Genomic DNA, 143,009 nt, shown 5'->3' with positions numbered 1-143,009 from the left:
GCGTCCGTAGCCAGTGGAATATCCAACATTCTACCATAAAACTAACGGAAATTTTTTTCGATAACACGGATCGCAGATTTTTGTTTTCGATTTATAAAATGCGAAGACATTTTTATGGCAGAATCTAGTAATTTCCAATAGATCAGTTCTATTGCACTGGCGGTCCGCCAGTGCACTTAAGTCCATTTTAGCTATTGCACTGGCGCTGTAAATTTTGTATTTGTTTCGCATTTTATTCAATGGGAAATCTAGCAAATCAAGCAAGATAACTTGAACGAATTTTTTTATTTTATTAAACAAAATTAATGAATTCAAATTGAATTTTTGTTCACTACAGCATCTGAGACTGACCATTAGTGCAATAAAGTACATTTTGGCTATTGCACTGGCGGTACAAGGGCAGATACGTATAAGGCAAATTTATAATATTTTTTTGTACGACATCCTTTATACGTCACCGAAAAAATTGTCAGGGAGGGTTGAAAAAATTGACAACCTTCCCTGTCAAGTCACGTCACATAATAATATGTATCCGCCCTTGTATACCGCCAGTGCAATAGCCTAAATGGACTTTAGTGCACTGGCGGCCAGATGGTGCAGTGAACAAAAAAAAAAGTTTAATTGAAATAAATTAGTTTAACCTTCATCTTGTTCGTTATCAATGTTAAAACAGTTACCACTTTTTCGGGGTTACCAACCACGAAAAAATCGCATGACCCCAAAATTTTCAAATTGACCAAAATTTTCGGGTTTTTAAATACTAATTTACTATTTGCAACAACGGTTACCACTTTTGGGGGTTAGTAACCACGAAAAACTCGCCTAACTCCAAAATTTTCAAATGAATCTAAATTTTTGGGGTTTTAAATACTAATTTACTGTTCACTTCATTTGCACCCCCTTTTTTTATATTCGAATGCATTTTTTGCAAATTATATTTTCAATTCTTTTAATCAAAGCCTCAAAGAAACCTAAGAAAATGACAAAATGAGCATGGTTTCCGGATTGTCGCTAATTGAAATTGCGTAGTCACAATTTTAAAACGATTTAATTTTTCAATAATTATTTTCAAATGAAATGATTTATTGCGATATTTATTATTTTATCAAAATTTTTAATTATTTATGAATATTTATCCAGCAATCATTTATCAATTTGAATCATTGCTCTGAATGAGGGACTTACAGATGACGCTAGCGTTCAGCCATTCAGAGTGACCGATTTAGACGAGCAAGATGGCACCTATTACCCTTTTACCTGTCGATAAGTCTTCAAAAGTTATTTTTGTTTCCGTAATTGATGGAGAGGTTAATACTCAATACGATATTGTTTTGCAGAAAAGAATTAGTGACACGGATGAAACAAACGATCTTGAGAAAATCGCTGACGCCTTAAAAAGAAAAAGTAAGGCCCTAAAACACGTGTTTCTCTCGTGCGAAAACTTTTCTTCTCAGAAAGAAAGCGAACTAGTGAACTACAACCCAATAATTCGGTTGTAATTGGTGACGATTCACCTATAAAGGACAGAAGTGAAGTGAGGTGCGTCGTAATGAAAACGAAATTCGATTTCAACATTTCAGTAGTATGGAAGGCATTATTCAGTTAGCCTATCTGGCATTACGGAAGAAGAACCAAATTTGTCCACTGTTAGACATTCTACGGCATTGTTGGGAGATGCTACTAGTCTAAACCTTTCAATGTCAGAAGAAGAAACTTCTCAAAACAATTCTTTTATCAAACAAACTACTGAGAAACAAGTAGCCCACGACCACTGAAAATACAGTCTGCTTGTATTAATTCTAGTGGTATTATTCCTAATCATTATTTACTTTGTAAAGATCAACAGATTAACAATACTTTTTCTACTTAAATAGCAGCAGTGACGAATCAGATGATGGGTTCGTATCTAGTCCCAACTTTTTCCAGTATCTGAAAGAGTGCAGTACAGAAAGTGTGTACGACTGAATTCTGCTTCATATCAATTACCAACACAGCACTAACTCAGAAGATGAATTCTAAGCAAAAAAATTATCAGGCTGCTGAGTTCTCAATGATCACACGAACTCTGGCTCATTCTATTGAAGAGTATACTCTCCACCCTCATCCTGACTCTCTCAAATTTGTTGTTGATAGTCTGTTAGTTAAGTATCCGAATTTAATCATGGACAAGGAAGACTCCATCCAAACAAATATAAGTATCCTTAATACACAGCTTTGTATTTTATGTAATTGTTAACATTTGTATTGCTTCTTTAGACTGCATTTCTTATGAGAATCCAAAGAAATTTTGAGTACAGGAGGGGTAAAAATTCTTTAACTGACCACCAGTCCAATGGAGAGTTTAAAATGATAAAGGGTGCTGGAATCTGCCGTAAGCTTATCGACAATTGGACTGCCAGTGTACCTATAATTCTAAAATATGCGATTCAGACGATCGATGCTGTGAGCAAAGTCTTTGCTATGTACGGTAAAGATACAAATCACACAGTTTGGTAATGCTTCAACCCTTTCAATTGAAATCATACGATACAATCTAATTTGTTCTTCGTTGTTTCACTGTTACAGAGACCAAAGCATGCATTGCTTTAGAAATTCTTCCTCTGCTGTTACCTGTTAGAAATAAGAAAGGTGTTGTTGCAGCTAACTTTTTGTTTAACGTACAGGAGGTAATCTAATAATCAGCAACTACGGCAATTACATTTCAATATGGCAAATTTATAATTGTTGAAATCTATTTTTTTTTTGAAATTACCAATTTGGCAACACTTTTGAAGAAAACTGTGAATCGTCCGCCCTACATACTGAACATCGGAGATACCCATCATGTCGTGGTAGACAATGAAATTTTCATCCTAACAACTTTTTACCGTTGTACAATGTATTTTCGTATTGAGAAGGAAAACAATTGTTTGAAATACAGAACTTTTAATGTTTATCTAATTGATTACCCGTATACTTTTTCTTCCATTAATGGACGCATTTTGGTATATTTAACCACTAAAAACTTTGGTTTCAATTCCCCCAAAATTCGTAGTTACCGTAAAAAATTTCGTAGTTTTAACCCCGAATTTTTCGTATTGTTTTTGCCCCCAACTTTTTCGGGGTTAAAAACCACGAAACTACGACTATTTTTATTTGGGTGTTTTAACCCAGAAAAATTTGTAGAAAATTTTAACAGTGATTTAGATTTCCTACGAAATAAAATGCGAAAACATTAGAAAATTTACACCGCCAGTGCAATAGCCAAAATGGACTTTAATGCACTGGCGGTGCAATAGCCAAAATCGACCTTAGTGCACTGACGGACCGCCAATGCAATAGAATTGACGTTTCCGATTCATTAACATGTATTAATTTAGATATCAACCACCACAACTCTAGCAGTTGATGAAAACGAACTTGTCATTAACTAAACCAATTTGTTTCCTTCATGTCGTTTAACGAAATACTTCGCAATTCTGCTCGAGTAGCATCGGTAAAAGACAGTAATTTCCAGAGTAGTACCCAACGGTTGTAAGAAGGATTGCACTTTTGACCTATGGCTATCAAATGGTCCTATTTTTGTGATTGCACTTAAATGCTGCAGTACCATAACACTTAATCAACTTTGTAACAGGGGAAATTTCTGGATCAGGTATCTTTTCACTTTCCAACGAACATTCTAGTAACTTACAATCAAGTAACCTTTCAAATTCTAAGCGAAAATCAGGAGATTCCTCATAACGAGATAACTCCGCCATTTCAAATATACGATTACCGACCAAAAAAAGAACTTAGCAGACGACAACATTTAGTATTACGAGAGATAAATATAGAAACTTCATCAGTCGTTTTTCATCAACACTGCAAAGGTTTATGTATCTGCTATCGTGAGTAGGTTTTTTCTCTTATTTAATTTGTCTTAAAAAAATGAAATATCGATTCCCAACTTGCCAAAGTATACTCTGTCAAAGTGAACACCGAATTGGCATATTGAATATGATATTGATTCAAGACATTTGACATAATTATTAATTCAAAGACTCTCATCTTTTCACTTATTTACCTTTACTCAAAGTTATGTAGCTCCCTGGAGCTTTTGGCACAATGAAAATTTCGATGCTCCACCTCTCTCATTGATTATGTCTTGAAGAAATATCGATTCCCAACTTGCCAAAGTATACTCTGTCAAAGTGAACAGCGAATTGGCATATTGATTATGATATTTATTCAAGACATTTGACCAAATTATTAATTTAAAGACTCATTTCTTTTCAATTTTCATGGATTCGTCATTTGCGTGCTTTACCCAATTCATCGGCTTACGAATTATGCGGTCGCTGTCGTTTAGTTTCGGGAGACGTCATTTTCCAGATCAAGCAGAAACATCGCTGGTGGGCTTGGATTTTAGGAAGCAGTTGCAACGAAGCTAAGGAAGCTTTGCTATTTCCCCCAATCTGCACAACTAGTTGGATCCTCTAGACGGAATATACGGACGTAAAGGTAAACAAACCATTTTTCGTTCGAGTTCAATCATCACAATCTAATAAATCATTTCGTTCTATGTTTTTTTAGTTGTCCCCGATTCGTAATCCAGCTTTCTCTGGTTGCGTGTCTAAAAGCGATTCACGGGAGTGTACGCGAACTGGTATGTCTTTACGAAATGTCAATTCGACCAGACGGTACGTTATGTCAGTCCCTGTCAGGTTCGCGCCTCGCCCTGAATAAAAAATATGTTGTAAGGCGATAGAAGGCTTGCTGAATTCTTGACTAAATATGTCACATTCGTCAATATCTTGCTCAATCAATTCGTTTACAGCTGTTAAAATGATCACTGTACTTTACTTAGGTTAAATCGAAATATTTGAAAATGATATTAAAAAATCGTAAAACAATACAGTAGAAATGTAAATTATCAAAGCAGTCGACCAAATAACGCAAACATAACAACTGAGTCTTTGGCGAGTCAAGTAAGCAAACAGTCAAATCAGGATTTGCCTGTTTTTTATGATTCGACTGATTTCTCACTTGATGCCAACCATAAAAATATATTAATGTGAAAAATATAACTCTGTGCAATATTTTTTTGTTTTTGTGTGTATTTTCACAATTTCAATCGCTTGTTTTTGATTATTTACAATGTTCGTGGCATTAAAAACATTATCTAATGATAATAGCATCTTCTTAAAGATTATAAATTTTTTAAAGCTCAATAGTATATAAATTTGAACGTTCTGAACGTATTGAAGTCATTTGAGGGAATCCATAATTTTCAACAGATAACCACAGGGAACCAACGCTTGGTCCTTTGCAATAGTTGACCATTCGAATCCACGTAAACAGTTAAGACACAAGATTGCTAAAATATTTCAGGAGAAAGACAGGTTCTAGATTGCCCTATAATTAATTTTGCTAACCAAAATATGGCTCTTTCAGTAGACATAGGGGAGACCAGGGCTAATCCACTGGTAGATTGAACCGGAATAGAACGTCCCGAGCCATAGCTGCAAGACATTATAATATTTTTTGTATCGATTTCCAATAAATGTGAGGTTCTTCTTTCCCATCAATAACTGCGAAAGTATCTCTGGGCTTCAGCAACAACGGATGACCATTTTCCTTTTCTTAGATGGCAATGTGAGAAAAGAGTCTTACGATAAACATAGAGGCCTCTATGTTGACATGAACAATAGGAATTGAAAATTTTCCGTAGTCTGGTTTCTTTCCCATTCTTTTCGTCTGATTCTCCCCCACCATTGTTTGTATTAATGAAAAAAAAAATAATAAGTTATATTGTATTTATTATTTGTTGTTTTTATTATTTTTCATCCACTCGTTCATGATTAATGCAATTAAAATCGCGTTCGGATGTTATCGCAGGATACTGTACAAAAAATTAGAAAATCGGCTTATCGAAAACTAATCCGATCGAATACCGTCTGCCTAGTTCAATGAATCCATTTCTCATTTTTCTTTCAATTGAGATGGACATCAATATTCATTCTGTTTTAGTATTTTACATTTAAACACTTGCAACCTCTTCTAACTAGGTTTGCGAATATCCAACAAAAACATGGATTCAAATCAAAGTTGGTATGTTTAAATTAAGTTTTATTTGTGTATAACATAATAATTTATGTTTTTAGTACAATGACTAGCTGCAGTTTATTTGCAGAAATGAAATTCATCTTCAGAAAGGCAACCTGCACTTCATCAAATAGCTACACGTAAATTAATTTGTTTTCCTCGAGAGTTTGTTACGCATACATAGATTCTTTTTTTTATATTGAGGTAACGATGACATGGAAGCTGAACCATTGAACTTGATTCTGATGCTGAGGAAGATCCCACTACTGGAACTTTTCCGCCTACACACAAGGTTTTTTTGCCATGGTCCTTCGAACCGGTTCCTAGAGCCGATTCTAATTCAAGTCTTTTTTATTTGCAGTGTCAAGCACCAGCAGATTCATTCCGTCACCGTCCGACCTTGTCAAACCGATCGACGCCATCAAGGAATACGGAAAGACCCTAGTGGCAGCAGGAGATCCACGGGAATGTTGGCGCCTGATCGAGTATTTATTTGAGCTGCCCTTCCTCCAGTTGATTGACGCCCCGGCGCCCTTGGCTCTATTGGAACCCAAGCAAACACCCCGGTAGGTCCTGCAGGCTGCCAGTCGCCTGAAAGACGCGGTCGCCACGGTGTTTTCCCGGAGGACAAACGTAAAGCCATCGAAGAGGAGGACAAAATCCTCGCTGACAACGCCCGGATCGCACGCGAGTCGCGGCTAAACGCAAGGGAGGCAGCCATACGCAAAGCCATAATCCACGAGGAGCCCCCCCCCCCCCCCTGAATCACGACGCCCTCGAGTTAGAAAAACGGTTCCGAGATCTGAAAGCCAAACGGAGGCGAACAGCGGACACCCCGCTTATCGTGCAGGCCAACTGCACCCCAACGCACGGGGGCCTGATTAAAGCAAAGGAGCGCGTGTTAGTCGAAGAAAAGTTTCTTGGACCACCCGGCCCGCATGCAGTCACCATCGGGAAAATAACCGCTAGGCTCTGTGCAGAATGAGCCCTGGAAGAGCGCATTGCTCGAACTGGAGCAATCCGCACCAGTATCCTGACTCCTCCGGTAACCCCGTTGCCGCCGTTACCAACCTCGGAAGAGCTGCACGTACCATCAAACGAGACTCTTCCCGCTACTCCGAGAACGCCGAGCCCGCTGCCGTCTACCTCCAGACGCCCACACCGTACAGCACAGGACGAGCTTGTACGTTGCCTTACGAAAGACGGTTGCACATTTCGCCCAGTTCCGACTCGGCTTACTCCGCCTACAGAAAAGGTTTCGAAGGGAAATTGATCCGCAGAAAGTCGACCACCGACTTCAATACCTCGCAGCCGGTTCCATCAACTAGCACCGCCACAGAGGCAGATCCCGAGATCCTGCGCATAAAGTGCATCACTGTAGGCCCACCTTAGAAACTACGCATCTCAGCCTAGATAGCTCCAAGAGCCAAGACCCCGGATCACCGGCCAAAAGACCATCCCGCAGAAGCAAGATCCCGAAGCAGATCAGCCGAACCAGCAAACCAAACACCCAGACAGTGGGCTTTGTTCGGAACCGACGTCGAGGAGGCCCTTCTCCGTGATCTGCCTGCTCCAGCCAGTACCACTCCGGCCTCCTGATCAGCTTCGAGGTGTCCAACCACTCGTAGCTGTTCTCGGGTCCGCCGTATCTCCACATACGACGAACTCGAGATCCTCGCCGGACCAAACGACGCCGAAGACCTGGTCAGCGGGGCTCTTCGACTTTGCCTCATCGACGACTAGTCGCACTCGTCCCCTCCTCGTCTCCGGCCATATTTGTCGGCCCCGGCCCCATTTCTGTTAACCTGATTTCTTGTTGGCAGAAAAATAAATTTGTTTAGCATAAAAAAAACTCGTGAGTTGGTGTCATTTACTATAAATGGTCCTTGCTAAGAAGACTGCTAGAGGCAGAGGTAGAAGAGATGACACGCCCGCCAGCACTCCTATACCGGGAAGACGACCACAATCTCCGGTCAGCCCAGGAGAAACCTTGAAACAAGATATAATAAGACAGACTCTAAGAGATATATCACGAAGACCGGTCACAATGCCAAGCAGCAGCTCAAGCTCAAGCTGATCGAGTGGGCAATCATCACCCAACGATTCCCCGGGACTGATAGTTGAAGAGGTTCCACGACCTTTTCCATTGGTCGAAGGAGCTCAGAGAGTTTCAACTCCTCCAATTTTCCTTGCCTGTACCCCATCTTGAAAAAAGGAAACAAAAACACAAAATTGGTGAAATGAGGTATAAGGGGCCACAAGATAAAACACTGACAAACCAGCTAAGCCCAAAAAGCCCAAGAAGTCAAAGAAATAAATTTCTCATTCTGTATTCTCAACGAACTTCCGTGTTATGTTCTTTCCCTCATCCCAAAACCGATCCATTTTTATTTTTATTCTTAAAAATTACACCACCTGAGCGAATGTGCCCGAAAAAATGAATCGAGAAGCAACTGTAATAGTTTTCCCAATCCTTGGACGGGTAATATAAAACAAATGTTCTGTTTTGCTTGGCTTTGGTACCTTAGACACGGTTAAACATGCCACATATAATAACGAAGAAGTGGTCGTCAAGAGATTTGATTTGCTTTGATTTGATCCAAGAGATCTTGAAGTTACAGTAGTAGCTCAGCTCAATCACGAAAATCTTGTTGTTTTGGCGCTAACTTTAAGAGTTGGGAAGTGGGAAACCCTTCTTAGGGGAAAAGGGAAATGGAAGGCTTCCATATCCTAGTGACTACACATTTTCTTTTTCGTTGCCCATGGTAGAACTAAGAATTGTTTTATGCTTAACCCCCTCCCTATGTATAAACTATTGTTTGTATAGACCTTATTCCAACTAAAAGTAAGCGACGTTCGATGTCTTTTAACTTAACATTACAATGATTGAACATGAACCGTATAAAAGATCGTCTTTGGAAGAATCCTTAGAAAAATTGAGAAGCAGCAGCGATAATTTCCCAATTCTTGGTCGGGTGATATAAAAATAATTTCTGTTGTGCTTGGTTTGGGTACCTTAAGGACGGTGATACGTGGCACTTACAATGACGAGGAAGTGGCCGTGAAGAGAAGCGATTTGCTTCGATTCGATCCCAGAGATTTTGAAGTTAAATTAGTAGCTCAACTTAATCATGAAAATTTCTTTAAAATTAAGACAGTTGAAAAACATATCAATTTCATGAATACCATCAAAATATTTATTAGCTAATTCACCACTGAAATGCATTTTATGTGTATGCAGATACATTGTTCTGGAATTGTGTGCTGGAACACTACTGGATGTTTGTGGGAGATAATATCAAAGGCCATTTCTTCAATCAGATGCAAAAGTCGTGCATCAGATAGTTAAAGGGCTAAATTATATTCACTCAATGAAATTTGTTCACCAAAGCATGAAGCCGAACAACGTTCTCATTTCGAAAACAGCTAGTGCCTGCAAGAGTCAAGTTGTCCGATTTCGGACTGAGGAGCAATCACTCGGTTTCAGTTAACGAATTGCAAATGAGTCATAACTGGATGGCATCTGAATTACAATTGCGTGACTTTTATTCTGAGAGGAGTAAAGGAATGTTCAGCAGCGACATTTTCTCCACCGGTTGTGTCATTTTTTATTATGTTACCCGTGGGACACACCCGTTTGGTAACTTATCAAAGTTACATGTAAAATTTTCCACAATAAATCAATCAACATCAATAATTTTGGAAAAAGTTCAGTACATTCAGTAAAGCAGTAAAGTTGCACGACTCGTGGTCATCCACTCACTGTTTATCTACAATTACAGCCTGCGGTCCTGCACACGAATTTCTAATTGACATTGCACGTGGAATGATGGAACCCGACCAAGATAAAAGATCTCCCCTGAAAAATATCTGGAAAGAATTTGAATTTGCGACAACAACCGATGGCGAAATCATTGACAGGTGAACGAGTAACCGTATCCGGTTACACACCCATAATTGTTTCATACTACCGAATTACCTCCATGGGGTACATATTTCAATAATTGTTGATTCGGTTGTTGGAGTTGTTCTTTTAAATATACATTTTGGGTTAAAATGTACCATGGCTGTAGCATCTGCTGGATTGGCAATCAACCCGGGAAGAGGTTGCACTTATTTGGGTTGCAAGGTTCCCGAAGGATATTATAAACGTCATAAACACTCCCGAGTGCCGATTATTGCATAAAAATTCTATGGATCAAGTTTCAAAAGTTGTTCTTCGGCTAGAAGCTGAGGTAACCCAACTAAAAATTGTTTGTTGCCAGAACAGTTGCAAGGAACGGGGGGGGGGCTCAGAACTGCTGCAGGTTTTTTGCCAGATTTCCTTAAAGAATTTGTATGCAAAAACCAATGGCTTAGCTGAGCTAAAAACGTAAAACGTAACCATGGCAACGTAAATTGAATCTACCATATGCAACTAGCAGACGCATTCTTTTAGTTCTTGGGGGTGTCTAAGAAATACAAAATATTGGGCTCTCCCAAAACATAGGGTATAGTTCCTGATTCGGGATACTTTTTTGGATATTTCTGTTTCACATGCTGTGGTATGGGCCGAAAACCTTTTTAAGTCAGAACATCGATAAAAAGTATGGGACAAAGATGCGAAATGCGGGACAGTCCGGACAGTCACTTCTTCGTGTTGTTATTCAACACACGGAAGATGGCCTTTTTGGCTATCTCTTTCAGCGCCTCCCTCTTTTTCTTTTTTCTTTTTCTCCCTTTACCCACGATTCGAAGTAAACAAAATTTCTTCCGATAACACCGCCTTCTTCTCCTTCTGAAGAGAGTAGGGGCTGGCTGCTGGATGCAAAAATATGCGCAATAATCCATCGTCCCTTCAGAGCTCAGGCTCTCTTATCTAAAACTTTCTTCTGAAGCATATCATAATCATCATCATCTTTTTCTTCTTCTTTTTCTTCTTCTTCTTGGGGGGTTGCGTCATCATCATGGTAGGGGATGGGATCTCCATGGATAATGTTTTGCCAAAGCGGAGAAGAGAATATACATACAAGGGTAAAAATGTAAGGGGGCCGCGAATAAACATCAAACTTTTTCCTGTTGGTTTGCTGCTGCTTTCGTTTTTTTTCTCTTACTTAACATTTAGATGATTCTCCTCTGTCACGTCATCAGGAGCAGGCTGCTAATTGGACAGGAGCAGGTTGTTACTATCGCAAAAAATAAGTATTTCCGATTGCGATAGCGATATTGGTGTTTTTTTTTTATTGCCGACTATCGAACAATGAAGTTTCAAAAAAGTATCGATGCGATAATCGCCGATAGTCGCCGATGCTTTTTACAAAGTTGCATAATTTAAAAAAAAAATAAAATATTTTTCTGCACATTTTTTTCAAAAGCAGAAAAACTACAGTCCCCTCCATAAGTATGGGATCACCCCGCGCCGTTCCATAAGGCGGCGTGTATTTTTCATATGGGTTTTTCGGGTGGCAAAAATCGAAAAAATGACATAAATTCACCAAACTTGGGATTTATGTCATTTTACGTTTTTTCTATTGTCTGAATTTTTTTCAGAATTTTTCCCTTATTTTTTATGCCTAGAAAAGTGGCGCACAAAGTATCGGATCACTCCGACGCCGGCCGTGTTGTCTTATGGCGCAAATGGGCTTTTCATATTGCTTTTTATATAATTAATTTTCTAGAAGGAATTTTTATTTTCAAACCCTGTATACTATACCCTTTCATAAATTTACTGTCAGTTTTTCATGATGATATGAATTATTTTCGAATTTTCCCAGATTTATTCGTTTCCCGAGTTTCTGAAATAAGAGACTGCAGAAGACTTCATTTAGGGTTTACAACCTCTATCAGCTGGCGTAGGCCGGAAAATTAGTGTCGTTTCTATACACCACTGGCGCTCTGCTTCCTTTTTTACTTAAGGGGCGTATAGAAACGACACTAATTTTCCGGCCTACGGCAGGCGATAGAGGTTGCAAACCCTAAATGAACTCTTCTGTAGTCTCTTATTTTAGCAACTGGGAAAATTAATAAATCTGGGAAAATTCGGAAATGGTTCCGATCATAATGGAAATCTTACAGTTAATTCATAAAAGGGAAATGTAAAAAGGGTTTGAATATAAAAATTCCTTCTTAAAAATTAAATATATAAAAAGCAATATGAAAAGCCCATTTGCGCCATAAGACAACACGGCCGGCGTCGGAGTGATCCGATACTTTGTGCGCCACTTTTCTAGGCATAAAAAATAGGGGAAAAAATCTGAAAAAAATTCAGACAATAGAAAAAACGTAAAATGACACAAATCCCAAGTTTGGTGAATTTATGTCATTTTTTCGATTTTTGCCACCCAAAAAACCCATATGAAAAATACACGCCGCCTTATGGAACGGCGCGGGGTGATCCCATACTTATGGAGGGGACTGTATATTAGCAACATCCCTTGTTTTCCAGCTCGGACGTGGTATTAAAACAAACTTGGATGGGCAAATACACCACTGTAGTGCTCATCCATTTTGAGCTGTAACTTAATGCTACTTTTAAGCAGTCTGCAGTTTAAAAAAAAACTATCGCTATCGTGTCATCGGCGATGAAAACGCGATTATCGATTGATACTCATTTTGAAACCTATTGCGCGATAATCGCTCGAACAAAAAATTTCATTTCCGATGACGATTTCATCGTTCATCGCGGCGATATTACCAACCCTGGGAGCAGCTAACTGTGCACACACAGTTCTTCTCCCCCTCTCTTTCAGAATTTTTTTTTATTATTATTATTCCTTTGTGGCAGATAGGAAGAAATCATATTAGATTTTCTGTCTAGGCACCGAGCCCTTTTATATTATTCTTTCTCTGTTTTTTGCCTGTCTGTGTCTGTCTGTGTCTTTTTTTTTATTTTTCGCTATCTCGTTTGAAAAGGTTCTTTGCCGCAAAAGAAGCTTTTTCTTCTTTTTTTCCACCTGATATTTTTATTATTTCACTGCTGTGTGTGCAGAGGTCCTCTTGTTTCTCTTTCTGCTTTAATGGGTTGCTGGAACTTTTTTGCAGTTTGAAAGAGGGGGGAGAGAAAAAAGGTCGAGCGGCACTTTCCTCCCAAATTGCCCGTGCCTCTTTTTTGGTGAAATCCTTTTTGCAATTGAACTAACTGGCACTTGAAGAATCTTTTTATGATTATTTGTCTCCTTTTTTAACTTGATGACTCTCTTGTCGAGCTTGTTGCTGCATCCCCTTTTTTCCGCCGACTATTGGGCGATGTCGTAATACAGTCATACAATATATATTTTGTTTGTTAAGGTTTCACACGAAGAAATGTTCTTGGAAATAGCTCACAGCCATAAGCTATTTGTCTTCATGACTCATCACCTCGGTTCCTGCTACATATTTGCGCAGCGGAAAGAAAACGGCCAATGGCGGGCCTTATTGACAATTTATGGTAATTAAGCATTCTTTTTTTTTAAATAATTAACATTAATTATTATGTATTTCATAGGAGACCAGGCGAGGAACCAGACCGCCATCAGCCAGGACATTGACGAGGCGAAGGATATTTGCATCAAGCACTATGTTATTTTCCTGATCAAGGAAAACATAATGACCTGGTAATTTTTTTTAAATTCTACAATTATAGTCATACAAGTCATAATAATTCTGTCGTGTCTATATTTTTTTCTGGGGAAAAAGAGAGTTTAACTATCCAAAAGGAAAAAAAACATGTTTGTACATTGCTGGTGTACTTACCATATCGCTTAAGTAAGTTTTTAAATATTTTTTTTATTTCTTTTTATATTTTTGGTAATAATGTATTTTTTATTTCAGAATACGAGATCACCATTGTTGATTCCATCAAGGACTACGCCATTATTTATGCGTACCTGAAGATGTACGAACTCCTATTTCGCTGTGGAAAAGTCAGTCGTTACATTTTTCGAGAGAAGTTACCACTTCCTACAAGTTTCACAGCAGGTGTACAATTTTGTAGTTCGAACATACGCTACCAGTCTCGCCCTTTGGAGGGCTACAGGGTTACTTTCGAGGGCCCTGCAGCCAAAGTTGAAATTTTCAATCATTCAAGTATTAAGACTTAAATCGCACTATTTAAATCATCCGATAACTCATTCTATTTCCTTAGACGCCGTGGATCACAACAAAGAATCGGATAAAGATGCTGAAGTTTTCACTGAGGAATCGGTTGCTGGAGCAATGGCAAATGTCAAGGAGATGGCTAAAGGAGCCAAAAAATCGGCTGAAGGAGCAAAAGAATCTGCTAATATGACCCTTTCCAACGCAGCAGAAAGATTCCGAGGTAAAATGGTCTTTCAGTTTTCTAATTTAGGAAGTTCTCTAAACTTTCGCTTTCTCATAGAATTTGGGCAGTCAATGAAAAAGTTGAACGAAAAATCGGATGTACATCAGGCGTCGGGAAAAGGTCGCGGACGATTGATGTTCGCCGTGGATTACATCAAAGAATCAGATAAGGAAGTTGAAGTTTCTACTAAGAAATCGGTTGCTGGAGCAATGGCAAATGTCGAGGAGATGGGTAAAGGAGCCAAAGAATCGACTGAAGGAGCAAAGGCATCTGCTAATATGACCCTTTCCAACGCAGCAGAAAGATTGCAAGGTAAAATGGTCTTTCAGTTTTCTAATTTTGGCAGTTCTCTAAACTTTCACTTTCTCATAGAATTTGCGCAGTCAATGAAGAAGTCCATCGAAAAACCGAAAGAACATCAGACGTCGGGAAAAGGTCGCGGACGATTGATGTTCGCCGTGGATTACAACACAGAATCAGATAAAGAAGCTGAAGTTTCTACTGAGGAATCGGTTGCTGGAGCAATGGCAAATGTCAAGGAGATGGCTAAAGGAGCCAAAGAATCGGCTGAAGGAGCAAAAGAATCTGCTAACATGTCCTATTCCAACTTAGTAGAAAGATTCCAAGGTAAAATTGTCTTTCAGTATTCTAATTTAGGCAGTTCTCTAAACTTTCGCTTTCTCATAGAATTTGCGCAGTTAATTAAAAAGTCCACCGAAAAACCGAAAGAACATCAGGCGTCTGGAAAAGGTCGCGGACGAATGATGACTAGCTGTAAGTAAAATAACTACTTTTGTTTTTTCATTTATGTTTCACATTTGAAAAATATTTTCATCATCCGATAACTCATTCTATTTCCTTAGACGCCGTGGATTACAACAAAGAATCAGATAAAGAAGCTGAAGTTTCTACTGAGGAATCGGTTGCTGGAGCAATGGCAAATGTCAAGGAGATGGCTAAAGGAGCCAAAGAATCGGCTGAAGGAGCAAAAGAATCTGCTAACATGTCCCTTTCCAACGTAGCAGAAAGATTGCAAGGTAAAATTGTCTTTCAGTATTCTAATTTAGGCAGTTCTCTAAACTTTCACTTTCTCATAGAATTTGGGCAGTCAATGAAAAAGTCGACCGAAAAATCGAATGTACATCAGGCGTCGGGAAAAGGTCACGGACGATTGATGTTCGCCGTGGATTACAACACAGAATCATGGAGGCGCCATCTACCTTCGGTTGTGTAGTTATGATCCCTTTTTCAAAACAATAAAAACAAGAATCAGTACAACATCGTTGGTATATTGGATTAGCACGATGAACTACCCACAGCCACATCATACATTGAAGAGTTCGAAGTATTTCGATTTATTTCGTTTCGATATATTCTGATGGCACATTGGTTTCATTGGCTATTTGGGGGCGAAAATTTTATTATCGGTTCTCGGTTCGAACTTAGGACCAGGATTTTGAAATTTTTTTCGAAAATCACCACAGTGCTGTCCCGAATTTATAACACAGTCAGTGTAACCGTAACAATTATTTGACAACACATTTAATTTTCCCTTTACTTTCCTTCAAAAAAGAACCGTAGTGGATCGTAGATTGTATAGATTGGCAAAGGGTTAAGTGGTGTCTTGAGAATCTTTAGGAAATTGTGGTTTCGTTTTCGAATCTTGCAGGGGAAATTTTTTGAAAAATATTTCAATCATGAGTTTATTCAAACATGGTTCTTAAAATGAAATTAACACCATGATAGCACTAAACCCATGGCATCATGAGAAAGACAACAAACTCGCATTTTTTCTGCAAGGACATATTTGGGGAAAATTATGTTGGTTGTCGAATTATTTTTGGATTATCACTCGGTAGTTGGTGGCAGAGCAAAAGTAGAAGAAGAAGCAAAACCTCTATCAGCTGGCGTAGGCCGGAAAATTAGTGTCGTTTCTATACACCACTGGCGCTCTGCTTCCTTTTTTACTTAGGGGCGTATAGAAACAACACTAATTTTCCGGCCTACGCCAGCTGATAGAGGTTGTAAACCGTAAATCAAGTCCTTTGCAGTCTCTTATTTCAGAAACTCGGGAAACGAATAAATCTGGGAAAATTCGAAAATAATTCATATCATCATAAAAAACTGACAGTAAATTTATGAAAGAGTATTGTATACACGATTTGAAAATAAAAATTCCTTCTAGAAAATTAAATATATAAAAAGCAATATGAAAAGCCCATTTGCGCCATAAGACAACACGGGCGGCGTTGGAGTGATCCGATACTTTGTGCCCCACTTTTCTAGGCATTAAAAATAGGGGAAAAAATCTGAAAAAAATTCAGACAATAGAAAAAACGTAAAATGACATAAATCCCAAGTTTGGTGAATTTATGTCATTTTTTCGATTTTTGCCAACCGAAAAACCCATATGAAAAATAAACGCCGCCTTATGGAACGGCGCGGGGTGATCCCATACTTATTGAGGAGACTGTACATCCCTGGTGATGTGACAGGCAGTGGCTGGGAGTACGTAAATGTTTTCAATAGGTTTGAAAACAACGTTATCGTAGGCTTCCAGAGCTGGATATACCTGTTCAACGAAGAAGAAGATGGGACGGTACTTTAATGATTTGGGCTACATAGAGGCGGTCGAAACTGGCAAGACTACTATCATCTCCATTCCCGTTGACCTTTCCGGCAGCACTGAGGCAGCTTCACAGTTGAACGCTTTTGGCACCAGCCCGGAGTTAGATCTCGCAATGGGTTACTCTCTGTTTCATCGCCTGAACCGACGCTCCCTGCTTCATCCAGGGTTCCAACAGTGCTCAGTTTACCTAGGAGGCGTGAACAATCACTTACAACGGAGTTCAACTCGTCGAGAGCTCCTAGCCAATTTTTTAATCAGCATTAATTGTTTACTAATGGAGTCTTGGGATGATTTGAATTTCATTTTTATTTATTATGTTCAATAAGAGCAGTGTGTTTTCCATATCTTATCATGAAACAAATGCATTTTGATTAGTTCGCATTCTGGAGTCATATCACTTTATAGTGAGGGATCCATCAAAAATCTTCCAAGAAAATATTTCGGTTTCCATTCTACCATTTCCATTCACAACCTTTTTTTCGTTTCCAAGTTGATTATTTTGAATTTCTGGCCAGGATTTCGGGATTTTAATCAGATCATTAAAGATTATATGACTGCTTTATTCAAATATTTTCCAAGAAAATTATTCCAATTTAAAAATATCCAATTAAGACTATAGAGCTTTGGAAAATTACAACGGTTCCACATAGCCAAAATTCGTGCGACAACTCGCGCATCTTAGTTATTATTATTGTTTTAGTTATTTATTTTTACTGGTCTAAAAGACAGATGTTCAGGCAGATCCATAAAAAAACCGAAAACAAGAAAAAGCGGCCGTTTTGCCGCATTTAGGTTTGAACAAGGAAGCAATTCCTTTTTCCTATTTTGAGAAATGTATCTTGGTCTAGTTTCAGTTCGAAATTTTTCGCCTGTATATAAACATTGACAAGAAGCTCCGTCTTCTCTTTGTGTATTGTGTACTACCACTGCATTGATATATCACATCAGCGGCAAAAAATCTCATTTTAGCTTCAGCAGTTAACATGTTTCATCAGCTATTATGTTGTGCTGCATAGAAGAAAACCTTGTCTGACATCAAAGATTATTTACTTTTCTTAAAAACAATACATATTTCATACCGCTTCTGCATTTTTGTTTTTCGAGAAAGACTGGGAGAAAGTGTACATAAACTCAAACTTGGTGAATCATTTTTATTTCTCTTCTGTCTCCGTCTGCGGAATATGTAAGTATTTGAATTCCCAACTTCTTAAGTTTGGCTTCAATAAATTAAGACCAGTACTTAATATTGTCTGCTGTAAATATGTTGTTTTAACAAAAAGAAGCAATATGATTGCCGGAATATGCTCATCCATGTTTTGCGTCATTACAGTGATGACCACAGCTGCACGTTCAAATAATTCGAATAAATTAGCCATATCCCTTAACAATAACCCTGTGAATATTTATTTTATATGAAAACATTCATCATACATAGAAAAGGACGGAAAAGAAATACCATTGCATCGCACCGGACAACTAAATCCCATCACAATGTTTGTCTTCTTTTTATCATATTCTCTCTGCCCGACGATTTCTGTCTCATCTTCCACTATGAGGTCAATCCGCACGGATTTGGAAAATCCGATGCGCGACCAAAACTCGGATTTCGTTCAAATTTGGTGAGTGAATGAATAAATATGTTTTAAATTTATTGGCCAAAGGATTTTTTTTGGCGCAATTAGGGAAAAAGTTGTAGCGAAATGAAAATCAGATTTTTTTCATTTTGCCGTAACTTTTTTTCGATTTTTTCCGTGTTTTTCTTTTTATTTATTTAACACTAGTGTTTATTTCTCTATTTATTTTTAAATAAGTACGTCTTATTCAGTTTTTCACGCTCTTTTTAATGGCATTTTTTTTTTATTTTTTTTTAATTAATTCGTGATTTCACTTTAAAATGTTCAGAGTGTGTCTTACAAAAGTACACCTGAACAGCTTCGCCTCTGAGATTTTTTTTAAATTTTTGCACTAAAAAAAGATGACCTGTTATAGTTTATGCTCTCTTTTCTCTCGAGGGTTAAATCTTTCATAGTGCCAATTTAATTGTATGAAATGTCCCTATTTGGCTTCGGCGGACATTTTTACTCATCCCTTTACCCTCTCTCTCTTTTTTGGCCTTGACTACCCCGGGCGGTCTTGATGCAAGAACACGCAAGGGGTGGAGTCTAATTTCTTTCAAATAAATATTGACAGATATAGCCTAAATGTATGATTTCATTCAATTGTAATTATTAAATAAATAAAAAAAAACCATTTCAAATCTAGATTGTCAATGTATTTATAGAGAAGCTACGGGTTATCTTGAATGTAATGAACAAATTTTTAACAAATCTCATTTAATTCTTTACCGTCCACATGAAAATTTCTTGCCCTAGTAGAAGTTTTTTCAGCGATTGAACTACTGACAATGTATTTGTAATTGGAACATGAGCAATATCGTTTTTATGAGAGAATCTGCATCCAAGTTCAGTGTATTCTTCTCCGCACGGTTTCATAAAATGAACCTTAACTTCCAAATCTTCCGTGCTTCGATTCAAAATTTTTGCAAAGTACTATTTTTTTCAGTTTCGTACACACAAGCAACAAAAGAATCAATTTCCAATTGTTCAAACAGGATCGCATTATTAAACACATTTCTAGGTGGGCGAATCATAGTAAATTTTCTGAATGATCACTCAATGAGAAAACTCTTGCTTCAATGGTAACTTCATCCAAGGGAACGTATGCATGGTAAGACTGAGTTCCAGGTATCGTTTTGCATTTTCTGTTCGACAAAAACTATTCGTTTAAGGAAATGTTGTCTGATGACACGAAAGCATTTGATATTTCTGACGTGATGTTCACACCAATTGAATAACGACAGCGGAGTTTGAATATTGGCTTCACCTTGCAGACTTGCTCTTCGAGGTAATCTTTTAATCGTTCCTCCAATCCCATCACACGGACCTTTCCCATGACTTGTAGCGAAGAAATGCCACTCTCCATGCAACTGAAAATCATTTTTGTGATGAAGAAGATTGATGAAATTTTTATAGTTTTTATACTGACTAGCAGCACCGTCAGTAAAATGAACATTTTTTTCAGATTAGGATACATGTCCTTGAGGTAATCAATCAGTACTTTCAGAAAAGAATGGACAGCTACAGTGTTGTGGGTATTATAGTCCAAAAAAACACAAATTGGGTGATTTATTGTTTTCCCAACATACGAGATGAAAGTATGTAACGTAGCTTGAGCCGGCGGATTAAAAAAAGATCCTTGTGTAGAATTTTTGGTTATCATACTATAATTCTGTGAAAAAATCTACTTGTAGGATACAGACATTTTCAGGCAAATTACCCTTCAGTTCTTTCACATATTTCGCCTGTTTTTTTCCAAACAAAATTATGGGTAGTTAGAGAATCAATTTTCTCAATCAAATTGTTCACAAAAATCACTTTATTGAGTTTTTTTTCTAGAAGAATGTTTCGGTCTGTCGATTCCCATTGCTTAAATTTAATTTCATCTTCCAATCCATCAACCATTCTCATTACGTGATCCAATAACATTTCCATCCCACGAAAATTTGGAGATCGACTTAACATACATTCACCGTTGCTTATATCGCACACCAATTTGTCAATTAGCAATGTTTTTTCGACGTTGGTTGAAATCACATCAACCATTCACTTGACGTTTTCGTGCTTTTCACAAACACACACACATTGTGAGCACCTGATGCACCAACTTCTATCACATTTTTGGACGGAGTTCAAAAAATTTTGTTCGACCACAGGGTTTCATACAAAGTTGATTTTCACAATATTCTTTATATTTGATGTAGAGTTCGTCTATAATTAATAGTAGAAGTTTTTTTTAGTTTAATTTTTTTCTCACCGGGAGCCACTTTCACCGAAACAAAATCCTTCATCCCAGGTTGCATCCTCGAGTACTTATCATTCAAATAAAAATCAATCACTATCTCTTTTTCCTCTTCACCTATTTTTCGTCCAGTTGACTTTTCAGGAATCGCAAGGATTCCTTTTTCAAAATTCGCGCTCTTCGGACTTTTTAAATCGGTACATTAAAAAAATGTGATGTTTTTTGAAGAGTCCATGACTGTGAAACTAAAGTCAGCAGGGACAGAATTCCAGAGTAGTCAGACATAATTTGAAGATTAGCACAGCGTTCTTTTAGATCAATCATCAGCTGTTAACAATCTTCAGAAGTGCAGTTCATTGAGTTATCCATTAGTTCATTACCATTTTCTAAGGCTTCTTCACAAATAAGAGACTCATGCAAGGAAACGAATGCTTTTCCCACCTTTTCCGCGGTTTTTTTAATAGCAACGAACCTAAGTACTTTTGATTTTCTTAGATCTAGTTGAACTGGAGTAACTTGAAGGGCACTAGTGCCGGATTGAGAGATTCCAAATGGTTGTGAAGGATAATCAAAAGAAGCGTCACTTGAGAAAATGTTATGCATCGCGGTATCAACATCATCAAATACAGACGATGACGATTGTGATACAAAATCATTTTCTTCTCGTTGAACTGAAAGATTTCTAGATGTAATGTAACACTTAACACATAGACTTTGTCCTGGATAGACATAAAAATTTGGCATTTTGGTTTTCAATAACTTGCACATGTCCATTGACACTATTTTCACGCCTTTGGGGATTTTGCAATTGGAATCGTGTACACTTTACAGGTTTGCACACTTGTTACCCTTCACATGGCGATCAAAATTTGTAGTATAAGCAGATATATGATGAAGACAAATTGTTGGAATATTATCCATATTTACACTCCGCTTCACGATTTGTGCATCGAAACCATCAATAGAATCTATTGAGACCATAGAGTTGTCTTGTTTCACATATCGTGTTAAATAACATTGGTCATTAGGTTGAACACCCACTGAACACTGCGCAACAGCCATGACTAAAATTGGTTCTTTATTGTAAAACTAATTATTGAGATTGTTGATTACGAACCACATGTTTGAAGCACAATACTATTCGGAAACAGAAAATTACTAGCGAAAGAAATTAGGCTCCACCCCTAGCGTGTTCTTGCATCAAGCCCGTCCGGGGTAGTCAAGGCCAAAAAGGGGAGAGAGGGTAAAGGGATGAGTAAAAATGGCCGCCGAAGCCAATCTTTTACATAAAAATAGGGACATTTCATACAATTAAATTGGCACTATGAAAGATTTACCCCTCGCAAAAAAAGAGAGCACATACTATAACAGGTCCTCTTTTTTAGTGCAAAAATTTTAAAAAAATCTCAGAGGCGAAGCTGTTCAGGTGTACTTTTGTAAAACACACTCTGAACATTTAAAAGTTAAATCACGAATTAATTTAAAAAAAAAAAAAAATACCATTAAAAGAGCGTGAAAAACTGAATAAGACGTACTTATTCAAAAATCAATAGTGAAATAATCACTAGTGTTAAATAAATAAAAATGAAAACGCGGAAAAGATCCTAAGTTACGGCAAAATGAAAAAATCTGATTTTCATTTCGCTACAACTTTTTCCCTAATTGCGCAAAAAAAATCCTTTGGCCAATAAATTTAAAACATTCATTCACTCACCAAATTTGAAAGAAATTTGAGTTTTGGTCGCACATCAGATTTTTCAAATCCGCGCGGATTGACCCTATGGAAACGACTGGTTGAACGAAGTCTACAATTCTCCAAAAATTTCATTAAGTTACGCAAAATTTATTTCTCCTTCGGTTGCTGATTTTTAATATGAAGATAATTTTCTCTGTGTTGGGTTAATTTTGCTGTAAGATAATTTTCTGAAAGTGTAAAAAAGTAAGTGACGAAAAATCCCAGTCCTTACGTGAAAAGGAAACTATGAAACCTTGTCAAAAAGGATGGTAAAGTGCATACAAAAAGAAGCAGGATCGCTTCCCTTATAACATAAATTTGTAATAGGAACCTGAAAATGCTCAAGAACTTAGTAAAAATTAAGGGGTTGGATGTCAAGGTAATATCAAAGTCCTGCTGAAAAATGGTCACGACATGAGATCAGTCAAATAATTATCCCTCCCCACTCTGTGCAATAATTCTTTCAAGGAAGTGTGAGATGGTAATATTGTTTAATGGACAGTTATCCCATTTAATATTATGAAAGGAACGAAGGAAAGGGTAGATTTTTTGCATTATATCCCTGACAAAGAGTTCTGATTAATGCTCTTGAGCTAATCGGTGTGGCTTGTGTTTTTAATGGAAATACGGGCCCTCGTAAACATGGGTGATTTTTTGGAAAGAAGCCTTGAATTTACGTTCCGAGCATGAATTCCCCAAGGCGTGTCAATCACCCATTGCACTAGTAGCTCTGAGTCAACACCGTGAAATATCAAATTCAACGGATTTGAAAGAAATGTTCGATATGGGCGATGATCATTGCCAAATGTAATCCTTGTTGGAACCTCAGCGAATTTTGCTGAAATATGACGGCTTCTCATCCGTCTATACTGGCGCGTTAGACCTTTTTAGATTGACGTAGCGTTCTGACGAGCCAGCAGGTACTAGGTAGCAGCCTTCCGTTGGCAAAAGAATAGTTCCTTTTTCTATCACTAGATGCGGAAATAGTACGTTTACACACAATTTCAGATGTTGCCATCATTGCCATGCCCTTTGATTGCCATCGTTACGATTTTTATTCTGTATGAAAAAGTTAAGGGGGTTAGGCTGTAGACTACAGAACAATAATTTATAATACACGTCATATAATATATTAATTATATTACCAATAAGTTTTATATTACGTGCTAAACGTGGATAAATAAAAAACGTGAAAACTAAATATTTAATAACTATTTTTGTATTTCTTCAAAAATACAAAATGTTAGTTGGCAACAAAATCGCTATCACTAGATCTCCGCAGGGTAAAATTTTCATCAAAATCCCTGACTTGGTCGCCACATCGATTGGTTGACTTCGCGTAGATAGAACTTCCAGAGAATGGCTGCAGTTAAGTGACCACTATGAAGTGACTAAAAATTACAGGAGGCAGTGCTTTTATAACAACGTGTGGCTTACCTAGGGTGTTTCATATTTAAAGAATAGTTTTATTTTTTTTACGAACTTTTGTATTGGGGTGTTTAATATTATTACAAAAATGTATACCAAGTTTGAGGTCCCCAAAAAAATTTTTACCCCTCCCCCCTCGAAAAAACCCCCCAAAAAAGTGTCTAAAATGGGCTACATTTTTGTTTTTCTCACAATCCAGCTAAAATTCTTCAGCGAACAGAAGAAATGAAGAAATATGATGAAACATCATGTCTTCTATGCGTTCATCAAATTTCATCACTACACCATTATTTTTAACACCCCCCCCCCCCCAATAATAAATAAGAAAACAGAATGATAGAATCAAAGAGATTATCAAATTTTATTCAAATTTTCTTTAGTGAACACGGGAAAATTTAAACGATATGCCTCTACAACTTGAAAAACGTATTGCTGTTGTTCTTGGCTCTTTGTAACAACTTTGAAGTCGGAAATTAGCTTGATACCGCGTTCCACGCAGTCATTCACAACCTCCACCGTGCTGACAAACTTTTCCAGTTTCTGATACCCTAACATTTTTCCCAGCATTCGACTGGGGCGTACATCCAATCAACTGATTCCCCATAGGATTCAAGCAGAGAAAATAATTGCCATGAACATTCACCGACACAGGAAACTAAAGCAGATGATATATTGATGGGTTCTTCTCTGTTAAGTGCGTTGATGGGGAATTTGGGCTTTCCCGTTATGAAGGGATTTAGACGCGGGAAAGACAGCAACTGCTTTACTATATCCTGGCGTAAATTGGTTGGTAATTCAGCGTCAAAAATCGAAAAAATGACTACCTCTTGAGTAAGGTACCAAAGGTGGTTGAAAATAGAATTGATGGCCGCGTCAGCAACTTCTTTGTCCTTTTCTTTGTAACGTTGCATTAACCGTAAATATTTAAGATCTTGTGCTGGTGATAGTGAACTTAATCGACCTCACAGGAAGGCCTCTGAGTGAAATAGGGCAATAAATTGAGCCATTCTTTTTGATTGATTTCGCTCGTTCTATTCAAGAGAAAATCTTTCAGACATCAGTTCAACTTTTAAGAAGTATATGGCATATGCCGCACATCGGGCATGGTGATGTGCTCCTGGTTTCCTCAACTTGAATTTCCGTGAGGTAGATCCGCATAGATAAAAAATGGTCAGTTCCAAAAGCTCTCGATAATCTTCTCTGGGGAAAGTATTTTTTTGTAGTCATTTCATTCCCCATGATAGGATATATTCTGCTTGTTTTTTACTGTCCTCGCTTATTCCTGTGTAATCAAATAGCGAAAGCCCTTCAATACTTTGATCAAGTTGGTCCCATTCTTTTTGAAAGTTACGAAACAATCCTTCAGACGGACTATTTCGTTTTCCCATAATTGACTCAGCGACGTGCTTAATGTGAAGCTCATAGACATGATGTCTGCATGCGAGCCACATAATGGGGTGATTAAGTCTGCGTTTTATTAGAGCAACACTACCTTTCCACCTGCCAGTGTTACTGGCTGTAGTATCGAAACACATAGCAACGACAGAATCAATTACTTCCCAGTCTTCCATCAATGTCACTACCGCTTTGTTTTGTGAATCTCCCGTTGAATCTGGAATACTTGGAATGGCCAAAAGCTTGGGTGTCAGAAGTAGGAATCCGCTAATTAACACTGCGATTCGATCATCGACTACACCACTGAGATATATATTTTAAAAAAATCAATCTGCATCACGACTCAGCAACATTTACAATAATAATCTTACTTGATCAACTTTGAATCAAAGTGAATTACAGAGAACTTAGGCTTGATTTTCATCCATTCATCTCCTATGTTGTCATAAATTTCTTTAAGATTCTTTTGTTTATGACGCCAGGTTGTTGAGACTGACATGACGAAGTCGTTGACGTTACCACCACCTGCTTTCACGAAGGAAGCTTGCATGGAAACATGGTCTCTTATGCTTAAACCACGACTCAAAGCTACTGTTCCAGTTTGTTTTGCTATTAAGTTGGTGTTCATTTCAAGTGTCACTGATCTTGGTCTTGAATAAGAAGACAACGGGCGGAAATTTGCATCGGGATTTGAACTAGCGGTATCGCTTGTTGTTGATTCGCAATCAATTTCGCTTGAAGTTGATTCTTCTTTGGACTCGTCAAGATTCACGTTTTCTGAAATAGCTTTTACTGCTGTATTAGAGAGTCGTGGTTGTCGCTTATTTAATCTCTTCTCCTTTTCAACCATAAGTCTGTCTGCTCCATAAATGTAAAAACCTGTGGGGATTGCCTTTGCCCTAAAAGAAAACTATAATCTTCTTGCCAGTCTTTGTATCTTTTTGATTTTAATGGTGGCTGGTTTTTCTCGCCGAGATAATTCAATTTTTCTCAGAATTGACCAGACATTAGTTGGTCTAAACTTTTGTTCTCAGCTTTCATTGGGAGATATGCTCTCTGCCAAATTTCTTTTAGTTCTTCAAATATTTGTTTAAATGCTTCGCGGGTCACCATGTTCTTGTTTTCACGCCGTATGAATAGAAATCTTTAATGAATAGACTATTACTAAGTCCCTCACCAAGCAACCAAATCATCACTACACCGCGTTGATCTTCTCGTGTTCTTAGACATGTTCACACTCGTTGAAGAACTCGTGTAACACCACGTGGAAAGACTGACTACAGACTAGCCAAATGGGATAGAGTCGCAGAGTCACTGACGCCTAGCGCAATTTCGGACAGTATCCTGAAGGCATGGAGGGGATTACTTCTTCAGTTAAAGGGGGGGGGTTAAAAATAATGGTGGAGTGTTGAAACTTGGTGAACACATGGAAGGCACGATGTTTCATCATTTGTCTTCTCTTCGCTGCGGAATTTTGGCTTGATTGTGAGAAAAACAAAAATTTAGCCCATTTTAGACACTTTTTTCTGGTTTTTTTCGAGGGGGGGGGGTTAAAAATGTTTTTGGGGACCTTAAACTTGGTAAAAATTTGTTTGTACCCCAATACAAAAGTTCGTAAAAAAACAAAAATATTCGTCAAATATGAAACACCCTAGGCTTACCATATTAAAATCAAAATACCATAATATAAATGATGTCATTTTTATACATTACCTAGTTATGCTACAGGTATTATAAATTTGCATTAAACAAATCTCCCAAAATTTTACAGTTTACATAATTTCGGATATTTCACTTTTAAGTTGTGTGTATCTGGAACGTGAGATGTCACTTCTACTTGTGGTTGTACAAATGGTGTAACGGATGGAAACGTGTATGATGAGCCTTATTACAAAGTAAGCAGGAAAGGCAAAGACTGTAACAAAAGAAGATGTCAGTAGATATCTGTACAAATGAAATACAGAAACATGTATACTTGTTGACCTTTTTTAAACTCTACAAGCATCACATTTTATTAATTGAGTCCAAGTGCACGAAAATAAATATATAAAATTGGTGGTACAGTAGGGGAGACCAGGGCTATGTGGGACACAGGGTTAAAATGTACAGGGCAGTTTTGATGGGTGCAATTTGTTTAAAAATTATGAAATAAATACAGCGTATTTTAAATGATGTTTTTTTTCAATTTTTTTTATACTTTTATAAATATTTTTATGAAACCCAAAAAGCTATTTGAATGGGTTTTCTTTATAGTTAAAGATAGCATTTTTATTTTATAAAAAATATGTTTCTAAGTATTTGATAATTTAGTTTATTTGATGTTGTTTGGGTCCGGGTTAAATGGTACAGCCATCTGTTGCCAGGTAAACGACCCAAAAAGATCGAAAGAAAGACATCTTTAATTTTTTTATTGTATCTCAATTTATACTAAATAGAATGAATAAAATTACAGTAATTCTGAAAGAGAAATGAATTTCCTTTTCACTAGTGCGTCTTTCAATAAATTTAATCCATCCGTTGCAGAGACAAATGGTGTTTTGTTTTGCCCCTGGCTCTGTTCCGTTTAACCCTAAAAATTTTTTTTCTTCATTTTTTCCTCTTTACATTTAATTAAATAACTATTACATAGTTTTACGAAAAAAATATTAAAAAATAACCTAATGTACAGATATGCATGGGAATCACTCCTATACTTTTATTTCAACTTAATTCTTCTATTTAAAAAATTGGCAGCGTAAAGAAAAAAAGTGTCCCACATAGCCCCGGTCTCACCTACATGCATGTGCTGACCAGACTGATGTATACCACCATGCAAATATTTTCCTCTGAAAGAGTTTTCATATTAAACCCCGTAGACAAAACGTAACTACACAAATTTTTTTTTTTTAAATTACCGTTATCAACCATTTTTTAAACTTAAAATCTTCAAATTTCTAATCATACATGTATTTAGAAGAACAGACGTAAAACCACTGGCACATCGCTTCAATCAGCCGCCATGACAACCGCCCATCTTTTTAAAAATTATTTCCCCTTATTCCGATGCATCGGTGCATGAATATTCTTGGACCAAACAGATTGTGTAAATCCCTTTTTGAGGAAAAAGAAATGCTATTTAACCTAATTTCAGCTTCATTCAAAGAAACGATGGTATTACCATACATTTTATTACAGGTAATTTGTAATAAGAAAATGGAATTTAAATATTTATAAACTTTATTAAAGGGAAAATTTTGCCTACTTAATTCGAAGAAAATCCAGGGTTATCCCTGAGAGTAAAACTCATTCTGATGTACACGAAGGATTGAAGTTCATGTGTTTTAAACCGTTTTTTTAAAACAAATTAAAGATTATGTATTTGGGTAAAATTTTGCAAATGAGTTGGCATCACACACATACCAAAGACTAGAGGAAATCAAGCTTTATTTTAAATTCTATGACTAGACATCATTAGAAGTTGTGTTTTTTTTAACCGTGCAGACCTCATTCTGTAATGATTTGACAGAAAAGTCAGGGATTTCTAAAACGGCAAAGTTCAATTATGACCTAACCTTCTCGGGTATTTTTCTAGTGCAAGTTTCAAGTCATAATTGATTAATTTCAATTTTTTATGATTTTTTAACTAGCATACACTTTAGCTTGGAAACATATGGCGAGCGCGCCGATGTTTCCAAACTTTATATCTAGTCTTTTGGGGATAAACTTCAATTCACTAAAATCTACAAAAAATCATGGTGAAAGGAAATTCTTTCCTCACCAAGAAGATTTTTTTAAATTTGCTATGCGATACCTCAAACGTGAGTTATCGCGCAAAAAAGGGAGACACTTTGGCCGTAAGCCGCCGTGTTAGAAGCGCGGAAACACTCGCCGTGTTTCCAAACTTTGTGTAGGTACTGTACTTAAAACATTATTAAGTAGCGTTATTAAGTAGTTATTAAGTAGTTGAATTATACTCTCTTAGTATGAAAAAAGCATATTGGGAAAACCCAAATAAGTGGGTCAACCTTATTTAAAAACAGGTTGGAAAGAAACACTGTAAAGTTTTCATTTCTCTGTTATTTTCTCTTTGATCCCCCTCCCGTAGTTGCCGGTTTTTCCAAATACCGAGATTTTAAATGTAAGGGGCAGGGGGAGAAAAAAGACAGGCTTTCTCTATGACCTTTTTTAAGACTTGGTATTTGGAAAACTGGCAACTACGGGAGGGGGAACAAAGGGAAAATAACTGAGAAATGAAAACTTTACATTTTCACATCGAAATTTAACTAAATTAACTATTTTGTCCGGGCATCGAGGGATCTTTATTGAGGAAAGCGGGCCTTGGTGTTGGGTTTTTCTTGGCTTCGAAAAAAAAAAGAATTGCGGCTCCATCGTCGAATCGAACGGAGCTCCTCTCAATCGCCGCGATTTCGGATACACGCAGCAGGGAAGTAAGCGCTATTAACATGGTCAGTTTGGCCGACAACCTACTGAGGTGGAGTTATTCGTTTTCACCATCCGCCTTAACGAAATCTAACACGACATTAGGGTCCCATGTAAAGCTATATTTAGGTTTAGGAGGGTTTAAATTATAGGTGCATCTTAAAATTTTGACAACTAGCGGATGTGAACCTACTTGGAAGTGTTCGATTGGCCCTAAGGTAATCTACAGCATTGATCTGTGAAGATTAATTGTGCTGTATGACTTACCCATCTCGAAAAGATGAGTCAGGTACGAGAGGACTGAGCTCAAAGAGCTAGACACCGGATTGGTATGCTGTTCAGCACACCAATCTGACCAAGAGTGCCAGGCGGCCTGGTATGCAGCATTCGTGGCTGGACGGCTTCCTGCCAGCAAAAGGTCGACCACCTTTGGTGGAAAGTCTTGGTCTGAAAGGCATGTCCTGATAACATCCAGGCGGATAGAAGAAGCTGACTGTTCTCCGCCAGTGGATGGTAGTCGCCCTGGGCTGAAAACAAACTATCAGTTTTGGGTGGGAGGATGCGCGGGGTATCGCACGCTAATTCCAGCAGCGACGGGAACCAAATATGGCTGGACCATACTGGGCAAATCAAGAGCAGTCTTGCTTCTTCTGCTTTCACTTTGGCCAGGCAACGAAAGATCATAGAGAAGGGGGGAAGCCGTATGCTTTAAACTCTCCCCAGTTCTTCGAAAAGGCATTGACTGCCCATGCTCCCGGTTGAGGCCGCCAAGAAATGAAGCGGTCATGCTGGTGGTTCCAACTTGCCGAAAACAAGTCAAGGTCTGTCGCCCACATGTTATAGATTGCCTGGGAGGATCGACGGCAAAGCATCCAGACTCTACTGTCGAACGCCGCTCTCGACTCTTCGTCCGCCTCGACGTTAAGTTTCCCCGGAAGAAAAAATGCTTGGAGCGAAATGCTGCGTTCCTCACAGAATGAGTTGATATAGCAAACGGCCGTGCTATTATCCAGTTAGATTTTGAATGAAATTTTCGCTGAACTACCGGCGAACGACTTGACTGCGTAAAAAGCGGCCAAGATTTCGGGCTCGTTGATGTGGCGATTTCTGTCTGCCGCGGTCCGCGGACTTCTGGTTCAAACGTCGTCGCAAATAGCGCCCCACCCTGACAGTGATGCGTCTGAATAAATTTCTGAATGGGGGGAGCGTCGGGAAAAAGGTTTTTCGTTTACAATTTGCAAGTTGTTGATCCACCAATCCAATTTGCTTCGCGCTTCCGCCGGGAGTGTAATTTTTTTATGAGAAATCTCGGTCCCATTTATGCAATTGTTGTATATGGAAATCTTGAATTTGTCTGCAGTGCATCTGCGCAAAAGGAATGGAATGGCCCACGCGAAGTTGCCTAAAATTTTAGAGATATTCCTTAAGGTGATATCTTTACTCTCGAGCGCCGTTTTGCAGAGTTTCTAAACCTGGTTCATTATTTCCTGAGGGAGCGCGAAGGAAAGTTTGGTGGAATCCACTACTACACCTAGATTTCTATGCGTTGAACTGGTTGCTTGACTGATTTCGCTTCGTTAAACGAAATCAAGCGAGGTCAGCGTTTCCACTACCACTGCGCAGTGGTCTAACGCTTCCGAAAAGGAAAGGCTCAGAATCAGAATGTCTTCAAGGTAGATAATCAACCTGATTCCTTTTTCTCTAAGATGGCCCATGACTACCTTCATAACCTTGGTGAATACCCTTGGTGCGGCCGACAGTCCGAAGGGGAGGCAAGTGAATTGGAATTTTTTATCCCCCCAACAAAAACGGAGAATTTTTTGGTGCTCTTCCCCCGGTGCTAAACCGGAATGAACAAATAAGCGTCTTTAAGGTCTTTCTTGGTCATGAAGTCTCCTGGTTCTAAAAGCTGCTTGACTGCGTCGAGGCCTTCCATTTTAAAATGGGAGTATGCGACGAAGTTGTTGAGCGCTTTTAAGTTGACAATGGGCCTATAGCCCCCCGCTTTTTTTGGTATTACAAAAAGGCGCTGAAAAATCCGTCTGAATTGGATGTCTCCTCAATGGCTTTCTTTACTAATGAGCTAACCACTTCCTCGTCGCAAACCTTTGCCATTTCCTCTGCCATACGTATCATCCACGTGGGGAAGGATTGGAAAGGGACGGACAAAAAATCAATTCGAAGGCCATGTGAAATGGTCGAAAGGACCCAAGGGGTCCGACGACGAACGCCCCCAGTTTGTCTGAAAAAAATGTAGTCTTCCCCCCCAAATAAGGCTGGAGGGGGTTGGGGCATGCTAACAATTAAATCATTTTGAGTGGGTAAATACCTTCTCCCTCGTCCGCCGCTTCGATCGTTGTCGAATGGAAATATCCCTCTGCCTCCTCTGCCGGATTTTGATCGTGTTACCGGGCCTGAAGCTGCTTTTGGGGCTGGACCTGGTGGACCACGATGGCTTAGCTTTTCGTCTTGGTCCGCTTCTTTTAGCATGGCTTCGAGGAAGCGTTTGCCAAACAATGACGAAACTGTTTGTGTGCTCGAAAAGAATTTGGGGTTCTCCAGCAAGTAGTCAGAGCGAGGGTTGGTATGGTTGAGGATGTTCCTGCGTCTTCTACGATTGATGTCGTAGGATGCTGCGGCCGTTAGCTCCAAAGCCACTTTAACGTTTTCTGACACCCCTTCCATGTCCAGCGGGTGACCCTGCTTCGTCAACTGGTGGAGATAGACCAGCGGTCCTGCAAGTCCAGTACTTTAAGCTGGACCGAAATCCACGTTTTGTCAGCCACTTCGGACGCTTTGTGGGCGGCGGACTCTTTTAGTCGCCTGGTCATCCAGTCATCCAGACGTGGAGGAGCCAGGCTGAATTCTTTCTTCTCGAACTCAATTGGGTAGTTGTCTGCAAAACCCTTCAGTTCGGCAGGCATGACGCTCTTGTTGAGCCAGTCGGCGAAGTTTCTCGAATCTTTTTTCGAGACCAGGACTTTCCTTGGATGCTGAAGTCTTTCTGATGGCCCGGCGGTCGGCGGCGGCGGCGACGGTGGAAGTGCATTTCTTGTGACAGGAGGCACCGGAACTAAGGGCGTCTGGACCAGTTTGGTTGAATTAGAGCGGTGAGGGGACCTGGACTTGGATCTGGGACGTGCGTCGCGGTTACGACGTTCTTCCCTCGAACGACTCCTACGTTCGCGACGGTCGGCTTCCTCTTGCTCTCGTCGAAGGCGATCATCACGATCCCGCTGCTGGTGGCGTTCCTGCCGTTGACGCCGAACCGTTTCTTCCTGCCTCTCCCTCTCACGTTGCTGCCTCTCAATATCCCGTTGCTGCCGCATCCTCTCGATCTCTGCATAGGCTCGACGTTCCGCCGACAACACACTTGGCACTGTCACTTCGTCTTCTACTTCAACTTCACCCACTTGTTCTACGTCAATTAAATCGCCTAAAAAATTATTAGCGCGAGGGTCCAAGGACGGGATGGCAGACGGTGCTCTTCTACGCATGCCATTTCCGCCTCTGGCCTCGTTAGGACCAATTGACATCTTCACTATTCCGAAGCTGAAACAGGTCTGAGGGTTCTGGGGCCTCCCATGTCATAAGAAAAGAAAGTGCGCTATCGCACCATCTATGAAAGAGCTGGCTAATACAGTGTCAACACCCTTAAGGGGAACGGAACGTTTGAGTGCAATTGAGGAATACAAGAACGACGATGACAATAACGAGGTCAACAATATTACCGGCCCTACACCGAATTCTCCCGATAGCCAACGATTATCCCCTGTAGTGGAGTCAAGTTATGAAAAATGGGGATTACCGACCACAACGCTTTTTTCTACAGGAAATGTGTCTGTCCTGTGTTGCGTCAATGGTTATCTTCCGTCAAAACTCTCATCGGAAATAGTGATATTTACTATTTCAAAATACAATATAAAATCTAAAATGGCAAAGTAGCATAATCAAATTAATTTACGGGAATAAAATTATTTTTGGGCTAAAAACATTTCATAATTGTCTTCTTCATCATGCTGCCAAGTTTTCTACTTGGCATTAGATGAACAATGTTCTTATAACAAAATAATTTTGAGGACTATGCTTAACATCTCGTCAAGTCACCAAAAGCTGTTTACAAGGGCACTTATGGCAGACAGTCCCTCAGTAAATTAATTATGCCACATGACGGCGGAGGCTTCGCCCCGCCACCCCACATCGCACTTCATGTTTAGATTAAGTTAAAGTAACACTTATTACTATATTAACTTATTACCATTTTTTATCTTCCAATAATATAATAATGATGGTCTAATGGTCATCAACCCGGGCTGCCACTCGAAGAAAAGGGAGAAAAAGAAAGTATGAAAAAAGGGGGGACCCATACTTTTCTCTTCTCCCCTTTCTTCCCTCGGGCCAATTCTCTGTAGATTCGGTCGCGAAAAAAGTAAACAACAGGGGAAAACATTTTTTTTTATACAAAGAATGTGATCTGAAGACACAAATTGCTACACATTCTAAACAAGATACGTAGCAAACAACTGACACACACACAAAATTAAAAAAATAACCACTGATTCTCAAAATCCACTTTGTATTGGGAAAAAACACTTTCAGACAATACAGACAACCAAAAAAAAACAACAAACATGGCGGACATAGAAACAATTGACTCGTAAAAAGGCAGCGAGGTGAATAGTCTCTATCAGAGCCATTACTGCCTCTATTATATCGTGGCCTACCTATAAGATTTATTCGTCATAGGTAACATTCGGAACTTCTCTATCTTCGTGGCATATTTAAAAAATACTAAATAAAGTGGGCATCTAATAGTGGAGTCAAGATATGAAAAAGGGGGGTTACCGGGAACAAATCGTAACACGAAATGTTTTTCATGAGCTTTGTTAGGCCTATTACTCTAATTTTATATTTGTTTTAAAAACCCTCCTCAGAAATAAAGATTTTACTATAAAAAAATAGAAAACAAATTTAAAAATTATAAAATGTATTAGAATTGTCATAAGAAATAAAAATAATTTTTTTTACAGCTAATAGATGTTCCCCGTCTTTTTATTGATCAGAGTTCCAATTTTTTATGTTATAGCTTTAACGATGTTTTAGTAATTAAATATACTGTGAGGGACTATGCCTCAAATTTTATGAAATCACCAAAAGGTGTTTACAAGGGACCTTATGGCGGATAGTCCCTCCGTGAATACAGTACGATTCGGCCAAAAACAATTTTGAACTTTAGGCCGAATGATCTTTTGACGATATACGATTCAGCCTGTTGAAAAAATTGAATGATTCGGCCTGTTGAAAAATTGAATGATTCGGCCTGTTGAAAAATTGAATGATTCGGCCAATTTAAAAAAAAAATGTCGGCCATGGGCCTTAAATTTATGAGACGATTCGGCAAAAAAATTATTCGCCAAGTTTTTTGGCCGAATCGTATTAAAGTTATCCCACGATTCAAGGCTGTTCAGGGCTATTCAGATATAGGGCTGTCAGCCATTTTACTTTTCAGGTTTATTTGAGCAACTAATTTTTTTCATTTAATTTTCTTAATGGTGCAGTCTAACATCCTGCGTTGCCATCAAATTTGTGTCCAAAATGGCCGATCAGCGTACAGCATCTTTAAAACGCTGTACGCTGATTGGACCATTTTGGACGCAAATTTCTTGGAAACGTGGATGTTTGACTGCTCCATTGTACAACGTCGACCCACAGCACCAACAAATTCTAACTTGCACTGAGACATTTCAAAGTATGGATAGACGTTAGGAGTGTTCATGCAAGGCAATTAGTAGAATTCAAACTAGATTGTTTACTATTATTGACCGAATTATTGGCGGCAATCCGGCCTTCTCCCTCCTTCAATATAGTGGTTGCCAAGTCTGATCAATTGGCCGAAAAGTATATTTTTAAATTAATTACTCGCCATTTTATGCCGAATAAAAAACATAAAAACTGGCCGAATTGTATATTTCAATGTATTTTTCCACTCATACGATTCGGCCTTGGCCGAATAAAAAACTCAGAAAAGCGGCCACTATTCTTTGTTTTTTATTCGGCCAGGCCGAATCGTATTTTTTTGGCCGAATCATACGGTTACCCCCTCCGTAAACTCATTAAATCTAGTCATGTAGTTGTCCTAAAATTTCGATCTTTGGTACAAAATTAGTTAAGATATAAATTTTCCTAAATTTAAAAGTCGTTTTGAAAAACATTTAATAGCTCTTTAGTTATTTATTGTTAAAGTTCGCAGAAAAAAATTATTTGCCGCTATGGTTCATAAAAAAGCCGCCGCATACAGGTGGCTTTTCGTTTCGTTTCACCAGGTTTCACGTTTCGTAAAAACGCCATCTGTATGCTGCGGCATTTATATGAACCAGAGCGGAAAAAAATTGTTTTCTGCGAACTTTAACAATGAATAACTTAAGAGCTATTAAATATTTTTCAAAACGATTTTTAAATTTTGCTTACTCTCCCCCACGTTTTTCTGAAGCAAAGGGGTTTAGTAGGGACTGGGGGGAGAGTAAGCAATTCCGTAGACCCGGCAGCAGTGCACGGCTCTCAGAAACGGAGATCTGAACGAAATCAATTTTGAGGGTGGGTAGGGAAAGAATTCTAATAGCTTTAAAAAATCGTGACTCATGGGTGCCATAGAAGAAACGTAGATCTTTTTTTTAAGACCGTTTGCGTTTCTCTAGCATTTCTCAGTGAGTCACAATTTGAACCTAAAGTAAGCCCATTTACATATGGGCCTCTCTACTGTCCGGACACTTTTGCCTCGGACAAAAACCTACCCTTCCCCTTATTTTAAAATTCAAAAAAAAAAAATTGGTTGTTCCTGACATCCGAGAGAACCTACGAAAAAATTTTCATTCAAATCGAATGAAAATTTGACCACTTTTTCGCCTTGCGAAAACAGCGGTTTTCCCATAAGGTTCTCTCGGGTGTCCGGACACTTTAGGTGCCCACTGTACATTGAAGGGAATCTGATTGTTATCATGTTGTTATTCATTAAATTTGCTCGTGGTTAGAATTAACAATATTTAAAAAAAATCGTCCACCCCGATATATTTAGGACAACTTCGCCATCTTACAATATAAGATTTACTTATTTTAATATATTTTTTGCTGTCTTAATTACTGCTTGCAAAATATTTCATTGGTACAGCAATTACACACCAAATGTATATTTGTTTATTTGCAATGCAAACCTGTCTAATATCTTTAAAATTAAATGAAAAATTTTAGTATTATTTTGAATTATTTTAACTTTTAACAGAAACAGCAGGAGAAAATGATAGCACTATTTAATTTATTACCCAAAGAGATAAAAAGAGAAAAACTGGAGAAGGTGCTTTGGCCTTTTCATTTAATGAGGCTTTTTTTTACTTGAACAGATAGAAAGAAATTAAGGTGTATTTTTCACAAAGGTTGTTCATTTACAACAAAGATTCATACTTTTGTAAATGGAAAGTGTGATGAGGCTACCTCTTCTTGAAACCATACTTTTTTCTTTCATAGAACAAATCTGTTTTAGCACTACCTAAATTAACAATCTTTGGACACCCATCTCTCTGAAAAGAACAAAGATATGTAATAGATCAAATACGTTAAGCTTTCAATATAACTTCAATCTTAAGAACTAAAATGAAAAAGCATCACTTGGACTACACACTTACATCTTTTTCCTGAATTGTACATTCTTTACAATAGTATGCATCGCTGACACCTGGTCCTCCACAGATAACACACCGTCCTTGGTATGATCCATAGTTACATTCATCACAGATTCGTACTAATGTACATGGTCTTACGTACGAATCACAGATAACACATTTTCCGTCACATTTCTCACACAGCCGGCCAATAGCTAAATGTTCAAAATCAGACATTAATAATAGATAGCATGAAAAGAATAGAATTTCATGTTCAAATACCAACTCCTGGTTGTTTCCGACAAAATATCAAATCTGGGTGATGCTTTGCCATAGTTGAGTTTTCAAATTTGTCGATCAATTATATTTGATTAAAAGCGGGATACCCAACGTGAACTGTAAAAACGCCAAGCTGCTTGGCTGCTTGCCTTGAAAACCTGTAAACATTCAGCAACTCAATGCCAGCCCACAGCCGGCAATTTTCTAGTTTCTGATTTCTGGTTTTTCAAGGAACGACGGTATAGAAACGCCATCTATTAGTGAAATGCGGAAGCTACAGAAGCATGACGGCGTTGTCTGCAAACAAAAACTGGGGAAGGTGCTTTGGCCTTTTCATTTAGATGTCACGAGGTTTTTTTTACTGTTGCGTATGTTGCGTATCAACAAAAATTATAACGTCAATAATTTAAATATTCTACAAGTTTGCGGAATTTTACTCTAACGTCAAAACATCCACTAATAATTTTCAGGTCTTAATTTTTGATCTGTTCACTTACTGGGAGTTGTCACGTGCAATTTTCTAAAAATGCCTGATAACGTAACTGCACGCGACTTAACCATTCAGCAATCTGAAATACCTCAGCATCATGCGTATATTTACAAATTCCGCGTCGAACAGTGCCCTTTATTTTTACAACACAAGTGTACACAACATAGACCATTCACCTGCTTTCACTGGCATTTTCAAAATCAAAGAAGGCGCAAACCTGTACGCAGAAGGGATGGTACTTTGAATTACAGTGCTGATGAGTATTGCACAAAGTATGATGAAACTACAGGTATTCTAAAAAAACTTTGTATCTTTTTGCTTTCAAAATTTACAATAAAAATGGAACATTGTCATTTTAAAATATGCATTTCTGCTCTACTTGACTGTTAACTTTTTAGGTAATAAAACCTTATATCTTCATAGGTATTTGCCAAGATGGTGATGAGTGTCCTTTCCTTCATCGTACTGCTGGTGACACAGAGAGAAGATATCACTTGAGGTACTTCAAAACTGCTCCATGTGTTCATGAAACTGACACAAGAGGATTCTGTGTAAAAAATGGAGTTCATTGTGCATTTGCTCATGGGAATTCTGATTTACGTAATCCAGTGTATGACATCAGAGATATAAGGGTAATGCAAATCATTAAATTTGTTTCCTACATTTAAAAATTCAGCTTTGATTATCACAGGCTAAAGAAACTGCTGAGGCAGATATGAGTGGACCTAATGCCCTTGATAAAGAAAGAAGTCTTCTGAATGATGATCCCAAATGGCAGGACACAAACTATGTTTTAACCAATTATAAAACAGAGCAATGCAAAAAACCGCCACGTCTATGTCGACAAGGCTATGCCTGTCCTCAGTATCACAACAGCCGAGACCGCAGAAGGAGTCCTAAAAAATTTAAATACCGGTATGTATTACTTATATATTTTAAGTAATATAACCTTGTGTTTTGTAAGCAATTTTCAAAAAAAAAATAATATTATTATTTTTTTTTATTTTTTTCATTCCTGTTTAGTTCTACACCCTGTCCTAACGCCAAGCATGGAGAAGAATGGGGTGATCCTTCTGGGTGTGACAACGGAGATATGTGTCAGTATTGCCACACCCGAACTGAGCAGCAATTTCATCCAGAGATATACAAATCCACTAAATGTCATGACATGCAGACGAATAGTTATTGTCCTAGAGGATCATTTTGTGCTTTTGCTCACGGAGATTTTGAAGTGGTAAGAGATAATGGTCAATACCAGGTAATGGAGTATTTATAATCTTTTGCCAAAACTTACTATTTTTTCTGTTAAGGATGGTGGAAACAATTTGGCTGAACTTTTGTCCAGTGCATTGCCTGCTGTAAATAACCGAACTTACGGAAAAGAAAATACCAATTTGAATGACTTGAATGACGGACGTAGTATCGATCTACTTCTAGATAATTCTCCTAGAAGCATTTTGGATACCCATTCTACTTCGTCATCCGCCACAGGTTTTACTACTTTTCCTAGCATTTCATGTCAAATATTTAGAGTTATTTCTCCTCACAGCAAGCACTAGCGTTCCTATGCAAACAGCTTACAGCCGATTACAAAGTCTTGAAACTGGCGAATCAATTTTAGCTTCTAGTGGTCCAACGGCAGTTGGGACCACCATAGGTGGCTTTGGCCCACTAGTACACCCAATATGTAAACCCAGATCACTGTCGGTGCCAGGGGCCGACATGAACTCATCAGGAATCGATCGAATGATAAGTTTGGATCGAGATGAATGGGATCCCATTACAAATCCCGATCAATTCGATACTCTTTCAAAGAAATCTAATCTATACGGTACGGGAACGTTGGGTGGTCTATTGTCACATCTTCAACCAGCCGCGTATTTTCCGACTGCGGCTAGGTAACGTTATTACTTATTACTATTCATCCCACCTTAATTAATTTGTGAGCAAGGCCCTAACAATTATTATGTATAGATTAAGCAATTCAACAAATGCTCCAGATTGCGTTATTGGACATGCAATGGATGAAAATGAAGAGCAGTTTAAGGATAGTAGTCGAGAATATGAATCCGAACAACCTTCATTGTGTGAATCAATAACGATGGGTGTAGGATTGCTGACGGGGTCTGCTCCGGTTAATATTCCACGAAGTGGACTTGATCGCCACCCTCCTCGCTTGTCACCTTCACCACCGGCTGTTAATCTGTTCTCAGGAATACGAGTTGGCGCTCACGAAATACCATTGGAAGGATCAAACAATTCGACTTCTCTTTTCTTTAAAAGGGTAATTGACTTGCCAATGAAGAATTTCTTGCTTAGCTAACACTTGTTGAAGGTTGGAAGTTATAGTAACACCGGTGCACCATTTATTGACTGGGGGAATCACCAAACTAGTCCAAGTAACAACAGTTGTAGAGGATTGACAGGCTCCGGTGCTAACCACTCACCATTACTAAGCAGTGTGGCTTCGATGAGTGGATCGCTTGGAAATCATGACGTACGGAATAACGATTATTAACTAATTTTACTAACTGAGTAATACCAAGTAACAAAATGATTCAAAATTACAGAGGTTGCGAGATGATGCGGCAAATCACCAAGCAAAAGTGCTCTCCTTAGAAGAGGATTTGTCGCAAGCCAGGAATGCTTGCGATGCTTGGAGATGCAAAGCGATAGTTGCCGAGCAACAGCGTGATGAGGTATGTTTACAGCAAAGGCTTTGTTTATGATAATCTTGGGTGCTTTTTAATTAGCAACGTCCAGTGATAGTACTGTTTCCTTCCTAGGCTGTGGCAAGGGTAACTGCTCTTCAAAATGAAATGAGGATACTGCGTGACTCCATTTCTGTCCACTCACATCGAAACAAAGAAGGAGAAGAAATGCGCAATGTTCAGATATGATTTCAGCTTAATTCATTGTCAAAATTATCAATTTAAAAAATCACAAATTTTCCAATTGATTTCAAACCTATTTAGGTAGTAAGTACTTGATAAATTCAACATATACAATAGACTGTCTATTTTTTTCTTGACATAATATCTTAACACTTCATGATTCATCCGTAAACCATTTGGAATTAGGCTGTTCACCTTTTCGGCATAGTTAAGAAATATTCTCTTAAACCTACGCAGCTTGTTAGCCAGCATGCGTGAATAATTTCTTTTCTTCAAATCTCCCTTCTATTTGCGACGCTTATTCTAAACTATTGATCTACTCTGTTCATTTCTCTCGATCCTTAATTAAAGTTCCACTTCAAGATGGGCTGTTCTTCAATTCCTGTTATAATGCTGATGTATTCAAACAGTAGTGATGATGTTGACGTTTCATCTTTTCTATTGATTTCCGTTAATTGTAATTCTTCAGGATACTTTGTCTTCCCATTTCTTCGTACCACACATGTGTATTGAATTAGAGAGTTTAACTGTAAGACTACGTCAATAATCAATAAGCTACAAAATTGCTGTAGGCCTACTAATATTGTTGACATGTTCGTTGCCTACAGTTATCAAATTTGGAAAATCAAAGTACACCATACAAAATTAAAACCGAATGATTCTTATTTTCTTCCAGCTTTAGTATTGAAGTTTTCCGTCATAGAGTAAACCGGAAATAAACACCGATGAGTATGAGTCGTAACTGATCTAAGAAATCTTTCTACTTTATTATTTTATCTATTTTATATCTAAAAATTACCATCACTGTTGTCACCACACTTCACAAATTCTCACTGAGTTGAGCTCAATCTTACATTAGACATCTCAGAATCAAATGTTGAATTCATTAAAGCTAAAAACGTTTTCAAAAGAAAAAAATTTCATTGCAAAAAAATGTGTATTTGATACATCGAAAATGTATAAGGAATAAGTTGGGAATATAAGAAAGGGATAACATGTAATTTAGAATAATTAACAATGATGTAATCCATCTAACAAAATGGATATTTCCAGAATATTTATTTTGCTTTCAGCAAAACACATTCCTCTAAATCTGTTCAACAATAATACACATTTACATGGGGATAGTCACTTTGTTAGGCACGAAACCAACCTTGTAAAGCACGTTTTAACATATATTCCTCTAAAGTAATAGGCACGGTTTTCTACAAGCGCATTTAAATTACAGTAGGAGATAGTCCGACGACGAAGGCGACAAATTGGGAATTCAAAAAAATCCCGGATTGGTATGCTCTATGATACATTTGCGACAAAACTTTTTAACTGCTCGATATCCTTCGACTGTGATGAGACAATCTTGAATGTTAAGTTGCCTCAGACCACGGCAATAGTAGGCAATCGACCTCACTCCTTCGTCAGTCACAAGTTCACAACTCTTAACGCTGAGCTTTTTCAGATTTGGACAGTGCTCAGCCAGCAGGCGAAGACCTCTGTCGGTAATGTCGCACTTGCCAAGATCCAGAGCTCTAAGACGGGAGCAGGTACGCGCTAAAACTTCCAACGAATCATCGCTGACAGCTTCACAGCCACGGAGGTTAAGATATCGTAGCTTGTAACAATGACGTCCAATTTGTTTGATACCGGCGTCAGAAATCTGGTCACATTTGGCCACTGATAAGTATCTCAAATTTGGACCCAAGCGCGCCAACTCGTACATCCCAAAGTCCGTCACTTGTACGCAGTCTGATATGCTGAGTTCTCTTAAAGCGGTGCAGTAACTTGCCAAGTATTTCACTCCCAGATCTGTAGGGAAACAACATCTTTAGCACATTGAGAAACAAATTTGTTCCATTAATTATTTATACCAGTAATATGAACACATCGGCGAAGATAGATGCAAGTGAGCTGAGCACAGCTCCGCACAATCATCTGGATGCCAGTGTCCTCCAAACTAACGCAATCCGTCAAGTCAATGTATTGCAACTGCAAATATAATTGCGGTCGCGAACTGGAACTCAGGTCACTCTTGTAACGGTCGCCATTATTCCCATTGGATCGAGGTCCGGCGTCAATACACGTAATCTGAGAACACCCTGTTGAATAAATAAATGATTTATTACATTGTCAATTGTCTGGTAAACTATAGAAAATAGCAATCCAACTAACCACTGACGTCCAGGTGACTTAGGTGAACACATTTCGAAACAAGTTCGAGAACACCGACATCGGTTAGTTGAACGCAGCCTCGCAATTCGACGTGTCGCAGCTCGGGGCAACGGCGGCTGAGAGTTTGTAAGCCTCGATCCGTCAGACGAGTGCAGCTGTTTATCACGACACGTTCCACTGCTGGGCAAAATGGCGGGGAAGCTCGACCCAACACTCGCGTAATGCTCTGTTAAAATGACAAGAAATAATTAGCCAATCGCCAACTAATACAACGAATCCGTCCCACATCATTTAGAATTGCCGAATTCTCACCTTGAGTGCTCGATCGGTGGGCAAATTTTCTCCCGATAAATAAATAGACGACCACAGTTGAGGATCCCAGGCCAAGACGTGCCAACGCCGGCAGACACGACTGCAGAGGGCCAAATGTGTCGACGACAAGAAGGAGAAAACTCGCAACACGACGTCGTCCGTCAGTCGTTCAAAATAGGAAAACTTGAAACTGGCACCATGCTGCTGGCCAAGGGCGGGTGACACCCACCTCTTACCCTATAGGAGATCAAACATTGTATTGTATATTCAAAGAAATGAAGGAGAAAGACCGTAAAAACAAGTTTATATACCTTGCACGCAGCCAACAGGACCTCGGTGGAGTCCGTGTCGGCCGAGATACTTGCAGATGTAGGAGTGGGCGGCAACTGCGGTCTGAGGCAGCTGTTGTTGGACTGAATCTGAGTGAACGGATCACGTTGCTGAGAAGAACTACTCGACGATGTGTACGATGTCTTTCGGCAATACTCGGCCCTGAAGAAATCATCAAATGAAAAATTTGTCACGTTGAAATTCGTTTAGAGTAGAGAGAAAAACCAATGAAGTCTTACCTGGGAGAAGGAGTGAGTGTTAAATCGGCCAAGTCTGCAGGAGACGACCAAGCAGGCGAACGTGCCACTAAGGTATGGTAGCCCAAATCGTGTGCTGGAGATGAGGACCGATTATGCAAGGAAGTCTGGCCGTGTAACTGGGCATGCAAAGGCGAAAAATTGCTGCCGCTGAATAAGCGAAGTTCGTGGTTTCGTCCACTTAGGGTTGGCGGTGGCGGCGGAGGGGGAGGCAAATGGTGCGGCGGCGGGCTCCTGCCTCGCAAACGTTCGTTGTGCAGTTGGTGGTTGGGTTCCTCGTCGAGTTCACCACCAATCGGTTCTGAAAGTTCTATACAGACAACAAGATTTAGATTTGAGAGGTTAACACAAGCCAAACTATACTGCACACATTTCATTTTTTTAAATAATACTAAGTTGATGTAAGATAATGAAAGTCCTTTGAAAATTTTACTTTTTGAAATTTCAACCGGAAACTACAAGTCAAATCTTTGATTTGGCAATGATGGGTTAAGTGCGGGAATGTAGGATTAATGCTGCTATGGTGTGGCACGGTAAAAATTTGAATATTTTCGGACCACGGAGGCACGCCGCTCTGTCGTTGTCTTGATTCGCGCCGAATCGGATCTATTCCACCTCTCGTCTTCTCAAGCCAACGCTGTGAGCCAACAATGTGTGGAGAAACTTGGGGAAAGCCGGAAAGGGCCAACAAACATTTCCCACGACGTCTACAGACTCGCTTTCATTTCTGCGACACTGTCGCAACATTCAATACGGTGAAACACGCACAAAGTCCAAACAAGGTTTTGATTTTTAACATTTTTGTCTGCTTAGGTTCGGACTAAAAACCTACTTTTCCCCTTGGGAATCTAATCAAGTATGATACTTATTCAGAAGTAATTCTTCATTTCTTTGTTCCAAAAACTACTGGATGAAAATGAAATTATAAATGAAAGAATAAGCAGCGATCATGAGAATTTTACAGTAGCGGTGAAAAATTTTACATAGAAATGGTTTTGAGATTATGAGAAGGATTTTCTTAATTAAACTCTTCAATTTTTAATTATTTTTCTGTGAACCGAAGAAAAAAAAAAACGAAAGAACTTTGGCAACCCCGAAATTCATTGTTGAACCAAATCGGATTTGTTTCCCCATCGGGCCGATTTGCACCGCGCCGAACAACGAACAACGAAAAGATTCGGTTTCGGAGAAGAAAAAGAAACATTGGATTGTGTGCCCAATCGGAGAAGGGACAAGAGCAAAACCGGTTCGTTGAAAGCCTTAGGATTAGACGTTGGGGTAGTAAAGTTTGAAGACTGGAGGGCCTTAATCCTTAAATAATTTCTATTTTAAGTTTGAACGCAATAAAATAAAATGGTTAAACAACTAGGATGAGATTGAAATTATAATTTCATTGACCTGATATTTAAGGCTATGGTTGCAAAAATTTTCCATACATATAAACTATCAAACATCGCATTTTCCCACTCAAAATTCCATATTCCCGCATCGTCACATTGAAAACGATCACGAAATAATCTCCTGTAAGTCTTCATATTCATAAAAATGAATTCTTTCAGGAATTTCTTTGTTTCTCGTTCCCGCTGGCTATATGTAAAATTGATGAAAGTGAAAATTGGATACAAGTAACTAAATATAAATAAACAGGCGAATTGCGTATCATAAATAATTTCGCTTGAATGCAATCAAATTTAAGCAGTAATTCCAATTGAAAAAGTCAAATAAATGGATTACAACCAGCTGTGTTTGCCACCTTGTGACGATAGTCTACTTATTCTCTTAGTGGAATTGCAAAAAAAATACCCTGCTATTTAATTATGATAAGCTGTATGGAATACTGTTGTCTCCCCATTTCTACATTGGTATTATTTTCAACGGCGGGCAAAGCTTTTTATATACTGCTATTAACGCATTCCTCCAATCATTCCTCATTCTTTCTATACTTTTTTTTTTTTTTGTAGCAGAGTCTAGCTGATCTCCATATGAATTCATTCCTGCATGTGTAATGCAGTGATCTCTGAATCTCATTAGAAAAGCAACAACGGGAATGCCGTTCCTCTCTACCACCCTCTCCATCCGCAGCAGCCCCCTTTATTGTCTGGCTCAATGTTTTCCCTACACTTGCTTTCGCTGCCGGGAAAAAAAAGAAGCATACACTAACATGCAGCAGCAGCAGCAGCAACGTTAAAGAAAAAGATTTTCATGTCTTGGAATGGAAGAACAATGTCGGAAAAAGACCATATACGAATGATCCAACGCTTGTTGTTTCAGACTTTTGTCTCTCAGCGTGAGGGACATTGTGATAAACGAGCATTCGCTTTATTTTCCCATTTTGAACTCGGAGCAATCAAGTTTTTTGGAATCAAAAGAAGAGAGAAAGAGAGAGAGAGAGAGAGGAAAAAAAAGAGTGGAAACGAAACGGGGAAGGTCATGAATGATCGGAGACCCGGTCAGATTGTAGTTGTAATAATCACCATGTAAATGACTAGTTCTCAAGAGTGAAGCGCACAGTGTGTGCCCTGCTGTGCATCTCGAGATTAGAACCGAGCCACTATATTCAAATAAAGAAAGCGGAAGATGCTCAGATAAATGATGAATAGACGAAACAGAAAGAAGGAGGAGAGAGAGAGAGAGAGAGAGAACTCTCACACAAATCCCTGCGGCTCTTTCTTCCAAAATTACATATGCACGGTGTGTGTGCAACACTATTAGTTTGACGAAACGTAGCCTAATACGGGATGCGTTTGAGCCAGCGCTATAACGTATCAACAACAAGAATTGACGCGCACACATTTTTACACGCCTAGCAGGAGAGGATCATCAAGAAAGCGGAAGAATGTAGCCAAGCAACAACAGCAAACGGAATCCCAGCAACAACAACTCTGTGATTAAACAGTCTATAGTACTGCCAGCCATCATTCAATGTTGAAGAGAACAAGTACCCTACCAAACAACGGGAGATTGACAAAACAAATAATTGCAAGGCTATTTCACGATGGGCTTACTGTTGGCAATTGCTGATGCCATGCGGCAATGAGAAACGAGTCCATCTGGATGGCTATTCCGGCTTCGATAGCGCAAGAATAATGGCTGATAGCACTGCATTCTGCTGGTGAATGTATAATACTATACACTTGCTAAAAACTTTGAAATCGGAAACTATAGAAAAAGCTGTGTGACTGCCTAGATAATCAAGTAGAATCAATGCACTTTTGACGAGATGCACGACTTGTGCGATGCGCCTTCGTTGGAGGAATGAAACGAGAAATGCTGCGGAGATATTTAAAAAAGCATGTTTGAGTGTCCCGGAACGACGTTTCCCATTGGTGACTCTTGTTGGAATGCCACGAGGAATTCCAAGGATTTACGGCCGCACACCTGAAAGGAACCCTCGCTGACTTGTGGGAATACGAGGGCCGCAGCTCGGAGAGAAGACTAGACAACAACGAGATTGAAGAGAAGAGATTACTGACGAACCCCCCCCCCCCCACCCCCAACCGAAAGAAAAGAAAAAAATCCTTAAAGTTTTCTGACGTTTGCTGGACACGAGAGTGAGATGAACAGCATCTGAGATGGATAGAGGGACAACCTGGAATTCTGGGATAGTTGTTCAACAACACAGTTGGACGGATCGATAGTGCGTACACCACATGTACATAGTTTACATTATACATGCCTCTAGTTTGATCTTTCATCTCGGTATGATTTTGATTCCTGGGGTCGGTTCAGACTATCCGTTTTACCTTTCAAAGGTTGATTTTGACGCGTCATTGAACATTTCATTCGTCGAAATGCCAAATGCACGCAGAGAACTGTGTACCATAAGTAGACACTTGTTGTTGTAGAAAGGAAGAGAAGCTGTCATGTTCTCTTAGCGATATTGGCATTTACCCATTTTCAAGGAAAGCCAATGAAAAAAACCTGAAATGATGATCACATGATGTAATCACCTTTAAAGAATACCAGAGTTACATGTGTTGGCGTATTGGGCTATCCGTGAATAATGTTGATGGCACTGTTGAACTAAGAATTTTTTTTTGTTTTTTTCTCCTCCATGTTAGATGGCGTCATGGAAAGAGCACCACAGGGAAAAGAAAGAATCAGCTAGCTAGCGTTTCTAGCTAGCGTTTCTTCTTGTAAAAGACGAGAGAAGAAAAACATAGGGTCATCGAACGGAAATTTCGGCGTGCAACCGCCAGTAGGTAGTAGAGGCTTGTTTCTCGTTCTTGGCTGCGTTCGGAGCTGCATGTGCATTCCTCGACATTCTCGAAATCAATCGCTTATTACCATACTTGGTGGACTAAAGTCCCTATATTTAAGAATAAGGCCGGCCCTAGATTGCTGGTACTTGTTCTCTGACGCTCAACTATACAAAAGATGAGATTTCATAAAGTCTCAATGACGTCGCATTCATCGACGACACAGAAAACTCGCTAGCCGGAGAATCTTTTCAACACGCGGAAAACTCAAAGATAAATTGGCTTTCCAAAAAAGAAAATGTTGATAGAGTCTACCGACGATGGAATTCTAGGATTTTTGCAGGGTATAATTGAACATTGTTTGATCCTGGGTTAGTTATTACACGGGAAAGGTATAGGTGAACTCACCAGGAAGACCGACGGACGAGGCGGCTGCTGAAATAGACAAATCCAAACTACACGCCGTACTCAAACTTGCATCCGAGGCGTCACGAAGTAAAAAGGCCGTCCCATTCAATCCTGGTTAATCGAAAATTAATCAACTTTATTCATCACGCAATCAACTTTTAACTCATTTTTTTTTCCAAGGGTGAATTGAGATTTACATCGCGATTCTAATACGATCGCTTTTAATCGAAGAATAGGAAATGTTAAAATTAAAATGACTTGGTTGCTGTTTGAATTACTTTGACCATTTTAATTGAAACTCAAGGAATGCAAAAGAAACAAGAGCAACGTCCGAAACGGGTTTAAAAGCAATCACTGAAATGAGGTTTTATAGTTATAATTAGGGCAAACTATGTGAACTCACTGTTAGGATCAGGAAATCGGCCCTGACCGGCCCCCATTATCAAAGATACACTGATGAGTCGCTAATTGTTTTATACTCCTTCAACTATTGCATCACCAACAACCCAACACCTGAATTTTCGCAAGTCTATTGACGATGTACACACTGCGAACCAAACAAAAAAGAAATTCCCCTATTAACCAAACTATCCTTTCACGTTGTTTCCCGAAAGAAAGTGGGTCAGTTTGATTCAGCGTGATATTGAGATTTTCATCTCCACTTGATGCAGGGTTGTAGATAAATTGTGTGACATCACCGCAAAATGGATGTTTAACCTAACCCTAAACAACAGTTGTTTGTTTGTTTGTTTGTTTTTTCCCCAAAAAGGTCTCACTTTGGCACTTCACTTGTTTTGTTGTTTTCCACAGTTGAGCAGAGCGAGTATTCCGAATCGAATGAAACGAAGCCAAAGTTTAATAAGTAATTGTTTGATCACACTGTCTGAATGTAGGTACTACACCAAGAAGAAAACCTCAGCAACATGGTGAAGCAACCAATGGTGGCAAGAGACTGTAGAGACTTGGTATTTGGTAAAAACGCTAGAAGGAAAGGCTAATGGTATAAGGGCATGAGATGAGGGAGAAGAAGAACGGATGGAAGAAGCAAAGAGATGAAAGAGAGAGAATTTGAGAGAGAACAGAAGAAACACTTGTTGAAGCCCAGAGCAAGGCTAGTCAAGTCTGACATTCTGCAGCGAGGTTAGAACTGCTGGCAACTTACAACTAAACATTCATTCGCCGCAGCAGCAGCAGCAGAGGAAAAAAAAAGAAAAAAGAAAGAAAAATCTAACTATTAGAAGAAGCAAAAGCTCACGGCAAAGAAGCTTCAGAGATGCCATTCTCGGACGGACGACGCACCTTGGAAAAATCTCGATGCTTATTCGCTTTCTGCTTTTCGATGCATTTCCTTTTAGTCTTTCTTTCTTTGGCTGGGATGAAAATTTTATTTTTTAAATAAAGAAGGTAGTTAAACTTCTTTCAACTTTTTTTCTTTTTTTATAGGTGCTCTCTTCTACATTTTCTCCCTCTTCATTTTCATCCACGGTTTCCCTTTTCGTCGCGACTTTGCCTTTTGATTTCTTTGTAGTTTTAGCCTCGGGCTCTGGCGTTACCTGCATCCCCCCCCCTCCTCTTTTTCTCCTTTATATACGCGGCTCTTGATCTACCCCGTACGCAGACAAAAGAAATTTCGAATCACCTCAAGACATCTTTTTTTTACCAAATCTCAGGTATGGCTGAGGCCATCTGACAATGGAAGTTGTAACTAATCAGATAATATCCATTTTTTGTTTTAAGCGAAAAAAAAAACTTTTTAAATCGACTATTGCAAAAAGAAATAGAAGAATTCGGCATTCCAGGATGAGATCAGCAAAGAAGCAACAATCGTAACGCTACACCCCATGACAGCCGACGTTGGAGATTTGCATTGCGAATAAAGAAATTGCATTGTTGTTGTTTTTTTTAAATTTTAGGTGAAAGAATAAAACGCAATAAATGTAACACATTTCTTCGTAATTACAATTAGATAATAAATGCAACATAAATAATATTCCATATTCCATGTAAAATCGTAAAATACTTGGTTTGTCAACAAAACCAGCAGACAGCAGCAGAACTAAATCAATTCTGATTGGCTCATTGTTAACTCTAGAATTTTTTCCCAAAAAGTGCATCGAATATCGCGTAATGATAATGGAAACGAGGGGTCGATATAAAACAACTCCTATTAACCTAAGCGCCATCTATCATGGAGTATTTCCTAAATAGCAATGAGGTGGACTGGCTTGCGCTTGCTGGAAGCGGCGGATTACCTTAAGGTAATCCGCCTATATTGATATCCGCCATATATTGATCCATTTGGAAGAACCGTAGAAAAATTAAAAGTTCAAATCATCAACATTTCATCATAATTCATATGTCTCGTATTGTTTGTAAATTTGTTTTCCCGGTTTCCAACAAAAATATATATTCCATCAAGAAATGCAGGTTTTCCCTTTTATCTGGTTTATTTGATGTGTTGGCTTTGAAATTGAACATTATTTTGACAAATTGAGCTGGCTTTGAAATTGAACATTATTTTGACAAATTGAGCAAGCCAAAAACTCGTATTTCAGAACATATAAATGTTGCGGCGTTAGGACAATGGCCAACCTCGGGAATTCGGGGAGGAATAATAGCAATAGGAGAGCTCAACGAGGAGCTCAACATAAGAATGGTGGGCTATGGGCTATTAATAAAGCTCTGACTTCACAACAAATTTGATATTGTTTTTTCTCATTCAAGCATGTTCAACGTTCTAGTGCTACCATCTAGCGAATATACGAAATGAAGTTGGGCCGGAAATGACGAACCTGCGATTCAACGACAGAGATAACATTCGTGTTAACAAACGTTAAATATCTCTTGAGATAAAATAATAAATAGTTTCGACTTATTCGTTTTATTTGGACGAATGGAAATCATAATAATAATTTAAAAAACAAAAAACAAAAAAAAAACAAAAAAAACAATCAAGTGGTACCAAACCAATCAAGGTTTTCTCTAATTCCATCTAAACTTATGAAATAATTTACAACTCTTTAATACAGATTGTTAATGATGAGTAAAAAAATATTTTATTCAGTTTGGTTTCACTTATTGATTATTGTCACTGGTAAATGTTACATTTTATTTAAGGCAGTTAGCAAAACAAAACCAACCCCTCGGCTTTTTAAATTAGCACCAAAGCGGGGATAGAAAAATAAAACAAAATAAAATTTTATGAAAAAAATTAAAAAAAGATGTACATGAAAATTTAGAGTTAGGAATCAGTAAGATGGAGCTCACTTAACACCACGTCGTCATCCATACAAACTGACTATAATACCGGACGGAACAATAAGTAAAATCAATGACAAATTCTTTCAATTACTGTCAAATTCGTCTAAGCGGTTGCGAACGGCCATCGAAAGAACTTCTAAACTACCGTAATCCAACTCATTCACTAAGCATAAGGCCGCCATCAGCAAGTTTGAAGCCTGTCAAAAGAAAAATAATAATAAATATTTATCATGCAACCAGTTTTAAATTTTCCTAAGATGGGACATTCTGCTAACTCAAATTATTATCAACTGATACAATTTCTTTTAATGGATAGTGATACTACCGAAGATATTTAGTTAGAAATTTAAACATCAGGAAAATGTTCAAAAACTACGCTGAACCTTAAAATTTAAATGAAAATGAAATAAAAATGAAAAGTAAATTCGACATACTCTATTACGGACTCTTCCGCCGGTACGGGTAGGACTACATCTTTCGGAATTTTGGCCCGGTGATGGAGCCACATAGCTGGGCATCGGTGGATTCTGGGAAATATATCCTGATGATTGAAAATTCGATGGTGAATTCCGAGATTGCGGAATGTCTTGGACTATTCTAAAAGGCCTCTGGTCAACAAAACTGCTTCGAGAGTCATTTATAGCTGCAACATTGTGTAGATCTGGCTGAGACGCCGAAGTTGTCTGCTGCACATTCGTTGGGGTCGATTGAAGAATTGAATTTTGACTATGAAAAAAAAAATCAATTGATAATCAATAGATTCGATGGATATGATCATACGGTCGGTCGGCTAGAGCGACTAAGATTTTAGTCACCCAGTCTATGATACTCGTTTGACTTACTGTATGGGGCATTTCGATGGACTGAATTGTTCGGGGGGGATCGTATTAAATGATGAATGATCAGGACCAGCAGAAAATGATGAGACGGCCACACTAGCACGCCGAGATGCGGGCGCTGATTCTGAATGTAGAGATTTTTCCTAAATATATTTAAATTTTGTTTATCTATCAAGGAGAGACTTGTAACATGACAAACAAACCTGTTGAGGTGACACTGCTGTTGCAATTACACTGAACCTACGCGTATTGACTTCTTCTTGAGGAGGTTGATGAGTAACATTCACTTCTTCGGGCACAAGTACCGGTGACTCATTGGTTTCACGCAAATCAGGCGATGTAGTCATAGGACTACTTTTTACAGAATGATTTGTTGGCGCAATCATCACTTCAGAAGACCTTCTTGAAATGGGTTCTTTATCTTTGATCTGAGGCAATGGATCCAATGAAACCAAGTCGTGATTGTTTGATAGATTTGAAGGAAAATCATAATTTTCTGATTGGTCATCTTCTTTTATAGGTAATACTAAATCACGACCTTTACGTGCGGCCTCTGTGTAAAAAATAAAATAAAATACAACATAAATACTGTTAAGAAAGTTTACAAACCTTCAATTTCTTCTGGTTTAATTGGTACATCATCCAATTTTTCAAGCTGAGGGAGAGCTCGCAGAACAGCCAAACGATAACCATCTTCTTGAGAACATGGATTGTCTGCGAGCCACAAATTTCTTAAACTTGATAAGCCTCTAAGGTAGCATACATCCCGTAGATCTTTGATATTGTTTTTGCGAATATAAAGCTCTTGTAATTGGTAACAGTTTTGAAAATCAGCCAATGATCTTATTTGATTGACACTGGAAGTATTCATACAAAATTTTAAGTAATAATTCAATTTTCTTAATTAAACTACAAAAATAATGATTCACCTCAGCGCGAGAACTTCTACATTTGGCATCCGCCTTAGCAGAGATACGTCTTGTAGATCAGCTCCCCAGCAATTCAGTTTCTTTACACTAGATAAGTCTGAAATCCTTGTACGGGCAATAACCATCTCTTCCGTTAACTTGATCATGGCGACAAACAGAACCCAGTTTTCGTAATCAGAACACTAAAAATTGAATTTAACTATACAAGTGAAAAACTATTGCTACTACAAGATGGTCACAAAATGAAATCCTCTTTAAAAACAATGTGAAAATGTCAAAATAACATTCTCACCTCCATCAACAATTGTAATCGATTAAACTAAATGATCGATTAACTTTATAGTTTCTATTTCAATCAAATAGTCAAATACCATACGTAAAAGGTAAAAGATAAAATACAATTAATGGGTAATTGTATACGATCAAAAACTGTTTTATAATAATAAAACAAGAATGAAGGTGAAGAATTTCCCGAGAATCACGAAAAAAAATTTACCTATTATTTTCAATTTTTCACGTTTAAACACTTCTGACTTCAGAAGAAAAAACAATTGAATTTCAATATATTTCGTTAGTGGAATAAACAAATACTGAACGGAGATGAATACATTTATTTTTTATAAATCTAATTTCTATAATTTAATTATGAAATTCACGATCTGACTATATTCAATCAATCGTAATCGATTACTTACTATTAATCGATTAACAATGAAAACAAAAGAAATGTTAAAATGGTCCAAGTAAACAAAAATTACTAAATGAGATAAATATGAAAGTTTGAAACCACGCAATGCGCTAGATTGGTTACTTACGAAAGCGAACAAATTTCTAGCCCAATAATTCTAAAGCCATCCACCCAAATCACTTAAAAAATGTTTGTTCGTTCAGGAGTCATAGAAATTTACCGTTTCCAGCTTCTACTTTTTTTTAAAACATAATTTTTTAAGCGATTGGTGTATTATGACGGTAAAATTGGAAAGTCTGTCTGACTTAAGGACGCTAACTTTCCACCACTTTTCACAAAATAATAAAAAATGTTTGGTGCGAATGTATCGCGAATTAAAGAAGGTTTCGCCACATTCAAATTTCAAAGTTAATTTCAAGAAAAGATCAAACATTTGTTGATAAAGTCCAAACACTCAAATCGGCTCAAACTCGAAATACTCTATTATTCATTTTTTTTTTACACTTAGCCTACACACATTACACAAACGGTCCATTAGCTGAATGGTTGGGTGGGTAGAATAAATTTGACAAATCATTTGTCTGCCACTCTGCCTGGTGATTGCAGCTCTCCCCCCTCTGTGGCACCTACAGTGGAAACAGGGAAAAGTCCGTCATGTTAATAACGACAGAACGATTTATCGTTTCTTTTTACAGGACAAAAGACTCGCAACAAGCCATTTTCTTATTGACATATTCAGACTCTACAACCCTAACAATGACTACTATTCCAAACTTGCAGCTATTTGATTTTCCAACTTTCTCTTATTTTACCCGACATTAAACCCAATATAGTATGGAATCCCATAAATTGTAATGTTCTCGGTAAAAATGAACTTAGAAGCCATTATATAGGCCTAATAAATAAGGAACCAATGAATTGAATCATCTACCGTAGTGAATTAGAGTTGCAGAGGAAAAAACCGGTACAAGATTATGAAGGTACATCGAACTGATGTATATAGTTTTCCAATGAATTTCGGGATACATTTTCGTTCGATAGCTATTACAAAGAAGCATCGTGCTGTGTGTTTCGTGAATACCGATATCTTTTTCGTGCTTATTAAAAAAAACTTGTTATTCGTTCTAAACATTTAAATCAAGATTTTGTTGAAGGAATATATATTTTACAGGTAGGGGAATACACAGAACACAATTTCTGTCGAAAAAAGCCATTTGAACTAAGAAGACATCTACCACTTTGGTTTTGTGTTTTTTTTTTCTTTTTCTTTTTCGGTTTCTGCAGGAGATAATTGGGCCCAACGGCGGCAGTTGATCGAACAGTAAAGAATTGTAGCGTCTTATATCATTCGACTGGTCTCACGATCAAATAGTACAAAAAAAAGTGCACAGAATAATTATAGTAACACAAATATATCAGTCACAACAAAACAGGAAACCATTGAGATCATTTACTTTTGGTTGGTGAATTTTCTTTTAGAAGAAAAGTGACGGGAGAAAAAACTAACCATTTAGTTTCACATTAAAAACTGCTCTCAATTTCCTCAAACAACAAATTATCGTTGATTTTTCAGGGCATGTTCAAGGTATGCGAACTATTTTTTTAAAAAATCAGACCGGTTAAAAAATAATCGACGCACCTAAAAACCGCATGCAAATTCAAAAAGGTTGTCCAGAGCTGGCGGCATCGGTGACGTCGCCGAGCCACGAATCGGGAGACGGTGGGAAGTCGGGGTAGTGTCCGTTGCTACTGCTGCTACTCCGCTCGCTGCTGTTGCTGCTCATGTTGCTGATGTCGCTGGATGCGCTGGCCGGAGCTAATGGACCCATACCGCCCATGTCAGACATTGACGCACCCGTCATGGGCGTTAAAGGGTTGCCATTGTGCGAACCTAATCCACCGTGGCGACCTATAAAAATAGACAATGTTTCAATTACTGAATTATAAAAGCATTTCAATGGATCGAATAAAACAAAAAATGTTCAAACAATTGCGTAGCTATATACTTCGATAAATAATAATGAAACCACTAAACAAAATGAGCGTTTGCTAAATTGAAAAAACTTCGTGAGACTGAAAATAATTTTTCGAAATAGTCCTTTTAGCAATTCTTTTTCCAATTTCTCAATCATCACCGATAACCGATTTTCCTAACTGCTGCTTAATTTTCCCCTCCTTTGAATTGATTTTACGGAGAAGGTTTATAGTCTAATAATTCCTAGAAGCAAACGTGAATGTGAGAGAAGGCTAGGCTCGATCGTTCGTTCACTCACCGCCCATTCCAGCCATTCCGGAGAAGCTAGAAAAATAGCGAGACGGAAGTAAAGCGGATTCGAGCGGCGTCGGCTGATTCCCTAGGCCGACGTGGATGACTAATGAAGTCGGACTTATACCTTCTCCCTCTGGAAATATATTTACAACAATTTTATAGGCCTATAGTACGTCTCGAGCATCGTCATCAAAGGATGACTTCCCGCGAGACGAGCACGGCTAAACGTTGAACTGTTTCGGGGAAGTCGAATGTGCTGCAAAAATATCATTGATTTTGAATTTTCAGCAGGGAAATCAGATCGATCGTTAAAGCGGGAAAATAAAACGTTTAGGTTCGAAAATAGGCGTGCTCCTGTCTACTTGCGTCCGATTTATTTCTTTGTAGTCAGTTTATGAATCGACAAATATTTTAGATGATCCGAGAATGTTGTAAAATGCACGCAAATAAAAATAAACGCCGAAAACGATTTAAAAAATCTGTGGCATGGACAGGTTTGATCCAATGATTATTTCCCTGATGAAATCTGGATAAACGGGCGGATATTATTTGACTCGTGTTACACAATCGGAAATATCTCAGCTCTTTTCTCCCTTTTCTTCCCCAAACGCAACTACTTAGCTCATTGGCTCTGAGGGAAGCAAAACGTACATATTCATCGCGAGGGTGCAAACACAGTGACGAAGATGAAAAAAAAAAGGACGCCCTCTCCGTCCCTATTTTAAGGTTCATATAAAGAGAGAGAGAGAGAGAGAGAGAGAGGGGGGAGAAACAGGGAGGGAGAGGGAAATAAGAGAAAAGGGAGAAGGGGAGATATAGCTTCTAAAAAGAGGACCCCATATATTGAGATAAAAAAGACTTATCCTCCTTTCTGGCTGATTAAAATCATACTCGTGAATAGCACTGTGTACGTACACATATTACAGAGTATAGTATATAGTACTTATAGAGCAGAATGCTAAACCATTTCTGCGCTGCTCTCGACTCCTACGCCTCATCAAGTCTGGACAAAGGATGGACCATCCAGGTCCGCCTCTTATATGTATATGGGCTATACTACGGACATGTAGAAAACAAACAGAGTATATAGCAGTACATTCCGTGCAATAGACGTAAGAGTATCGCAAACTGATATCAGGTCGACATGTTACACAAGTCTTCCTTTAGATCTCTGTGCTTGTGGTAAAAACGTATATGCCCTGTCCAGCTATAGATTGAAAAAAGAAGAAATCCATTAATCCCGTTTACATAGTAAAAGTAAAATGCTTCCACCCAAAATGTACGGGTCATAATTTTTCAAATTTCTTGACGGCGTATATATCGATAAAAGTAAGCTACTAAGCTATGCTGTTAGCCTATCCATCAAGACCGGCTCTTATTCCCTTTAGCCCCCCCCCCCTCAACTGGTCTAATGGCGGCTACCGATCCAAATGATCCGTCATGTGTTTCCGTAATTTATTCAGCATTGTATCGTCCCATCTATATACGCCACACATGACAAAACAGTCTAATGTGCCAAAGGGGAGTTTACGAGGCGCACAGGAGCGATAGAGCCTATGGCAGCTCAGCTAAGGGAGAGGACTAAATAGAATGTGCAGGAGGGAGAGAGAGAAAGAGAGAGAGAGAGCGACTAGTGGGACGGATATAGAAATATTAGCCAACAACTTCACGGGTTATCACGAGTAAAGTGCCGTATAGTCAAACAACGCCCATCTGTTCCGATCTAGACCTTCGAGAGGACTAAACAACAGGCTGGACAAATCAATAGCAAGTCAACAACGCCTAGTGCACACGCTATATTGCAGGGAGGAAGGGGAACCAAAATAAAACGCGCATATGAATTGAAAGAGCAAAAAAAAAAAAAAAGGAAACAAAAAAGAATGAGGGTCGTGGAAGAACGATGACTTGTAAATCAAATATTCATGTCTGCTGAGATTGACCTTTGAACTTTCCTTCCTCCTCTTATATCATTTGCACCCTTGTATATCTATAGCTACCATATGGGTGTCGATCAAATAGACACGCCCTTTTCAGGTTTTGGGGCTTTTAGCTTTTCGAAAGGGGGATCGCCTCGGGTCTATCCGACTGTTGTGTCATTCCACGGAACCCACTGAATTATGTTGTGGTATCTAATCGAATTATCTAGCTATATATCTGGCCACAATAGTAATGGTCATATATACTTTCTTTTCAACTTTTCCATTTTAACTTTGACTATTTGACTTTTGCGCTTATAACTGGTTTTCGAGTATAATAAGGATGACGTTGATGATCGATTAAGTTCTCATTATGTGTCTATATAAGGAGCACAGTGGGATGTAGGGGTAAACGGCTTACCTGAAGAAAAACCAATGATGAGATCGTCTTTCAAATCTTCGATCTTGGACGCCCTGCTGCCGTCTTTGTTGACTCCGAGTGTACCCCCGTTCGAGCCTCCGTTGCGGAAGTATTGACCCCATCGAGCTCTGCCGGCATCTTTTTTTAATCGTTTCTCTTTAGCACGCCTATTGGAATCCATCAAAAATATATTAATAACACAAAAAAATCTTATTGCATGCAGTTATTGTACATTCGATACATTTTTAGTCACATAAACGTTCGTGGAATATTCGCTTATCGTATAGTTTAGTGAAACTAAATCTACCGGTCTTTTATATCGGAAGGAATTATTGATGTGAAATGAAAATATTCGGCATCTCTACCACACAAAAAGACAGACATTGGTTACCGGAGAGCAGAAAAGAGGAAGCTGCAACGGTATAACATGGGGAGAAAAGGGAAAAAAGAAAAAGGGAAAAAGGAAAAAAGGAAAAGAAAACTAGAAAGAGATCTTTTGTGAGGAAGCCATAAGAGAACTGCGCAGTCTGGGAAGGATCTATTGAGAATGCGGAGGAACAGTTGCCATGGCTACGACGGGAGAAGATGGCTTCGCTCCCGAGTGGGGAGCGCATTCATTGGGCTTCCAGAAAATTAAAGTGGGGCGGTCCCCAGTTCCATGGGCCTCTGGTGGTGGGGCGTTCGGGATGGGCGGAGAATATAAGAGCCCAGGGAAGGCAGCAGCTAGACTCTTCAAGAGTTCCGACAAGAAAAAGAAGAAGAAAAGGCACTCCTCTTTATTTCACACACAAAAACTACTCCGATAATATATCCCGGCTTTTGAATGAACATATTTCAGTCGTTTCGTACAGAGTATACATATACATACCGGATACTACTGTAGCAAGTTATACCTATTAAAATTTCTTTTGGAGCTGTCAGTCCATGGGGGTTTTTGCGCTTGAATTCATCACGATTTAACATTTAAATTCGTTCAGACTTTTTGCATAAAAGAACGGTATAGCAAAACTTTAAAAGTCTAATAGATGTTCTTATTTTCTTCTCATTTTTGTTTCCTTGCAGTTTTTTAGTATGACATAAGCTTTAAGTTTAAGGAACGGCCGAATAAAGCTCTGGCTTGATCGAATTGAAATGAACATAATGTACCATAAAATAAATACGTGCCTGTTTTGAAACCAAACTTGGACGACCCTCATATCGAGACCTGTATCCTGGCTGAGTTGCTCACGTACGTGACGCGCAGGTTTAGGACTGGCGTTGTAAGCCTGTGTAAAATGTATTTCATTAGCAAAGTTGGTCATCTTTAAATTTCGTAAAATTCCAAATCAAATAATTGCTGGAAATTTTCATTTACCGATTTGAGGGTCTCGAGTTGTTTGGCTGTGATGGTTGTCCTCGGTCGCTTGGGCGGGTTTTCTCCTTCTGTAATTGAACAATTATATTGCGTTGGTGAAGGCGTTTTGGTTACTGCTACGTTAAAAAATAGTTTGATGGACACTAATTTAGTATGATATTTCAATAGTCGTCCACAATCTTTTTAAAACTATTAGAATGTGGTTATAACTATTAACCGCTATTAACTGAACTAAAAAGGCAGACATTATGTATAGTCTTAGAATTCTGAAAAGTGCGAACCTTTGGTTTTGGCGGATTCGTAATCGGCTTTGCAGACAAGTTTGCGATCTTCCATCAGATAAAATTCGTCGCCCGTGTCCAGCTGACGGCCACAGAGAACGCATTGAAAGCATTCCAAATGGTAGACGTGATGTTGCGCTCGTCGCACAATTTGCGACGGAGCGATTCCTTGATCGCAACACGCACATTTGGTACCGAATCTCCTTAAGGGGAAACGAAGCACATTTGTTAGTTTTGTATTGGCTGATGTTATAAGCGTCTGTGACTATGAATTTCCGTACTAGCCTATACTATTTTGTAAGACGCGAAAAAAGAGCCTGGATAAAATGTTATTTATAAGAGGTCAATTAAATCTACGGTCTTTCCAAGCTTATCACAGTGATTTAACCGCATCATATTATATGACTTTAAAAGAATCTTTTTTGTTTTAATTGTCTAAATATATTTTGAAGTCTTCTATCGTATTCATTTTCATAGAAACTAAGTTTGGTTAAATTTAATTTGGATATGACAATAAATACGATGCATTTTCTTTTGCTGCCGTATAGGAAAACCTTGTTCACTTACTATAGAGCATACATCTCTGAGCATTTCAAGTTTCAACTACTATGCTTCGTAAATAAAAAGGACTGCAATAGTTAACATTAATTAATGCCTACCTGAAGAAGTCTTCCTTGCAGTAGGTGCTTCCGCCTCTGACGAAACATTTGTCAACGAGGTGGGTGCCGCAATCCATGCACTTTAAACATTCCGTATGCCAAGGACGATCGAGCACTTTGAGGATGAAACGATCAAGAATAAACCCACTGCAGCCAGCACATCTTGGAATTGTAGCTGTTCATGAAAATTCAGAAATAACAAATTGTACATGATTATTGATTATTAATAACTCTATGACAAATATATACAAGCTCGTAGTTGGCAACCGGTCGCAGCCCGTCGCCACCCTTATAGTTTTATTGGTACACTATTCGAAAGAGTTTGTTTATCGAGAAATAATCAAATTAAATTCACTAGTGGAAAAACGAGATCAAGATCAATTTAATCCGTGTATCTCTTATCCGATGTCCTATGGAAGAGCAAATGGAACGATTCATGATGGGAATGGAAACAAACCAGACGGGTCACGTGACACAACACGCGACCTTCGGACCTTGTAGAAAGTGCTTCACTTATACTCTCGTCCATGTTTGCTGCTAGCTAGATATGCTCATTGAGCAGATGTACAAGAGACAGACTCCCACCATGCAGCAACAACACTGCTGCTGTGCTGTTTGTTTGTTCACCACTGCGTAACTTTTGTCTAAGGCTTCACTTGGACCACTGAAATGATCTCTTTCACACAAGTTAATTATTAAGTGCTTTTGTTGTTTGTTGGCCAAAGCATTAAATTTTTTTGTGTTGGAAAATTGGTAGGCCTATCCGAATAAATTACTGTATGAATATTTCAAATAAAAACTTTTGAATCTCTATCAAATTTCCGAACATGTAGTACCTGTCATGGGCTGAAAGCGCATAGGCCTACAATATACTTTGCCTCTGTAAAGTTGGCTTAGTGAATATTTGAAGTTTAACGTATTGTGCTAATGTTTTGCGAAATTAAAAATATTGGAAAGCTGAACAAACTTACAGTCATATCATTCGTTCCCTAATTTTTTTTTTTTTTTTAGTAACAAGGAATACCCAATTTATATAAATTATCGGGAATTCAGCTGTTGTTAGGCCTAAATATGGTTCAGATTCTGAGGAGGATATTTGTGATGTAGGATACCGTAATAAGTAATAGGTTTCTACATATAGCCTATATAGTTGATCTTTACTCGCCGTTTATTTTAGAACACGCCAACTAGATAATAAAAGAATATTTCCGAATTTATCCATTAAGCATTAGCAGTAGTACTATGAAAAATAAGTCACTCATTAGTCTAGTCATAAAGCTTGCTAAAAGCCAGGAGGAAAAAAAAGGGATTTGTACTATCTGTTTTCTATAGATATATAAAACCAAATAGAAAATATGGGAGAGAATTAAATCTAGCAGAAGAAAAAAATTCTAGGCTGCTGCTACTCTGATCAGAGGTAGACTACATAGGCGCGTGTCAAAGACAAGCCGCCGGTCACGCGACTGACAAAGCCCTGCTGGCTGCATGCCAAAAAAAGAACCCACCAACCTGTCGAGGTAAAATCCCTTGCCGATTGACACACACCCATGCCACACAAAGGGGACGGAAACCAAAAGGGAACCTCTGATTATGCCAACAGTAGCACGCGTCATCGTCGAGTGGCTCGTGCCAACAATCCTTCATCTCTGTACTCCTTAGGCTAGAATCAGTTGGAAAAACCCCCTTTCTATAGTATGTGGTCCCCAAGAGGAAAGGGGAAAAAACCAACCGTCCGCTTGTACGAGCGGATAGCATTAACAAAAAATGAGAAAATTGTTTGGAATAATACGATTTTGGCAAGTTGATGTCGTAGGCTATAGCACGGTATTTTTCAAAAACGAGTATTTGTTAGTATATACCAGAATTGTAGTGAAGAAGCATTAAGTTTTCTTTTGCACATTTCCAACTCTCAAATTATTAGAAGTTTGCTGATTCTCAGTTACATGACAGTTAGCTTATTTAGAAAGGCATCTTTATTTGAACGAATTGTATTTTTTACGTTAATAGGACTGAAAGACAATTAACACGGACAATTAAAATGCGGAACTTAAAGACAATTTATTAAAAACAAAACTATGCCGCTTATAGTAAATTGCAGAAAAAACGTTTTAAGCATTTTATTGTCTTTTCATTCGTAGGAAATTCTTATCTATACTTTGCAGTTTAGTTTGATAGGGAAGTTTGAAACTTACTGGTTAAAAAAAATGTGATTTGACTAGAGTTGTGCGTCAACCTAGATTAGTGAAAATTCCAAACGGTAAAACTCTACCTCTAAAATTTAAGCTTTCTCATGATTTTAGACACACCATGTTTTCAATTGTTCCAACGGCACTACACGAAAGAAGCGCTTCGGTTTACGCCAAAAACTAAAAAAAAAAAAAATTGGCGTCGTTGAGTAATTATCTCGTCGAACAAATTCTTACTAATTTAATTTTCAACAAATAATGTAAGGCAATATGTTTTTGCTTGCTGCATAGAGAGAGACTAAATGAAATATGACCAGCAATAAACGCTTTGAACAGCTTATACTAATTCATTACAACGATCGAGGTTTTTTGCCCACATTTCTATCTATGAGGCTGCAGATGTAGTGGGACAGTAGTGAAACACAAGCAAATAATAGCATGTGCAGATGAAGGAAAGCCCTATCTGTCTTGATGGCAGTTGCTGGAAAAGTTATAGAGTACAATGCTGCATCAGCAGCAAAGTGTGTCTATTGACGTGATTATCTAGTGTCGAGCGCCGTCCAGGACAACGGGCAAGTCACGTGCAGTAGTGGCCTAAAATAAAAACCCTACTGCATTTCCCCCCTCATGTTCCAATCCAACCTTCCGACGCCTTCCGACCACCTTCCCATATATATCAGCTGCGCCAAACTAACAGCAGTTCCTCCATTTAGCTTAACACCTTCAATGCTGGATGTCTACAGGTTCACTTCATATTTGCAATAGTAAGATTAAATTAATTTCATATAGAGAATTGGTGACAGTAAGCCACTCGTAGATTTTGGTCTATATTAATTTGATTTAATGAATTAAATAATTGTTTTGTTTACTTCCCTAACCGGTAAGATTCGGTAAGAGTTAAATAAAGCGTAGATCCCTTAGTGAGTCAATTATGGTACACATAAAAATGGGCGAATGACGTTTAGAATTCCGTTTTTCGCTTTGATCAAAGAAAAGCCTTTTATTCCAGAATTGAAATACAGTCAAAAGAGCTAGACCCATTCGATGTTTAGCAAGAATCTCTTGTTTTTATCAACTACAGTATTGTGTGCCATGTTTGTATAGGAAACAGTGAAGTTGATTGTAGAAAAGGTTCAAGGGCTCGTTTACGGATATGTGCGTAATTGCATATAGTCAGGCACTGATCTCAAGAGTCACTGAGCGATGAAATCAACATGCACCATTTGTGTGTATTTTTGCCGTTCAGCTAAGCTCTCTCAATGAAAGCACAAGCCGCTACTTGATACCCTTAAATATCCTCTCATCATCCTTCCAAGTGACTGCGCGCAACATTCATTGATGTTCCAAAATAAAGATTTAAATTTGCCGATGTTTTTATTTCCCTGCTGGCCTAAACGGTCTGAGTTAAAGTAGGCTATGTACTCACATTTGTGGCTCGATGAAAACAAGTATATCATAGTCTACCTAATATCAATTACGCATCGAGCCTATAGCTTTATCTAGGCTTTTCTTTTGCCGCAATTATGTTTCATTCGTTATCTGTCAATAAAGCGAAGCGGGAAAAAAGGACGGATAACTCTTTGACACTCAAATTCAAGGCAACTTTGGATAAACCTTCATGGAATAATCTGTGAAAGCTAGGGAGCTCTAATAATCAAAATTTCGTCTACTTGAATATAAACTATACTATTCTATGTACGGCCTTTGCAACATTAGAATCGTCTAGCGATTCTGTGCTAGACAGACTCGTTACGGATTATTAAAAAGCCTCTTTCCGGATTCTTTTTGAAAAACAGCTTTCACCCAAGTGTGTTTTTTTGTGTGTTTTTTTTTACCTTTTCGAGTGAGGGATTGCTTGCCAATATTACCGGTAGCTGATTCGAATCTCGTGGAAATAGCTCGCCTTTTATACTGATTAGTCATGAATGTTTTCGACTTTTTAGAATAGATTTGGAATTTTAAGGTAGTTGTCGGCTGTTGTCGGCAATTTCCTTTGGACGCATAGACTTGTCCGATATTATAAACTTATATACTGTAAACACAAAGTAATATTGTATTACACGGTACTTTGCTACTATTGAAAAATCTTTTTTTTAAATTCGGAATCGAGCTATTAATTTCACTATTAATTTAAGTAACACGATTTCTAAACCTGAACCTGAATCAAAGAAAAATCAAACAGTAAAATACTAAATAATAATAAAAAATTAGATGTAACGATACAAATGTCAAATTATAACTGCAATAAAATGTCTAAAATGTTCAACATTCCTTACCTTCTAAACTTTTATGGCGAGCAAGAAGGGATAAAAGAACTTCGCCGTGCTGGTGATGTGGTGAATCCATTCCAACTGATTCTTCAATGACAGGTGTAAATGCCATAATTCAGATTCAAAGGAATCGGTGAGAGTTCTTTGTGAAACTCAACCAATGTTTTCCGTAATTTCACTGGGATCAACTATCCCCGTGGAATTCTCAAAAATGTACTATAACTACAGTTGATCTGCCGAAGATCTAACAAAACTAAGGAAGTCTAAACGAGCGGTGAGTTAAATCGAGAAAAAATTGAAACTGAAAAAACGACAGTTTATCCGGTATTGCGAAACAGAGGAGGACACAAGTTCTTAGCTTCTAGTAGCAAGGAATACTAATTTCGTTGAGTGCAACTCTCCCTCCTATCTACTCGCGTTAGTTGTGACTGGTGGCAGTATGCCCATAGAGACAGAACGGCCAGAATTTTCCGCACGAAAAGAGGGTTGAACACGGGATTACACGTCCGGTTGCATCGCCCCCAACACACGCCAGAAGACGGCGCGCCATCCCTTATAAGCCCAGCCCATTCGCCTCTTACCCATTGGTCTGTTAAAGTTCACCGCCAACCCACCCAACTTCTCTCTTTCCCTCTGTGCACAACTGCACATATTCAAGAAGTTCAATATACCAAAAGGTAAAAGAGTATGACATAGTATTATTTAAAAGTCTGGTTCTGGTTGATTAAGTATAGTATTGATTTATGTTTTTAATTATCACGTCGTTGACCTATTAAGGCTCTTACAATCGCCGGTTTATTAAAAATAAATTATTAAAGAATTTGGTATTGGTTTCAGTGCCAAAATTTTTGATTTTCGAATTTTTTGAAGAAAATAAAAATAAAGATTGTTGCCATATAGGAGGATGCGCTTGCGCAGGTGGAAGACGCATTCGATGCGGAATTGGACACACACTCTTTGGGTGTAGCTGTTTCTTCCAGCTCACGACGTATGCAATAAGCTCCTCCTTTTTTGTGCAGCGCATGCAGTGAAGTATATAGAGTCAGCTAAATGGTGAAAGGGATATGTTTTGAGAATGATCAGAAATTATGACGTGAAGTCAATTGAATTAGTCACCCCCCTATGACTAGATAATTAAGGTGTCGGGACAACAACACAATAGAAAAGGGACTCGATAACACATACAAACAGGTTGCTCCACTGCGGCTGATGCAGTAATGGATGATCAGTAGATGACGACCATCAACGGGGGGTCTTGGCTTGATTCGGATGTGCATAGCTTGTATGTATATCCTTTTTCTTTTTCCTTTTTTTTATCATATCGTATACTCTTCATGTATCTTGATTGTCGAGAGACTTTGGTCGCTACCGGCTGATAATAGGTCCGGAGTCAACCCCCACTGAGAGGCGGATACCGATCAGTTCCACCCCTCTCTTTCTCTTTGCAGTCTCCCCATTCGCGTCCCATCTGTCCAACTCTTCATTGAAACCATCTCGCATTCTGTCTGTTATGAAAACAGCACGCACGCACACATGTGTTAACAAAGAAGTGCTGCCGGATAGACGATGGAGATGAATATTGTTGGAGAGTTTTGTGCTGCTGGCCCTTTTGTTGGTCCTCTCAATAGTTTGCGCCGACTCTTTCCACGTACAAAAGTTGTGTTTTTTAGACTGATGTTTTGGTTTTCTGTGTACGCAGAGATTTCTTCATTCGTTTGAACTATACTTTCAAGAATACAATGAATAGTGTTTTATTTTCTCTTTAAATCATTTTAAATCACAGGCCTATTTATTCATTCATATTTGATCATTTTTGAGCGAACTAATCACGCACTTCTAGGTATCAAGGTACCGCAAAAGCTTGATCGGACTTATGCAGTCGGAGCTTACATTTTGCTGTAATTCCCAATGCGCCCAAAGATGACTTTCACGGTCAAGGAGAAGCTAATCCTTGCCCATATGTTCGATGTCGGAAGGGGGCCTTTATCTATCCCAACACACACCCGCGTTCACTCTTTCACTCCCTTTTCCTCGTTTCCGCCCCAAAGGAGTTCTTTTAATTCGATCATGAGAATATAGAGATAATGCTACCTCCATACGTACTGATCTACGCAACCTACACCACTCTATATAGAACCCTAAAACCATTGAGACGTCCGCCCGTGTTAGCTTGCCGATATGATCATTTGAAGTTAAACTGAAACATGAAGGAAACTACAGCCATCCGTGAAAGTTTCTTTAGCAGGCAAATGGCTCTCTGTGCTTTAAGTTAAATTTGACGGAAGGGATACTACGGTGCCTACCTTACCCCCGGTATTTTACGCCCTTTTCTCTTTTTCTTTCTTTTCTTCTCTTCCTTTACCCACGAAAGAAAAGGAGGAAAAGGCGTAAAATACCGGGGGTACAGTAGGCAGCGTAGTATCCCTTCCGTCAAATTTAACTTAAAGCACAGAGAGCCATTTGCCTGCTAAAGAAACTTTCACGGATGACTGTATATGTTATTTTAAAATTCTTTAGGTATAAAGATATGTCAATGGAAGTTGTACCATATAATAACCACAACAATTAAACCAAAAACAAACCATATAAGTAGAAACAAATGAAACCACACGCGCTTAATATACCTTATACTGGTTGTCCTAAATATAGTCATCTGTTAAATTTTTGAAATTTTATTCTCCTTTACAGATTTCTTTCAAAAATGTGAAGGCTATTAGCCATTTTATTGAGGTCTCAGACATATACAGTCATGCCTGTAAGCTTCTTGAACAGGCAAACTGCTCTGTATGATTTTATTTCAAGTTGACGGAAGTTATAGCTTAGGAAGCTTACTGTACCTCTCATTTTCGATCATTCTGGTGGGAAAGTTGAAAGAGCGAAAGGAAGAGAAGAAGAAAATGGAAAAGCGCAAAATAAATCCAAAGAGGAGGAAAGGTATGCTTTTTAGTATACCTTCTGTCAACTTGAAATAAAATCATACAGAGAAATTTGCCTGCTCAAGAAACTAACACGCATGACTGTATATTCCGCTTCTGTGGTTGATAAGGAAGTACTGCACATTTTTCTTTTCGACTTATCCATACCACAGGCCCTCCATGGTAGAGGAAGATATATCCAATTGTGAATCGCCTGGTGTCTTGGTCTCTTGCGAAGTCTGCGTCACTGTAGCCTTGCATCACCTGGTGGTTGCTGTGTTTTTAAGTAGAGTCCATGATCTGGGCGGGTAGTCATGGATAGATATAAAAGGGACCTATCACCTTCTCGATACGGGATCTTCTCAATGTCACCTTTTTCTTCTCAGTTTTCGGCAACATCTTGGTACTCAAGTGTGTATGCGGGTCCACAGGTACTGGTTTTGGGTAGCGATTCTCCATCCTGAATTTCTTCAGTAGTGCGCCAAGGTGAATACTGGTTGTGCTGCTGTTACTTCTTTCTTCTTCCTGTTTCGGCTTATTTCAACTCAAAGGAATCGTTCTGCATCCATGGTGCGGACCTGGAATATTTCTTGCAGATGTTCGATGATCCGCTTGAGACTCATTTTTGGATTACTGCAGATTAGACCTCCATCAACAAAAATGGCGAGAATTGTGAACTCTTCTCTTGATGATGGTAGTAGATGCAGGAATCTCACTCCTGACTAGACCAAACTTGACCAAAATGTTGTTTTTAACCTTCTCTCTACTTCTGAGAATGTTTTCTTTCGTCGTTGCTTCAACGTATTGTGTGATACGTCAACGTTCGTTCTCTCTCTTTTTCTGCAGTAAGCAAGACTTGTGTCGTCTTGCTTTTCACTCTCTCTTGTCTCAACAAAGAATGCAGTTCATTCTTTCTTAGCACCAAAGTGTTCAACTAAACTAAAAGGTATTGCACCATAGTTTCTAATCTCAACAGGTTATGGGCCCAGAGATTAACTTTTATTTACCACTGTCGTATTTATAATCTGTACAAATTCACCAGTTGGACGGAATACTCAATGGCACCATTGAATGCCCACTAAGTTGGACGGAATACTCAATGGCACCATTGAATGCCCAGTACAAATTCTGGATGACAACAATGCTCCTACACTTAATGTCGAGGGAATGTCAACAAAAGAGCAATCATTCTTGCTTGGCATGATCTAGATTTTACAAGCCCAAGATTTTAAGTTCAGTACTGCTGAAACGGGTTGCTTAATCAATCTAGAATCTTTGTTAAAGTCATTCACTTCTAAAAGTAAACCAAGAGAGACAATGATGGCCAAAACTTTTACTAGCTGAATCCATGTTTGCTAATTGCGAATCTCAAGAGCAATCAGGACGTGAAATGGCTGTTTAATGTAGCACAACGTCGACGTCCTCACAACTAACAATCGCAAGACTTAGCCTATGTTCTTTCTGTGGTTTAAATAATCATGTTCTTGTCAATTGTCACAAGCGTAAATGCGAACAAAGTGAATCTCAGCATAACAAACGCAAACCAAGTTCAGAAACTGGATAGATTCCTCTTAATGCGATTTTCTCTGTGAACTGACAACAATAACATTCCTGGACTAATCATCACCATTTTTTTAAATTAAGAAGAAACCAAGAAATCTAAAGTAAAAATTAGATTTACTCTAAATCAAACAGTAAATTATCGTTTCTCACGCTCCGTTCAGTTTAAGGGGTTGTGTTGTTTTTAACCTTCTCTCTACTTCTGAGAATGTTTTCTTTCGTCGTTGCTTCAACGTATTGTGTGATACGTCAACGTTCGTTCTCTCTCTTTTTCTGCAGTAAGCAAGACTTGTGTCGTCTTGCTTTTCACTCTCTCTTGTCTCAACAAAGAATGCAGTTCATTCTTTCTTAGCACCAAAGTGTTCAACTAAACTAAAAGGTATTGCACCATAGTTTCTAATCTCAACACAAAACACCGTTGAACTTATTATAACAGGCCATATAAGCTCTTGATTAGTCTGCATACTTCCATCTCTCGTCCAGGCACCACAACACCTTCCGGTTGTGACATGAAAATCTCCTCGTCTAATTTTCCATACAGGTATGTAGTTTTGACATCTAGTAAAACCGTTTTAAGATCAAGGGAGGCTATAAGCCCAATACAATTTGAAGGACGGAGTGTTTTAGGACAGAGGCAAATGTCTCTTCACAGTTGACGCCATATTCTTGTGTAAACCCTTTGGCCACCAGTCTGGCTTTAAAACGCGGTGGTGTGCTCTTGTAGCCCATTTTTAGGTCAAAGACCTATTTATTTTGAATGATTGCACGACACTCTGGAAGTGGGGTTAGGTCCCACGTCTTGTTTTCCATCAGCGATAAGAATTCTTCTTTTATGGCCGTCTCCCAGCTTTCGGCGTCCTCTGAAGTCATCGCTTCTTGGTAGCTTTTTGGCACTTTTTGGGATGTAGTTATCTTCTTCCAGCTATCAGCTACCAAGGTTTCTTGAATCCCTTTGAATTGCTTCATCCTTTCTGTTAGATGTTCTATTTGACCACTGCCTCTGAACTATTTCTTCATCAATGCCAAAAGCTCAGCCAATCTCTTGGTTTAGTCCTGGATCTTTGTCTATTTCAATTTGATCGGGTTGTTGTGTCGTTTCCTCTATTCCTGGACTTTTCCGATGACGAATTTTACGAATCTTTTCTGGATCACAATTGGTTGTGATTTTGTTGTTTCTTGATCATTATCATCGGCTTTTGATTTTTCTCGTGTTACTTCTGGCTCATATAAAAGTAAGACTAGCTGCATAAAGACCCAATACTCACGGAATAGAGAGTGTTGGAAATGAAATGGACTTCCAACAGATGGCTGCAACATCCAGCTGAATTACCTCCAATCTGCTTAACTCAACTGTACATATTTTAAGGGACCCACAGGTGGCCCCATTGCACAACCGCCTTTAACCTGAAAACCCTTTGTGCTTCCCCCTCTCTTACCCTACTTCATGTATCGAGAGGCATTGGGGCGGCAGTGTGTTAGTAAAAGTGTCCAAGAGTCAATCTAAAGTATCCATCTAACTGTAAAATACTTCACGCTCAGTCTTAATACAATAGATCAGGGCACACATTTCTCTTTCCGTGTCATTCAACTCATCTCAACTACACATAATTTCGGTACGTAAGTAGACACGGCATACTATTCCGAACAGAGAGAGAAAAAATATATTTACCATGCAGTTACTTCATGCAGGGGGAATAATTAATCGTAATTAGCCTCATTCATTGATGCGCCTTTGTAGGTAGCTTCTTCTCGAAAGAAAAAATCAAGGCTGATAATAGTCTTTCGTGTGACTGGGTTCAACATGCGAAATTATTTATAAGTTTCACCAGTTTTCAAAATATCCAACTAATATGCATTCCACAGCTTTTGTGTCCAATTCCCGTCTTGTTTCGTCCGGTATATGGAAAAACGCGGGCGATCCAAATATTCTTAGGTATGATACATCTGGTTTGGATCCAGCCCAGAGTTCGAATTGAGTCACATCGTTGGTACTGGTGATTTCCCTGTTTTGGATGTTCGTTGCACACATTAGGCCTACCACTTATCCCCATAGTTCTACTGTAACCTTCTTACCATACAACATGCTCCTTGCTGCTCCCATTAATTTCCGGTTCGTCCTCTCCGCGACCCCATTTTGTTGGAAGGTGTAAAGCGCACTTTTTTCATGACTTATTCCTTCTTTGTTCAGCCAACTTTGTAGTTCACTATTCAGATATTTCCCACCGTTATCTGATCTGATGCAGTTGACGTCTTTACGAATTTGTTTCTTCACTTTTGCGACAAATTTTTTTCAGGGCAGTAGTAACTTCCGACTTATTCCTTAATAGTTGTTATGCAGTAGTTGGTATAATAATCTTTAAAGGTTACAAAGTAGCGATCGCCGCTGGGAGCGGTTACTTGGATCAGGTTACAGATGTCCGAGTGAATCCGTTGACCTGGCGCAGTAGCTATTTCATGTCTAATGTTAAACGGGAATCTCTGCATTTTCCCCAGGATGCACCATCCAGAAAAGGTGGATGGGTTTTCATTGAATAGGGTTAGTCCACTAGTGGAGCCCAAAGATGCCATCTTCAACAAGATTTTATTGTTGACATGGCCAAAACGTTTGTGCCAGGTTGATAGTTGTAAGAGTTTGGTTGCTCTGAGGGCTGTTGTGGTCTTGGGTATGTAAAACATAGGCTGGATATTGAGGTGATTCAACGTTTTTCCAGCCCTTCTTCCTTCTATTAGAGCTATTCCATTCCGGGTGAAGGAGACAGTGTCGTTGGTTAAGAATACTTCTATTCCTGTTGCCTTTGCTTTTCCTATTGAGTATAGGTTTGCCCCTAGGCCGTTGACCAGGAGGACTCCTCTCATTAAACATAAAAAAAAGTTAAATTTAGTCTTACCATTAATTGTTAAATTCTCTAATTATTAGGTTAGTACCTACCATGGATTTTCCGTTCACCACTGACGTTATCTGTACACCTCCCTGTCTGATCACAGATAGGATAGTATCTCCAATTCCGGATACATTCCATTGACCTGGTTCAGCTGGTACAAAATTAATAAGTAGATTCCTCTGATCTGTCATATGATGGGTAGCCGCAGAGTCAGCAAACAAGTCAATCACATTTTTGGGAGAGGGGGAACAATTGTAAATCACTTAGCTTATTTTATTATTGGAGACTATATTACTTTCGGGTTGAGAAACTGGTGCATGATTTGTAGCTATACGATTGTTAGCTATAAGATGGGTTTCAGGTTTTTTGGTTCTCTAATACCTTCAGCCAGAACCAACATTTACTCTTGATATGTCCACTATTCCCACAGTGAAATTATGTAGGGGTAGACCGGGGCTATGTATGTCGCGGGGATAAAATGTACAGGGCAGTTTTGATAGGTGCAATTTGTTTCAAAATTCTGAAATAAATACAGCGTATTTTAAATGATGTTTTATTTATCCTCTTAACTTTTTTTTCTTGAATTTCTGATTTATTTTTTGAGTTTTATGGGAAAACAAAAAAATGGGAATCGGGAAAAAAAATTTGGACGTTTAGTTTTCAATTTTTTGATACTCATATAAATATTTTTATAAAACCCAGATAGCTATTTGATAGGGTTTTCTTACTAGTTTAAGATAGTATTTTTATTTTATAAAAAATGTGTTTCTAAGTATTTGATAATTTAGTTTATTTGATGTTGTTTGGGTCCGGGTTAAATGGTACAGCCATCTGTTGCCAAGTAAACGACCAAAAAAGATCGAAAGAAAGACATCTTTACTTTTTTTATTGTATCTCAATTTATACTCAATAGAATGAATAAAATTACAGTAATTCTGAAAGAGAAATGAATTTCCTTTTCACTAGTGCGTCTTTCAATAAATTTAATCCATCCGTTGCAGAGACAAATGGTTTTTCGTTTTGCCCCTGGCTCTGTTCCGTTAAACCCTAAAAATTGTTTTTCTTTATTTTTTCCTCTTTACATTTAATTAAATTAATATTACATAGTTTAACGAAAAAATAACCAAATGTAGAGAAATGCATGGGAATCACTCCTATACTTTTATTTTAACTTAATTCTTCTATTTAACAAGCAATCCACCACTCAACCGCACCAAATCCATGGACCCCCCTTTTTTTTCCCATTCCGCTATGGGACCTAGAAATCTGAAATAATTCAGGCATGTCCAGTTTTTTACTCCGGATTCACCTGTGTTTTCAGAATTTAAATATTTTCTGTCGTTCGGGAGATATTTAATGTTAAAGTTTGAGTTTTTTTTCAAATTTTAACAATTTTAGGAAGTCTTTGGCATCGCTTTTTGGGTAAATGCTAACCTTAAAAAAAAACAAATTCAACCAAAAGTTTTCTCGGCCATCCCTTAATACCAATCCAAAAGGAATTTACATTCCGAATTAGATTGGCCGAGTTATTCCCAATCTAGTAAAGTGTAATTTTGACCAGTTTCCCACCCAGCCTAGTCGTCATTTTTTTTTACTCTCCCTCGCGTTCCTAGCGGATGACAGACGAAGCTACGCTTTCCTGGCCTTCACTTTAGACCGGGGGACTGTGGGGCCCTTTCATATAGTCTAGTGGCCAGCAATATGAAGCCCGAGGTGTAGAGAACTCGTATGTGGTGTATACCTAATAGTTTGGTGGGTACTGTATCTTAAATTTTGTCTTTTTATTTGATGTTTTTCAATGTGCGTATGATAATGCTAAAATTTTGTTTTTCGGTCACTTGTCACCCGCTCCGAGTCCTCACTCCGGTGGTAGAAACATGGACCGATCCGTAGTTTCTCGAGTGTGTTCTAAAAGACGCAATAATAATTGTCAGCCATGAAATATTTTCACGAACGGGTTAGCGCGGGCTTCACGTTGCTGTGGCCGACCAGTGGCGTAGTTTCACGGAGCTGGCTCTGTGATTGCACGAACTCAGTTCCCCAAAAGCACATGCACTGCCGTCACTCCAACATACGAAACGGACGACAGTGCCCAACATCAGAAAATAGAGACCCACACACCAGACAGGGCCAAACTCGTCTCTCTCTTACGTCTACTTGGGGGTGGTCTTAAATAAAGGAGAAACTAAGGTGACCATTATATGTCATCATCGTGATTGGCGGTGATTTAGGACTAAACCAAATAGGACTGGTAGAAATGGGACTACGATTTAGGACTAAGTAGAAATAGGACTGGTCGAAATAGGACAACATTTTGCAACTCATTATTGCCAGTCCTATTTCTCCTTACGAGCAGTCCTATTTCTACCATCCACTAGTCCTATTTCTCAACTTGATCTCGGTCGTCTGGACGAACCCTACCGACTCTCATGGGTACGACATTTAGACGGTAGGGTTCGTCCAGACGACCATAGGCACGGTAGCGCTCGTGGTGGCAGAGGGCTACAACACACTGTCCTACAACATACTGTCAATATAAACAAAGCAGTTCAAAAGTGTCAATTCAGGTTTATTGCAGGTTTAGTGCCGTTTCTCACAGTCACAGTATGTCAGGTAGAGATTTGATGAAAGATTCTCTGACCAGGCATCGAGCCAGAACCAAAGCCGATAAAAGAAAAACTGATGCTTTATAACAGGAACCTAAACGTTCAGGTAACTTCTTGACCGTAATTTTGGCAGAGGCAGAGGCCGAGTTACCCAGTCTGATGAAGTTGTAGCAGTTTCTAATCAAGAAACTGCTAGTGAAATAACTCCCAGTCTAATGGTAAGTTTATCAATATTTGTGTTCAAGTTTACGATTAAAAAATGTTCCATTGTTTACAGAAAGAAGTGGTGTACAGGATATCATTCATTCAGTCGAACTGGAAAAGACATCATTGAAGCAAGCATTTCACAATTTAACAAGTAGAAAAAGGAAGCAATCAAGAAAGCGAGTGGAAAACTCGCATGAAAGACAAAGAAGATGCTTGGGATGCCAAGAGAGATGCTGTCTTTCAAAACTACATTAGCTCCCGTTCCTATAGTGCAAGTAAATGTGGTGTATGTGAAAAAGGCACTAATCCTGTTTGTTGCTTTACTTGCAAGCAAGATTTCTGCAGCAAATGTGATATGATCACTCACCGCAAACTGTTATTGGTACTACACAATGGGGAGGTGTGTGAGAATGGCGAAAATTTAAAATTCTTGCGCCAAAACAAGTTCATATCTGAAGATGGGTACATCACTGTTGAAGGTAATAGCGGTTTCTTGAATTATTTATGTAGATTAATAATTATCTTGTTTTATAGTGTCCCTTCCTGTCCAGAATGCAAAAGCCCTCATTCGTGTACTACGAAACCTGGTTCAAGAGACGTAACCGTAGTTACAGCCAATGGTAAATGAGGGCAACTTCACGGAGGACAACCGATTACCAGGATTACATCGACGAAGACACAGCCAATTATCAAGACTACGCTGATGAAGAAAATGAAGACAACAATTATTATCCATCGTTTAAAACGCTCACATATATTTATGCAAATCTTGTAATTACATTTGAAATAGAGCTATTGTTTGAAGGGAATAAAAGTATTCTTACGAGCTTTTTGATTTGTTTCATCAACATTATTCGTCATCCTTATATGCCTTTCCGAGTCTGCGTGAAAATAAAATTCTTTCACAGTAAATTATACATTCGCGTGTTGATGTTATACTTAGTCTGACTTCATATTTCGATTCTGCGTAAAAATTTGAATTAGAGTTGTAATTTTCATTCATTTTAGTGGGCAGCCGCATAGTAGCGTGCGTGAAACTAAAAAAAATTCGTTCGCAGTTAATTACCGAGTTAATTACACATGCGTGTGTTTATTTTAGGCTTATTTTCACCTGATATTCCGATTCAGCATAAAAATTTGAGTTAGAGTTGTAATTTTCATTAATCTTCGTGGTTCAGCTGCCTAGCGAGTAGCGTGAAAGTAAAAATTCGTTCGCAGTTCAATACACATTCGTGTGTTTATTTAAGGCTTATTCTGACCTGATATTCCGATTCAGCGTCAAAAGTTGAGTTATAGTTGTTAATTTCATTCATTTTGGTACTAGCCTGAGGGATTTAGTTTTTTGCGATCTAATTTTTTTCTGAAAAAAGTCCGCCCTGTTACGGTAAGCGACTTACTGCGCTTTTTTCCATAAAAAAAAAGTGTCGTAAACCAATAACTCCCGCAGGCTATCACCAATATGAATGAAAAATACAACTCTTAATCAATTTTTTACGCTGAATCGGAATATCAGGTCAGAATAAGCCTAAAATAAACACACGCATGTGTAATTAACTGTGAACGATTTTTTTAGTTTCACGCACGCTACTATGCGGCTGACCACCAATATGAATGAAAATTACACCTCTGACTCAACTTTTTACGCTGAGTCAGAATATCAGGTCAAAATAAGCCTAAAATAAACACACGCATGGGTAATTAACTGCGAACGATTTTTTTTAGTTTCACGCACGCTACTATGCGGCTGACCACCAATATAAATGAAAATTACACCTCTGACTCAACTTTTTACGCTGAATAAAAATTTAAAGTCAGATTAAGTCTATTATGAACATACGCATGGATAACTAACTGCAAACAATTTTATTTTCACGCACACTCGGATATGCCTATAAGGTGACGAATAATGTTCATGAAACAAATCAAAAAGCTCATTATTATACTTTTATTCCCTTCAAACAATAGCTGTATTTCAAATGTGATTACAAGATTTGCATGACAATATATGTGAGCGTTTTAAACGATGGATAACAGTTTTTTTCTTCATTTTCTTCATCAGCGTAGTCTTGATAATTGGCTGTGTCTTCGTCGATGTAATCCTGGTAATCGGTTGTCCTCCGTGAAGTTGCCCTCATTTACCATTGGCTGTAACTACGGTTACGTCTCTTGAACCAGGTTTCGTAGTACACGAATGAGGGCTTTTGCATTCTGGACAGGAAGGGACACTATAAAACAAGATAATTATTAATCTACATAAATAATTCAAGAAACCGCTATTACCTTCAACAGTGATGTACAGGATTAGTGCCTTTTTCACATACACCACATTTACTTGCACTGTAGGAACGGGAGCTAATGTAGTTTTGAAAGACAGCATCTCTCTTGGCATCCCAAGCATCTTCTTTGTCTTTCATGCGAGTTTTCCACTCGCTTTCTTGATTGCTTCCTTTTTCTACTTGTTAAATTGTGAAATGCTTGCTTCAATGATGTCTTTTCCAGTTCGACTGAATGAATGATATCCTGTACACCACTTCTTTCTGTAAACAATGGAACATTTTTTAATCGTAAACTTGAACACAAATATTGATAAACTTACCATTAGACTGGGAGTTATTTCACTAGCAGTTTCTTGATTAGAAACTGCTACAACTTCATCAGACTGGGTAACTCGGCCTCTGCCTCTGCCAAAATTACGGTCAAGAAGTTACCTGAACGTTTAGGTTCCTGTTATAAAGCATCAGTTTTTCTTTTATCGGCTTTGGTTCTGGCTCGATGCCTGGTCAGAGAATCTTTCATCAAATCTCTACCTGACATACTGTGACTGTGAGAAACGGCACTAAACCTGCAATAAACCTGAATTGACACTTTTGAACTGCTTTGTTTATATTGACAGTATGTTGTAGGACAGTGTGTTGTAGCCCTCTGCCACCACGAGCGCTACCGTGCCTATGGTCGTCTGGACGAACCCTACCGTCTAAATGTCGTACCCATGAGAGTCGGTAGGGTTCGTCCAGACGACCGAGATCAAGTTGCTATTTCTACCTGTCCTATTTCAACAGATAAAAGATCTGGCATCCTTGTCGGTTTTGCTAAAAGACGAATGAACTGTAGATCCGGCACCGTTCATATACTATTCAGCCAATTAAACTATGTTAGTAATAGTCCAGTTCGTTTTTCATTTGTAACTTGTATATTTCAAAACTTTTTTAACTTTTTTTTAAATAAAAAGGTTGAATACAATCATATTAATAAAGCCCATTTGTTAGAAATATCAATTTGATATGCAATTTAAGGTTTATTCGGAAATAAGATATTGTGTTAAAAGTTTCGATTTTTACGGGACTGACGCGCAGCCCAAGCCGGCCAGAAGGGGGGTCGGACGGGGGGGATTGCACGTACCCATGGGAGAGGGGTAAGAGAAGGGGGGTTTACCTGGGCCATACCATACGGCACCATCTTTTCCCTATTGCTAAAACGTCAACGGTGATATAATGGTTAGCAATCCGTTCTATCATACCAATTGATAGAGGATCGAAGTTCGATTCTCGGTCAAGGCGAGATAAATGAAAATTTAATTTTGAAAATTTTAAATCACAACAGCTTCAGGTACTGTAATATCAATCGATCACATATTGCATTATATAAATCAACACGCCCGCGGTTTATAGAGCAGTCGATATCTATGGTAATGAATAGCAAATATAATAGAAAAAAAAACTCAAATTGACTAAACTAAAATGGAGTCTACTACTCCTGCAAAAGGCTCCAATGGCGTCGAAGCTGCAGCAGGTACATCGTCAAAAAACATTTGGATTTCTTCCAGTGAGAGACTAAGTTGGTTCGACATATTTCCTTGGAGTATTTGTCGTAACTAATCTTGTTACAATCCCGCTTTCCATAAGTAAACTATTTTTGATTTAGAAAACTGCCGTTATGTGTGTGATTGTTGCGTGATTGCGTGGTTGCTGGAAGCTTTTGGACGATTTTTATTTTTCAAAAATTCGAAACTCAAATTGATTAACAATACACCATTGCTGATTTGAGAGAAAGGAAATAAATTGTTCAAATGGTAATTTGCTATTCATTACCATAGATATTGATTTATATAATGCAATTTGTGATCGATTGATATTACAGTACCTGAGGCTGTTGTAATTTAAAATTTTCAAAATTAAATTTTCATTTATCTCGCCTTGACCGAGAATCGAACTTCGATCCTCTATCAATTGGTATGATAGAACGGATTGCTAACCATTATATCACCGTTGACGTTTTAGCAATAGGGAAAAGATGGTGCCGTATGGTATGGCCCAGGTAAACCCCCCTTCTCTTACCCCTCTCCCATGGGTACGTGCAATCCCCCCCCTCCGACCCCCCTTCTGGCCGGCTTGGGCTGCGCGTCAGTCCCGTAAAAATCGAAACTTTTAACACAATATCTTATTTCCGAATAAACCTTAAATTGCATATCAAATTGATATTTCTAACAAATGGGCTTTATTAATATGATTGTATTCAACCTTTTTATTTAAAAAAAAGTTAAAAAAGTTTTGAAATATACAAGTTACAAATGAAAAACGAACTGGACTATTACTAACATAGTTTAATTGGCTGAATAGTATATGAACGGTGCCGGATCTACAGTTCATTCGTCTTTTGGCAAATCCGACAAGGATGCCAGATCTTTTATCTGTTGAAATAGGACAGGTAGAAATAGGACTAGTGGATGGTAGAAATAGGACTGCTCGTAAGGAGAAATAGGACTGGCAATAGTGAGTTGCAATATGTAGTCCTATTTCGACCAGTCCTAATTTGACTAGTCCTAAAACGTAGTCCTATTTCTACCAGTCCTATTACGTTTCAGTCCTATTTCACCGACTACCATCATCGTCCAAGTACAGTCGTCCCCTTATCGTCATTTCCCAGAATCGTCTCGATGATCGACGTTTACGTGACAATATTTTAAACAGCATTCCAGATCCGAAGCATGTTTCTTAAATGTCTGTATTTCTTAAGTTATCTAAATATTATTATTATTATTATTATTATTATTATGTATTACATTTATATAGCGCCTTTTCCATAACATGATCAAAGGCGCTTCAGTTTATCGAGATGTATTATACATCATAGTATATTTAACGTCATGTTTCTTGACACTATTATCAAGAATCTGTGCTGTGCTGCCATTACAGGCGCGACTAACAATTTGTTGACGGGTTCAGCTGGGGATCGAAACCAGAGCCTCATTGCCTTTTTCCAGAGCGTTGACGCTCTAGTCCACATCACCCCACATCCCCAAATAAGTACTATTTTGCTTTATTCAACCCATCTAAAAATGTTCTGTATCATTTTTGTTTCTGCAACTTGTTTTATCAGTTATCAGTAACAGAATGCGGATTAGAATTTCACGAACATCATAATTACATTTGCCTGTGCAGCCTAGAGCCGCAGGGTTTTCTATAGAACTCTGATATCTATGCCTAGCTCTATTTACTTGGGTTGATTAACAACTTCTAGCCAACTTGAAAAAAATATACAAATTTTTCAGGTGAGAATTCTGAAATTATTTTTATACTGGCTTAATTTAAGACTTTTTTTAAATAAATTTCATTGCAGATTTTTTACTCGATATCTAACTCAACACTCAAGAAATTTATGGTATGACCATTTACTTGGATAGTTACCCTAGTTATCTTTATCGCATATCTGCACCGATGCTAAGAACATATTTTCGACGATTCACGACTGATAGAAAATATTGGGGCAAAAGGAATCTCTATAGCAAGCCAGAAAAAGCGAAGATGGCAATTAAACCACTATCAACCGCATCACCAAACGGTTTCATACACAGTCACCTAACTTTGTACACCAAGTTATCTTATCTAAGTTAAAAGAAAACTGGAACGAAGAATGGACACACAGATAAAAGAACGAAACGACTAGGGATTTCTTCCCAACCATCAAAGACGCAACAATCCTCAAGCATGCCTACATCCACCACCAAGTCATCCAGGTGCTCACAGGCCACAGCAAACTCAACAGCCATATGCAAAAAATAAACAAAATCCCTTCACCTATGTGCAACTGTAAAAAAGCGAAGAGGAAACACTCGAACATTTTATCTATAGATGTCAAAACCACGAAATCATGAGAAACAAGCTAAAAAAATGTACAACCAGATGAACATCGACTTTCATCCACCAACTAGCATTTTTGCAAAAAAAGGAACTATGTAACGAGATGGTACATTTTGTAAAATTAACTGGGTGTTTGGATCTCGGCCAGTAAAACTGACCATAAGCTGCCCTCCACTACTCTACTACCCTATATATATATTGTACAATCTTAATTAGCCCTCAAACAAATATGCTTAGCATACGCCTCTCCTTAAAAAAACTTATAATGAAAGAAACTCTAAATCCCTAATCGTAAATTAATTGCTCACTGCGAACTATTCTCTTTAGTTTCACTATGCTTTTTATATTATTCCATCAGCAAAAGTTCATACCAACTCCCTCAATAGTATGGCTACCACAAAATCGCCCTTCAAAATCGCCCTTCAAATTGCCCTTCATAATTTTACCTGATCATATCTGTAATTTATACAAAATCGCCTTGCATAATTTTGCCTAAACAAATCTGTTTTTACGAAAAAATGCCTCGTCATAATTTTACCTGATCAAATCTGTATTTAAACATATTGAACAGCTCTTGTACACAAATCTATCTAATGTACCACCAAATGTTAAAAAATTCTATTTCTGTCATCTATTATGTATTGTGTGCAATTTGAGCCATGGCAACACTCAAATCTGAGTAGGCCTACGCCAAATACAAAAAAAGGAACATATTTTGCCAAGATCAATTATAAATGCTTTTTGTCTGTTACCAACAGCATTGGGAATATGATTAATGTGCTTGATCCAATCTTAAAAGTGTCATCAGCAATATATATCCGAATCGTCATCAGTGTCATCAGAATATCTAGTTTTTCCTTTTTTAACCAATAATCCCTACTTTTTCGTTTGTGTTGTCACTTCAGAGACAGCAATTTGAAGGGCGAAACCCCTCCACGCGATTTTCCATCGCCAGCATATTTCTCATGTTTCGGCAGAGATAAGGAGATGGCTTAGGGCCTTCTCTGTGTAAAGTCCAAAGTCCAGAGCTCTGAAAGCTTTGCCTTACTTGGCGGTACGGGCGATTTGGTTCAAATCCTGAACTACTGGGAAATGCTGGCTTGGTGCAGCTTGGTTCCACTAAATATGAAGGCCAATATGACTTCTATGGGTCTCAAATGAAGGCCAACAGATAAAACCTTCTGCTTGCTTCCGCAAGGAGCGCAGCGGAGAGTACAAAAAATGGCTGCCATTCAGAGAGGGAAAAGGGAAAAATGAACCTCTCAGGCAATTAGTCAAATCTCAACCAATAAAATCCGGAAAAGAAATTCCTTTTGGATTTTGGTGGTTGAGATAGCAATAAACCTTTTTATAAAATTAGTTTTCGCTCTATCTCCCCCGTTTTTCCGAAAAGCGATGTAAAAGTCCCCCTACTTTCTGAGAAAATAAAAAACCCAAACTTTACAGTCAAATAACTCCTTAATGGGTGGGAATTTCGTCTTTCTGCAAACGCAGGTAAATCCGGCGTGCAGAGACGAATATGGCTATAATTTTGATAGATTTTCAAGGCCTTTTCTGGATTTAGATCTGGAAAGCCGCTCCAGGATTTCGGTCTACTTGAGTCGTGGATCGCTTGTTAAGTGTTCAATGTGGTATGTTAAAAATTGTTTTTATTTGGACAATTCCGTAGAATTGTTTAAATAATGCATTTTCTCAAATAATTAGGTGAATAGTGACTTATACAAACAAAACCGTTGTAATTTGGATGATGAATCATATTGAATTGGAGCGTTGGAGCGAGTCGTTACCAAATTTCGAACGTCGAAATTGTGTTGGTTATTCTTAGGTTGTTCTATACTAACCAATCAAAATTCCTCTGAAAAGTGTAAGATTTAAAGGGAATTCAATCAATACAATATAGGTTATGAGCAATTGAACAGAGCAAGCATAAAAAACTTACCTGCAGTAGCATTGGATGACATCAACGAAGAAGTAGCTAGGCCTATCACAAGTCAAATTCTCAGGTTCCAATGTTGGACAACTTTTAGTTTCCGCCTAGAAAATTTGGGTTATGTGTACATTATTCCTAAAACCAAAATAAAGATAAATTGAATATTACTCTACAATAATGGATTCCCAGAGTTTTTTGTTGCATCCGAGGAATATTTTACCTAGGTACGGAAAAAAAGAATTTTTTCTACCAGCTGCCATAACTTCGGTGGGCTTTAGGATTAGGAACGAACATGAAAGAATCAACAAGAAGCTTTCTCAACAAAGGATAAGTTGCTGGTCTTAGTCCTAGAAATGTTTGATTTAATGAAAAAAAAAAAAATTATTTATCAATGAATTAGGAGTTCGGCCACGGTACCGTGCAGACGTGTAATTTCTCGCAGACACAATATAGTGCTTTCATCCTCCTGGCGTTTTCTGCAACCTCGCTCCACCTCATGCCCACAAAAGAATATCGCACAAATTATCACAAAGTTAGTAATCGAACCCTTCCTCCCAAGAAACTGAGCCAAAGATGCAAGATAGGGTGTTTAAATTCGGTAATAGCCCCACAAGCAAGCAACCCTACTCCGCCCGGCCATCCGACTTTCCTGCCATAGGCGCCCGTCAGCCCCCCCCCCCCCATTTAGCAGTAATAATAAACCTCACAGACGACCAACCAAACTTCCGCAACATGAAAATAGCCGAACGCAACACCTTCCATCGTGCCCTTAGTGATCTCGTAGGTGAAGTAAGGGACCCTGAAATTATGGCGGGGATCTCTGCGCTCATCGACCATCGCTCAACAAGATGCGATCCTGTCAGCCTCCGAAATTGCTGGTAGATCTATTTCATGCTCCCTTCCAAGAACCGTCATCTCCTCAATAATGTCGAAAGGCGTCATCCACGGTTTCCCAATCCTAGACAAGGAATAAGAGATCCTAGCCGCTCTTACCGAACAAAACGTCGTCCACGAGAAGCGTCTGCCCGTAAGAAATCACCCCAAAATCCTGTCTGAAACATTCATCCTAACCTTCTCATCCAAAATCCCAGACAGGGTAAAAATTGCCGCTATGATCTATCGCGTCCAACAATCGTTTCCAACCCCATTCAGCTGCAAAAAAATGCTGGCACCTTGGTCAACCCACCTTCAGGTGTAGCCAAGGCTTAGTCTGCTGTAAAAAAAGTGGAAAATCCCGCCCAATTGAGTCATTCTGCTCCACTAAATGCTTCAACAGTCATAGCCTCTCCCACGAAACTGACAACGACACCTGCCCGGAGTTCGTAGAAATGAAAGCAATCCTCAAAACCACGGCAGACCAAGGCATTACGATTAAAGAAGCCCGTCTACAACACAATCGCCGATTCAGCAAGGCGGTCAAAAACACGCCCTTCCGTTCCATCCCGGCCTTCTCTCTCAGATCCAGCGTCCCAACAACTATCATCGCTCCAAGCGGGAATTAAACTCATCTGTAAAATAACGATCCCCGACATAAACGCATCAATCCAATCCATCACGTAAGACCTCGAAGACATTCGAAAAAAAAATTTATAAAATTTCAGGCACTTCGATGTCCGCTTCGACAACCCAGAGAACAAAACAGAAAGCCAGCCCCACTGCCCAATCTGCCTGCTTCGACATATTAGAGTCCCTCCTCGGAAATCTGACCAATATGATGGCACAAAACGTAGCCAAAAGCACCCCCCCCCCCATCATCAACAGCGACAAACGACTCCCAGATGGCCCTCTAAGCCCAGGCAGCAGCATCCTGCATCCCACACCCCCTTTCATCCATCCCTTAGGAAGCAGGATTGTGAGGGAGGGGGGTCAAAAAAGCTCAAAAAAGAGTAGCTTCATATATCAACGCTCCCACCTTAACGCTCACACCCTAGACGTCATCGGTGCACAACTTTCCACAGAAACGGGCCCAGTCGATTGTTTCTCAGTTTACTGCCCCAGAGGCGACTGCCCTCCAGAAGATATCAACCTTTTGTTTAACAGACCAAACCCCTTCATAATAGCAGGCGATTTCAATGCCCACCATTCTCTTTGAAAATCAAATTCCACCGACAACACAGCGGGCAAATCCATCTACTCCTCCATTCTTGAACACCCAGACGCCGCAATCCTCACTCCACTTAATATCGCTAACATAATCGATCCAGCATCCGGGAGAGAATCCACCATCAACCTCATCAACGCATCATCTCAATTTGCCCTTAACTCAACTACCACACAAGGTCCCTACACCGATAGCGACCACCTCCCAATCATAACTACTTTTAACGTCAGCCCAGTCCGACTGACCATCAAATCTTCGTCTAGGATTTTCGATAAATCCAAGTGGCCTCAATGGAACGCAGCCCTCGACAACCTCCTCATCACATCATCCTATTTGGAGCTTCAAGATCCCGCCCAACTTTAAAAACTATTCATGAAAGCCATTCTAGCCTCCAGCAATCCCACGTTCCAAAAAATCTACCCATCTCAACCCCCCTCCCTCGAAGGATCACCGCCGTTCCTGGTGGAATAAAAACTGTCAGGCAGCCGTATCTAAAAAAAAAACGGAAAAGAATTGCGACAGTCCCCTATCGTCATTAAAAGAGAACGGCCTGGAAAAAAGCAGAAGCTTTTAAAAAAAGAACGATCATCAACTAAAAAAACAAGCGTGGTCCTCCTTATCAGCAGCCTGGACCCTAGAGATGGCCGAAGGACAATTTGGCTTGGTCCTTCATGAGAGCCATGATCGGCAATGGCAACGACAGCTTTGCAACCGTCCCTTCAAAAAAAAAAAATCCAGAATTCCAAACCTTCCCTTCGACGAATCAAATCGCAGACATTTTTTTTCCTTTTTGACTCCTCAACCGACTTTCCATAAGACAACGAAACACTAAAACCCTTCATACAACTCACTTCCTGCTGAAAACAATCTGAATAAGAAACTCGCAACTCACCATGTAGGAATATGTTTCCACTTTTCAGCAATCAACATGCCCCCTTATAATTTATTCTTCCAATATCCTTTCTGCATAGATGGATTTTAAACTATCTTCTATATACTAGCTACACATCACGAGTAAATTAATCTCCCTATCAACAAAAGCCATATCCAGTAACGAAAATAAAATAATTCAGCGTCCAGCCAACCAATTTACAGAAGACATATACTCAGCACAAAATTAAGAACGAATAAAAAAATCTGAATGTAAAAACTGAAGTTATTTGAACATGCTAAGGGAACACAACGAGCCAACAAATTCTACCGTAAATCTCTACCTGCTATCTTTCCTGGTTATTGTCTGTTTTCAGTCCAGTTTACTGTTTTTTTTTTAAATTTTTCAAATGCTAAACTGTATTTTCATCTAGCTCCTGACCCTAACTTGAAATGCACCGTAACTGTCGCCGTCACCGTCACCCTCAAAGACCACCCGATACACAATGTGCCACCTTGGCTTCAGAACGGTCCAGCAGAGGATGGCCCATGGGACAACAGTGGAAACCTTGGCGAGGATCGACAAGTAGCCGATGGCCCTCCTCCACCTCCACCACCTTGCAACAGCCAAGGCAAAAGCAGCGGAGACCAATTGAAATTTGAGGATTGGAAGGATGGAACTAAATGTTCCGCTACCGCCACCACCCCCAATGAAAATGATTGAAATTAGAAATAACCGCCTATTCAATATATAAAAAAAGGGAAATAAAAAAAAAATTGCATTACATCTTTTCTTTTTTATTTACTTCTGCGTGCTATCTTCTATGCATACTAATGAACATTTTTACCGCTAGATGATGATTGGAAAAAATTGGTCTGTTACTGTATGGTTTAGGACGGTAAACGTCGCCCGGTCCATGCTTTCCTCGACGCTGGGCAGAACATGTGGTGTCGACATAGGCAAACGCCCACTGGTGCTGAAGCTAATGAAAGGAGCTTACAATAGGAAACACTCAGTCCCAAAATACGCAATGTTTTGGGACGTAGGCACGGTAGTGGATTTTTTATTACCTTAGGCCGACAACTTAGGCAATTACTCAAAAATTACTCAGGCAATTGAGATGTTTCCTAGGACAAGTTTCAAGACCCGAGTGTATTTATTTCCCACCCACCATCGCGTTACTATGGTTTACTAACGCACTGGTCCTTTTCTTCCCTTTACAGTTTCCGTAAAAGAAGTGAGGCATCCGGAGGAAGCCAGTTCAAGTAAATCCGAAACCTGGAAGTCAACTTCACCGAATTCCAGCTATTATGTAATGTTTTGTAGTGGTTATGGAAAGCCTCATATAGGCCTAAATTTAGTTAGTACCATTATGCCTAAGGTTACCTCTTTCTTTTTTTTCTACTTTGAAATATAAGCTGTGAATTCGAATTCAACACCTAGATCCAGGTCTCGCCACTTGTCCGACAATCTCAATTGCCGATCCGTCACTACTTAGCGACCTCGAGCAATTAATCAATTATAAAAACTTACACCATTCCTTCAGTCCTCCTCCTCCTTTAATTTTTTACCTCAATAGCAAATCCGAATGTAAAAATCAGACGTTATCTGAACATGCTAAGAGAACACAACGAGCCAACTAATTCTATCGTACATCTCTCCCTGCTATCTTCCCTGGTAAGTGTCTGTTTTCAGTCCAGTGTCCTGTTTTTAATTTTCTAATGTTAAACTGTATTTCTATCTAGCTCCAGTATTTGCTCGTAATTGTATTGTAGTTGTATATAGCTCCGAATTGAAATTCCCCGTAATCGTTGCAGTCACCGTTGACGTCAACCTCAAAGACCATAAGATGCCGGTGTGCCGCCTTGGCTCCAGAACGGTCAAGCAGAAGATGGCACACAGGACAACAATGCAAACCTTGGTGAGGATCAACAAGCCGACTGCCCTCCGCCGCCTCCGACAAGACCTCACCAAGGCGTACTGCTTCCGCATGAACAACCTCTCCGTAATCTCCGCATAATCCGCCACTTTGTAGGGCAAATGGGGCAAATGCTCAACCACATCGCCGAAGCGCAACAGTGTTGTAACATATTGTGTAATGCACATGCTAGCCAATATATACATTGTCAGATAAATACATGTATCCGAATAATTGCGGGAGTACAGTAAATATGTATAGTTACTCAGGGGACACACCATATTGAGAATGGTGAAGTACTTGTCAGCTTTGAGTGTAAAAATTCAGTGAAAGAGAAAATCGACTGACTAACAGCCAGAAGGCTGAGAGCGCGAGAGAAAGTATCAATAGGAAAGCTGCTAAACAGCATCCTTGGGTTTGGCAACCAAGTGGGTTTACGCAACCACGCGTCCCGGAAATATATTTGGGATGCACAGAATACAATTCCAAACAGGCAGCAGAGACCAATTGAAATCCGGGGATGGTTGCAGCCGCTTGAACTTGAACTAAATGCTCCATGGTGGAGCATTTATTTGGACCTCTCCCTTATATTGAGTCACTTCAAACATATTCTTGATGTAAAGGGTTAAAGTTTGACCGTTCCCAATGATAGTCAATGTCTTCTTCAACAAGAAGATATTATTACTTCAACAAGTTAAAATTTTATGAGGGAACGGTCCAACTGAAATTCTCCTACACAGCCTGACTTCATAATTGTAAAGGGACTGGGAGGAGAAATTTAGTTAGACTGTTCCCTTCTATTGATTAACTTCAAGTCTAATTATTGATGTAAAAGAGTTTGAGTTAAAAGGCTTAAAACGTTGTCATTGAGTTCACCGAAGTGAGAAAAAAACAGATATAGTGCTTCTAGATTATGATTATCTTAAATGAGAAACACTGTTTTAGGCGAGGGGGTATCAACTATCATTATACGGGAATCATACCCTCATGCTAGTCGTCCTCCTCTAGCTTCCTTTGACAAAATTCAAACAAGGTGCCTCACAACCAGTACGTGCGAATGGGAATTGCTGGCAATTCGTCTGCTAATGATGAAAGGAGGGCATTAGCCACTAGATGGCGCGCAGAAAATTGTCATGGCCGCTTTAACACGGCAGTGTCCCATCTCCTTATCTCTGGTCTAGCCAAAAATTGGATCGAATAAAGAATTAAAAAAAAAGAATAAAAATTTTCGAATAAATTTTCGAACAAAATAAATGCTCATAATTTGCGAAGTTTAAGGATGATATTTTGATTTTTGAATCATAAAATTTATGATATAAAACCAAAACTATTCATAAAACCATGAATAGTAAATAGGGTATTGTTCCTAATTCGGGACACTTTTTGGCTATTGCCGTTTCGCATGCTTTAGTATAGGCCGAACACCTTCCTAAGTCGGGACACCGATAAAAAGTATGGGACAAAGAAACCAAATGCGGGACAGTCGCCAGCGCCATCTACCGTTGGTTGTGTAGCAACAACCACTTTTTGACAGTAATGAAAACAGAAATCAAAACACACGATTGGTCTTACGGATAGCATGTTGACCTATCAATCTCACGTACAACAGGTTAGGGTTCGACTCCCTTCACATCTAAAAGTGTCTTTATATGAATAAACGTTAATCAACATATTTGACTGTCAGCATCCCTCTTATTCCGAATTGCACGACTATTGTCAACGGTATTACACAAGAGATCATTTTCGACAGTGTTTCATGGCACGTTGGATTGAGTGACGGATAACGAAACCGTTACCGTTTTTTGTTCATGTTTCAAATCCCAGGAAAGGCATTTTTTAAAATATTTCGAATATCGCCTCAGGGCTGTCCCGAATTTATAGCACAGTAAGGATACCCGTAAAATTAATTCTGCGTGTTCTATCCTACGATTTGCATCATACATTGAAGAGATCGCCCTATTTTTGTATGTTCCCATGACTCAGTGGATAAGTGGCTGCCTGAGAATTGGATTATCTTTCTTGGTCGTTGGTTCGAATCTCGGGTAAGGCATTTTTTAAAATATTTCGAATATCGCCTCAGGGCTGTCCCGAATTTATAGCACAGTAAGGATACCCGTAAAATAAATTCGACGGTCATTTCCCTTTGGTTTTCATCACCTGTTGAAGAGTTCATCACATATTGTCGTATTCCGATGGCACTGTGGGTTCAGTCGTTGGCTGGGAACCACGTTATACTTTTGATTATTGGTTCAAATCCCAGGAAAGGTATTTTTAAAATTATTTCGAAAAACGCCTTAGGGCTGTCCCGAATTTATAGCACAGTAAGGATACCCGTAAAATTAATTCGACGGCCACTTCTCATTGGTTTTTATCTTACATAAAAGAGTTCGAACAATATCGATATGTTGTATTGACACAATCCGAATCCCAGGCAGCCACTTTATCCACTGAGCCATGGGAACATACAAGAATAGGGCGATCTCTTCAATGTATGATGCAAATCGTAGGATAGAACACGCAGAATTAATTTTACGGGTATCCTTACTGTGCTATAAATTCGGGACAGCCCTGAGGCGATTTCCGAAATAATATCAAAAATGCCTTGGATTTGAACCCACGACTGAGAGTTTATAAATGCGATTCTTAGTAGAGTCACTCAACCCACTGTGCCACAAGAATTTTTTGGAAAGTGTCTTAACAAAATTATATAGAATTAACAATTAGGGGCAAGACTCTTATACAAAATCATAAAAGACGTAATGAAAAAAACTTTCATCATCAATATTCGACCTCACAATAAGTGTCGTCCAGGACGGAACTTAGAAGTTAGATAGTAAAACCCTGATTTTGACAGTTCAACTAGTGCCATCTTGCGTACATTATACTGTCCCGATTTTGTGTACTTGGGTGTCCCGATTTTGTGTTATGGGATTTATCGCCAGCAAGCTTCAAGTTCGATTTGATGGAAATTTCTTTATTTTTCTTGCATTTCTATGCATTGAATCTAAAGATTCTGTCGAGCTCTTTATTTTAAGACTAAATTCAGCTCAAAATAACCCCTAAATATCTTAATATTGCAAGATTGCAAACGTCCCAAATCTAGCTTTTTTCTAAGTCCTTTTTCCCAATATATTTTTTGTCATATCTTTAAAATTTGTACAGCTACATTGACATAGTTGTATATAAACGTAGATCCGTTCATTTTCTTTAATTTCAGCAACTTTTCTTATCGAAACTCGGGTTAGTTTTTGTTTTAAACTGAAAAATGTTATTTCGTCCCAAATAAGAAATTTTCGGGCCTGTCCCGAATTAGGTACTTTACCCTAATAAAGCCTTGTCGTCCATATACTCACACCTATTCAAAATTCAAGTAGCCTTATACTATAGTATTAGTATTCATAATAAATTAAATGGCAATATTTGATAATTTTATTACCAAAATGCCTAATATCTAGTTGCAAGATTTGATACACTTTAATACGTAACAGCTTAGTTTTATACTTTAAGTTCTTCCAGAAGTAGTATCACTAATTAACTAGTGTGAATTAGTGCCGTACTTATTAATTAGCGTGCTAGTAGCAGAAAATTATTGGCCTCATGACTATTTTTAATGGCTAAACGGAAAATATAACTCCAAACAAAATAGCAACGGCAAGCGGAAAAATGAAATTTTGAACTTGAAAGAACTTTATTTTTTATTCGCCTTTTTCATAATCGAATAAAGAATAAGAATAAAATAAAGCAAACAATTATTCGAGAATAAAGAATAAGAATAAATTGGATACAAATTTATTCGAAATAAAGAATAAGATTTTATTATTGGAAACCGTCGTTGGACAGGCCGAGTAGTAAACGAAATGATGTCAACGGATTCTCTCATTTGTACATCGGAGGCCAACTTTCAGACGCATACAAAAACACTTTAAAATCGTGAATCATCTCCTGCTTAAAAAAAACGTCAGAGCAACCTGATTTTGAAAAGAATCGATGGGAATCACACAACATTCCCATTTTAGAAGCGGAAGGGTACAGCTCCCTGGAGTGCGTGTCACCCCAAGAAATTGAGACGAGAATTTGGCGATCGGTCCGAAATTTGGCAAATGTGAAAAACAATTAATTTCTGCTGCATAAAGATTTTTTGCGGGAAGCAAAGCAGGTAGAGGTCAAAATAGCCATCCGACTGAAAGATGAAATTGTACGTACTGGCGAAGAAGAAAAGATCCAAGCAATTAAAAAAAAAACGTCGATCTTACAGGGTCTGGTAGAAACCAACAAATTACTCCAGGTGTTTCTGAAATTCCTCGACAGCCAAGATCCTTGCTCTCACGTCTTGCTTGTCCATCCGGATATTGGAAAAAGAATGTGCCACTCGCGGAGAACAGGAACTTGGCCCACATTAAAAAACCGTTTAGACATTGTCAACGTCGTACTGTGACAAATTACACAAAGTGGTTGATAAAAAAAATCTAGATAGAGTTGGCGAAAGAACAACTTCTGTGGGCTAAATCCAACCTGATAGAAAAATCCAAATATTGGCCAAAATGGTAATATTTTGGCCGAAATTGGGTCTTATGAATAACATTTTTTACTATTTGGCCGAAGTGACTTTTTGACAGTGTTTCACCATTTCGTCTTCATTACCGTCTTCGGCTTCAGGATTTACTTGTAAACCCTCAAATACATCTTGAAACGCCATTCCTACGGTGTCGCGCAGAGGGTCCTTTCCTGTTAGAGTCTCTACAAACTGATCATAATTGTCAAAGGCGACCCCTGGAAATAAATTCAACGAAATATATTAATTATGTGAACTTTGATGCCTTATCATTCCGCTCATATTTACCGGTATCTAGTTGATTATGGCGCTGTAAACCCCAGGGTAGTATTTTTGATTCATCAGTTGTAGAATAAGTCAGTTCCGTTTCCAGTTCTTCAGTAGCATGATAATTTATGCCATGGCCTAATTTGTTTACTACTTCAATAGTCTTGCGGCTTCCCGTTACCGAATTCATTACTAACGAAAGCAAAACATGTTTGGAAGGTTTACACCTTCCATTTGTAGCTGCGAAAATACACAGTGGCGGTTTGCTACTGAAAAAAGGGTACTGGCTTGTGCAAATCTACTAAAAGAGCTATTTGGGTACTTAAGTCGTTGTATCGGGAAAAAAGGGCGCAAGTACCGAATAGTCACCCTAACTCTAACTCTTCCTTTCTACCTCATCACCCACCTCCTCTAGCCTAATATTTATTCCCACCACTCGCCACAACCCACTCGCCACCACCCACCAGTTAGTTGTTAGGAAACAAAATTAAAATTTTTTTTACCTAAAGTTTGAACCATAGATAGAATAGAAATAGAATTATGTTCCCTATATATTACAAAATGTATCACAGAGTAATTAAAGTAAGCTAGAATTGTCGAAACCGTTAGTGCGAGAGTGAGAAATTTTCTAAGTCCATACCCCTAGTGATTCATTGCTAGTCTGATGCACAATCAAAAAGGCATTTAAAGCGTAAGAATCCATTGCGATAGCCCATCCAAAACTATATTGCACATAATTTACCACAGGGTACGCTTTAAAACTACGTTCATTTGAAGCACTACAAGCAAATATCACGAATCATAATCACAAAGTAATTCTTCTTTTCATTGTTTGCATTTTTAGAATAAATTTTACTTTTAAAAAATTAGTTTAGTTATAAAAAAATCTATTCTATTTTTCGGTGTTCCGATACAGAAAATGTTAGGTTAAACCTTAAATGGGTTCATTAACTAAAGTAGAACAAAAGAAATCCGGTAGTAGGAATTTAACATGTGAAGATAAATAATGTTCAATATATCTACTGTTGGAGTTATTCGGTCAGCCGAGATCGTTAGCTGTGCTTGACTCGCACATCATTGTCATATTTGAAAATGGCCAGTCCAGATAAGGTAGCATTTTTTAAAGGTTTAAGCGTGAGGGGTTCTGTTGGTTGCTTGGTGCCAGCCTGACTGAAGAAGGTTCCAGTTTCCACTACAAAATCGAGAATTTTTGACAAAATTTCCGACTTGAAAGCTGGCATTCAAGAGTAAGCGAAATTTCATTATTTTCTTTTAATTTGTCATTTTTTATTTGTTTTATTTTCGTTTATATTAAAGCTATGTCATCAAAGTGTAGTGCGTCGTTTCAAAAAAATAATAACACAATTGAAGGATAGTTTGATGTTTGGGTGTGTCGTTAATGATGGGACTGCTAATATAAGATTTGCTATCTGGTTTCCAGAATGAATTTCTTTGTTCTATCCTATGTTTGAGGTGAGTTGTCATTTTCTTATATTGTGTAAAAAAATCACATTTGTAGTAATATCATCATTGTAGGGGAGAACGGGGCAATTGAGGTAGTGGGTAACTTGGAACCCACCGTTTTTCATCCTCTTGCGACCGAGGGATTGCATTTTAAAAATTACTAGTCTTTGATGATGCGAATCTTTAAAAAAACAAATTTCCGAAATAGTCCAAGTAGTATGGGAACAAGAAAAAAAAATATTTTTTAAAATCCTTAATTCGTGTCGTCCATTTCTTTTTTTTCTTTTGTGGAATTTCCTAGTTAACTTAAACTTTATGAAAAATAAGTTTCTGAAAGGAAATTATTTCTTCTTTCAGAAACCAATTTTTATTTATTTTTATTAAAAAAATTATTGCTTGAAAACACAATAATAACAATGAAACATTTTCTCGGGACAACTTGTATTGCTGGATGGGAAGAAAAATTTTCGTAAAATTTAGTTGATGACGCCATCGCCAGGTGTTGTTTTAGCCCGTAAGAATAACATGGGCCATCCTACCCCGCGTACATGAGCATGTTGCTCCCTGACTCGACCCACCCTACTTCATTTTCAAAGCGCTTTTAGTTTTAAACAAAGCAAATTGTCATAAACTAAAAATACGTTTTTGATAGCTAATTTTTTCCTCTTTTTTAAGCCTAGCCGGGGTAAAAAATATTGAGAAATAAAGAAATGGGGGCTCAAAAACTAAAAAAGCGCCAACTAGTACAACTCTCCCCTATAGGTCGGCAAAATTTACTCGTCAATCTCCAAATTTGACGTCAAGAATTCATTAACCTTTAGATATACCTGATGAAAAATGGGCTGGTGATCAGCCTCAATCGGTGCTCTGAAGTTAGCATAGAATTTGTATCTTTATTGGTATGATAGTTCTAATGAAATCAATTTTTGTGAAATTTAACAGGTTTTGCTCGAAAAAAGTTACATTTTAAAAATGGCAAAACTGTCACTTATTTGGTCGAAGTTAAGATGAGCTACAGGAAATGTTTTGTTGCGAAGAAAATCCTTTAGAAATTCACTGTAGCAGGCAAGAAAATCGCCCGAAGATCGAATATTGCAATCGTCAGTAAGAGGAGCTTAGGGAGGGGCTAAAACGGTTTTTATTTTGTCTTTCTTTGTCTTTCTTTGTCTTTTCCTTTCTTTCTTTATATTTGTCTTCCTTTTTGCTCTTGAACGGAAGGGGCGGAAAAGTGGCGAAAACAAATGAATAACGGAAATAGGAGGACCTTCCTATTTCCGTTATAAGTGTGTAAGAAAAACCAGAATACAGTAAAAAAAGGAAGAAAAAAAGTCCCACTTTCAAACAATAATTACTCAGGAATAATTAACTGGTTTTTCGCAAACATGGTAATATTCTTGAAGATAAATGAATTTCCCATTTCCTATAGGTTATTCAAAAAATGTTATTCATCCTTTGCTGAGAAAAATGGCGTTCCATTTTACCTCGGGGCCTGTTCCATTTAACGTTTTTTTTTATCAAGTGCAGGTCAAGTGAAAAAAGCTTAGTTATATTTTATTTCATATCTCGTTTATTTTTTAATATTAACATTTTAAAAATCAGTGGTTAGCTTTAATGCCCCGCGGCAGCCCCACCCACTTCGGGATGGCCGGGGCTGAGGACGTCACTCCCTGACGTAACATCCTGACGTCACAGCCCGACGTCATAGCTTGTCACACCGAGTCCATTTAAGTTGGTAGAAGCGCTGACCCAGCGGCTGCTGAGGCAGCGTTACGTCTCGGCGCGCAAACCCAAGATGACTTGGCGCACCAGCCCGATATGACTCGGCGCACCAGCCCAGGACATGTCACCTTTCTCATTTCCCCACTAATTAACCCATAATATATAAACCGCCCCATGATACATCTCTCGTTGTACCCCCCTTGCTCAACACACGTCAATACAAGCGGTCCCTTCGTACTAAACACCGTTGTCTTCTCTGTAAGGATTCCCCTCCTTACATAGCCAAGATGTAGCTAAATGATACAGAACAAAAAAAAATATTAAAATGTAAAGGAGAGCGGGGCTATTTTGGACGGGGGCTATTCCATACAGCCAACCTGTTAGAAATAAATTCAGGAAATAAATGTTTACCAACTGATGCAAACCATGTGAGGTATTGGTATGCCAAGTTCGGTACATAAATAATAATTAGTTTTAGATATATTTAAGAAAATCTTATTTTTCCATAATAATTTTTCTCATTTCTTTATTTTTTTTGCGAATTTGTACATTTAAAAAAATTGAAAATCTAGTTAAGCTATACATCAATAAAAAGCCCATTCAATTATCTTTAAAAGTATACCAAGTTTTTGTTTGTGTGTTTTCTCAATCATTTACAACAAGATTCCTTCGGTAATATCCTTCGGTAATTTTTTTAAACGTTAAAGAGACAGAAAATAAAGGTTATGGTTGATTAATACATACTATAACGTTTGGAAAATTCTGTTTCCCTTTATTATCTTCCATAATTGATTCTTTATAACTAATTGAAAAATAATCTGTAATATTATGAGTGGTGCGAATTATGAATGGCGGAGGATTCGCCCCGCCACCCCACGTCGCACTTCATGTTTAGATTAAGTTATAGCAATATTTATTACTATAGTAACATGGAATTAGAAAAATTATTAGTTACATATTAACTACAAAGAAATGGATGTGCTCTTATAGCAGTTAGATTAAACCACCGCTGAAAAAATCTTTATAATTAAGGCATATAACCTAAGTGTTTTACGACCGGTTCCGAAATCGATACCGATGGTAGCGTCGCTAGCGACATTACCATTGCTTTACTTCGACTTTTGTTACATTATTTGGTGTACTCACCAACCGGGCCACGCATTCCCTTATATAAAAATGTCAATGTTGGTCTAATGGTTAGCAACTTGGGCTGCCACTCGTATTGATTAGGGTTCGAATCTCGATCTCGAAAAATAAATTTGTAATTTTTGAAAAATTACACTTTTAAAAAAAGCTTTCGGAGGTAAATGGAAGTGGAAGATCGGTGGTAACTCTTCACGACCACCAGAAGATCTTGATGACTGTAAAGAGGACAAGGGAAGAAGAGAGAGATGACCCAGAGCTTCAAAATGAGTATAATCAAACATTTTTAAATGTTCCTCAACTTCTTGGTTGATGACTAACTGTTAAAAAAGGAGGAATAGAAATTTTACTTGATCAAAAAATTTATTAAAATCAAGACAAAAAACAGTAAACAAAAAGAGGTGATAATAAAACAAAAGATTTAAAAAAGTAATAATGGGAAAATACAAAGTAAAAAGAAGAATAAAGACGAAATCGAAATCGAACATAAAAACAAAATCAAATAATAAATACTCTCCACTCCCGTAGCAGAAAACTTGTCTTGCTAGGGAAGATCCAAACTTTTTTTTTGTTTATGTTTACACTGCTGAGCATGCACTGACAGTTGGAAGGTTACGCAAAAAAAGCGAATTCACTGCCTAGGATTCGGCAACCAGCTAGGTAACAAGTACGCAAATTAAATTTTTAAAACAGTAATGAAAACAAATGAAAACCCCGTTACGCCATGTATCAAATTTTGACAGAATTATGTACAAAATTTGGTGACGATTGGTCATTCAGGGAAGAAACGTATAAAGGAACACTAAATGGACATTAAACCCTCTGAATTTCACTACTAGCTACTACTACCCTACCCCCTATACCCCACACCCTATATTGTTAAGGACCTTCGTATATAAATATACCTCAGGGATAAACGAAAATGTCAATCTTATTTTGACAGGGTTATTCTGAACGCCATACAAAAAATTGTGGGTTGTGCTAAACAGACTGCAAAAAAAAGAAAACAAACTTTTTCTATACTTTTTTTCATTTAATTTAATTTCTTTAAAGCGAACACAAAAATTTTACCATCAAAACGGAAATAAAATTCCGGTTCGATTGGTATATTTATGCATAATAAATATTGGGTTAAACTAATTTAAATATATTTATTCTTAAACGGTTCAAAAAAGCCCCTTCAGTGTGGTAAAACCGGACAAAAAGTCAGTCAAATTAAACCGTTAATATTTAAGCTATTTATTACTAGAAAAAATTTAAAAAAGAAGTTTTCAAAAGAAGAAAACCTGGGCTACATTTTGGTACCAAAACAAATACTCATATTAGTTTGTATTGAAAGAAATTGTAACTATAACAAAGTTTTCACAATTTTGTTCAGAATAGCCCCGCTCTCCCCTTTCTATATTTTGTCCCAAATCATAAGTAATACGGCAGACATAAAAAATGTTCCATTTCACCCCAGTGTCCCCTATACGACCCAAACCATGAAGCAAACATCCGCTTACGAAATATGCGTTCATCAAACGAAACAACAACAACAGTTCGTGAAATTTTATCTTCATTGTGTAATGGGATCAATCGCCATAAGGCCATTAGCATCAAGAACGAGTTCAGCCTTGGGACTGATTGCTTATGTATTCCTAACGACATTATAGTAACATCGCATTACTAGGCTATAAGACCTTAGGCTTTCTATGATATTAGAAAGCCTCCCAGTTATAACCTGCCAACATCCGTAGGTATATAAGCGAATCCATCGGAAATCACGCATGCATTCGTGTAATATTGTATCCCCTGTGTTATTGTACATGCAGTTACTGCTAGTGCTATAATACAAGTGCATCCTTCAACGAATCGCCATCTTTATAATATTCATCTTTATCTCTTGTAACGAACAGTTACAATTACCTCTCAGGCTAAAAATTATATTACGGAATAATCCTTACATAAAAGACTTCATAACTGCATTTTAAATTCCAGATGCCGAACTGAACCATATTGTCGTTTAGTTATTAGTGCACGTGAAAAACCAAGAGATGGGCATGCTCATAATAAAAATCTGTATGGAGTCACTGTTATTTTCAATTAAGATCCAGTCCTACGTAATATAATTCTACAATTACGAGAAGAAGGTATTTGAGAAATATCTGATACTCATCGGTTATCGGAATCTGTTGGTGAATTATGATTGTCGATCCAAAGCCATAAAGGCATGGAACCAACATACACAAAAATGTTAGCAAAATCAACTGACAAATATTACTACAAGTGTTTAACTGCAAAAGGTTAAGTAAATTTAGAACTTTATTTAATACCTTTAGAAAGAAATTAAATGAAGAGATTTCTTACACTGTCAAAAGGAGACCAGACTTGAAGGCTGGTTAAAACACGAGAGACAGAACAAATTTTCTTTTTTTGAAGACACGAGATCTTTTTTCGACTGGTGGCCAAAAACAAAAAAATCGCCTGCATTGGGTTCTGCTACCAAAAGAACTTTTTTTTAAATTTTTGTTGCTTTTAACAAGCGATCTCCCACTCAGCCGGACCGAAATACCCCCCCCCCCTTTTTCCGGAGGTCGTTTTCGGATCGTAATCCGGAAAGGGAATCTAAAAATCCGGACTAGGTCTATTCTGCTCAAAATTGCAAAACAATTCCAACGGAATAAAGTCCGGATTTTTATCTTGTTTTTTCCCCGAGATAATCGGGATTGAAAATCGTGAAATATCACGAAAACCCAAAGTCTCCCCCTCCGACTACATCGCTTTTAGCCGTATTATTCTTACAAAAAATCTAATTAATGTAAAATGTAGCCCTTTTATTCCTCTTCAAGATTCCAAAAGGATTTTTAATAATTCTATAAGATGTCCGAGATATCACGATTTTCGTGATGTTTCGAATAGGGGGGCTATTCGAAACATTTTTCAGGCGTTTTATTCGGCGTTGCCGATTGCCGTATATGTGCTTTTCGCCCCCTTTTCTGTCCACCCCTTCGCTTTTTCCCTGTTTCCTATGTATCAAGGACTTGTATATCGATACAGATGGGACTTGATACATAGGAAACAATGGAAAAAGCGAAGGAGTGGGGGCGAAGTCACATATACGGCAAACGGCAACGAAACACGTTTTTTTAGAAACTTATTTTTGCTTAATTTTAAGTTAACTAGGGAAGTCTACAAAAGAAAAAAGAAAACGAAATTCCTTAGTTAACTTAAAATTTATTAAAAATAAGTTTCTAAAGGGAAATTCTTTCTTCTTTCAAAAACCAAATTTAATTTATTTTTATTGACCAAATTTTTGCTTGAAAACGTAGGGGAGAACGGGGTCATGATGGACACGGGTCATATTGGACAAATGTAATTATTCCCTCAGTTCAGAAGATATAATTTAATTTTTTAATATTTCATGTAGAATTTAGTGTTTTACATCATGGATAAACTTTGTGTACGACATTCAGGCCCAGTCATTCAGGCCCGCGACGTTCAGGCCCACCTTTTTTTACGTGCCTTTCAGGCCCAATTTTGACGTCATTCAGGCCCAAGATTTTTTTTTTAGAAAATTTAAAAAAAAATTGGGGTATCCGACGACTCCCCCTGGTGAGCATAGTTGCTCCCACACCTGGGCACAACCACTACACGTATACAGTTCACACGCTACTACATAAAACACTTACAGATCCACAAACATAGCTTCGGATATCTATTTAGAAAGTCCTAGAAGTCGGCATGGACAAATATGAAGAGAATAAGAAAATTCAAATAAGAATACGGTGAATTGCAATGATATTTCAAAAAGTGGTTTGGTTGAGTGGAAATGAGACCAAACTAATAAGTTGACAACGTTATCGAGTCCATACCATCCTGTCCCATGTTTCTCCCTCGGATAATATAATAACGGTGGTCTAATGGTCAGAAGCTACGGCTGTAATGTCAAAGGTCCGAGGTTCGCGTCTCGGAAAAGGCAATATAGAAATTTCCATAAATTTTAAATTTTATAAAGATAAAGACAATTTCACCAGTCACTGCTATATCATGCGGTCACATCCTGCATTACATTGGTCAGTGTCTTAGCAAAACTATACGGACCCATGTTTCCCCGTCTGCTAACATTTCACCGGTGGTCTAATGGTCAGCATCCCAGCTTGACATGTCGAAGGACCGAGGATCGAAAGTCAACCGAGCAATTTCGAACTTTTTATTGAGATTGCGTGATTATTTTGGATGTTATCCCAAATTAAATATAATAGGAGCGTTTGATGTAATTTTTTTTTCCATTTCAATAGCTAAAAAATAACATAAAAACGTGATACCTTAATAAACAAATTATAGATATAACTAGAGCATTCATTCCTTTATGTTAACCGTAGAAATTACTTTTTATGATTTTAATGTCAAGTATATTAAATAAAATATATAAGCAAAATACAAAAAAGTGTAGGGTTGGGTTAGATTGGACAGCAGTTTTAGGGGTGTATTTGGACAACGCTAACTATAGCAGTGGGAGGAGCTTAGTAGTCTTAGGGCCAAAATTTCCGTGAAATGTCCAATCTATCCCCCTCTTTACAGAAACAATGAAACACTCATAACTTTTAAGTTTTTTACACGAATTTATCCATTTTAGCGTGGATGACTAAAGAATGGACGGAGAATTCGAAAATATTTTTTAAAATTGTTGTCATGGATCATTGTACCTTTAACTAGCACTGTCCAATCTCATACATAGCCTCTCCAGTTTGACCCACGTTTTTTCGCGAAGGTACAAAAAATTTACTTTGTAAAAACCGTTACAACTCCTTTATTTTCAAACGAAAAAATAAATAAAAAAATAGGGTAGGTAGACAAGAGAATACTTCACAATGCATGTAAAAAATATTTCAGAAAAAGTAAATACAAAAAGAAATAATTGAAAAATAAAAATTTTGTTCAAGATGACCCCTTTCTCCCCTAATAATAACAAAGACACCTTTTCTCGGGGCAAATTGGGTTGCTTGGTATATGAGGGAAAAATTTTCGGTAAATTTAGTTCATGACGCCATTGATAGGTGTTCTTTTAGCCAATTAGAATAACTTGGGCCGTTCTACCCCGTTTACAAGAGCAATTCGCCCCATGACTCGTCACACCCCGCTTCATTTTCAAAGCACTTTTGGTTTTAAAGAAAGAAATTTGTCATAAAATAAAAAACGCTTTTCATAGCTAATTTTTTTCTCTGTTTTAAGCCTAGTAGGGATAAAAAATATTGAGAAATAAAGAATTGTGGGCTTTAAAACTAAAAAAGCCTCAAATTTTCAATATAGTTACACTTTATTTAAATGTATCAATAATGCTAAGTAATCTATATTTGTATCTGCATGGCACAGCTTTATATTAGTCTAGTTCGTGCGTAATCGTCGTTTTATTGTTTGTTCCTTTTTATCACAATTAAAAAAAAATAGTTTAAATCACGGCTTGAACAGTTCCTTTCATGAGAAGCGCAACCCATGTTTACCGTTAAAAGACCTTTGGCATAAGATGGCTTATTGTGGTAATTTTTTCCAATAAGTATACAAAACCTTTTTAAAATATGTATTGCATATAATTTTCTTGCAGTATGTTGTCAAAAAACTATATACAACTAATCCAATTCAAAACGTGAAGCTAAAGGAACGGCTAGAGAAATATTTGAAGACATAATATTTTAAAATTTGCCTTGAATTTCCATTGGATTAAATATTAAAAATCCCCTGCACTGTTATAGATTTTAGAAATATGAGAATTCAAATCAGTGTCTGAAAAATCGTCATAAATGATAGGCAATTTCGAACTGCGGTGGTCATAATCATCTTTAGTTAATAAACATGGATTAAGGTTTGTGGGAGAGTTAGAAGTTAAAATAGAAGAGATTTTTAAAATCATTTTTATACTCGCGTAACAATGCTGGGTAATAATAAAAGAATTATAACGCTGGAATGTTTCAGAATTATCCGCGGTGAAGAAAGTTTCCATTTACTACTAATCTCTGATATTTTATTGCGTTAGCGCAAGTTAATCATCTGCGAAAATACAATTGTTTAATTTTAATGATTTCGTTCAATAACACAAGTTTCTCGCCACAACCAATCTCTTGATAGGACGAATTAAGTGTGTTCATTTCAACTGGTGAATCGAGACGTTCATAGAAGTTAATAATGTTTTCATCACTTAGAAAAGAATGCCCACTTGCAAACTGTGTTAATCTTGTCAAAGCCATCACATTTGAAAAAATTTGCAAAGTAATTCTTTTGAAACTGTGAAATTGTCACTGCATACCCGCATCAGGGAGAAGTATAGAGGAGAAAGCAGTTTCTATCCCTGTTCAAGGGGGAGTCGAACCCATAGCTGTCTGGGGAGTGGAAGCCGCCACCAGTTGGCAGCACAATGAGGTAGAGAGGAAGTTTCCATTAGAGTGTATGGGAAAACACGTTTTTTTCTGTTTTACATAAAAAATTGGGCCTATAGGCCCCCGGATTTGGGGAGCTGAAGAAGAAAAGTCAAGACCTCTATATTCATATCTATTATAGGCCTACTTGCTGTGTTCAAAATCATACCATGCAATACAAAATTTCATTGTGTAGTAGGCCTACTAAATATATAAGTTTTCCTTGCGTCTCACTCAAAGTTTGTTCGAGTTTGTTTTAGGCCTAACATAACATACACAGAATTGTTTACTACTAGTGAAGTTTTGCTTTGGGGATGTGTGGTGAAGTGGACTAGAGCGTCAACGCTCTGGAAAAAGGCAATGAGGCTCTGGTTTTGATCCCCAGCTGAACCCGTCATAAAACTATTAGCAGTAGCGGCCTTGAGGTTGCACGCATAACACAGGATTCTTGATTGCTTTCAAGGATATGACGTTAAATATACTGTAATGTGTTTAATCACATCTTCCAAATTGGAAACTAAACAGCGTCATTTGATCATGTAGTTGTAAAGTGCGCTATAGAAATTGAATAACCATAACCATAACCATGCTGTGCTTAGGCCTAAAACTTACAAGTTAATTCTGTAATTATTTACTCTAATAAACTTTGTCGAGCAATACAAAATATTGTTACCTTTATTCATAACTTGTTCTCTTGTCTCACTCGTGGTTTGTTTCACTCCCAGTTCACTCCTTTTCACAGTTCACTTCCATTGATAAATTCTCCTGTTGTCTCATTAGAGGTTTCCCTAATTCCTGAAGATAAAATATTATTTAGTAATAATCCGTCAAAATTCTATAGTATATGTACAATAGACATAGACCGGGGCTATGTGGGACACGGGGCTAAAATGTACAGGGCAATTTTTATATGTACAATTTGTCTTAAAATTACGAAATACATACAGCGTATGTTAAATGATGTTTTATTTATAATATAAAGTTTTTTTTTTCTGAATTTCCGATTTTTTGTCGAGTTGTATGGGAAAAACAAAAAAATGGGAATCGGAAAAAAAATTTCCGACGTTTTGTTTTTCATTTTCGTAGTATTTTTTTAAATATTTTTATAGAAACCTGATAGCTGTTTGATAGGGTGTTTTTCCTAGTTTAAGATAATATTAATATTTTATAAAAAATGTGTTCCTAAGTATGATATATTTTAGTTTATTTGATGTTGTTTGGGTTCGGGTTAAACGGGACATGGAAAACGGGGTAAAACAGGTACTGTATTGCCAGATCAACGTTATTTCCAGAAAAACGCCCCCTGGCAACAACAACAAAGGAAAAATTATCAAAAAAACTTTTTTGATAGTATCTCCACTTCTACTTTACAAAATAAATAAAAAGACAGCACTTCTGAAAGGGAAATGAATTTCCTTTTCAGCAGTGCATTATTTAATAAATATAATTAAGCCGTTGCAGAGAAAATTGATGTTCCATTTTTCCCCCGGCTCTGTTCCGTTTAACCCCTTTTTTTCGGCATTTTTTTATGTTGGCATTTCATCATATAACTATTGAATGATTCAACGAAAAAAATTAAAAAAATAACCTAATGTTAATAAATGCCAGGGAATCACCCCTATACTTTTATTTTTTCATAATTCTTAGTTTTATTTAAATGGCAGCGAAAAGAAAAAAAATGTCCCACATATGGACTGTACACCAAACGACCAGACAATGGGTATAAGTGAACTGTAATGGTCGTTTACTCGTTTCGTTTCAAAATCAAAGTCATAGTCTATGTCACTACGCGGTCATTCTATTCTATTTACACATTCATCATTCCAAAATAGAAAAGCCGTTTTATCTGGCAACGCAGCATGGCTCTAGACTTTTTTAGCGCGAGAACGGGGGAGAATGGGACGAGTGGGAGGGAGGAGGGCGTACGAAAAAAAGGGGACCCACGTTTCCTCTTCTCCTCCATTCGTCCCATTCTCCCTCTTCTCCCCGTTCTCGCGCTAAAAAAGTTTACCAGCTATACTGCGTTGCCAGATAAAACGGCTAAAGAAAACAGATCCGAAAGAGCCCTATGCTTCCTCTCTAGTCCCTCATTTCGTCAGAGCAATAGATGCCTGGTCGGTTCTCGGCTGTGTTGGCTTCCCTATCCCGGGCGGTTTCAGGGTAAACGTGGTCCGATTTGGAAACTGGAATGAGCGCTTTAGTGAGTGTGTCAGCTACTACGCTCAGCTACTTTTGAGAGCCTAGATGGCTCTGTTTCCAGTTTCTACTTCACATTCTGACAAGCTCCGCCCTAAAATGTCTGAAAATCGGGGACGTTTACCCTTAAACCGGGATAGGGAAGCCAACACAGCCGAGAACCCACCAGGCATCTATTGCTCTGATTTCTTGGCAATAACACGAAATTTGTGTATTGCCACGAAATCATTTTTTTTTTCATTCGACATTCACGCATGTTCATTCCGTTTTCACGGGAATTATGCACATGTAGTTTTACCCTATTTAAAGTTTTCCTAAACATCTTCTGTGGAACTTAGTACGAAAACGCATTTCGTGGCAATAGACAAAATTCGTGTTGTTGCAATGTTGCCACGATATGAGAGATCAGAGAAGAAGTATAGGCGTATAGTGGCAATAGACATTTTCAGTTTCGACCGTCGCGCCACGATACATGTCGTGGCAATAGATCTAACCAAGTGATTAGAAACCCTTCGGGTAATTAAACTTCCAGACTTTCTCAAGGATTTTACTAGCAGTAAATAAGAGTTTTGTGTTGATTGAGACGAAGACGATCTTTTTCTAACATTTTAGACAAAACAGAAATTTAATATTGTATAACATTGACCTTGTTGTCATGAAAGAAGTTACAATTATCGATAAGTGTTTCTACCAGGTTTTAGCGAACTTAGCAATTATTTTTACAATCTTAAAGGTAATGCATTTATCCGTTAGTCTAGCGCTTCACCACATTTGATAAACAAGTCAGATATTTTGGGGTCATTGAGATCTTCTTCAGAAGCCACTAGCAGGAGTTGAGTAACAAATCTGTAGAAATTATACGTGCCCAACAATTTATCCAAATCGGCTTCCAACCTATGTGTTCAAAATGAAAATCAGATTTAAGGTGAACACAAATTCTGAATTAATTGACACACTTTGTGGGTCTTAAAGATTTGGACCCAGCACTAGTTTTTGGGTTAGTCTTGAGTTCTGAGATATCCAACTGAATTTGTTGGAGGTCATTTTGAACCCCTCTTATATCGCTTAATATCCCTTCAAGCTGCTGTGATTCCAACAGATTGCTTTTGCTGAAGTTAAGGTATTCAATAGACGCTTCCAGTAGTTCCTCTTCTATTTTCTCTGCAGCCCTATTGAAGGTTTAGAAGTTTAAGATGTGATACGATTAAAAACAAAGGAAAGAAGAGGGTCTTACTGATTATCATTTTCAGCTGACTGAAGAGCAAGACTGAATTGGGAGGTGTCTATTCCCTGCTGAAATATCACGTACAATTGCATACCTTCTCCAATCTTGTCCCTAGCCTTCTTAATCTTCTCAACCAACTCGTGAGTGTCTTTTATTTCCTCGTTCTCCGAGAGACCACCATCAATTTTCCGTAATTGCACATCGCCTTCTACGATCAACCGCTGCTGCACCTTAACAAGGCGAGCCAGTTCCTCAAACGTTTCCAAACTGTCATCTTCGTTTTCGGCATTCACAAATTCAGTATCAGCCTGCGATGCATAACAAATGTCCTCCCCGAGTTCATTGAACGACTTTTCCATTTCCCCATCAAATTGTAAATAATATGTCAGATGTGTCGTTATATGTCAAATATGTCGGTTGGACGGTGAGTGCGGAACCCGGAGTGCAGGGTCCGTTGGCAACTTTGGACGTTAGCCAACACTATTAGTTTTTGTCTATTAAAATTCCCTCAATCCATTCAAAACAGAAATTTATTCATAAATTTTAATTACTTAAATTTTAATATCAAATAGAACTGCTGATTTATATTTTAAAATAATTTGTCAAAGTGAGCTAAGTTACTGGCAACTCTGCCCTGAGATATCAATCTCAATCTCCGCATCGACGCCATTGTTTGGTCTGTGATTGAATATGCCGATCGCATATTCCCTGTAAGTTTTTGTTCATTTTAGATAATCCAATGTTTAAATTACGCTAATGAGACTGAAATTTAGCTTTAGTTTTAATTTTGTTCTTGAAGAAATAGCGTTAAGTAAAGTTATTTTAATTTTTAGATATCCAAGACGTGAACGTGAAATGACGTGAAATTTTGTTTCAAAATGCCAATTTTTTCAAATAATTTATATTATGTGTCATCTTCAGGTTCTTGTTGGCACAGTGTTTACTCACCATCCTGTAACTCATTTAGCAGAAATTACACAAAAAGAAAAGCAATGAGTCCAGTACGGTGGTAGTGCCTACATCTTCAGCCCATACAAAATTGCATCACAAACTACAAAAAATTTCCTGAGTTTGTCAATTGTTGGAAGGTACACTAGAGTTAAGCCCTCTTTACAAAGTGATTAAATGATTTCCAATGGACCATATGAAAATATTGCTCCTTTGACGGATGCAAGTTTAATTTAAAGTAAAAATGTATATTATTTATAATAATAGTTTTGTTTATTTAGGAGGACATTGTTATTCATTTTGAGAACAATGCTCCATTTCTTAGCGTTGCCAATCTCCTTAGACACATTGGGTAAAATTGCTGTTGAAGAGAATTTGGATGTTTGTCATGGTGGATCCAAGCTCAAAAGCTCTTTTTCGGGATTTGAATACCAAAGAGAACATTGTGGTTTCCAGCATTTAGTCATACAAAGTAAGAAAATCAAAGTAACACAAACGAATGATGCACTTGTTCGCATTATTCTCCCTGAAGGAGCATCCAACATTGAAATCGAAACTCCGTATGCAGTCACTCGATTACAAGACACATTGCATTTTACTTACCTCGATGTCAAGGGCCGCTCGGTCGTGGAAAATGCTGCCAAGAACCTTGTGGAGATCCACATCCAACCTTTCAAGGTTTGGTAGGTTTTCCTATTTCTGCATTGAATTACTCTGTGTGCTAATACTTTTGATGTATTACTTGCAGTACACGTTTCCTAGAATCGTCATGCTTCAAGAGCCATTGTTATTTTTTCCTCCTGTTCCTCACTTTCATCATCTAATTCTCCATCACCAAGGTTTGAAATGAAAAAAACATGGAAAACGCAACATCCATCCTATTTCATTCTTCACCCTTTACCTTGCTCGCTACTTTTTCTTGTAAACAGATTTATCCATGTGATTGATATGCACGACATGTTGTGTAGATGGATACCTTTGGTTTGGTATCAACGCGTTTGAAGCGAGTGTACACAAACTTCTTTTATTTTGTATTTCGATATTTAATTTTTTTTTTTATTTTCTTCTGTCGTTTTACGTCTCGCGTATGTATATACTACTATATTCCCAGATTTATTCACGAATCCATACATTCTGAATGATTTTAGAAGTATTTTTCTGCGAGTTAATAAAAAAAATTCATAATGAAGGTTGACTCAGTTGGACACCCGACGGATGAAGTGTGTTATGTGGATCCAGGAGTTTACCGTTTTCTCCGCTTTTGATTACGGTGAAAATAATTTTTTTCTTTTAATGTGAGATAATAGTGAATTTCGTCAGATTAAAATACACACTGAAGGAAATCAACGTCCATTCGTAAAGCAAAATTATTTCTACAGTGCACACAACGAATGAAGTAAAATTTATTTTTGTTGCCTGTTTTTTGGTTTTCAAAATAGAATGCCAAAACAACAATTGTAAATTTTGAGCTAATTTTCACATAATTCTTACAAGGTGACTTAGCCGAAGGCGAACGCGAGCCCCAATTTTAAAACGCAAATTAAGTACGTTTTGTGCAAGCTTATAAAATAAACCTCATTTACAACTATTGAGTACGGGTACGCAGCATTTAGAATACGGAATAAACGCTTTGAATGGTGAAAACATTTCGTGTTATTGTATTGTAGCAGTATTTGGCGAAAACTATCTTACATATCGGCTTCACTGAAAAGTAAAAAAACAAATTATAATGCAAATGTCAACGAAAAATTCTCCTCGGTCAGTGATTCGAGATTCTCTCAAATAAGTGCCCAAGGGAAGTCTTTGCCTAAAGCGATTCGCGAAGTATTGAGGTAAAAAAGGGGGAATGGTAATGAAATTGGTACCGACGTCATTCGTTCAGAAAGTACAGTAGGAAGTGGACTAAAGATTGAACGGCCTGCCGAAAACTTTCGTGGCGATGCATATACGTAGTGTCGTGTGTTGAACATGCTTTAGCGTCAAACCACGCTATTGCCTCATCAAGTTTTCGTTCGGCCATTGCCTTTGTCGTCAAAGTCAAAACAGTTGTTTTACATATGGCTCATTTCTGAGCTAATTTACTATGCTGAACTTTGTGTGTTTAAATTAAAACTCAAATATTTTCTAGTGTGGTATTTTGTTTTGTATGGGATTGAACAATATGCAGCAGCAGCCGATAAACAATGGCCGACTACTACCGGCAGAAAATGGTTTACCGATGTTTGGCTCTATGTTAGTAGACGAGAAATCGTTGACACCCTATTCGGATGCAACGCAGGTTAGTTCTGTTGGACTCTTTGCTATTAAATTGAATTGTTTGATTTGTTGAGACAAGAATGTAGTATTTTTGTATTGTTATGTATTATTGTATTTTACATTTCTCTAAGCAGAACTTTCTTTTTATAAATTTCGTTTTATTACCACATATGGACCTTTTCAGTAATGCATATTTTAGTCTTATTAACGTTGATTTTTACATTTCACGTTGATCGTCACGACTTATGAATGATTTATTTTTTCCTTTTAATTCTTCTTCTTCCTTCCAATGGCTCTAATCACATGAAATTAATTTTAATTTTTTTTTGTTGTTGTTTTTAAATTCCCTGTCACATGCAGACGAAGAAGAAAAACACAGTCCGCATAAAGCGGCCGATGAATGCATTTATGGTTTGGTCTCAGATTGAAAGACGCAAAATATGTGAGATCCAGCCGGAGATGCACAACGCCGAGATCTCGAAGCAGTTGGGTAAACAATGGAAGACGTTGTCATCGGAGGAGCGTACACCATTCATCCAGGAAGCTCAGCGTTTGCGTTTGCTTCATATTCAAGAGTACCCCGACTACAAATATCGCCCTCGAAAGAAGACGGAGGTTGCGAAAGGCTCATCTGCTGCTCGTAAGAGTTGTACGACTCCTACTCCTGTTGTTGGCCCCCCTATGGACGCTGCCATGCCTGCGGTCTCGTTAGACGGATGCAGTCATTTGCAAGAGCAGCAGCATTTATCTGAAAGGCAGGAGCAGTACACTATCCCGAGGAGTGGCCGAGTTTGTGCTGTTGTTACTCCAGGTTTATTCAGCACGCTGCGGATCGTCACCAACCACCATAGCCACTTGTCTTACCAAGCAGGAGAAAGTGGCTACTCTTCCCAGCTTGCCAATACTCTTTTGCCACAATCAAATGCCACAGTCCCTTACCTTATCGATGACAGTCATCTCAATGTCCACTTGAAAATTGACGAAAGATTTAAACAAAGACTTTCTGATAGTAAGCGAGAGCATAGTCGAAGAGCATTACAAATGAATGCTTCTGGATTGGAGACTATCAAATCAGAACCGGTGGAGGTGGAGGAGGAACCAGCCGAAGTGTCGTTCACCTATCATGAAGCAGTAGGTGAAGAAGCTACTCAAAGTAACTTGTATGTCACCGTCGACGAACCTCTTCAATGTGACGATCGCACCACGTCAACGATTCCAGTTTACTCCCCGTCAGAAGCGCCATCCCCACCCTCGACCTTGTTGAGCTTGGACACTTTCACGACGATTGTTAATTACAATACAGACATTACTGACTTCAGCAGCCCAGCGTTGAAGCTAGAACCCAATTTTGATGGAAGGGTCCAATATTTGGGTCATCACCAGGAAGCATTCGTGTGGCCAATATCCAACTTCGCAGAACAACAGGACAGCGGAGTTGTTAAGTCTGAACCGGCCGCTAATGTGATGGAGATGGAAGAACTGAATGGGTCCAGTTTGGCAGACTTGGATTTACTGGTAACGGATCTTCTTTTACGTTTGGATGACCAATAGTGAAAGCTTGAATGGTCTGACTTTACCTGTAAATTCCTGTATTCAATGACGTGTGAACAGTAATAGACAACTGGTTGAAACCCAATTGTATTGATCATAAAAATAAACAATAAAACGAAATCTTGAACAGTTGTATTGAGGTGCATACGGTAAAAACTTGTTTGATATTAAAGTTATTCCAATAAAAGTAATGCTAGTAGGTACAGGTAGCTTAAAATACGTTTAACACAGCGGTGGTAACATACTTGCTCCCACACCAACCCGATTTGCAACCCCCACCAACCCTCCAACACCAACCAAGATGCTTTTTTGCTGGCCAGGAATACAACAAAAACTTCAACCGAGAAGTCCGATCTTGTTGTCGTCTAGATCGGACCGTCTAGCGGGGAAAATCGGATTATAAGTCCGATATCGCCATTCAACGCCTTTCAGCGTTCTTTCAGCTCTAGGGATCGGACCATATTTTCACCCTATCCCTCCCTTTTACCACCCTTAAAAAGGAGGAAAAAGGGGGGAAATCAGCTGCTTTAGGAATCAAGGTTAAAAAAACGTTAAAAATCTGAAAAAAATTCACAGGACATGCGGAATTTTTTTACATAATTTACATGTGTTTCCGAAAATGATATCGTGGATAGATAGTCACGGGAAATTGACGGTGTGTGAAGAGTCTTCACACACCGGTGAGTCTTCACTGAAGACTCACCGTCAGTAGGGAGACCAGAGGAAAAGCAATTCTTTTCAGATCATCTGATCGACGCGCCACCATACGGCATAGGACGACCATGTCGTTGACCATTCCTCTTATAGTACAGTCATTTTAGCATTTTCACCCAAAACAAATTGTTAAAAGCAATTTGTTTAATGAGCATTATTTATACTAATGTTTTCTTACTCTGTGTAAAACCCATCCAAGAAAAAATAAAGGGATCATAATAAAAAATATGTTTGAAAATTAACTTTTTGGTTTATGGTGTCTTTCTATTAAAAATTTTTAATTTTAAAAAATACAGGGTTAAAGAAAATTGCAAGATTAAGTTAAGTTCCAATTTTGGTTTAATTTAGATGTAATTTAGTATTTTTAAAACATTAAATTCTATTGAAAAATAGGTGAGCCGTCGAAAATTTCTTCGCGCGGTTTAACATGGCGCTTATGGGGAAACGAAAAGTTTTAAAATCTCTCCCATTTGTAACCTATACGACCTAAAATTACAAACTTAGTCTCGTTTTATTCTTTGTTTCTTTTACTTCAAGTTTCTATTAGTTTTTTGAAGGCGGGACCGATTTTTCTTTAAGTTATTCATGTTTTTGTAGACCCCCCCCCAAAGCGTCATTTTCAGTTTTAGTAATCAACACACCCGCTGGGGGCTTCTTGTTGCAAAAGTTGCAGCGGCTATGACAAGAATCCCCCCAGCAGGTGTGAATGTCGCACATCCCGCTCCTTTATCAAGTTCAATGATTCAATCATAGCCTGAATAATTAGTTTTTCTTTAACTTCTTTTAGAAATCTTTATAATAAACTGGCGTTTTGTGTAAATTATAGTTTATCTATAATGTTAGAATAACTGTCTTTTAAAGCGTCACGCTTGAACAGCAATACAGGCAATATATTCATTCGAGGTGGTTGAACTAATCGGAACTAATGCGTCATAAGCTGATAAGAAAGTGCGAGAAAGTGAATGAATGCATGACTTCAATGCTAGCATCAATGGTGTCCACCAGTTTCGGCACTTTTTTCGGCACTTCGATTTCGTCGTTTTCGGCACCCCATGCAAACCACACTTCCTCGATGATGAAAAAATATTGTCCGTTTCGGCACCAAATTTGACCGTTTCGGCACCAATTTCGTTCGTTTCGGCACCAACTTCAACCGTTTCGGCACCCCATGCAAACCATACGTCCTCGAACATGAAAACTGTTGTTTGTTTCGGCACCAAATTTCACCGTTTGGGCACCAATTCTGTGCCACCCGTATGGAAGTTTTTTGGACAATAATCATGTGATTAAATCACTCGATTTATTTATGTCAATTTGCTATCCGCGCTATTGCACCGTCAGGCCACTAGGGGCGCTCTGACTGGTTTTAGATAATAGCTTTTTGGGGGGTAGAGCCTTCTAGGGTGTGCCGTTCTGCTTTCTTATTTTTTTTTTAATTTGGTGTGTGTAAGGTTTGCACGGTGTGTGTTTATTTGTGTTTACACGACACCTGGTGGAATACAAATTTTGCGACGATGCCGAAACGGAAACGGGAAACTAAAACTGGAACAGAATCCGAAAACTAACATCCCGAGTCATCGCTAGTCTCGGGCTAGTCTAACCAACTTTATCAGATTGAAATGTCTAGTTAGTTGAGTGGTTTAAAGCATCAGCACTACAATTTGGGGTCCAGAGTTCAAATCCAGAAAAATTTTAAATTTTTAGCGTGCCGTACCCGTGGTACTAGACTATACGCAGAATAGGAAAAGGAAAAGAGTTTCAAAATGTGGTGTTAAAATTTTGACAAAATTTTATTAAAATCCAATAAATAAATCTAATAATAAATACAATAAATACAATAGTGCCGAAACGGAAAAACATAGTGCCGAAACGGAAAAATATAGTGCCGAAACGGAAAAACACACACGCCTGGCAACCCTCCCAAAAACATGACGCCTGGAACTAAATCTGGCTGCGGTGCCGAAAAAGACAAACACAGTGCCAAAAACGACGAAATCGAAGTGCCGAAAAAAAACACCGAAACAGGTGGCAACCGCATCAATCTTTTATTAGGCTCATCATAATGAAATTCACTGTAATTAAGCTGCGTGTCTGCCGTTCGACCTTTTTTTTTTTAAATTTCTCATCGGATATTCAAATTACCCGCTATTCCAAAATGGCCTTCAGCTGCTAGTTGCTGATTGGGCGTTAATCATTTAAATTTTTTCATAATAAAAACACCCTATAAAATTTATTATTATGCATCACTTAATCCACTGTTTTACAAGGATTCCAAAATGCATAATTTTAAGGTAAAATAACAACGATAAATGCCCAAACGAGCATGTTAAACTTTCGTTGTTTTGACTCACCCTCCTCCTCCTAGATTTGGGCCAAAACTTAAAACTTTTATTGTGTCTAAATTATTGGTCAAAACTTAAAAAATTCAACAGAAATGGATAGGTTTTGCTGAGACCTATCGTTTGGTGTAAAAATTGTATTGGAAAAAGAAAACAGAAATTTTTTTCGAACAAGCTTCTACTTTTTCGTTTTTTCGGTGCAGCGCAGTATTCACCTTAACTGAAAAAAAAACGAAAAAGTAGAACTCGTTCTGGAATTTTTTCATGTTCGTTAGAAATTCACAGGGTAATGCACCTGATCAGCGCTGCCTGGTGGATAATAGATGTTTTTCACTCCTTTATCGGGTGAGTAGGGTTGGGACTTGGGACCGAAGCGGCTGTTGCGCTTTGGTACAATACCGCTAGGGTGTCAACCCTGACGCACGGCAACGTATAAAAACGAAAACAAAATTCCTTTTACTTAAAAATTAATAATAAATAAACTACAATGACTAAGGGGAAATAAAAATTAAAAGATTACCTGATAACTAAGGAATGTAGTTATCCAATTATGAATGGAAACTAAAGAAGACTGAAATTGGAAACATTAAACTAAGAATGACACCGGCGAAACTCCATTAGCCGCCAATCCCGCCATGCAAGAGTTCGTGGCAAAAATTTGTTCTTTGCTTTAATCGACTGGGAAACTTCGGACGTTAGCCAACTCTATTAGACCGATAACTATGGAATCCGCTAGGTGACGTTAGGTGTCTCAAATCCTGGATATCAGGTCCTAAATAGTCGAGGGTAGTAAATGTAACAAGAATTTTTTTTAATGAGCTATGTTAGTGAAGTGTTCTAGATGTTACATACAAAACTCTCCGTGAAAATATTCAATATTTCTTTTAAAAAAACGAAGTTGAAAATTAAATTTTTAAATTTTTATATAATTGTGGTACTTCTAATTAGAAATAAATTTATTAAAAGATACCCATGTGTTCTACGTCTTTTACTTGACAATTTGTCAAATTTTCATTAAATTCAGGTTTAAAATAGCGTAGTTCTTAAAAAAAAAATTGTGACAGACGGTCAAATAATTTTCAGCCGCGCGGCAGCCACGGTTTACATGGAGCCTTATGGCAAAGCACAATGCCATCCAGCAATAGAAAACTCCCTTTCGGATGGGGCAGAAGAAGCTTGAAGAGCCAAAAGAGTAAAAATTAGCTTCGATAAATATGGAAATGGATGTTGTTGACTTTTTCAGTACGCCAAACAATCAATCTTTATCGGATGTCTCCCTCTCCGCAAGTTAACGGACCTATAAGTTCATCGAAACATAATCTAACAACTCTACTTTTATCTTTGACCTTCGTAACCCAGTTTGGCGGGGTATGTGGCGTTGCGGCCCACCACCCTTCCGGCCTTACCGTTCCGGTTTGGCCAATCGCGCTCCCGGATTGATACTATTCACAGTCGAAACCATTGTTTCAAATAATACTTGTGTGGGAGGTTTCCTTACCACTCCTGCAGAAGTAAATGTGGTAACTGTCTCTGGATCTCAGTACCCTAGTCAAAATTCAAGTACGCCACTTGACGTCGGAAGGGAGGATGCGAGGGTGGATGGTCAGAACAACGAGACTACTGGACAATTCTACACCATTCCAGCTTCAAACAACAACATTTCCTTGCTGACCTATCCAAACACTGGCTCAAGATCCAGGGATTCCTCGAGTTCCTCCCGTTCGAGCTCGCACTCTGGTTTATCGGCTTCAGTGAGTTCGCGACTTCGCGCTCTCGTTTTTCGGCTTCAGTGAGTTCGCGCTCTCGTTTTTCGGCTTCAATGAGCTCGCGCTCTCGTTAATCGGCTTCAAGAAGCTCGCGCTTTGCATCTTCAGCGACTTCGAGGAATTCCATCCGTAGATCCGCTCGATTGAAAAACCCCAATGAGGTATACAGATTTATAAGTAATTAGTGTGTCATTCTGAAAATGATTTAATTTATAGGATAGGGTTGTGGTACAAGGGGGAGGACGCTGCTCTGCTCCAACTTTAATCCAGGGTGGATGCTTCAAACTAGGAAGGAAAGGAAAGCCAACTAATGACGGTAGAAACCAAAAATGGCGATGCAACTAACGGGACATCGTCAACCCTGAAACTAAGAGGAAAGTAACTGTGGGGGCCGTGTGGCTCAAGTAGACGACGTATTTTTCATCAATGCTCCACACACATGTACGCCCGATCCTACTTTACCAGTAGCATTCCTTTGTATACGAAAGCTAAGCAATCCGTCCGCGATGCGTTATTTGACCCTGCTTCTCAGTTGTTTGACCCTATTGCACACAATACTTATAAAGCTCTTTCCAAACCCGATTGTCGCAACCTTACAAAAATGAATACTTCACGACGACCTAACCGACATTATATCCGACCACTACACTCATACCCTTAACATATTCGTTAAAAAATAAATTGTCTATTGTCTATGTCTAATGTAAATGTACAATAAACACAAATAATATCAGTGGGCTGGAATTGTTTACATTTAATAGGGCCGGAATGGGTTCCATTCCGGCCGATCAGTAAAAATTAAATTGGTTCGGAACGAAAGGGCCGGAACGTCGGAAACCCTTTTGGCGATAGTCATTGGATGACTAAGGAGCAGAATTTAAAGTTTTTGCGAAAGCAATTTAAATTGATGGGTATTGAGATTTCTGGGGCCACCATCAGCAGTTCCTGTTCCTCCCTCTTTTTCTTGGCCAGCATTGTTCTCCGCAGGGTTAACCTTGTTCTTGCTACCATCTTCAAGACCCTGTTTTTGTAGTAGAATAATTAGCGACATAACAGATTCTGGTTAAAAAAATGAGTGTTACCATATCTATAGTTGTTTTATTGATGTGTCTTGTTACAATATTGTCACGTTTCTATAACGTAGCAATTGATTGGTTCCCAGAACAGATATTTGCAGTCGATTCTGATCCTGGGAAGTTGACGATTCCCCGACGCTTGACAACAATAGTCATTGGGGACGAGACAACGTTGACAGAGGCATGCAAAAGGGGGGGGCATGTTTCTCCGGTGTTGGACGTTTTACTGTGTTGGTGTGTGTGTCGGTGGTGGAGTCGCGACCTCCAGTCTGTTTGTTTCTCTTTTACCAAACAGCTTCAGGTCGCTCTCAAAACCGAACGTGTTAGCCTCCTCACCCGTGACAATATTTTGAACAGCGGGCACTCCGGATACAAAGAGCCTGTAATTGGGATCTAATCCAGTTGCTAACAGATAAATACTGTCAAATGTATCCATATTCTCGTCTATCATGAAGTAAAACCAAGCGTTGAGATTGTTTTTCATCTCAGCACGAACTCCAGCTAATAACGGATTATCTTCAGAAAAGTAGGATTAAATAGGCACAACAAGGTTAAGGCATGAATTTAAACATATTTAGTGTTTTTAAACCTTTTCAAAACGGAGTCACAGCTCATCAATGCATGAGACTATTTAAGAAAAAGTGACTGTTTTTTCCGCACTGCAAAGCTGTGTGTAGGATGCAAAAGGCTCCAGAAGATTCAAATTTTTTTTAATGCTGTCCATTCAGTGTTTAACAACCCATCCTTGTTGAGTTCCTCACAAAGAATACGTAACTAAATCACGCAGCTCAAGCAAACGTTTCCAGAAGAAAGAAAGTAGAAAACCATCGTGTGGAAACGTCTCCAATGAGCTTTTTTTAGAAAGCTCAATTAGCCTTGGAGTCGCATTTGTTTAGAAGTTGAATTTAGCAACTATTTTTTTCCCCGAGCAATAACTCTGATGAAGAAACGTACTGCAGTACCAGAATTTGAATGTTTTACTCTGTATTTGTCAAATGCTGACATCACTAGCTGAAGTGAGTGTGAAAGACATGAAATTCTTCTCATCCGTTTTTTCCCCAAGATGTTAAGCTGTTTCATGACATCTTCTATTTCTTTCTCATGTTCCATGAAGTTTAAAATCTGTTGATTTATTTCTTATTGCTCTGAAAGCAATGCTTCAGAATCTGCCATCTCCCATAATTCTGCTTCATCCTCGGCTTCAGCAACAAAACCGCTCGTTGTCGTACTAGGTATTTCAGGCAACAATGGAAGTGAAGTTTGATTTTTAGATTCAGTTGATTGGTAGATTAAGGTAAAAAATGTCGTTTGCTAATGAAGACGAGAAGTGCGACAATGATGCATTGTCAGACTGATCGGAACCATCGGAGTCGGAATACTCCGATGAAAGACTTTCTTCAGTTTCTTGTCCATCTTCATTACAATCATCAGCATTCGTTTCTTGTGTCGTGTTAGGTTGCAATATCATTTATGACTTTTTCCATGTTCTCTGGTGTTGCAGCGAGCTGGAATGCCTTTATCATGTTTCCACCATTGTCGGTTACGATAATTGGGACCTCAATATCCCATTCAGTTAGGAAGTTTTTCACCAAGTTATTACCAATTATGGTCCCCATGTGAGGAAATGGGAAATGAAGTAATTAAAAAAAATAAAAAATTACAATTTTTTCAGGTTGATGATCGGCGTTGATGTAATATATTGTTACTCCTAATAAAAATAAATGTTAAAATAGGGTTATGTGATTAAGAGATAAACGGATAAACTAAATATTAAAGCAACACTGCAAGGTATAGAGGTTAAGCATTTAGTTACCATAGTAGGATGAAGCCTACTTCTAGGGATATTTCCCTATCTGGGGATATTTTCGTTAGTTTAAAAACAAAAAAGGGTGGAAATTTTCAAACTATGGTTCTAGGGATTTTTAGGGGGGAAACATTATGTTTAGGGGAATTTTCCTATTTTTGTACTATTTTTTTAACAGGAAGCCCCCAACCGATTAAATTAAGAACTCATCGTGATAAAATTTGGTTTTCATCCAAAAAAACGCGGTAGCCAGAGCCACTGTGTCGAAAATAAGTACTACTACTCTATAGACTATAGTAGAGTCAGAAATACTCTTAAGGAAATAGGAGTGATAGGCCTACTCTGTACTCTTGTATTCTAGGCTGAAGGCAAATCTGCCAATCTGGCCTGAAGAATTTCATGCGTTATAGAAAATTATCAGCGTGAAAATTTATTTTGTAGAAATTTAGGGGGATTTACAGGGATTTTTTAGAATTTTGCGGTAAAAAGAAAAAAAAGTGTTTAGGGATATTTCTGGGGATTTTTCATTTTGTTTTTGGGGTTTTATTTCCCTGATATGGCAACTTCTAGGGGCGCCTGTTTTTTAGAAGTGGAAGCACTGAAGCCATCCCTGTCTTTGTCCCGATATGTACTGTAAATTGGGCTTTGCACTGCTTGATCTGCAGTCACTGTCATTCTTACAGGTATTTTGTGTCTTGGATCCAACAACAAAACGTCAAAACATATGACTGCGAATCTTTATTGTCCCAAATTATATTCGGCATGGAAGTAGTTGCAAGACAAAAGGCTAGTTTCTTCCTTAGAAGCAATTGCTTAGTATTCTTTCTGATGTACTTGGCTTTTTTAATCACAATAAAAAAATTAGATCAAAAGATTTTATGAAGAGTTGAGTATATACACTGAAAAAACTTCTACGATAAAATTTTACCTGAGGTAATGTTGGTTGCAATAGCGAAGCAGCCTTAGCTTCGGCAATTCTTTTTGGATTGTAAGACAGTTTGTTTTCTTTGTCATTTAAGAATTGCAGATATTCTTTTTAAATTAGTTTTCTTATTTTAAGATGATTCTCGAGATTGGGGGTATTGCTACTTTTGATAGATGCTGAACAGGTTTTGTAGTTGCTCACGTCATTTTTCTCATCGTAGATAAAGTATTCATGGGCAAGACTTCTTTTATTTTTTCTGCCATTATTGTTCTGAATGGTATCATCTGGATCTGATGAACTTTTCATTTTATTCAAAGAGTGAAAACCATAAAGTCTAAATTGTTTTACAAGAAAGTTAGAAACGCTGCAGTGGAAAAGTCCAAAGTGAAGGCGCTATTACTTGAGTGACTATAAGCTGACCACATATTAGCTTATTGACTTTGCAAATTGCGATAAAGCCGAAAATAGTAACATAATTACTCGGCCACTAGGGGTCTTGACTCTTGAACAATGTCGTTGGTGAGAAAAAATTCTTTCGCCAGAGTTCTTCCGCTAATTAAGCCACGGCTTGTTAATACGTGTATTTCGTTATCGTTTTTTTACGCTTGCATCACTAGAAAAAACACTCATATTACTTGACGATTTGTCCGAGTGTTATCAGCGAATAATTAAACTGCGTGTTCACTACTGTGATATTAAAACAATTTGTTCTCATCATTTTTATATTTATCATAGCTACTTCGTATGAAGAAAGACAAACTGTGTGTAGTGATCCCTTTTCCAAACACAAGAACAAAATCAAAGGGAAATTTAAAATAACCTTTTCAGCAGTGATTCTCTTAAATTCGTGTTTCCATTACCTCTGATTCCAGGAAAAAAACTTTGTTCGAGGTGTTTAAATGAAGCAAAACATGTGTTAGAATGTAGTAAATAATTTGTTTCACCCGATAGCCATATTGAAAATAATTCGCCGTGTGATGATCTGGAAATGCCGGACGAGGATTAAGAAGCTGTCGGCAACATATCCACGTCTGATCTTTCGTTTAATAAAACGTTTACCCCCACGAAAGTGATCCAAGCACTAGAGGCCGTATCTGTGATTAATCCAGTCCCAAATCTAACACAATTCAATAAAGAACAAAGACTGACAGTTTTCGATAAAGTGATTCTTTCCATTCGACAAAATATTTTGAACGCATCCGTCGCCTGTACGTCTTTGACACTAGATGATTATTCTAGTTTATTGGTGGAAGTGCGCAATAAAATCAAGACATCAAACGACCGAAAAGAACGTTATTCGTTTCTAAACTTAACACACCAAAGTTGGTCCAACAATCAAGTTGCTAATTACTTCGGTGTTAGTACTCACGCAGCTAAAAAGTGATCCCAACTCAAGCGCGAGAGTGGAATTCTACCAAAAATAAAAGAATCAAACGCGCGCGGAAGAATATTGACAGAAGAGCAAGAGGACATTCAAAGGATTATTGATTTCTACAATTCCGACGAATATAGTAGACAACTTCCCGGAATGAAAATTCAGAAACATTTACTTCTGCTTAACTTGAACGAATTTTACGCAGAATATAAAAAAAAACAGTATTCTATTCTTGAATATAAAACGTTTGGATTTTTTCTATATACCTAAAAAAATTCGGCTAATGTCATGAGTCATGACTGTTGGTTCCAGCGGGACTCATGCTGTTTGTGTATGCGTGTATCATCAAAACATGAAGCTTATAGTATCTACCTACGAAATTGGTACACTGTACCAATTTCAGCCGCTTTTAGCATGGCGTCTTATGGCGCTATGCGATTTTGTTAACCTAGTTGCTGCAAGTTTAAGATTTTTTGAGGGGGGTTCGAAAAAAAATTGGGAATATAAAAAAAAAATGCGCCACCCCTTTATGTCATTTCCCTACCCCCTGGAACTGGCGCCAACTGTATACAAATTTCGCCGAGCGAAAGTTGGGGCACTTGCCGTGCATTCCTTATGGCGCTGCACAAAAAGGTCCCTGTTTAAAAAAAATTATAAAAAAATAGCCGCTAGACTTAGGCCTTTCTAGTTTTTAGCAAAAAATTAGGAATAAGTTAATCTTCATTTTAAGTACAATAATTTGTTAGTTTGTTAAAGTTTAGGGGTCGAAAAAGAATTTCTAGGAAAAAACGGCAAAATTTTCCGTGTCTGGACCAGAAGTTGCTATCCCTACCACTAGAGAGACTGATCATTCGGGGAAAATTCTGCCGTTTTTTTCTAGAAATTCTTTTTCGACCCCTAAACTTTAAATAACAAACAAATTATCATACTTAAAGGCTGCCTAACTATATGCTGGTCATCAGGTCCAGTTCCCAAAATCTGGCAGTTTTTTCCACACATACTATGGATAGAGCCCGTGGAACCATTTCCTTCTGTAGGGGCTTATGAAGCGATGTTCCTCCTTCTTCTCATTCTCCGTGTCAGATTTAAGCTTACGAAATCTTCTTCAGAATCACTAACTTTCAGAGATGGATACTTTTCCACTACCAATTTAGCATACCTTTTGTGCATGCCTTTACTTATCATGGAACTTATGTTGATTTTAAACAAATTTTTTGAACAAACCAAAGGAATCTGGTTAATGTAAAGAGTAAAGGTATTTTTTTCTTAATTGCTGCAGCGAGTTTTGATTTATTTTAAAACAAGCGGTGCATTCGTTCGGCAGACTGGGTATCACTTCATTTGGGATGTTTTTAGATAATACAACCAGCAAATGTGCATGGCAATTGTTAGTTGCTGTTACAGCTACTGATGTCAAGCCAACTGTTTCATGAGATTTCTAGAAAAATAAATATATGTTAATTACTTGTAAATCATAATTCGATTAAATTGTAAAGTCCCAATTCTCTACTAAATTACCTTCTATGTTGGATTCCTGATTTGATTTGTTGACGATTTTGCTAGTTGAAACTGCTGGTCGCTTAATAGCTATACGGTATAGCTATTAATTTTTAGTACTCTCTGCGGTTTAACATATTTGCGTTTTTGTCTGGGAGATTTATCAAGACTTGAAGAGCATCACCATAATCAGTGCCAGAAATGCAATCGGTGCGCTCATATCCCTGTTGCTGACAGCGTAATTTAAATCCAACTTTGAATGCAACACATCAACTTGTTCATTGATGTGTGTGGGCACATTGATCTTAATAGCATCAAACTCAGTTTCATCAAACTTTACTAACAATGCTGTGTGTTTCATTCTATCTATGATAGCATATTAATGCAATTAACTCGAATCACTCACGGAGTTTTCCAATGTCGAAAACATAAATCATAAACGATGTGTGATTAAATTTAAAATCAATATTTTACAATTTTTTAGGAGCATGGCATTGGTGATGAAAAAGACTCACATTCTTCAGACTGCTGATTGTCCATCATATCATGTCAAGGTAATTTTCTTTGTTCACTAAAAATAATGATCTGATGAACTACTGATAATCGTCGAGCTATACGTCCATCCGTAAAGTCAACCAAGAAGAAGAGGAAAAACAAAGAGTTCCCAGTCCAGATTGTAAACGATGACAAAGATGTGAAACCCTCAGCACAGGAGGAAAAGAAGAGCATTTTTTATTTGACTTTTTTCAGAGACATCACAATCCGTCTCCATGCTGAGGTATTCAAACCAGTTTTTTTTTCTAGGTATTAAAACAAGAATAAAATATTTTGGTATCAATCAGCAAGTGAAAGCCCTGTTATCGCTGGACCGTCGGCTGCTCCATCAAAATTTGACCGGATTTGAGGTGTTCAAAATTGTATGAGCCGGAGAAAGACTTGTCGGACGCACAAGTTAGTAGCACACGGTAACGTGCATTAGGGACATTTGGGCCGGGCTATATGTTTGATGATTTTTGATGATGCAGGTCGATGGAAAATGGTGAAGGCTCAGGAGAGATGACGTGGTGGAAGAGTCTTGTATTCGACTCATGCGCCCTTTTAGATACCGCCCAAAATTAATGGCCAACAACAACGATATTCAACAGTTATCACAGACGCCCACCAACGTAAATTCGATCAGAGAATTCCAGAGCAAAAGTCATCCTCTTCTTTCCGTTTTGACGTCAAAGACGTCACTTCAACCAATACACAACGCCTGTTTTCACCCATTTCCATTATTAATTTTCAGAATTGTAGTTTTAAAAAGAAATTTATTATGTTTAGATGCTGAATTGTATCCTGTTGATAATGAAAAAGACGATACGGGCGTTGGGCATCCTCCAGCAACGGCCCAGCAACGACAAACAACTGCAGCAACAAAAGCGATGGGATTCTTCTTCCTGTGAAACGCAAGGTGGAAAAGGCCGTTCACTACATACGTCACGTTTTTCTAGCACAAACTTTTGGTAGATCCACCACGAAATGTCCGGAAGGGTTTCCCATGTGATGCTCGTGTCCGCAAATCCCTTGTCAGGGTCGTCGACGGATAACAAAAGTGAATCTGGCGGTGAAAGCAGTCCGTCCTCTTCGTCCCACCAGCACAGCAGTAGCCGTTGCTACAGTTACAAAACACCGAGCCCAGTCATGAAAACAAATGTATGGGGTTTTTCTTAATAAGTTCACTGATTGTTAGATTCATAATTGTTAGACACTTACGATTTCAGTCTTAATTATAGGTCCAATCTAATTATCTTTTTTTTAAATATAATTGTTATTCATGCACCCCTTGATCATGATATTTAATGTTTGTTTATGTGTTGCCTACAACCCACCAAAGATCCTATGATTGATGTTATTGTATGATGAACCCAATAAATAACCATAATTTGAAGGTGAATTAAACAATATATTTGATTAATTTTACAAGCTGTGTTCCCCAGCAATATTGCTGAGATCAACCCACATACAACCAGCTGTAACTGCGTCCACTATGATGTCTTTTTTAATGAAATCGTACCAACAGTGATAGATTTCTGCCCACAGTTTCTCTATATTTTCCACTACATCAGCCTTCATATGCAATTCAAAAAGAAAATACTTCCAGAAAGTGGTTAACGGGAAGATTTCTTGACTTTTTGTCGGCCACGATAAACAGTTGAGGTGGCTCGAAGAATTGGACAATTTAATTCGGACAATATCTCGTGGCCAATCGTGAGAAACCGTCCCGCAAGTGAGAACACTTTTTCTAGAAAATTCGTAGTTGGGTAGCGATATGGTTTCTCCATGAGGCTTCCATCTGAATACAACAAATTACAATGATACAATTAAATTATGAAACGCAAAAAAAAAATGTTAAAACAAATAAAAACAAACAACGAAATTGAAATACCATAAAAGAAAGTAGATAATTATAAATATAATTTACCCAAACTGATGTTCACCAATGAATATGGTGTTTCACCAAAATGAAAATGAATGTTTATGGAACTCGGTTGTGAACGTAACTCGATAAAATGTTGAACTCCTGCTTAAATAAAAATCTATTGGTCACGAAATATTCTCCTTATATAGTTTTTTTTCTGGTTTCCGGTGACCAAACAAAACTGACTTTGGTTCATAAGTGAACAAATTATTCGGATAGAAAAGGTGAAAAATCCGTGAAATGACGAAGAAAGGATAGAAAAAATGAAAATAATCTTCCCTAAATGACCGCGGTATTCTACTACATTGCTTTGGGGATTTTTTTTTTAAGTTTCTACCCTTAACGCATTATTTCAGTATACTATCTGGTTCAGTTCATAGTAGGTTCGGCATTCCTGGGCATAAGCGACAAAATGTTTCACCTAGATCGCGGTCTTAAGCACCTTTGTCTTTCAGAGCGTGCCGGAATTATTGCACTTTCTTCAGTGGGAAATTGAAACAAATTACCGACGAGTTAGAAGTGTCAAAATCTGCTATTGCGTATTGGCAAAAAAGATTCCGTGAAACCAAGGAACTAAAAAGAAAATCGGGTAAAAGTGGGAAACCAAAACTTAATGGTAAGACATCGAAAATATACGAAGTACTGTCCTGGCAAAGCCAATAACAACTGCTCAGGAAATAGCGGGTAATATTTCATTTATTTTATTTTATTATGTTATTGTTTAATACAATTTTAAATGTTTAGATGAATTTTAGCGTTCGACAAACCCAAAATGCGCTTGGCTTTTTCTCAACGTTTTGGCGATCGAGATCAAGATTGGTGGCGAGATGTAATATTCTCGAATGAAAAAACCTTCAGGTAAATAAAACAATAAATATTTATTTGTAGGCTTCTATGTAATTCATGTTAAACGTTAGGTCTGATGAATGTGGTAGGGTTTTCTGCTACCGAGAAAACGGAACCGGTTTAAACAAGTACCACATTCAAGTGAAAAACGGCAGGGGTAAAAAAATACTGTTCCAGTTTGGGCCTTGTTTTCGGCCGACTCAATAGTGCGAAATACATTGATATTTTAGAAAACCGTTTGCAGCCCGCCATTCGTTAGCGCTTTCTTGGCAGACGGATGAATTTCGTTCAAGATCTGTCAACAATTTACACTTCTCGTGCGGTTAAAGTCTGGTTCAACACCCACCTGAAATAGAACTACTTCCTTGGCCGCCTAAAGGTGAAGATTTCAATCCTATCGAGAAAATCTGGAGTGACATTGTCAAGGAATCGAATTTTTTCGAACACGCACAGGTGATGAAGTTTTTGGAAGATCTCGAGGTATTTGTGATGGTTTTTCAGGGAGACCTACATATTGGAAGTAATTAGCTTATTCCATCATCAAAAGACTACGTCTTGCAATACAGAATGACGGGTACTGGATAAAATATTAGAAATACAATTACGTGTTTTCATAATAACTTGCGTGTATCAATTTTTTAAATACATATGCATTATAAAAAAGGTGTAAAGAAATAACAATACAAATGGAAGTAAGAGACCCCATCGTTGGATTCAAAACTGCCAAATGGTATGGGGGAAGGTTGATGGGCTGGCTTCTTCATGCGTCAACAAATACTAAGCCACATCAAGCTCAAGCCCCAAGAAAACAAGGATGAAGAGTAGTTTTCAAGTTTTGCAACAACCTAAGCAAAGGAATAAATAAAAAATACATTGTGGTCAAATGAATAAGCTAAAAAACATACCAAATATGCCACAGAGGGGCAAGCAGTCCAATCTGAAAATGGTATTTGATTGTGTTCAAAATGCCACAAAGTAAAACAATAGGAATAGACAAGTCAATGACAAGACAAATGAACTAGTCTTCAGTTTTTCGATGGAACATCATCCTGCAGTATTTCGGGTAAGCACTAAGAAACTGTTCCCACTCTTTGTTGGTATTGATGGAAATATAAATGAAACCCAATCAATTTCAATCTCATCTTTAAAACATGACAAGCATTTCATTAACCTGAAATAAATCAAGTTGATGAATAATGGTTGAATTAAAAATCTCCTAGATTAATCCATTTTTCACTATTCGATCACCATATTTGCTAGAACCTAATCAACATGCATCACTCAATCCGCTTTTCAATACTCGAGATCGGAAAGAGCTTCTTCTATTCCCTGGTGGCACGCTTCCGCCACAAATCGCTGTGTTTAAAGGGCCCTTTGCAGTTCGGAAATGCGTTGTTATCGGCCTTCCCCACATTGCGTTGTCTGAAAGAAGTTGGGCACAATATTTCCGAAGACGAGGTAATTTATACACCGTGGGTGAATATGTAGAGTAAGAAGTTTGATACTATTTGATAACAAATGTCTATTGGTTATCGCCATAAATTGTGAAATAAATGGTTATACATTCGGGCCTGGCGTGAAAAATCTTTTTCTTTCAAGTAGTCTGCTTAAATTAAAGTAGTTTACAACATTTTAAGCGAGGGGAAAAATTTTAAGTAGGATAGACCGTTAAGTATTTTCCGCCCTTTTAAGTATCACTGACTTTAAGTGGTTTCACGCTACTGTGTTGTCCTGGAGAATCCTCAATCATTAAACTGTGATGTACCAACACTTGGTTCTATTCTTTTGAATCAAACCCTTTAGAAGCAAGCAGCCAATGTTTGGTACCGCTGTGCAAAATTTGTATCATTTGAGGCATGACTGCTATTTGCAGCTTCAAAGGGTTTCAAGTGTTTGACCCCACTGACAGTTATAAAGAGTACCGATTGACGGGAAAGGTTGTCTAAGAAGCTCCATGGAAGCGTTTATGGTTTTCGTGCTAAGCCAACCACTCTATATTTCTTTGATTTCATTTGCATGTAATGTCTCGCCATTACTGTGGAAGATAAAAAAAAAATTCGGCGTTGGCCAAAATTGAAAAATATGGCCTTTGATCAATTTCCAGATTTATATTTGGCATTATTTCCTCTTCTTCTTTATTTCACGGCAGCGGTTATCACTTGATAGAGACGAAAATTTTCTTTTCTTCTTAGATGGATGGCGATTATCATCGCTTGACTGAGACGATTCTCAGTTCTTCTTACTTGGAGGATTGCAATTGTCGTCGCTTGATTGAGACGAGATCTGCACGTTTTTAGTGTGTAAAATAGCAGAGGTTATCATCGGCTTGTAAAGAAACAGGACTCATTATACCCATATTAAGATAGTCGCGTTCGTCACTAGATGAAACCGACGGAGCGGTATGAGAATAGTTCGCATTCGTATCGCCGGAAAAACTTAACTTTTATCCGCAAGATTGAATTTCTGATTTTCCTCGTTTGCAGAAAAGACAAAACTTCCGCTCGCCGAATCGTGTTGTCCGTCTTCATCTGCAGAAGAGGCATCCCTTTTACCCGCCAGATTGTGTTGGTTGACGTTATCCGTGGAAGAGACAACATTGTTATCCGCCGGATGGAGTTACTTGTAGTCGTTGGCTGCTAAAGGGACACTTTTATCCGCCGGATCGATTTCGTAATCGGCGTTGGATTCAGAAGAAATACTTATCTGATCTAAAAGACCGATTTCCTGACCGGCCTTGGCTTCAGATAAAAGAGAACTCATTTTCGTCCTCATCAGATTCATCGAATGGATAAAAAAAAACTCTTTTCTTAGTCGGTCATGATTTCTTTATCAACGTTGGATTATGAGAAACGAGGACAGTTTATCCTCTTCTTCAGAAAAAGCAAGCAAGCGGAACATCTTCACACGACACTGCACTTGCGTAAAAGCGGTTTTTAACTATAAATTAAATCTTAAACTTTCTAATCATAGATGCAGTTTTTGTCAATTTGAGAACTTGTTATTGTTTTGATATTGTAAATATTAAGATTTAAGGTATAAGAACAGATCAAACAGCGTGGGAAGAATTTTCCCGTATCGAAACACGATTGCAAAACTTTTTTTATAGAACCGTTTTGCTGAGACGCATACCACGGAATGCATCATTTTTCCATTCTAGAACACCTTGTTTGCGTTTTTTCTTCATTACTGGGTGCATGTTCGCAAATGAGAATAAGATGCCTTTAAAAGGGTGTTTTACTCTACTACTTATGAATTTAAGATGCACTAAAATTGGAGGCTGCCAGGATTGACGAAGATATATTTATATGATCGAAATAAGTCCCAACGATGTAATCCCACTTTAAAATTTTTTTTACGCGATCCTATTTCATTTCTCCGTCATAGTGGGCTTATTTGTTATTTCTCCCCTTATTTAGTTTCAAAATGAACTCTGAAAAAATTCGAATAAATTCCCACCTTTTTCACTGTGAGAGAAGTAGAACTGAATCACAAGAGCACGGTCACCCTTTATATATTTTACAGTAGCTCAACCCACGAGAGTGAAATTCACACATTGCCGTCTCTTTATTCATGTTAGTTAGCCAATTTCCGCCATTATTTTTCCATGAACATATTCACTTTGATCTTAACTATAAAGTTCATTTGTTTCAAATGTTGTTTTTTAATTTACAACAATTGTTAATTTGAATGAACGAATTTCCGTGCTTGCTTTACCATTTTTTTCTTCCGTAGCTCGATCCCCCCTTCAGCGGCTATCCCTGAACGCGTCTCCTCCCTCTACCGATGTGAATGCCCTCAGTGCTCGTGGGTAAAGTAGGAAATAAAACTATTCATTAAATACTAAATTTCTTTTGCATTTAAATTATATTTTTTATGTTAAATATTCCCCTGAACACGATACATCAGAAACCCAATTAATAACTGTTGTCAAATCGGTTGGCCATCGATCGGCGGTGAACGATGGGGTTGGGCTGGTTTTTCCTTTTTATCTTACCTTTCTTTCTTAAAAAATTTATATTCCAGCCCCAAAATCCCCCCAAAATGCGTGGTTTAACCATCCACTTTAACGAAACGTCGCGTATAACACGATGGGAAAATTCTCATCGGGAGCAATAATGCTAAAAAAAACAAATGAATAACGACAAGCGAGCTAGATTTCCATTACGTAATGCTTGCGTAAAAATTAGATCAATATCATTTTTACGTAGTTACGTTTTGACTTCGTTTTGACTCCGTTTTGTGTTTACGAATTACGTACTACGTAAAGCGTTGTGTGTGAAAACTTTGTCGTTTCCTCAAACGTAATTCGTTGCGTAAAAACGCTATACGTAGTACGTAAAACGCTCAAAAAGACTGCAGTTTGAACGATACTTAACCAAGGTGTTAACAAGCTGCGTGAAGATGTGGAAATTTTATTTATTTTCTGAGGAATAAGTTTGTGTCGATTCCCGTTTCCGAGGCATTATACTGGGTATCGTGACTAATTGATGTTTTTCACGTGCAAATCTTTGGCAGTTTCTATCTTGTTCTATGTTGCTAAATACTTCAGCAGCTTGAATTTTCATTGCTACGGGGGTACAGCCTCCAAAATATCCCCGTTAACTTTGAAAGGCTCGTCGTTTGGCCTCGCTTTCGCAATCTCTAACACAGACGGTGCCGTCCGAAAATACGGCTTGTCAGTTTTTTTTCTTTATGAGTTGAATTTCCGTGAGAATAGTTTTTATTCACCACCTTTTCATCGCCATTATAAATAACAAGCACTTTATTGGGGTAATCATCATGTATGTAGGAACGTTTGTTGAATTCATTCATAAACGCCTCAGCCTCCTCCCCCTGATTGATCCGTAATTTAAAGTATAAAACTTGTAAAAGGGTTTTCCATTGTGAAGGGCCATCTTATTTTTCCCCCTGATCCTTGACGCCACAAGTACCCATCAACAATTTTTGAAAAGGCGTGACTCTGTCACAGACGCCCAATGGCAATGTGATTTTATAAATTTAAATTGGTGACTTTTTTTCTTACAATACATCCGCTGTAGGCTATTCGTTAAAAAAACATTTACAAAATATTACCTGATTTTGGAAGGTAAGCCTCCTCCGGCCTTTTCTTTTTGTCCCTAATTTCATACAGAGGTATTGAGATATTATCAAATAGCATCACGACTTTGCTGCACTGGCTGTGTTTAGCCATGATGCATGAACACATGAATGGACCTAGTTATAAAGAAAAAACAACCCTACACATGTCACAGTTACTTATTGACTGAATGCTTTCCGTTTGTGTTGCAAGTTCTTCCAAATCTTAACTCTTTTACCCCACCCCTCCTCCACCTCCTGTATGTGAAACATATATCTCAATGCAAGTGTCTCAACTGTTTCATGGAATTTATGAATTAAAATCACTTTGAGACCCTCGACGGCTGCCTGATTTAACAATGTTAAATTAAAAAGCTTGCTTCATTAGCTTCATTACTGTATATACAAATCTAAGGGCAGGGCCGATTAAAACTAACAAAGATAATTATTAGAGCCATAATTCGATATTTTCTTTTCAGTTCACGGTACACTAAATAAGCACACGAAATACCAGAGCCCAACATATAAAATAAATAGTGGGGGATTGGTTCCCCCCGGAGTTAGGCTTTCCATGGACCAGTGCAATTCCGAAATCTACGGACACGAAATACCTAGACTCGGTAAAGTGTGTGAATTTTTTATTGCTAAGTAAATGTTATGTTAACAGCATTAGTTCTACTGAAGGTAGGCTGTTGTTTCTTAAAATGTCTGGGCAGCTTGGCACGAGTGTTTCATTCATGCAAAGTGAAAATACTATATTAAATTCGGGGTGATAGGATTTGAACAGTATATACCTTATATTACTTTTGCTTACTCTTTAGTAAGTTTGTTTAACATGAATATGTAACATCAGGAAATATGCCACTTTCATGAATGCCACCTACGGCTGTGCTGGAGTTGCATTAAGAATCATTGAAAAAGAAACTCAAAAGAAGAAGCATGTAACTCATATGTGCAATAGACGAATTAACACACTTTAGCTTTGCATTCATTGCAATTGTAACAAACAGAAAAAAGTTTCAAACGAGATATTTATTTTCCGTTTTTTTAAATCTAGACCGTAATTTGATCAACAAGATAAAACGGAAAATAAATATGTGGTATGAAACTTTTTTTCGTTCATATTTTTGTATCAAATTTTAAAGAAATCGAAAGGTCTCAAGCTCTTTCGATTCCGTAAAATTAAAATCATTTTGACTTTTTAGGAGTTATTCAATATCACTTTTTTTACTTTATCGGAGAAGGGGGGAAGAAGCTCATAAGCCGAAACTTTGGGCTCATCGTTTGCGAAGTAAACTCTATTAATTCTAGTAAATAATGAATTCTCGAGTCATAAAGAACACTTAGATGCTGAAGGAAGGATTTTAAAACATGTTTTTGCAGGCTTAATCAGTAAAAATGTATAGCCAAATCCCCGACGAGCAATATGGCTGCCATTTTTTTACTCGGTTTTTACCAAATACAGAATCGTACTGCAATAATATCATGCTATTAACTTAACTACCCATTAATTAAATGAAAACACGTCATACAATTTAAAACAAATGTATTTTTCAAGGAACTGTTGCAGACCATACATGACAAATGCGAAACTTATAGTAATTATTTGTTATTGCCTTCGGTTGGTTACGTGGATCCTATTCCTCATTATAATCACTCTCGTTTTTTCTTACTTGTCACCATAATCCAAGGCAAAAGTTTGGAGAATATTGAGAGGTTATTACAATGAAACTTATAGAAAAGTACGAGCGTTTAAATGTCGGTCAGGAACCACAAAATGAGGAAAAGGTGGGAAAAAGAGAGGAAGTCAAGAACTCCATCAGGTACAAAACGAGAAACAATAAGCATTTTAAATTTCAATTTGGTGTCCCTAACAATGTTCTTTACTAGGATAGACACATGAAAAAAAACGAAGAAAGGTTGGATGACTCAAGCGATCTTTCTTGTTTACCTTAGAGATCAATTGCATCTATTTGTAAAGGACCTTCCTGGAATGGGTTACCCAGTTTCACTCTTAAATGATGGAGCAAGCAGCCGTATGTAATTTAAAGTCTCTAGAATCAACGAATATTTGAAATTTAACTAAAATAAAAACGATGCTTCATTAACATAATTATGTAGGGAAAAGGATATAATCCTTTATTGCCTTCTTACAAATTCTACTCACAAAATTAAAGCAGATGACGTGCCAATTTTTCATCTTTGGAAATAAATGGTTCCACGAGTCCGTACAAAAAGACGAGCATTGCTTTTGTTGATATGAATAATATTGCATAGGTTAAATACTACATCGTTTATATATTTTTATTATTATTATTTCGTTTTCGTTAATTTCCAGTGAACCTGGGATGGAATTTTACCGCAAATAGTTATATTAATGTGCATTCAAAGCTTGCGGAATAAACCAATTCAGTTCTGTTTTAGTCTAGTAAGTATAAACTATTATGTAAATTATTTATAATTGTTAGGTACCTCAATGATCAAATCAGGGTTTTTAAGCTACATTATTTAGAGCGCTTTTTTCGAAATAGTCATTCTTGAAGAAAGTGGCGCTAATATAATTTTTGACGAAGAAAGCAACGACAATTGAGATGTCGATGTTTAGGTAATTGTAAAATTGTAGTTATGCAGACATGAGCATTTTAATTATATAGCTAAAATTGAATCTGTACTTGAGTACAACACTCAAAAGAACGTGTGTTCATGCAATTTTGCTTTTCAGGCCTTTCAGGAAATCATGCCAGCCAACGCTAAGGCCATATTGAGTTGGCAATTCCCTCCTTCTTGCAAGATTTTAAGAGTGCTGAAATTAGGCGGAGGGATTTCTAAGGTAGAGGTGAAGCATTTTCGGTCCCTGCTTCCAATTTTATTCACTAAACTTCTCAAATGTTAAATATTAACTTTTTTCTAGTTTTTTTTTGTTTATAGGATTAATAGAAGAGGTGTGGTTGAATACCTAGTTAAGTCGGTTGGCGACCCCAACAGCAACAAAAAAATTCATGGGAAGAAGCCCAGGGAACAGGAAAAAGGGTGCATTGTTGTCTCACTCACTAAATGAGAAATAAAAAAAGTAGAAACTTTGACAGTGTTGGAGTTTCGATGGATAAGAAACATGAAAATCCTTTTGCATGAACTATTGGGTGAGTAAGTAGTTTTGTAAGTAACTTTTCTTACTGTTCGATGAAGGAGAAGACACAAAAATAATCACAGAACATTACGATTGAGTTGTGAACGACATACATTGTTGATTGAACAATTAAAAAATGATGTTTGTGAGATTGAGTATGTTATCAACCGTGGCACTGGTCAAATAGGGTTAAGATATCGGAGAATTTATGACACATCTGACTGATTTCGACTTCTCAACTTTACATTCTCAGAAGTTATCATCATAATAGATAGTAATTACCCTACCAAGGACTCTCTCAGAATCATCAACAGTCTCAGAATGATACACGAAACAATATTTGTTTTTGTAGAAAATAATCTATAGACTTTTGCAGGAAGGTGGTCCAGGGTAACACCTTGTATGTTATTAAAGCTATCAACCGAATCCCCATGCGTATATCGAAGAAGAAAACTTGAATTGATGGCAGGCGCGAATCCCTACGTTTCTGAATTTGAAAAGATAGAATGCTGGCATTATTTGCAGCAAGGCCGTCCAAATTATTCCACACATGTGTCCAATTTATTTTCAACCATTCAAGTGATGTTAAATGGTTGATTCCACGGAGACCAAGTACCTGTTATGGTACAAAGTGATTTCCCTGGTAATTATCTCTTATACAGCAGAATTTTTCGCTTTACTATAACAGTAATTTAAACATTTAAAGTGTCGTTTGATACCATTGCAGTGAAAAATATACTTATTGTTCGGCGATAAAAAAATTGAATGAATGTTGATTGATTTAATTTGTAATGAGTTTGTGATACAGCGCCGATTGAAAAACCTTTGGCGACGGGAAAAGTTGCGCCGCTTGTGAAGTGAAGTGTGAAGTGATTGTCAAATAATACTGTATTGTATCAACACTTTACAAATCTTTCATGGTGTTTAATTCGGCGATGACTCGGATGAGGGGAAGAGCCATTCTTTCTGCGTTCCTCATTCTCTCCTTTGCAGTGGAAAGTCTCCCAATTCTTCATGCTGTCAAAAGAAATGTAGTGTTAGAATATTTATCAACAATGTTGTTAAGGGAAGATGATTACAATGAGAGTTGGAAATCCTTTCGCTTTGCATTCGGAAGCCACATTGGGGAACCGAGTGCAATCCATGTTACTTGCGATCCGTAGTACTAGGAACGTAGCAAGGTTTGCTTTGGCAGACTCGTTTTCCTATTGAAAAATAACTAATTCCTGGAATAAATCAAAATTCCGATCAGCAATGATTCATCACATGTTTAGCTTGAAATTTTTCCAAGATTTCTTTTTACTAGGAGTTTCAGACTCTAGATTCAACATCTAAACATGTAGGGTAGTTTTTCCATTAGCCAGGAAAAACTTTTGAGCCATCCATTTTTATACATCCCAGATAATGTATTAACTATTGGATGTGAACTGAACTGGGCTATTCACAAAGAAAATATGGAAACTCTATCTTCTCCTAAAAACCCCTGCCCTATAACCAAACTCTTTAGATAAAAAGAATATATAAATATAAATTATCAGGATAACCGTTTCAATAATAAATTTGGATAATTTTTAGATGTTTGTTTGAATGAGACGCTGGTAGAGAGGGAATTGTCATGTTCAAAGATGTTTCCCCATTTCTACGCCGGCCAAAAATAGTCAAATTAATTGTTGCTCTTCCCACCAGTAAAATGTTGCCGGCGGTGCTGTTTCTGGGCACAATTTTCTCTCTCTCTCTCTCCATCCGGGCCGTTTTCAACTTATTTTACATTGTGTGTGTTGTGTGTATGCCGCACACCTTTGTTGTTGATGGCAAGTTGTTGGTTTGGTTTTTGAGTAATAGTTTACTTTCATTTTGAAGGGCTATTATAGTCGACAAAAATGGAGGTATGTCAAGAAGATTCAAGTCAAGAAAATTTCGAAAAACAACGAGAGGGACATGAAGAAGGAAATATAACTCAGCCACAAAAACTTTGTCTTGTCTGCTGTGAAACTAAGATAAAATGCCTGAATTACGGCGCTATGGTGTACAATGCATGTGCTGCTTTTTTCGCCTCTACCTTTGATGGTAAAATATTTTTGAATAAATGGTTAGGATAATTTTCTCCTAACCATTTATGCTAACCTACTAAACCTAACTTGTTTTTAAATTTTATTTAAGAATCCAAGAAATATGTGTGCTTAGTTTCCAACAAAACACCCCTATCTTCTGTCTGGCGTCTAGAATTTGGTTTCTAAAAACTAACCTTTTATAAACCGTTTGTAAAAAGGTTTTAAAAGCGTCAACAATTTTATAACGGCGAAAGTTTAGAAAAAAGCTGAATTGTATATTTCACCATGAAGTTTTTAAAATAAACCCGTTCATGAACAGTTCCAATACCGTAATGTTTTGACCATTTGTTTCACTACAGATATTGCAAGAAAAATTCAGGTGTGGCAACACAGCAGCGTATACTACGCACAGAAAGTTTGTTTTCTCAAACTTGGCAACAGCTTCCCAAGAGCGTCATAGCGTCACTTCGTTGTTGATACTTTGTGAATTTCTAGTGACTCTTTTTTTTTTTGTTCAATGTTTAAATTTTTTATGTGATATTTACAAAATAATTCAGCATTGCAATTGAAAGTTAATTTTTATTACTCACTAATGGTGTGTCGTAATGGTACTAAAAACCATTTTTGATTTCTCATTTTCAGTATATCTAGAATTTCTTTTAAGTTAAGTGTTACATCAAGTGGGTTAAAAAATAACTTACACTCATTTAAATTCACATTATACTCTCCTCCAGTTTCCCTTATTTTAGTTGCAACAAAATGGAAATATTTAGCTGATTCATAGGGAGTTCGAAAGGCAGGATACACCTGATCAAACTTTGGGCCAAATATTTTGAAAATGTTTCTGCCCTGAGGATCTTGTGAGATATCGTCAACAACAACAACAGCATTATTTCTCATCAAGACAACATTATTTGGGAAACGGTTAGTCAATTTAAAATTTGGGAAAGTAATTTATTTCATTTCATCTTCACTCTTAAGGTTATTGTGTTCGACCACAATTTTTGTCGATTCAATTTTTCATATTTCCCACTTTTTAATTTGGATATCAAATTCCATTTTGTTATTGATTATGGAGCCGTCAGACAGAAAAAAATGTTTGGTGTGGGCAAGCGAAAGAAAATTCCAAGCTCAAAATTGCAAGATGCAGCAGCTTTGGTTGTTGTGAAACCGAGAAGAGGTAAACCACAAAAAGTGACAAATACTACGACTGAGAATGGTATATTTTACATTTTTCTGTTTATGTTAATCTTGTTAGTACTTAACCAATTTGTTGTTTATTAGAAGGAAACAATCAGCCATCTTATTCCATCGTTCATCGTATTGACAGTGGGTCACCTTCTGTCGGCCGGAATCATTTTCCGACTGGGAATGGTATTTAAGAATCATTAGTTTAATATGCTTATTCAAATCTGTGAAAGTACTAGACTAAAAGTTTTTTATTTTAATAGCAGGAAGCAATTTTCCAAATGTCCCTTTCGTTCGTCAGCCTGACACTGTCCTCACTAATATTCCGACTGCGAATGGTAAATTTTTTAAAAAATCTTTTGCTTATGTTAAATCTGTAAAAGCACTTAAAAAAATGTTTTTACTTCAAAAGCAGGAAACGATTCGCCATTTTTCCCTTTCGTTCATCCAACCAACTGATTGTAGCCACCTTCTGCCGCGAATAACAATCCAACTGGGAATGGTATATATATAAAAATCTTCTACAGATAATATAACTTGAAAGTACTTAACAAAACTTTTAATTTTATTAGAAGGAAACAATTTGCCATTTGTCACTTTTTTCGTTCGTCTGACATTGGGCAACTGTCCTCACTAATATTCCGACTGGGAATGGTAAATTTTTTTGAATCCTTTGCTTGAGTTAAATCTCTAAAAGCATTCGAAAAAATGTTTTTATTTCACAAGTAGGAAACAATTTGCCATGTTTTCCATCCGTTCATCCGACTGACAGATTGTGGGCATCTTATGCCCGAATAATACTCCGACTTGAAATGGTATATTTTTAAAAATCTTCTGTTTTTAAATTTTGTTAACTCACTATTTTTTCTTTATTTCAGTAATTGCCAATATCTGGTCAAAGGCAAACAACATCCCGAAACAAGACGTCCAGGATTTCATTGATCGCTGCAAGAGAATCAGAAAACAAGACTCATACACACACAGAGGCAACACCAAGCAGCATGTTGTGTCATCTGAAAGAACCAATGCGCCTCGTCAATTGAAAGACGATATTCAAGTATTACTGGAAAAAAAAGTTGCTCATCTTGAAAAGTTGATAGAAAAGTTTGACAAGTAATCGTTTAAACCAAGTTAGTATAATTATTATCGTACTGTTCTATCGTTTGAACGATTACTTGTCATTATTTTCTATCAACTTTTCAAGATAAGATATTGATTGGCTAAATTCTAGACACCAGACAGGAGATAGGGACCTCTTATGAAAATCGTTTCGAATTCCAGAAAACAAATTGCAAAAGTTGCCACTACCAGAAATGCATGGAAATTGGAATGAAGAAAGAAATTAAGAAAGAAAAGAAGAAGTATAAAGAAGGAAAGAAGAAAAGAAAAACCGAAAGTGTGACGAATGTTCCTTGCTTAAGAATGAAGAAATTACATTCGCCACAAGACAATGTCTATTACGCCATAGAAAAACATGTCATGAGCAAATAAAATACAAATGCAAAGTCCTCGGATGCACCAGAGTCTTTAGCAACTTAGGAACTTGTTCAAGACATTCCAACAATCCTCACCCTCACGTACATGATCCATGTCGTAAGCAAACCAAGCGGGCAAAACAGTGGGATGTTATTGTGAAAAAAAATTGCAAATTAAAACGAGTTTCTCTGGAAAATCAAGTGGAAGTGGAATTGGTGAACAATTATCAAAATCTGTATTCTTCATCAATTCCCTCTGAAATTAATTTTGGAAATTTCAACAAAAATTTCACAAAGAAAAAAAAGTTCATTATCAAATTCTTACTTGAATCAATACTTGTTTGCTGCGAAGAAGATACCAATTTCTTTTCTCTATACAAGAAAGCAACTGAAAGATTTGTATAAACAAAGAGAAAAAGAGAAATTTCAAAAATTCTGGAGCAAAATCGACGAAAAGAAAATTGATGAAGAATGCAAAATTATGTTTAAAATTTAGAAAACCAGTCAAACATCTTTATTTGACATAGTAAATTTTTTTTTTTATTTTTATGGTTCATTTCATTGAGAAATAAAGTAATTTCTGTTTCTGGTGTTGAAGTAATGGAGGCTTCAACATCAGCAAAAATTACTAAACAAAAAAGAGAGCCAACACTGTTGCAAAATATTGCTTTCGAGCCAATTAAAAGCTGTATCATAAACGGAGAAACATTGTCTGAAGATTGGCTGTGGATGGCAATCCATCATTCTTTAATTGATCCAGCGTTCCTGTTAGGGGGCAACAAATTTCCTTTACGAGATGTAATTCAGCAGTTGAAGTGGTAATTTATTTCATATTTTTTTATAACATAATTTTAATTTATATTTGCTATAGGCAAGTGAGTCCCATACATTGCGTTTATGAAATATTGAAGTCTGAAGAACATGGTTAAAAAAAATTGCCACTAGTAAATGGTAGCTACTGTGCCAGAAACGAACAATATGGTGCTAAAAATACCTGCGTTTATTGTAAATTGGGGATTGCGAAAACAATTATCCCAAAAAAATCAGTGTTGCCTATGATGTTACTAGAGACAACCGGGAAAGCATCAAGCCTAATTAAATTCCTGGTTGCTAGGCTATCTGGTAGCACCGAACCGTTGAACTCTACTGGTATTTTCAAAAACTTAAGAACAACAATTCAACAAAGTAGAGAGTAAGTTGAAAAAATCTAGGAAAATGATGTGATTAATTATACTAACTTTTCATTAATTTTGTAATAATAATCCATTATAGAAATCCTGGACCATTCAATGGCTTCAACTTTTCCGGTGCTCCACAACCAGTTTTATTCATGGGAAATGTTATGAGTGTAGCCTCTGCAACGACCGCCATTGACAGAATGTTGGTAGGAACTTCAGATTCCACTATTCTTGGGATACACTTGTTGGCAGAATACATTATTTTTCATTATTACCCTGGTGACACCATCAACATAGGAATGAGTCAACCTGGTAGTTTCACTACTTCGCCAAAGTATCTTGTAAGAATTTTTAATTTTTAATTACGATTTGTTTTATACAACAAAAACATTTTTACTAAATTTGTTCCTTGTACAATTCACAAAAACAGTTCATCGAAGGTCTTTTTTCACGTGGAATACCCAAGGATGCACTATTTTTCTGCTGTCATTGTTTGAAATCAACAGAAAAGAAAACGATTATAATGGAAACTATTGTCAAGGCTAGTGATTTGTCGAAACTTATCAAGAAAAATTCTCCAACCTATGGAAATTGACCAGCTGCAGTGGGCTACCTACATTCCATGCTATGGTAAGTTTAAAATGTTTTGAAGTACATTATTTCTGTGTTGGTGTGCCGGAATGGCGCACCAACACACATATATTGCCGTTTTATAAAAACTAGTTTCTTATTCAATGATACAACATATAGAATGCCGGAAACGTGAAATACTTCCATTACCAGGACGACATTCTACGGAAACAACAAACTTGCATTCAGCATCCCAACAAGCAAGAAAGGTTTATTAGTTGAAGGATATCACACAAAAAATCAACTGCTAATGGGAATTATTTCAATATAACTTCCATTTAGAAATAAAATTATGCAAAGTTTTCTCAGGAAATTTGCAAAGCCATCGACTGCAGTAAGATTCTCGCAAGACATTTTCCCATAAAGTGTGGTGAATGCAGTCGGTGGTTCCATGGTAGATGTGTTGGGCTGGAACGTAAAGATGTAAGGGAAGTGGTAGAGAAAGGATTACAGCTAACTATTGCAACTTCGGTTTGAATGACGAAGAAGTACATGTAAAAAGTCAATTACCCATGACCATTGATCCACCAGATTCGTCACTTACACAACATTCAACCAAAGAAGCGGCAGACGGGGAAATGGATTAAAGTGAAATTGAGGTGTTATTCCAGGGCTCTCACGCAAATGAGTAGTTTTTCACTTTTATGCCATCATTAATTACCTCCAGCAACATAACAACAAAGATTTCCTTAGTTTCTTTAAGTCGACAAATGTCACAACTAAAAGTTCAGTTTTCATAACTCCCGGCTACATGTTTACCCTTAAACTTAGAA

The 143,009-nt window shown here is 37.9% G+C and overlaps 9 protein-coding genes and 3 long non-coding RNA genes across 24 annotated transcripts; 5 read left to right on the top strand and 7 right to left on the bottom strand.

The window, feature by feature from the left end:
- Window positions 1-32,516: 32,516 nt before the first annotated feature.
- Window positions 32,517-33,344, bottom strand: LOC124197821 (zinc finger CCCH domain-containing protein 13-like). Its single transcript, XM_046593369.1, has one exon. The coding sequence runs from the start codon at window positions 33,342-33,344 to the stop codon at window positions 32,517-32,519; it is 828 nt and encodes a 275-aa protein (XP_046449325.1).
- A 3,859-nt stretch (window positions 33,345-37,203) lies between these two features.
- Window positions 37,204-37,943, bottom strand: LOC124198780 (PHD finger-like domain-containing protein 5A). Its single transcript, XM_046594816.1, has 3 exons — window positions 37,743-37,943; window positions 37,485-37,675; window positions 37,204-37,379 (listed from the first exon to the last, which is right to left on the bottom strand). The coding sequence occupies exons 1-3, from the start codon at window positions 37,792-37,794 to the stop codon at window positions 37,290-37,292; spliced, it is 333 nt and encodes a 110-aa protein (XP_046450772.1). The 5' UTR covers window positions 37,795-37,943; the 3' UTR covers window positions 37,204-37,289.
- Window positions 37,944-38,036: 93 nt separating this feature from the next.
- Window positions 38,037-41,774, top strand: LOC124198778 (RING finger protein unkempt-like). 4 transcript variants are annotated; one of them, XM_046594811.1, is made up of 10 exons: window positions 38,037-38,518; window positions 38,653-38,861; window positions 38,921-39,144; window positions 39,253-39,463; window positions 39,540-39,720; window positions 39,779-40,127; window positions 40,204-40,513; window positions 40,565-40,726; window positions 40,800-40,928; window positions 41,016-41,774. In XM_046594811.1, the coding sequence occupies exons 1-10, from the start codon at window positions 38,266-38,268 to the stop codon at window positions 41,127-41,129; spliced, it is 2,142 nt and encodes a 713-aa protein (XP_046450767.1). In that variant the 5' UTR covers window positions 38,037-38,265; the 3' UTR covers window positions 41,130-41,774. The 4 variants fall into 4 exon arrangements, with proteins under 4 accessions (XP_046450767.1, XP_046450765.1, XP_046450769.1 ...); XM_046594809.1 differs by having other exon boundaries at window positions 38,044-38,518; window positions 39,253-39,487; XM_046594813.1 differs by lacking the exon at window positions 40,565-40,726 and having other exon boundaries at window positions 38,044-38,518.
- A 267-nt stretch (window positions 41,775-42,041) lies between these two features.
- Window positions 42,042-50,078, bottom strand: LOC124198779 (F-box/LRR-repeat protein 7-like). Of its 2 annotated transcripts, XM_046594814.1 has the most exons (8): window positions 49,199-50,078; window positions 48,796-48,906; window positions 44,171-44,498; window positions 43,913-44,093; window positions 43,602-43,838; window positions 43,290-43,515; window positions 42,989-43,216; window positions 42,042-42,926 (listed from the first exon to the last, which is right to left on the bottom strand). In XM_046594814.1, exons 1-8 carry the CDS (start codon window positions 49,233-49,235, stop codon window positions 42,391-42,393), a joined length of 1,884 nt encoding a protein of 627 aa, XP_046450770.1. In that variant the 5' UTR covers window positions 49,236-50,078; the 3' UTR covers window positions 42,042-42,390. The 2 variants fall into 2 exon arrangements, with proteins under 2 accessions (XP_046450770.1, XP_046450771.1); XM_046594815.1 differs by lacking the exons at window positions 48,796-48,906; window positions 49,199-50,078 and adding an exon at window positions 47,194-47,642.
- Window positions 50,079-51,828: 1,750 nt separating this feature from the next.
- LOC124197588 (leucine-rich repeat-containing protein 46-like) lies at window positions 51,829-54,145 on the bottom strand. Its single transcript, XM_046593103.1, has 6 exons — window positions 53,825-54,145; window positions 53,505-53,752; window positions 53,099-53,448; window positions 52,899-53,038; window positions 52,491-52,782; window positions 51,829-52,253 (listed from the first exon to the last, which is right to left on the bottom strand). Exons 1-6 carry the CDS (start codon window positions 53,968-53,970, stop codon window positions 52,140-52,142), a joined length of 1,290 nt encoding a protein of 429 aa, XP_046449059.1. The 5' UTR covers window positions 53,971-54,145; the 3' UTR covers window positions 51,829-52,139.
- Window positions 54,146-55,773: 1,628 nt separating this feature from the next.
- Window positions 55,774-66,334, bottom strand: LOC124197846 (LIM/homeobox protein Lhx3-like). 2 transcript variants are annotated; one of them, XM_046593396.1, is made up of 7 exons: window positions 65,875-66,334; window positions 61,413-61,587; window positions 60,754-60,956; window positions 60,473-60,540; window positions 60,283-60,383; window positions 59,119-59,285; window positions 55,774-56,421 (listed from the first exon to the last, which is right to left on the bottom strand). In XM_046593396.1, exons 1-7 carry the CDS (start codon window positions 65,978-65,980, stop codon window positions 56,171-56,173), a joined length of 1,071 nt encoding a protein of 356 aa, XP_046449352.1. In that variant the 5' UTR covers window positions 65,981-66,334; the 3' UTR covers window positions 55,774-56,170. The 2 variants fall into 2 exon arrangements, with proteins under 2 accessions (XP_046449352.1, XP_046449353.1); XM_046593397.1 differs by having other exon boundaries at window positions 60,754-60,953.
- Window positions 66,335-75,628: 9,294 nt separating this feature from the next.
- Window positions 75,629-76,865, top strand: LOC124197834. Its single transcript, XR_006876358.1, has 4 exons — window positions 75,629-75,838; window positions 75,922-76,049; window positions 76,109-76,517; window positions 76,573-76,865. It is a non-coding gene; the product is annotated as an uncharacterized LOC124197834 (long non-coding RNA).
- A 1,104-nt stretch (window positions 76,866-77,969) lies between these two features.
- Window positions 77,970-79,056, bottom strand: LOC124197835. The gene is made up of 4 exons (XR_006876359.1): window positions 78,846-79,056; window positions 78,635-78,762; window positions 78,319-78,575; window positions 77,970-78,263 (listed from the first exon to the last, which is right to left on the bottom strand). It is a non-coding gene; the product is annotated as an uncharacterized LOC124197835 (long non-coding RNA).
- A 28,292-nt stretch (window positions 79,057-107,348) lies between these two features.
- Window positions 107,349-108,392, bottom strand: LOC124197603. The gene is made up of 3 exons (XM_046593120.1): window positions 107,963-108,392; window positions 107,685-107,897; window positions 107,349-107,622 (listed from the first exon to the last, which is right to left on the bottom strand). Exons 1-3 carry the CDS (start codon window positions 108,310-108,312, stop codon window positions 107,478-107,480), a joined length of 708 nt encoding a protein of 235 aa, XP_046449076.1. The 5' UTR covers window positions 108,313-108,392; the 3' UTR covers window positions 107,349-107,477.
- A 149-nt stretch (window positions 108,393-108,541) lies between these two features.
- Window positions 108,542-110,090, top strand: LOC124197604. 5 transcript variants are annotated; one of them, XR_006876267.1, is made up of 5 exons: window positions 108,542-108,663; window positions 108,875-109,041; window positions 109,183-109,373; window positions 109,470-109,579; window positions 109,650-110,090. XR_006876267.1 is itself a non-coding variant. In XM_046593121.1 (5 exons), the coding sequence occupies exons 3-5, from the start codon at window positions 109,211-109,213 to the stop codon at window positions 109,749-109,751; spliced, it is 411 nt and encodes a 136-aa protein (XP_046449077.1). In that variant the 5' UTR covers window positions 108,542-108,663; window positions 108,875-109,041; window positions 109,183-109,210; the 3' UTR covers window positions 109,752-110,090. The 5 variants fall into 5 exon arrangements, 1 of the variants encoding a protein (XP_046449077.1); XR_006876266.1 differs by having other exon boundaries at window positions 109,470-109,584; XM_046593121.1 differs by having other exon boundaries at window positions 109,434-109,579.
- Window positions 110,091-110,768: 678 nt separating this feature from the next.
- On the top strand, window positions 110,769-112,837 carry LOC124197656. The gene is made up of 2 exons (XM_046593192.1): window positions 110,769-111,179; window positions 111,518-112,837. The coding sequence occupies exons 1-2, from the start codon at window positions 111,048-111,050 to the stop codon at window positions 112,706-112,708; spliced, it is 1,323 nt and encodes a 440-aa protein (XP_046449148.1). The 5' UTR covers window positions 110,769-111,047; the 3' UTR covers window positions 112,709-112,837.
- A 25,397-nt stretch (window positions 112,838-138,234) lies between these two features.
- LOC124196718 lies at window positions 138,235-140,559 on the top strand. 4 transcript variants are annotated; one of them, XR_006875799.1, is made up of 8 exons: window positions 138,235-138,689; window positions 138,747-138,984; window positions 139,050-139,139; window positions 139,217-139,291; window positions 139,366-139,455; window positions 139,526-139,607; window positions 139,683-139,768; window positions 139,832-140,559. It is a non-coding gene; the product is annotated as an uncharacterized LOC124196718 (long non-coding RNA). The 4 variants fall into 4 exon arrangements; XR_006875800.1 differs by having other exon boundaries at window positions 138,267-138,373; window positions 138,844-138,984; XR_006875797.1 differs by having other exon boundaries at window positions 138,235-138,984; window positions 139,680-139,768.
- The last annotated feature ends 2,450 nt before the right edge of the window (window positions 140,560-143,009 follow it).

This window comes from Daphnia pulex, chromosome 7 (assembly GCF_021134715.1).
Source record: "Daphnia pulex isolate KAP4 chromosome 7, ASM2113471v1".
Lineage (NCBI taxonomy): Eukaryota > Metazoa > Arthropoda > Branchiopoda > Diplostraca > Daphniidae > Daphnia > Daphnia pulex.
The sequence above is the reverse complement of the archived record's forward strand: the minus strand, read 5'-3'. Positions and strand labels throughout refer to the sequence as shown.

What these genes read in the sequence shown, in the direction of transcription:
- LOC124197588 (XM_046593103.1), bottom strand. Translation starts at nt 53,970, where the DNA reads ATGATCAAGTTAACGGAAGAGATGGTTATTGCCCGTACAAGGATTTCA. An exon ending in CAGCAGTGTCACCTCAACAG is followed by an intron (nt 53,039 to 53,098) that starts GTTTGTTTGTCA and finishes AAATATATTTAG; the next exon opens with GAAAAATCTCTACATTCAGA. An exon ending in CCATCGAAATGCCCCATACA is followed by an intron (nt 52,783 to 52,898) that starts GTAAGTCAAACG and finishes TTTTTTTCATAG; the next exon opens with TCAAAATTCAATTCTTCAAT.
- LOC124197821 (XM_046593369.1), bottom strand. Translation starts at nt 33,344, where the DNA reads ATGTCAATTGGTCCTAACGAGGCCAGAGGCGGAAATGGCATGCGTAGA.
- LOC124197604 (XM_046593121.1), top strand. Translation starts at nt 109,211, where the DNA reads ATGCTCCATTTCTTAGCGTTGCCAATCTCCTTAGACACATTGGGTAAA. An exon ending in CCAGCATTTAGTCATACAAA is followed by an intron (nt 109,374 to 109,433) that starts GTAAGAAAATCA and finishes TTCTCCCTGAAG; the next exon opens with GAGCATCCAACATTGAAATC. An exon ending in TCCACATCCAACCTTTCAAG is followed by an intron (nt 109,580 to 109,649) that starts GTTTGGTAGGTT and finishes TATTACTTGCAG; the next exon opens with TACACGTTTCCTAGAATCGT.
- LOC124198778 (XM_046594809.1), top strand. Translation starts at nt 38,266, where the DNA reads ATGCCTGATAACGTAACTGCACGCGACTTAACCATTCAGCAATCTGAA. An exon ending in TACTTCGTCATCCGCCACAG is followed by an intron (nt 39,721 to 39,778) that starts GTTTTACTACTT and finishes TTCTCCTCACAG; the next exon opens with CAAGCACTAGCGTTCCTATG. An exon ending in TATTTTCCGACTGCGGCTAG is followed by an intron (nt 40,128 to 40,203) that starts GTAACGTTATTA and finishes TATTATGTATAG; the next exon opens with ATTAAGCAATTCAACAAATG.
- LOC124197603 (XM_046593120.1), bottom strand. Translation starts at nt 108,312, where the DNA reads ATGGAAAAGTCGTTCAATGAACTCGGGGAGGACATTTGTTATGCATCG. An exon ending in TCAGCTGAAAATGATAATCA is followed by an intron (nt 107,898 to 107,962) that starts GTAAGACCCTCT and finishes AACCTTCAATAG; the next exon opens with GGCTGCAGAGAAAATAGAAG. An exon ending in AAATCTTTAAGACCCACAAA is followed by an intron (nt 107,623 to 107,684) that starts GTGTGTCAATTA and finishes TTGAACACATAG; the next exon opens with GTTGGAAGCCGATTTGGATA.
- LOC124198780 (XM_046594816.1), bottom strand. Translation starts at nt 37,794, where the DNA reads ATGGCAAAGCATCACCCAGATTTGATATTTTGTCGGAAACAACCAGGA. An exon ending in TCGGAAACAACCAGGAGTTG is followed by an intron (nt 37,676 to 37,742) that starts GTATTTGAACAT and finishes TTGAACATTTAG; the next exon opens with CTATTGGCCGGCTGTGTGAG. An exon ending in GTACAATTCAGGAAAAAGAT is followed by an intron (nt 37,380 to 37,484) that starts GTAAGTGTGTAG and finishes TGTTCTTTTCAG; the next exon opens with AGAGATGGGTGTCCAAAGAT.
- LOC124197846 (XM_046593396.1), bottom strand. Translation starts at nt 65,980, where the DNA reads ATGGCATTTACACCTGTCATTGAAGAATCAGTTGGAATGGATTCACCA. An exon ending in CGAATCCGCCAAAACCAAAG is followed by an intron (nt 60,541 to 60,753) that starts GTTCGCACTTTT and finishes GTTCAATTACAG; the next exon opens with AAGGAGAAAACCCGCCCAAG. An exon ending in AACTCGAGACCCTCAAATCG is followed by an intron (nt 60,384 to 60,472) that starts GTAAATGAAAAT and finishes CATTTTACACAG; the next exon opens with GCTTACAACGCCAGTCCTAA.
- LOC124197656 (XM_046593192.1), top strand. Translation starts at nt 111,048, where the DNA reads ATGGGATTGAACAATATGCAGCAGCAGCCGATAAACAATGGCCGACTA. An exon ending in CCTATTCGGATGCAACGCAG is followed by an intron (nt 111,180 to 111,517) that starts GTTAGTTCTGTT and finishes TGTCACATGCAG; the next exon opens with ACGAAGAAGAAAAACACAGT.
- LOC124198779 (XM_046594814.1), bottom strand. Translation starts at nt 49,235, where the DNA reads ATGGGGGCCGGTCAGGGCCGATTTCCTGATCCTAACA. An exon ending in CTCGTCCGTCGGTCTTCCTG is followed by an intron (nt 44,499 to 48,795) that starts GTGAGTTCACCT and finishes TTGTCTGTATAG; the next exon opens with AACTTTCAGAACCGATTGGT. An exon ending in AAGTCACCTGGACGTCAGTG is followed by an intron (nt 43,217 to 43,289) that starts GTTAGTTGGATT and finishes TTTATTCAACAG; the next exon opens with GGTGTTCTCAGATTACGTGT.